Here is a 144179-nt window from a genome sequence, read left to right as displayed (position 1 = left end):
TATGTTTCACATATGGATATATGTGCACATATTTTCATGCATGAATAAGGAATTATGTATTATTCACATTGGAAAATTTGAGAATACATTCTCCTGCTGAATTAGGAATTCTACTTTCATAAATGAATTTCTCAATTAAATGTTTTGACAAGAGATATGCAATTCTGTATAGTTCAAATATGAAATTCCAGAAGCAAATATTCATTCCAGAAATATGAAATGTGTACATTTCACAAATGAAAATCTAGATAAAGGTTGTCTTACATGATGTGTGATACTCTTAACATTTCATATAAAAGATCTGAGCACAGATTTGCTTGATTTAAATATAGACAAATTTATATTTCACATATGAAAATATGGGTGCTGTGTATTCTACAATATAGGTATTTCTCTATATTTCACAAATGAATTTTCATATTGCATTTATAAATATTTGTTGCACACTTTGCTACATGGTATATGGAATTCTCTGTATTTCAGTTCAGTTCAGTGCAGTTGCTCAGTCATGTCCGACTCTTTGTGACCTCATGAGTCACAGCATGCCAGGCCTCCCTGTCCGTCACCATCTCCCGGAGTTCACTCAAACTCACGTCCATCGAGTCGGTGATGCCATCCAGCCATCTCATCCTCTGTCGTCCCCTTCTCCTCCTGCCCCTAATCCCTCCCAGCATCAGAGTCTTTTCCAATGAGTCAACTCTTCATATGAAGTGGCCAAAGTACTGGAGCTTCAGCTTTAGCATCATTCCTTCCAAAGAACATCCAGGGCTGATCTCCTTTAGAATGGACTGGTTGGATCTCCTTGCAGTCCAAGGGACTCTCAAGAGTCTTTTCCAACACCATAGTTCAAAAGCATCAATTCTTTGGCGTTCAGCTTTCTTCACAGTCCAACTCTCACATCCATACATGACCACTGGAAAAACTATAGTCTTGACTAGATAGGCCTTTGTTGGCAAAGTAAGTTGGCTCTGCTTTTCAATATGCTATCCAGGTTGGTTATAACTTTTCTTCCAAGGAGTAAGCATATTTTAATTTCATGGCTGCAGTCACCATCTGCAGTGATTTTGGAGCCCCCAAAAATTAAGTCTGACACTGTTTCCATTGTTTCCCCATCTATTTGCCATGAAGTGATGGGACTGGATGCCATGATCTTAGTTTTCTGAATGTTGAGCTTTAAGCCAACCTTTTCATTCTCCTCTTTCACTTTCATCAAGAGGCTTTTTAGTTCCTCTTTACTTTCTGCCGTGAGGGTGGTGTCGTCTGCATATCTGAGGTTATTGATATTTCTCCCGGCAATCTTGATTCCAGCTTGTGCTTCTTCCAGCCCAGCATTTCTCATGATGTACTCTGCATAGAAGTTAAATAAGCAGGGTGACAATATACAGCTTTGACGTACTCCTTTACCTATTTGAAAATATAGACATTCATTTTTCTACACCAAATATTAAATTCCTTAAACTTCATATATTAAAATATTAGAATCGGTTTTGTAGGCATAGATTCTCAAATGTGAATGTAGAATTTTGTGTTTTGCATGGGGACATCACATTGGAAGTTTTCCTAAATGAAATATGAACTTCTGTATATTTTACAGATGATAATTGGAGGAAATATTTTTATACTATACAGATACATGGGATTCTGTATTTTTCACATATGGAAATCTTAAGATTTTATTATGTAAATCTGTAACAGTCTATATTTCACATTTTACAACACTGAGAAAAATTATTTATACATGAAATATGAAATCTCTACTTTTCACATATATTAATCAGTGAACAGATTTTCATATATAAGATATTTTTCAAGTTTCATATAAGGAAATCCCATCCCAGATATTCATACAAAAAATACTGAACTCTATATTTCATATATGAAAATATGGTTGCCAACTTTCCTACATGAAGTGTGGAATTCTCTATATATCACATTTGAAAACTGGCCACACATTTACCGCAAAATATGGAATTTTCTATATATCATATATGAAAATCTCCACTCAAATATTCCTTTAGGAAGTATTGAACACTATGTATGATACATGTGAAAATCTGGGTGCTAATTTACCCATGTGCAATATGGAATTATGCATATTTTGGATATCAAATCTGTGCACTTATTTTACCATCTAAAATATGGAATTTTGCATATTTCATATATGAAAATCAGGATGAAATTTTACTCAATTAAAATGGAATTCTCTATATTTTACATATTCAAATGTCAGTGCTGAATTTACATCATGAAATATTGAATTTTTTGTATTTTGCTTTATGAAAATCTGTACACTGAGTTTCATACATGAAATATGGTGTTTTCTATACTTCATATATGAAAATCTGGGTGGTGATCCTTACATCAAATACAGAAATCTCTATATTTCACAGATGAAAATCATAGCTTTGGTTTTCTTCAGATATGGAGAACCAATATGGTATTGGAGTTATCTCTATTTCACAAAAGAAAATATGTGCACCACTGTTTTTTCATGAAATATGGAATTCTTTGTATTTCTTATATCAAAATTTAGGCTTGAACACTCTTTCTTGGAAGTTGGACTTCTGTAGAGTTCACATTTGAAGATCAGAATGGAGATTTTCCTATAAGAAATACGAAATCACTGTATTTTTGTATGAACCACTGGTCCTTCATGTACTGAAACATTTCTTCCCTGTTTGTGTCCTTGTGCCTTGCACATGTGTGTGTACATGTGTGTGCTTGTGTCACCTGTGTTTGAATGTGTGTGTGTGAGCCCAGCCCCCGGATGACATGGAGATGAAAACGAAAGAACATGAGGTGTCTAACAATGAGTAGAGGAGGCAGGAGATTCCACAGACTAGGGAAGACTGGTCCAGGCATCTCTGTGGTGTCCCTGTCCAGGGCAAGAATGAGAGAAGGATGGCCAGTGACAACTCTGGGTAGTGAGTCTATAAATCTGCAATTACCTCAGGAGACAAAGACAAGCTCACAATTTCTTCTCTGCTGTTGTGTGTTTATATCCATAAGAGGGTTTGGAGGGTTTGCAGATTCACTCAGCGTAAATCAAATAGTGTGGGACTCTAAAATCATTACCTGTGGACACCTCAGTCTGTGGGGGCATTGGCCCTGATTAAAACTCTTCAAGAAATGGGCATAGAAGGAACCTACCTCAACATAGTAAAGGCTATATATATTAAGCCCACAGCAAATATTATTTTCAATGGTGAAAAACTGAAAACATTCCCCCTAAGATCAGGAACAAGACAAGGGTGTCCACTTTCGCCACTATAATTCAGCATACAACAATCAGAGAAGATTCAATGTAATCCCTATCAAGCTACCAACAGTATTTTTCACAGAACTAGAAAAAATAATTTCAAAATTTGTATGGAAATATGAAGAACCTTGAATAGCCAAAGCAACATTGAGAAAGAAAAATGGAACTGGAGGAATCAACCTGCCTGACTTCAGGCTATACTACAAAGCCACAGTCATCAAGACAGTGTGGTACTGGCACAAAGACAGAAATATAGATCAATGGAACAAAATAGAAAGCCTAGAAATAAATCCACGCAGCTATAGACACCTTATCTTTGACAGAGGAAGCAAGAATATACAATGGAGAAAAGACAATCTCTTTAAAAACTGGTGCTGGGAAAACTGGTCAACGACTTCTAAAGAAATGAAACTAGAACACTTTCTAGCACCATACACAAAAATAAACTCAAAATGGATTAAAGATCTGAATGTAAGGCCAGAAACTATGAAACTCCAAGAGGAAAACATAGACATACATCACAGCAGGATTCTCTATGACCCATCTCCCAGAATATTGGAAATAAAAGCAAAAATAAACAAATGGGACCTAATTAAATTTAAAAGCTTTTGCACAATGAAGGAAACTGTAAGCAAGGTGAAAAGACAGCCTTCAGAATGGGAGAAAATAATAGCAAATGAAGCAACTGACAAATAATTAATTTCAAAAATATACAAGCAATGCCTGCAGCTCAACTCCAGAAACATAAATGATCCAGTCAAAAAATGGGCCAAAGAACTAAACAGACATTTCCCCAAAGAAGACATACAGATGGCTAACAAACACATGAAAAGATGCTCAACATCACTCAGAGCAATGCAAATCAAAATGAGGCACAATGACGTACCATTTCACCCCAGTCAGAATGGCTGCTATCCAAAGGTCTACAAGCAATAAATGCTGGAGAGGGTGTGGAGAAAAGGGAACCCTCTTACACTGTTGGTGGGAATGTAAACTAGTACAGCCACTATGGAGAACAGTGTGGAGATTCCTTGAAAAACTGGAAATAGAACTGCCATATGACCCAGCAATCCCACTGTTGGGCATACACACTGAGGAAACCAGAATTGAAAGAGACACGTGTACCCCAATGTTCATTGCAACACTGTTTATAATAGCCAGGACATGGAAGCAACCTAGATGTCCACTGGCAGACGAATGGATAAGAAAAATGTAGTACATATACAGAGAAGGGAATGGCAACCCACTCCAGTACTCTTGCCTGGAAAATCCCATGAACAGAGGAGCCTGGTAGGCTGCAGTCCATGGGTTCACTAAGAGTCGGGCACGACTGAGAGACTTCACTTTCACTTTTCACTTTCATGAATTGGAGAAGGAAATGGCAACCCACTCCAGTGTTCTTGCCTGGAGAATTCCAGGGATGGGGGAGCCTGGTAGGCTTCTGTCTATGGGGTCGTACAGAGTCGGACACAACTGAAGTGACTTAGCAGCAGCAGCAGCAGTACATATACACAATGGAATATTACTCAGCCATTAAAAAGAATACATTTGAATCAGTTCTAATGAGGTAGATGAAACTGAAGCCTATTATACAGAGTGAAGTAAGCCAGAAAGAAAAACACCAGTATAGTATACTAATGCATATAAATGGAATTTAGAAAGATGGTAAGGATAACCCTGTATGTGAGACAGCAAAAGAGACACAGATGTATAGATCAGTCTTTTGGACTCTACGGGAGAGGGCGAGGGTGGGATTGTTTGGGAGAATGGCATTGAAACATGTATATTATCATATGTGAAATGGATCGCCAGTCCAGGTTCGATGCATGCTACAGTGTGCTCGGGGCTGGTGCACTGGGATGATCCAGAGGGATGGGATGGGGAGGAAGGTGGGAGGGGAGTTCAGGCTGGGGAACACATGTACACCTGTGGCAGATTCATGTCAATGTATGGCAAAACCAATACAATATTGTAAAGTAATTAGCCTCCAAAGTAAATAAATAAAGTGAAAAAAGAAATAAAAGGATCCAGATCAGAAAAGAAGTATAGCATTCACTGTTTGCAGACGATGTGATGCTGTACATAGAAAACCATGATACTATCAGAAAATTACTTGAGCTAATCAGTGAATTTCACAAAGTTGCAGGATACAAAGTCAGTACATAGAAATCATTTGCATCCCTATATACTAACAATGAAAAATCAGAAAGAGAAAGTAAGGAATCAATTCCATTCACCACTGCAACAAAAAGAATAAAACATCTAGGAATAAACTTACCTAAAGTGACAAAAGAACTGTATACAGAAAATTATAGCTTGATGAAAGAAATCAAAGATGCATAAAAAGATGGAGATATTCCAGGTTCCTGGGTAGGAAAAACCAATACTGTGAAAATGACTATACTACCAAATGCAATCTACAGATTCTATGTGGTCCCTATCAAATTACTAATGGCATTTTTCACAGAACTAGAACAAAAGTTCTGACTGTGAGTGATATGTGAAAGGACAACAGGACTTTCCATTCTGTTAGGAAAGGGGTCATCTCCAAGGGGACCCAAGGACACCATGTAGATGAGATAAAGACCACAGCTTTGTCAGCATCTTATCACCCCTGAATATGTTCCCTAACAGAATCCTCAGCCTGTCTAGCTGTGCCTCTCTCAACAATTTTAAATTTATTTATTCTGTCATTCATTCATTCTCTCCACAGTATGTGTCAAGCGCAACTATGAGTGTTAGGAAGGAGAAAATCAACCTTGCCCTCATGGAACTTACATTTTGTTGGGATCATACAGCCCCAAACTCTAAGTAATTTTTCAGGTGTTTGTAATTGCCATGATTAAAATTAAATCAGGATAGTGAAATAGAGAAAGGGGGTCATGTCTAGAAAGAGTTGTCAGGGAAGTTCTTTCTAAGATTTTGACATTTGAGCAAAAGCCTACAGGAGATGCCTATCTGGGAGAAAAGTACTCCAGACGGAGATAATGGCCAGTGGAAAAATTGGGGAGTGGAACTCAGTGTAGTGTGTGTTAAAACAGTGAGGAGACCGATGTGACTGTCACATAATGATGGAGGGAGATCCAGGAAATCCGATGAGAGAGGTAATGAGGGGCAGGTCTCATAGGGCCTACTGGCCATGGGGAGGACTTTGACTTGAGCTGCAGGAGGGTTCTTACAAGAGAAGCATCCATGCTTCCTTCAGAGTCCAAGATCACACAATGATTGTGAGGAACTCCTGGTTCACCCCAAGAAAACCACAGAATCTCTGAAGCTGAACATGCCTTTCCTTGAATGTCTCACTCTCAAGGGGAATCCCCCCTACTGCTCCCAGTGAACATCCATGTCAATTCATGATACCCTCAGGAGAGACAGAACAAGGACCCTCATGGTGTGAGTGAGTCTTGCAAAAGCAAAGAGGGACGATGTAACAGGAACTGAGTTGTCAGGGGGAAAGACAAAGCTAGAGCATTAGACAGGAGCACAGAGACTATTTCTGGAAGCAAAGTGTCCTCACTTAGTTATGCACCCACATATGGGCCCCCTGCCCTGCTACTGGATGATGTACCTGTCTCTACAGGAGAAAAGAGGCCCCTCCCCGGGGACTGGCTCTAGGGAATGACTCAGTTGCCCATGGTATGGGCCTCAGCCATGCCCCCTTGACACACATCAGGGTCCTCTGCCCATCAAGACAAAGACATGTTCCAGTCATGGGGAAGCTCATGCTGTACCCAAGGTCCCATATAACCTGTCCTGTCCAGACTGCCCTCCCGCTGACCTCAAAGCCAATGAATGCTTCAATGGGGGAAAGAGAGGAAGGGATCTCTGCATTTGTGGTGGAGCCTCATGCAAGTTGGTGAATGTGAGGTTGCTCCCCACCTGCTTGGAGGCTCACCTCTGTGACTTTTAGCACCACCTCCCAGGGAATGAGGTTACATTCCATATATCCGGTAAAGAGCTGGGTGTGTGATGGGGAGACACAGAGACATATTCTGACAGTGCGTCAGTCACAGGGTCCTTGTGGCCCTGTGCAAACACCCCCCTCCCCCACTACATGGCCAGGGTTGTGCTGAGGCTTCCCTGATTCCTCCAAGGAACCCAAGCTAACATCCAGTTTCTCCCCTCCTCATGTGCTGAGACCTTCCATTTGCACTGGGCTCTGGGTTGGGCTCCCACCTACAAATGGTGCCCTCCTTGTTGTGGTTGGGCAGATTAAGTAAGTGAGTGTGTGAACACAGTTTTGGTCACAGGGCCCCTATCAAGGGTGGTAGTCACATCAGCAAGTTTTGTTTTCATCAGGATTAATTCCATGAGCTCCTGGGAACCGCACATCACTTACTCTCCCTGAGGATGGGGCCCCAAGCTTTTATCTCTGTAGGGAGGCATGGTAGAAATCATAGCAAGTGTGAAATCACAGGTCTACTTCTATGACCCGTGAGAGTGGGGTCCATCCAGCCTTCCTCTCAAGAACACACTCATTTGTAGATACATGAAAGCTCAGAGGCCCAACCCACTGGACAAGGACCCCTCCACCCCCAGACAGTTCATAGACTCCATGCCTGGGACAGAGATCCACAAATAGTTCAGAGCCTGCTCATCCTGGACACCATCCCCAAACAGCTCAAATACGTCACTTCTGAGGACACAGACCCAAACCAGTTCAGAAATTCCCACTGTGGCCTCAGATGAATTAGGATCCCTAAAATAAACAGCATTGCTCACAGCCAGTTCTATGGGGTTAAGTTGTAACCTCTGGTTGCTGAATGGCACTGCATTCTGAAAGAATTCAGAGTGAAAAACAGGATGAGGCATACTATGCTTTGGACAAGCTGACCTTTATTTAGTTACACAGATACCTCAGGAAAAGGTTCAGTGACCCCAGATTCTTGCATCTTCCCAAACACAGAAAAGCAAGAAAAACATTAACTTGTGATATCAGATCTCTGTGTTTCACAGTAATTTTTACCAATATGCATGCCTGACTGCATATAATCCCTAGCCAAAATCATATTGACTTCTCTGCTATCTCTTCAGAGCCATTTCCTCAGAGCTAACAGAATAGCTGTGTCCTGGGCTCTAGTCCCCAGAAGACCCTGAATCCAACTTAAACTCACAGCACTTCCACTGTATGTTTTTCTTTGAATAGAGACTACTCAAGCTAACAGCTCCCCTTTAGCTCAGAGACCTCACACCCTTCCCCACAGGGCCTACAGGCTGCACCCTGGGACACAGAACCCCAAATCTTTCCCTCTGGGGTTCTGTGTGGGCGGAGGCAGTGAGGCATGTTAAGTCAACCCCAAGGGAGAGAGGCCGTCAGTCTTGCAATCCTTGCAGTCTGCATTCACAAGCATGTCATTCTTAGGAAAGCAGGTTCATTCCAGGGATGTGGTGTGCCTTAAGCTGAGGGGTTCTGAAACTGATTTCCCATGTCTGGGTCTTGAATTAGGCCCTAACCCTGCCCCATCCCCGGTCACCTCTGGTCATGGTAACTTTGTATCCTGCCCCACGGGAGGTTCAGAATGAATCCCACATCCACAGAAGAAGCCCTGGGGACCTGGTCGTCTCTATGTCAGCACCCACTGTGGGCTACTGAATTCTGGAGATAGGAGAGGTTTTCCCCTCACTGTGCCTATGACAATTCCCTTACATCCCTCTAATCATCTGTCATTTTCCAAAGTCCCTCTCTTGGTGACAGCTGCCACAACTCCTCTCTCTCCCCAAATTCCCACCCCTCCCCTTATCTTCCAAGCGGCCTCCCCTCCCACCTCTGGGGCCTCTTTAGCCCCTCCCCAAGCCTTACTCCCAGGGCCTCATTTACACCCTCACTCCAATTGTGGCCTCTCATCAAGCACCCCCACTGCCTCAGAGGATCCCCTGAGGACCCTGTCTACTCCCTGCATTCTTCAGGACACCTTTCTCCTGCCCACACTCAGAAGTCTGTCATAAAGTCCTGGTGAGGGAGGAACTGAAAATTTCTCTGGGATCCAGAGAAAATCCAGAATCAGACCAGGAGTCCAGGGCACTTCCCTCAGGGCTGGTGGGAAAGGGAGAGGGTCTCTGAGAGAAATAGCTAGACTCAAGATCCCACATGTGTGACAGGGTTTTCTTCAAGAGGCCTAGTGAGGAAGAAATGAGATGGCACCTTAGAAGTGCTTGCTGCTGCTGCTGCTAAGTCACTTCAGTTGTGTCCAACTCTGTGCAACCCCATAGACGGCAGCCCACCAGGCTCCCCCATCCCTGGGATTCTCCAGGCAAGAATACTGGAATGGGTTGCCATTTCCTCCTCCAATGCATGAAAGTGTAAAGTGAAAGTGAAGTCGCTCATTTGTGTCTGACTCAGCGACCCCATGGACTGCAGCCCACCAGGCTCCTCCGTCCATGGGATTTTCCAGGCAAGAGTACTGGAGTGGGGTGCCATTGCCTTCTCCATTAGAAGTGCTTAGGACACTGCAATTCAGAAGGATGATTACCTAAAACTGAGATCCCCACCCATGGATGCCAGCTGACTCCTAGAGTGACCTCACTAAAGCAACCACTGACTGGGCAAGGGTCTCCAGCCTGTTGACTGGGCAGCGAACACTCTTGGAGACTGGGTTCCACTGGTCCTTCAGTGCTCAGGCCCCCACTGCAAGCTCTTGCTCATCAACCTCAGTGCTTGACTGTGTGAGCCCTGCTCTGATCTGGGGTCTCTGTCCCTTTTACCCGCAAGAGTCTGAACCTGCATTTTGCACGTGGGCTGCCCAGAGTGATGTAGGATTCCTTGACTCCTAAGCTCCACAACCATCACTGCTGATGGTGTATTCAAATCTGCAGGTGATGAGCGTGGGCACAATGGGGCTGGGGTGGCCTCCTGGACATCTGAGAAATGGAATTCCCCTCTGTCTGCCCCAAGAATGATGTGAGGACGTAGTAAGCAAGCTTGACTTCTCTTGCACCACAGATGGACAGCATTGTGGCAGCATCTAACAAAGAGAAAACTCCTGACAAAACCCTTGTCCTGTCCCTAAGGGAAGGACATTTTTTGTCCAGTTTTGTCATTCACCTCAGTGCCCAGCACATAGTAGGTGCTCATTGGGTTATTGGTGACTGACTGAGTCTTGATCCAGCAGCTCCACTTTAAAAATCTATAATCAACACACTCACATTCATAGACCTGTGTGTAGAAGGATGGTGTTAGCAAATAATTGCGCAAAACCTCTTTATGTCCATTAATTGTTAATGATCTTTGGATGGTAAACAAACGGTGAGGGATTCATGGTATAGCACGCAGCACACACTGGCCGTGGAACACAATGAGAGGACCAATGTGTACCGATCAGATGGAACTGCTTCAGGACATGTTGTTAATAGTTGTGGGGAGGGGAATCAATTGGGAGATGCTAATAGTGGGGCCTGCTCTGTGTGTGTGTGTGTCTGTGTGTGTGCTGTGCTGTGCTTAGTCACTCAGTAGCGTCTGACTTTTTGCCACCCCATGGACTGTAACCCTCCAGGCTCCCCTCTCCATGGGGATTCTTCAGGCAAGAATAGTGGAATGGGTTTATATGCCCTCTTCCAGGGGATCTCCCAACCCTGGGATCAAACTCAGGTCTCCTGCATTTCAGGTGAATTCTTTACCATCTGAGCCACCAGGGAAATCCAAGAATACTGGAGTGGGTAGCCTATCCCTTCTCCACGGTTTCTTCCAGACCCAGGAATTGAACCGGGGTCTCCTACATTGCAGGCAGATTCTTTACCAGCTGAGCTACCAGGGAAGCCCCGTGTGTGTGTGTGTGTTTGTGTGTGTGTAGTTAAAATACAGGAAAACATGTTTGAAAGGAAGAAGGAGGCACAGATAACTAACCCCAGTGGTAGGCCCTGGAAGCAGAGAACATGGAGTGAGATGACCTGTGTAGTCCATGCACTGATATACTAATGGAATCTTCCACCAACCCTGTACTCAGATAATATTTGAGTAAATATTAATATATAAAGCAAGGTCATATGATGAAAACAATACTGTACCAAAGAGCATTTGTATGTGAGGGCCTCTGGAAAATGTCCAGGAACAGGGTGCTCAAACTTATATGGCCCAGGGCCAGGCAATTAGTGTTCATAAGGGAACCCAGCTTATGTGAGGGTAGGGAAGAGCAGCACATGGCCATGGTAAATGTTCCCTGCTGATCTGCTTCTGATGTAGGTACAATAGAGAAGATGGGGTTAGTGCAGACTCCAGACCCTCGTGACAACCTCCTCTGCATTCTAAATAGTTGTAATGTTCAGGACTGCATCAAAGTTGTTACATCTTTGGACTGATGTAAACTCTTTGGGAGTTTCTCTCAACATTTCCATTGTATCACACACACACACACACACACACACACACACACACACATCATAGGGAAAGATAACTGATCCTCTGAACCCAAAATTCAATAACTAAGATGGACTTGAGGGGTCTTTCCTGGTCATCTTATGGTTAACAATTCACCTTGCTGTGCAGGGCATGCGGGTTCACTGCAACCACTGAGCCTGTGGCACAACTAGAGAGTCCGTGCACCCCAAGTTGAGTTGTGGATGCTTAGTTGTGGTGCGCAGACTCTCTATCTATTTATGTTATAGGTTTACTACTGTGCTAATAAATTATGTCTATTACAAAATACATAGAGAAATGTAAATTGTAAAGAGATCAATTAAAGATAAACTTTTTTTAAACAAGACAATTATCCTCAAATTAAAATAAAAAAAATTTAAAAAAAAAAAAAAGACTGACTTAGGAATTGGTTCTGCCCATGAGGAATTAACAGGCTTGGATTTATCCTCCCACTTTAAGTAACTAAAATTTTGTGACGGTTTTCATACATAGTACAACATACAGGATGCTGATGCCTGAGAGGAGGGGGGAAATGAGGTGAGAACTACAATTTTCCCTAGCTTACTTCCTGAAGAAGCTTTCCAAGCATTAGTGCAGGAAGAGGGAACCCAGCCAGAGGCCAGCACTCTCCCAAATCTGAGGAAACAGAGTACAGCATTTAGGGGGGCCAACACAGCTAGAATTCCTGGAACACAGGACAAGAGAAAGGGGAGCTGCATGGAGCAGGGAGGACCACAGAGAGCGAGAAAACAGGAGTGAGTGCTATCGATATTTGCACAGGGTTCCCTGGGAGTCCCCTCCTCCATTCTGATCAGCTCATATGTGTTCAGAATGTACCTAAGGCAAAGAAAAGAACCACCGAAAAGGAGTGGGTGGAGCAATCCCAGAGCTCACAGAGGGATGGAGATAGTTCTTCTTCTTACCTGCCAGAGGGAAAAAACACTCATAATATGCAGGTACCTTGTACATTATTCAGCAAGATATTACCTCAGTAACAGGGCAAATTAGCCCTAGATTAGTGACTGCTCTTGTCCAATCTAACAATAATTGAAAGCAAGCCTAAAAAGATAAATCTCATTCTAAGTGAGACAGTCAATTCATAGGCAGATTGATAAGAATTCCAGGGGTCCTCAAGGAGAGAGGGGTCTGGAATTCTCAAGGAGGAAGAAATTACAAACTTTTTTTCCCCTCTACATTCCTTAGGATTGTATAATAATAATGTATCCTGCTTGAGAACAGTCTCTGGAAAAAACCTTCTGGCTAATCCGATTATCTTAAATGGTAAATTATGGGAGTAGGTCTAGTGAGGTCTTTACAACCTCCAGACATTCTTTTGATTCACTATAATGACTAATTAGAGAGTATATAACTCCATTGCTAACACTCAAGGGGGTACTCTTTCTGCCCCCTTCTGATGCCTATGTCAGAAGCTTTCTCTATCTCCTTTATACTTTAATAAAACTTTATTACACAAAAGCTCTGAGAGATCAAGCCTTGTCTCTGGCCCTGGATTGAACTCTTCTCCTCCAGAGGCCAAGAATCCCAGCATCTCTTCATGGTTCAGCAACAACCTTTCATCCTGGGGGCTCATTTGGGATTCTTCAGGACAGGATAAGGATGCTTGGAGCTCTAGTTCTTTGTTCTCCTAACGAACACGTTTTCTGCTGTACTTTACTTACTCTATGGTGTGCTTGTGTGAATGAATGAAACACCCTGCATGAAGCAAGTGAGGAGCCCTGCTCTGCAGTCCTGTGTGACCTCATATAGTTTATGACAGAAACCTGTCAAGAGTTATACCGACCTGTGCCGGAGCCACCACGGGAGATCCCACCCATGACAAAGGTCATGAGGAAGAGACCTGACAGGCAAAGGCAGATCAGGCCTCAAGGGACCCCCTGGATCTGCTTGAGCATCTACTCCAAAACCAGAATCTGTCTGTCTTACTATTTTGTGCCTTTCACCAACTCTTCTGACATAACAGGGGGCTATCCCCGACTACCTTTCTCTGGAAAAAGTCAACTTAGGGCTTTAGTTAATAAGTCTCCTGGGCATGAAAGGAATATTTCTATTTTAACACCTCTTTTGGCATTCTAGCTTGCCTGACAGGTTTATCCATACTCTTGCAATTAACACACATGATTGTTCACAACTCCCCAATCTTGAAAGGCACAGGAAGCCAAAACATTCTAAAAGTCCTAATAAGCATAGAGTCCTTTAAGGAATGAAAGATTATTAAAACAGATAGTACTGGTAAAGGGCTTTATTATTGGGCCAATGCTTGCTGCCAAATGCCCATATCCCTTATCCTTTGTGCACCTGGGAGTGCATTGGTTAACATAGTTGGAATGTAGGAAAAACAAGTAGCAGCCTTGAAATTAACCACATCAGATCTTTGAGCTAATTGGTTCTTTCTTTGTTGTGACCCACTGCACCTTTGCTCCGTGAGAATGTAGCACTTTCTGAGGCTGGGAAAAATAAAGAAGAAACACTTTAAGGGAAAATAAGTTTTCTGGCTGATCAGCCTTTTTCAAAAAAGGGTCGTAAAATGTCCACAGGCCTCCAAGGCCAGAAGATAATGTACACAACATTGTTTATGGGAAAGGTATGCAGAAAAAATCCTGATTTTGATAAAGACAAAACAGATGTAATATTTGGGCTGATTCTATGACTTTGCATCTTTCATCTCCCTCTATGTACAAGTCAAGGTATAAAAGTTCCTTTTGAAAATAAAGTTATGGGCCTCACTCACAGAAGTTTGGTCTCCCTGTGTCATTCTTTTTTTTCCTTTTCCCTCCTTTTCTCTCTCTGTTCTTCTTTCAGGATGACTCCTTGGAACACAGGAGCTTTATTGGCTTTCTGTGTTAACCAAGGAAGATCAAGCCCTGCTCTCCACTTTGCTATCCTTATCGCCTAAGCCATCATCCTGAGGGTACGCCTGGATCCTGCTGGGCCTGGACCCTGGCAGACCTGTCAATGCCAAGAGGCACCCAATATCTCCTTTGGGGACTGATCAGAAATGGGCAAAACATATGGATCGAACTCTCCTTTCTCAGTCAAACTTTTCAGTCTCTTTGACCATTTCATAACTCCTTGGGAATTAGAAGTACTAACTAATCTGTTGGATCATAGACTTTCAAGGGACTTGTGATCTATGCTGTTAGTGTGTACTATTACTTAGATCCCAAGCTTGGATTGGTAGTCAGGAAGCGCCTAGCCTCGCTATGCATGGAAGCTAAATGGAGCTCTAGCTCCAAGAGCATCTCTGAGGTTAAAGGTTACTTAGATTGGAACTATAATGGGTTTTTTTCCCTTGGTAACGCTGGCTCTTGGTGGACCAGAGGAGGCCCTTATACTGGTGTGGTGATGCTTGAAAGGAACATCTCAGTTTTATGTTCGTATCGGTCTTATTGTGGTCAGGAATATACTCAGGGTCATGCATAGGCACTCAGGTTATGAGAATGTTTCCCACAGCAGTATTAGCTTGGGAGGCATTTTGGAAGGTTACTCTGATAGCACCCTGGGTGGCATCAGTGGCAAGCAAGGTTTTAATGGTGAGGAATTGGACATCATCAGGGATGCCATCAGATCTACCCTTAGTGCATCCCCACCCCGTCTCAGTGGTAGAACCGGGAGGGATGAGTATGTTGCCTATGTCAGTAAGGGACAAACTAAATCCAACCAGGAAAGAAAAGCTTTGGTGTAAAGTCTGTCTACACCCCCATCTAGAGCAGGGAGAGACGCCTCCAGCAGAAAGATGGCACTGGTCGCTTTTTTCTCTCTTACAGATGGGAGCTAACAATTCCAGCCTCACTCCTTTGAACTGTATCCTGAAAAACTGGGATAGATTTGATCATCAGGGCTTAAGGAAGACACACCTGGTCGTCCTATGTGATACTGCATGGCTGCGGTACCCACTGGAGGATGGCAAACAGGAGGGTCTCTTAAGTATAATACTGTTTTACAATTAGACAAGTTCTGTAGAAAACAAGGGAAAAGGGTAGAAGTAGCATAAATTTTTCCATTTTTCTCTCTGTGAAATATGCCAAACTTATGTCCTAAGGGTATAGATTTGGGTGTGACTCCTTCAGCTCCCTCCTGTCCTCGTACTTTGCTAGACGAGATGGAGGGCATGAGACTAAGAAATAAAGAAAAGCAGGTTTCTCCAATCTATCCCTGGGATCATATGTGCAGAGCAGCCAGAGAGACTAAGGAACAGCCACACAAGCTGTTGCCTCTTCATGAAGCACCCACTGGGAGAAATAATCAGTCTACGAGAGTTAATAAGCCTTTTTGTTATCAAGAAATACAAAGAATCAAGGAGGATCTGGGAGACTATTTAGAGGACCCAGAAAAATATGTTAGAGCTTTTAAAGGTGTTACTCTGCTTTATGACCTTACTTCGAAGGATGTGATGTATATCTTGAGACAAATGCTGACTCCCAACTCAAAGACTCGAGTTTGGGGAAAAGCAGTTGCCTATGGAGATGAATGGCTTGGCAATGAATCAGTAGGGAAGAGGGAGGACAAGATAACCGCCCTCCCCACTGGGAATCAGGTGGTCCCAACTATAGAAACAGCCTAGGACTATAAGGGCCAAAGGAAGATGGGATCAGAATCATTTTGTCAGATGTATTCTTGAAGGACTCAGGCAGGCGCGTGCTAAGCCTTTAAACTATGGCAAATTGGCAAACAAAACAGGAGGAGAAGGAAGCTCCTGGTAAATTCCTAAACAGACTGAAGGAAGCCCTTCGCAGATTCACTGAGATTGATCCCAAAAGTGAAGAGGGAAAAGTGATCTTAAAGGATAAATTTCTCACTCAGTTGTCTCCAGATATTTGCTGTAAGCTACAAAAACGGGCGTATGGACCAAATAAGTCTTTAGATAATCTGTTACAACTGGCTCAGTCTATTATGGTAAGGAATATGAGGAAAAGAAAGAAAGGCAAAAAAAAGACAAAGGAACAGGCAGAAGTCCTCGCAATGGCTATGAAAACTGTCCTTAAACAGCCTGAGAAAAATGCCCAGAGGAACCCAGGTGAAAAGGGATGGGCTTGCTATTACTGTGGAAAGGAGGGGAGCCTCAAACAGAATTACCCTCATGCATCTAAGCAGCCCCTGGCTCCATGTCCGGTCTGCCAAGGACCACACTGGAAGGGAGACTGCCCCCAGAGGCATAGGTTTCAAGGGTTGGACTCTCAAGACAAACAGGACTGAAGGTGCCCGGGGATCCCCACACAAGCTCCCATCCTAATTACACCTGAGGAACCCTGGGTATTAATAACTGTGGGGGACCAATTTGTTGATTTCCTTTTAGATACTGGGGCAACTTACTCTGTGCTTACTGAAGCCCCTAGCCCACTTTCTTCCCAATCTGCTTCCGTAATGGGACTGGACGAGCCAAAAGCTATTACTTCAGTTGTTCTTTAAGCTATAACTGAGACTCTGTGTTATTTTCACATGAGTTTCTTATCGTGCCAGAGTCTCCCTCACCCCTTTTGGGGAGGGATATACTGAACAAGGCCCATACCTCTATTTTCATGAATATGGAGTCTTCCCTTTCTCTCCCTTTAGTTGAACAAAATGTAAAACCTAGAGTGTGGGCTGATGGAAAATCTGTGGGTCGAGCACAAAATGCTATTCCTGTAGTTGTCAAGCTCAAAGATCCACACTTATTTCCACATAAGAAGCGGTATCCACTGAAACCTGAGGTTAAGGAAGGGTTAAAACCCATCACTGAAAATTTAAAGGAGCAGAGACTATTAATTCCCTGTAACAGTCCATGCAACACTCCTATTTTGGGTATAAAGAAATCAAATGATAAATGGAGACTAGTTAAAGGTTTATGAATAATAAATGAGGCTGTAGTTCCTTTACACCCCGTGGTGCCTAATCCTTATACTCTATTGTCTGAAATTCCTGAACGAGTCAAATATTTCTCAGTAATTGATTTAAAAGATGCCTTCTATTCAGTGCCTTTGGCAGAGGAAAGTCAATTTCTATTTGCCTTTGAGGACACTATGCAACCAGCTTCTCAGTTAGCTTGGACAATTTTGCCCCAGGGATTTTGTGACAGTCCTCACTTATTTGGACAAAGTTTGTCAAGGGATCTACAAAACTTTAATAGCTCCGAAGTGGTGGTGTTACAATATGTAGATGATATTTTACTCTGTGCTGAGATAGAGGAAGCTTGTTCACAAGCCTCAGAAGACTTCTTAAACTTTCTGGCAGGCTGCAGTTACAAGACATCAAGAAAAAAGGCTCAGCTTTGTCAACAATCTGTTAGATATCTGGGCCTAATTATATCAGAAGGGACTAAGGCCATAGGCCCTGAGAGAATTAAACCTATATTAAATCATCCCCTACCTATGACTTTAAGATAATTTAGAGGATTTTGGGGAATCACAGGTTACTGTCACATTTGGATTCCAGGTTATGGGGAACTTTCCTGGCCTTTATATGAAATTACAGCTGAAACTCAGCAGGCCCAAACTGACAAACTGGTTTGGTCTCCAGATACTCAAAAGGCTTTTAAAGTTCTTCAGACTGTTCTCCTGCAAGCTCCTGCTCTGAGCTTGCCCACAGGGTGAGAATTTAATTTGTTTGTCACTGAAAGAAAAGGTATGGCCTTTGGAGTTCTGAAACAACCCTGAGGACCTCACCAGCAACCTATTGCTTACCTAAGCAGAGAATTAGATATAATTTTGTTAGGGGGAGCACACTGACTGAAACCGCCCACCCTGGTCAGGCCCTTTAGTAACCATTCGCATGAGTTGTTTTATGACAGGAGATCCTGGTAAGGAATACGGAACTAATAAGCCACAAACAACCAGAAGAGTTCGGGAAAGGTCAAAAGGAGATACCACATGTCCATCCACTTCCCAGAATCCTTCTCACTAGCATCCATCTTGGCTGAGCGATGCATGCACCAGCAGGAAAGACTGTGAATTAGAATGATTGGCCAAAGACGACCCAGAAACGAATCCCATCATCATAAAACCTGAGACTGTGAGCCACGTGGTAGAGCAGTTCTCCTGGGTTCCCTTACCCTACTGCTCTCCACCCGTGTGCCCTTTCCCAATAAAATCTCTTGCTTTGTCAGCACATATGTCTCCTCGGACAATTCATTTCTGAGTGTTAGACAAGAGCCCAGTTTCGAGTGCTGGAAGGGGTCCCCCTTCCTGCAACAATTTCACATGGGTGGCCCCACTGCCTAAAAGTAATTGGGGCAGCAGTTTTATTAGCACCTGAAGCTTTAAAAATGATTAATGGATGAAACCTTACTGTACTGACTTCTCATGATGTGAGTGGAATCTTAAATTCTAAGGTTAATATTTGGATGACAGACAGTAGGCTTCTTAAATGTCAGTCATTGTTGTTAGAAGGACCAGTAACTAAGCTTAAAGTCTGTGGAAATTTAAATCCTGCCACTTTCCTTCTTGAGAAGGAAAATGAAACACCTGATCACGATTGTTCCCAGTTCCTAACTTTAAACTATACAGCTCGGGAAGATTTAATGGATGCCCCATTAGACAATCCTGATATGGAAATATTTACTGATAGCGGTTCTTTTGTTCGGGATGGAAAGCCTAACGCAGGTTACACGGTGGTGACTGCTGAACAGGTTTTAGAAGCAAAATCTCTCCCCCAGGGAACCAGTGCTCAGTTAGCGGAGCTTGTGGCTCTGACCTGAGCTCTAGAATTAAGCAAAGGGCAGCAGGTAAATATCTACACTGATTCTAAGTATGCTTATTAGACTTTACATGCTCATGCTGCAATATGGAAAGAAAGACAGTTTAAAACAGCAACAGGAGAACCTATTAAACATTTCAGAGAGATCGAGAGACTTTTGACTGCTATATATTGTCCTAAAGAAGTAGCTGTTACGCATTGCAAAGAGCACAGCAGGGATGGGAGTAAAGTAGCCAAAGGTAATCAGTTGGCTGACTGTCAAGCCAGAAAAGCGGCACTTTATGAAACCCCTTCACTGCGGACATCTTTGGTCTGGACAGGTCCTGTGGAACAGGAAAAACCACAATATACTGAGGAATAATTTAAAAAATATGATAAAAGACGAGCAAAGATTACTGATAAAGGGTGGTTACAGTCTGAGGATGGATGATTAATAATTCCTGAAAATGCTCAGTGGAAAATTCTTAAGGGTTTACACCAGAGTTTTCATTTGGGTGCAGAGGGTACTTATCAGATGGCTTCTTGTTTGTTTGAAGGTAAAAATATAATGAAAACTTTAAAGAATATTATCAAAAGGTGTGAGGTTTGTCAGAAAAATAACCCAAAGACTGAAAAGCTAGCAAAATCTAGATTGCAACAAAGTGGAGAATATCCTAGAGAGGACTGGGAAATTGATTTTACTCATGTGCCAAAAGCTAATGGATATTCTTGCTTACAAGTTTGGATGTATACTTTTACTGGATGGATTGAAGTTTTTCCCTGTCATAGCGAACAGGCTATGGAGGTTATAAAGATTTTAATCCATAAAATTATCCCCATGTTTTGGCTGCCATGGAGCCTTCAGAGTGACAATGGCTCTGCCTTTAAAGCTGCTGTAACTCAGAGGGTGTCTACAGCTCTAGGAATAGACTATCACTTACACTGTTCCTGGAGACCCCAATCCTCAGGAAAGTTTGAAAAATCTAATGACATCATCAAAAGACATCTGCACTAATTAACTCAAGAGACTCAGGACAATTGGATTAAAGTCCTACCCATAGCTTTAGTGATGGCTCGAACTGCCCCCAAAAAGGAGGGACTGTCCCCCTTTGAATGTATTTATGGAAGGTCTTTCTTATGCACAGACATTGTTATAGACTCTGAAGCCTTGAAATTAACTAGTTATGTAACTCAGCTCTCAGCTTTTCAACAGGCATTAACAGAACTCCGGGAGACAACTCCTGACCCAGCCTCTGAGTCAGGCAAGCCTCTATTTGAGTCAATAACTGAGGTCCTCATAAAAACATTGGGGTCTGGGGGCCCATCCCTTTAGCCCCTCTGGGAAGGCCCTTAGCAGGTTATTCTTTCTTCTCCCACAGCTGTCAAAGTGCCAGAAATTGATTCATGGGTACATCACACTCGAGTTAAGAGGTGGCACCCTGACCAGAACTAAGTGGCTTCATTTTATGTCTTTCCTTTCTATGCTTTGACTTTGTACTTTGCAGATGGGCCTGATAATCTATGTAAGCCTTCTTCTGCTGACTCCAAAAATCGTGAGTCTGCCGTTTGATCCTCAAGACAATGCCTTCCTGTCCTGGGCTCACTTCTATGCAGCATTTCACAATCAGTCTAACTGCTGGGTCTGTGGAGCACTCCCCTGTTCATCAGTGGAAGTCTTCCCATGGTGGACATCTCCACTTCAAGGAAAAGACTTTCTCCAAGTCTGAAAGTACCTTCAACAACAATTCCATGTGATGCCTCTTCTTAAACTGATGACATCTAATGATCCTAAGATGGACTGATGTAACTATGAACGTAATATGACTTTTAATTTTGATTTTAACTTGTTTTAATGACTATTTTGCCTTGCATCTGTAACTGTGTAATTGGATTTGTTTCTAGTCGCATGAAGGTTTTTAAGTTACAAATAGTTGTCCGAGCTCCTATGAGTGCCAGAGCTTCCTCCAACTGTTACTTGGGGCCCCTGGATCAGAGACCCTCAATATGAGGATTAGGAGAATATGTTGCCTTAACAATTTAGGAACCATGCCCCTAGATAGCAGGAAGTAGTTATGGAAAGAAAATGACACCCCTTTCCCTTGGCAACATAATTCTCCTAAAAGAAAAAGGGGGGAATGAGAGAGTCAATTCCTAGGCAGATTAATAAGAAGTCTGGAGTCCCCAAGAGGAGAGGGGTCTGGAATTCTCAAGGAGGAAAAAAGGACAAACTTTTGTTTCCCTCTACATTCCTTAGGATTATATAACAATAATGTATCCTGCTTGAGGCCAGTCTCTGGGAAAAAACCTTCTGGCTAATCCGATTATCTTAAACGCAAATTATGGGAGTAGGTCTAGTGAGGTCTTTACAACCTCTAGACATTCTTTTGATTCACTATAATAACTAATTAGAGTATATAACTCCATTGCTAACACTAGCAAGGGGGTACTCTTTCTGCCTCCATCTGATGCTTATGGCAGAAGCTTTCTCTATCTCCTTTATACTTTAATAAACTTTATTACACTAAAGCACTGAGTGATCAAGCCTCGTCTCTGGTCCTGGATTGAATTCTTCTCTGGAGGCCAAGAATCCCGGCATCTTTTCGTGGTTCAGCAACAACCTTTCATAAGCATGTGAAATGCATCACAGGATCAATCTCAAAACTACTGGAAGGAATTATTATTATTGCTATTACTATTATCATAAAATCCAGAAACCAACAAGGTAAAATTCTCCATGTCTAGCATATAGTAAAAAAATTGTATTGCATTGAAAATGTCTATAGCTAGAAAACAACTGAAGGCCAGCTCAACTACTGAAAAGATTGACTCAAACATCAGCAATGATTCTGGTGTGACATCAGCAGTGGCAGAAAGAGAAACAAAAACACATTTCATGCACAGAAATAAAATTAAGAAAGGCAGGATTCTCATCAGAATTTAAACCACCCAGAATTATCTAATCAGTGCAAATGCTGTTTGAAAAGTGAAGATGAAGTGAAAATATTTAAACCAATGATTATCAAACTAAAAATCTAAGAATATTCATTGCTAACAGATCTGCCATACAAAGTCTTTTAATGAAGTTCTTAAGGGGGAAGGAAAATGATATCAGAAGAAAATCTGGGTCTGTACAAAGAATTGAGTAATATTGGAAATAGTAAAACTTTTATAAATATACATTTTAAAAATATTTAATCTCTTTAAATGATAATTGTCTAAAGCAATATATTAAGTGTACTGTGGTGTTTTTTACATATGCAAAAATGAAACATAAGAAAACATTAGCACAAAGGATAGCAGGAAGGAAAGGGAGAAACACAGTTTTAACGTTCTTACATATGAACTGGGTACAGTATTAATTGAAGGCATATTGTAAGAATTATAAAATGCATATTGTAAACTCTAGAGTCACCTCTAGAAAGACTTTTTTGGCTGTGTACGCAGATCGTGGGAACTTAGTTCCCTGACCAGAGACTGGACCAGGAGTCTGGCTGTGGTCGGTTTCCCTGAGGGACAGCTAGAGGAAGAAAGGTTTTCTCAGAACTGTAGAGACACTCTTACTTCCACGGTATCATTTTGGGATAGAAAGTACCCTCCAGAGTTCAGGGGAATGCACCTGGGTTTCCCCTCACCCCATCCCCACTCCACCTCTGGAAGCCTGCTGGGGCCCAAGGCCTGGTCTTCTGTACTCTGACGCTGGAAGCACTGTGGGGTCCCCAGGCCCCAGCCCTGCCTGATCCTGCCCTGGCTAAGCTCCATCCACCTAAGCCCCAACCCCACAGCACAAAGGTTTTTTTTGTTGTTGTTTTGTTTTGTTTTGTTTTTGCTATTTTGCTATTGTGGTTTTGTTCTACCTCCAGTGATTATTTCATTTATATGCTTATTTTTTTTCTAGTATATCTGTTAGTTTTCTAAATTTATTTTATTTTTTTGTTATTGTCCTGCTCCTCTTTCTTGTTTTTCTTTATTTTTTTGCTGTGCCATAATGCTTGCAAGATCTTGATTCATGGGCAAGAGATCGGGCCTGAGCTTCTAGGTGGGGGTGTGGATTCCAAACTATAGAACTAACAGAGAAATTCAGGTCCCAAAGAATATTAATTGGAGTGAGGTCTCCTGGAGGGCCCTATCTCAACATCTAGATCTGACTCTACCAAACTGCCTGCAAACTCTAGTCCTGGATGCCTCAGGCCAAAAAAACTTGTATGATAGGAACACAGTCCCATGCATCAAAAGAAATGACATTAAAAAAAAAAATACGTTACAGACAAAGGATCAAGTTAAAATAACTATGAGACCAAATAAATGAGGAAATAGGCAACCTGCAGGAAAAACACTTTAGAGTAAGGATAGTAAAGATGATTCAAAATATTGGAAATATAATAGAGGCATGGATCAAGAAAATACAAGAAATGTTTAACAGAGATCTAGAAGAACTAAAGAACAAACAGAGATGAAAACACAATAACTGAAATGAAGGAATACACCAGAAAAAAAATCAATAGCAAACTAACTGAGGCAGGAGAATGAATAAGTGAGTTGGAAAACAGAATGGTGGAAATAAGTGCTGAATAGAGTAAAAGAAAAGAGTGAAAAGAATTAAAGACAGTCTTAGGGAATTCTGGGACAAAAATAACCACACTAACAATCAAATTACAGGAGCCCTAGAAGACGAAGAAGAGAAAAAGAAAGAGATTGACAAAATATTCACAGAGATTATAGTCAAAAACTTCCCCAACATGGGAAAGGACATAGCCACCTAAGTTCAAGAAGTGCAGAGTCCCATAGAGAGTAATCCCTAGGAGAAATATACTAAGACCTATATTAATCAAACAAAGAAAAATTAAATACAAAGAAAGAATATTGAAAGCAGCAAGGGAAAAGCAAAAATAACATACCAGGGAATTCCATAAAGCTATCTGATTTTTCAGCAGAAACTCTGCAAGCCAGAAGGGAGTGGCAGGATATATTTACAGGGATGAAAGGGAAAAACCATACAAGCAAGATTTCTCTCCCTGCCAAGGATCTCATTCAGCTTCGATGGAGAAGTAAAATCTCGTCTGTGTAGTGAAAGTGATGGTTTCTCCAGTAGTCATGTATGGATGTGAGAGCTGGGCCATAAAGAAGGCTTATCACCAAAGAATTGATGCTTTCAAACTGTGGTGTTGGTGAAGACTCTTGAGAGTCCCTTGGACTGCAAGGAGATCAAACCTGTAAATCCTAAAGGAAATCAACCCTGAATGTTCATTGGAAGGACTGTTGCTGAAGCTGAAGCTCCAATACTTTGGCCACCTGATGCAGAGAGATGACTCATTGGAAAACAGCCTACTGCTGGGAAAGATTGAAGGCAGGAGGAGAAGGGGATGACAGGAGATGAGATGGTTGGAATGCATCATTGATTCAATGGACAGGAGCTTAAGCAAGCTCTGGGAGATAGTGAAGGACAGGGAAGCCTGGCATGTTGGAGTCCATGGGCCACAAAGTGTTGGACGGGACTGAGCGACTGAGAAACAGCAACAAGAGAGAAAGAAGGACACTATATTATGATCAAGGAATCAATCCAAGAAGGATATATAACAATTACACATATTTATGCACCCAGCGCAGAAGGACCTGAATACATAACGCAAATGCTAACAACCATGAAAGGGGAAGTTGCCACTAATAAAATAATACTGGAGGACTTTAACGCTCCATTTACACCAAAGGAGAGATCATCCACACAGAAAATTAATAAGGTAACTCAATCTTTAAGTGACATAATAGACCAGATGGTCTGAATCAATTAAGAGACATTTCATCTGAAAGCAGCAGAGTACATTTTCTTCTCAAGAGCACATGGAACATCTTCCATGACAGACCATATCTTTGGACACAAATCATGCCTGAGACAATTTAAGAAAATTTAAATTTTATCAGGCATCCTTTTCACCCACAACATTAGGAGATTTAAAATTAATTACAGGGGGAAAAACCTGTAAAAAGATGCAAGCACATTGAGGATAAACAGTGCACTGCTAAAAAACCAACAGATCACTGAAGAAATTAAAGAGAAAAATTAAGAATACATAGAAATAAATGTCAATGAAAATACACTGACCTCAAACCTATGGGAGGCAGTAAAAGCAGTTTTAAGAGGGAAGTTTATAGCAATTCAATCTCACTTCAAGAAACAAGAAAAATCTCAAATAAACAATATAACCTTACACCTAAAGCAACTAGAGAAAGAACAAAGAACACCAAATGTTGGTAGAAATAAAGAAATAATAAAAATAAGATCAGAAATAAGGGAAACAGAAATGAAGTAAACAATAGCAAAGATCAATAAAATTAAAAGTTGGTTATTTGAGAAGATAAAAAAAAAAATTGGATAAATCTTAGCAAGACTGCCCAAGGGAAAAAAAAAGAAAAATGACTCAAATTAATAAAATTAGAAATGAAAAAGGGGAAATTACAAATGACACTGAAGAAATACAAGGAATCATAAAATAATACTATAAGCAAGTATATGCCAATAAAGTGGACAACCTGGAAGAAATGGACATATTCCTAGAAAGGTACAATTTCTAAGACTGAACCAAGAAGAATTTGAAAATATAAACAGACCAATATCACAAGTAATGAAAGTGAAAGTGTTAGACACACAGTCATGTCCTACTCTTTGTGATTCTATGGACCGTAACTGCCTTGGCCACCTGATGCGAAGAGATGACTCTTCTGCCTTGGAATTCTCCAGGCAAGAATACTGCAGTGGGTAACCATTTCCTTCTCCATGTGATCTTCCCGATTTACGGATCAAACCCAGGTCTCCTGCATTGCAGGCAGATTCTTTACCATCTGAGCCAGAACCATAATTTAAAAGCTTCTAACAAACAAAAGTTCAGGACCAAATGCCAGAGTCCAGCTCCAGCAGCCAGGGAATCAGCCTGAAGAAATGAGTGGTGTCAGCGGAGAATGATGTAGCCTCTGACTCAGGGTGCAGGACTACATGTTTATTTCAAGCTTCATGTTTCCTTTTATACTTTGACAGAAGCATTAGGTCAGAGGTTTGACATTTTTCAGTTGCCCCTCACACAGGTTTATTGTCTCCAGAAATCATTGTTGCCCTACAAACAGAGTTCCTGCTTCAGCAATTCACTCAGAATCGGGTTACTATCTATTATCTACTTACTCATGCTTATGTCTGGGCTGCATACCACATCCCTCAGTTTATTTCTTATCTTTCTAAATCCTGCTTGCCCCTAGCATCCTAAGCTCACTATCTCCTAAAAAGGCTTCTAGCTATTAATATCTCTAAAATTCCTAATCCTTATAAGCTATAATAAAATATGCTAACACTACAACATTACTTAAACTTTTAGCCTCTAACTTTTCTTAATTATTCCTAAACCCTAAACTCAGCAAACTTCCTTTGCCATAAACATTTCCCTCACAAACAGGTCTCAGATAACAATCCCTCCGTTGGCCTCAAGCTGTGGCCTACATGCTCATCCTGGAATATTCTTTGTAAAGATCCTTGAACAAATGTCAATGGTTAACTTTATGGATTATTTTCTGGGCACAACTGCAGAAGGCTTTGTGCTTTCTCATGCTCCTCTCAAGAACAATAACCACCTTAACATTCTTTCCAGCCAACTCAAACAAAGAAAGGAAAGAACAAGTCAGAATCACAAGACCTAACTCCTTCATCCCAGGACTGTGCCTGCAGGATGAGGAGAGGGGATTAGGGCCATGTCATCATTTTTTCAGTAATGGCTAATGTGGCTCCCAACAAACAAATGGCTTCAAAGTTGAATTTAACATTTAAAGAAGAGCTAATGGCTATCATTTGCAAACTCTTCCAGAAAATTGCAGATGGAAGAACTCTCCATGAGGCATCACACTGGTACCAAAATCAGACAAAGATACCATACACAAAAGAGAATTACAGACGAATCTCACTGATGAACATGGACCCCAAAATCATCAGCAATATGCAAGCAAACAAAATCTGGCAACACATTAAATGGATCATACATCATGATTAGGTGGGGTTTATCCCAGGGATGTAAGGATTCTTCAACATACTAAAATCAATTAATAATATACACATTAACAAATTAAGGAATAAAAACCATACGATTATGTCAATAGACACAGAAAAGTTTTTGACACAATTCAACACCCATTGATGATAAAAACTCTCCAGAAAGTGGGCATAGAGGGAAACTATCTCAACATAAGGAGAGAAGCTAAAGGCAAAGGGGAAAAGGAAAGATGTACCCATTTCAATGCAGAGTTCCACAGAATAGCAAGGAGAGATAAGACAGCCTTCTTCAGGTACCAATGCAAAGAAACAGAGGAAACAAAACAGTGGGAAAGACTAGAGATCTCTTCAAGAAAACTACAGATACCAAGGGAACATTTCACTCAAAGATCAGCACAATAAAGTACAGAAATGTTATGGACCTAACTGAAGGACCAGATATCAAGAATGGCAAGAATGCACAGAAGAGTTATACAAAAGAAATCATCATGACCTAGATAACTACAATGGTGTGATCACTCACCTAGAGCCAGACATCCTGGAATGTGAAGTCAAGTGGGCCTGAGGAAGCATCACTCTGAACAAAGCTAGTGGAGGTGATAGAATTCAAGCTGAGCTATTTGAAATCCTAAAAGATTATGCTGTTAAAATGCTGCACTCATTATGCCAGTGAATTTGGAAAACTCAGCAGTGGCCACAGGACTGGAAAAGGTCAGTTTTAATTCCAATCCCAAAGAAAGGCCACGCCAAAGAATGTTCAAACTACCACACTGTGGCACTCCTCTCACATGCTAGTGAAGGAATGCTGAAAATTGTCCAAGCCAGGCTTCAGCAGTATGTGAATCATGAATTTGCAGATGTTCACATTGGATTTAGAAAAGAGAGAGGAACCAGAGATCAAAATGCCAACATCCACTGGATCATCAAAATAGCAAGAGAGTTCCAGAAAAACATCTACTTCTGCATCATTGATTACTCGAAAGACTTGGACTGTGTGGATCACAAGAAACTGGAAAATTCTTGAAGTGATGGGAATACCAGACTACCTTACCTGCTTCTTGAGAAATCTGTATACAGGTCAAGAAGCAAATTTAGAACTGGACATGGAACAACAGACTACTTCCAAATTGGGAAAGGTGTAAATCAAGCCTGTATATTATCATCCTGCTTATTTAACTTTTATGCAGAGTACATCATGCAAAATGCCAGGCTGGGTGAAGCACAACCTGGAATCAAGGTTACCCTGAGAAATTTCAATAACCTCTGATACACAGATGATACCACCCTTATGGCAGAAAGTGAAGAACTAAGGAGCCTCTTGATGAAAGTGAAAGAGGAGAGTAAAAATTTTGATTTTAATTTCAACATTAAGAAAACTAAGATCATGGCATTTGGTCCCATCACTTCATGGCAAATAAATGGGGAAACAGTGGAAATAGTGACAGACTTTATTTTCTTGGCTCCAAAATCACTGTAGATAGTGATTGTAGTCATGAAATTAAAAGACCCTTGCTGCTTGGAAGAAAAGCTATGACTAACCTAGACAGCATATTAAAAAGTAGAGACATTACTTTACCAACAAAGGTCCATCTAGTCAAAGCTATGGTTTTTCCAGTAGTCGTGTATGGATGTGAGTGATAGAGTATAAAGAAAGCTGAGTGCTGAAGAATTCATGCTTATGAACTGTGGTGTTGGAGAAGACTCTTGATGGTCCTTGGACTGCAAGGAGATGAATCCTGTCCGTCCTAAAGCAAATCAGTCCTGAATATACATTGTATGGACTGATGCTGAAGCTGAAGCTCCAATATTTTGGCCACCTGATGTGAAGAGCTGACTCATTGGAAAAGATCTTGATGCTGGGATAGATTAAAAGCAGGAGGAGAAGGGGATGACAGAGGATGAGATGGTTGGATGGCATCACCAACTCAATGGACATAAGTTTGAGTAAGCGCCTGGAATTGGTTATGGACAGGGAAGCCTGGCGTGCTGCAATCCATAGGGTTGCAAAGACTCAGACACAACTGACCAACTGAACTGAATACTGACTACTGATTTTTACACAGTAAAGGTCACATATGATAAAGCCACAGCAAGCATTATTCTCAATATTGAAAAACTGAAAGCATTTCCTCTCAGATCAGCAAAAAGACAAGGATCACTCTTGCCACTGTTATTCAACACAGTCTTTGCAGATGTAATTAGTTATGTTAAGATGAGGTCATCTTAGATTAAGGTGGGCCCTAAAACCAAAGAATGGTGCTCTTATAAGAAGAGAAGAGGCCACACAGAAACAAGTGGAGGGGAAATCCCCATGTGAAGACAAAGGTGAAGACAGAAGTGATGCACCTGTAACCCAAGTAACATCAGGTCTTTCCAGCAGAAGCTAGGAGAGAGGCATGGAACAGATTCTTCCTTAGAGCATCCAAAAGGAACGAACTTTCCTGAGATCTTGATTTGGGACTTCTGTCTTCAGCAAGTGTACAGAATAAATTTCTATTGTTTTAACCCACCAAATTTGTGGTAATTTGTCATGGCAGTCCCAAAAGTAATAGATTTAAGCAAAGATTTCTTACAAGCACAATGCATACAAGAAAAAATGATACATTAGACTTCAAGATCACTCTTAGAAAGACATGGTGAAAAGAAAGAAAGACAAGCCACATACAGGGAGAATATATTTTTAAAACAAATATTTGATAAATTACTTATAACCGGAATATAGAGAAACGCTCAAATCTCAAGAATATAAGAAAATAGGACTTCCCTGGTGGTCCAATGTTTAAGAATCCACCTGTGAATGCAGGGGACACAAGTTCAATCCCTGGACTGGAAAGATTCCACATGCAGGGGGACAACTAAGCCTGTTCACTAAAACTACTGAGCCCATACACCTTAGAGCCCTTGATCTGCAACAAGAAAAGCCACCACAATGAGAAGCCCATGTACCGCAATGAAGAGTAGCCCCTGTTCGCTGTAACTAGAGAAAGTCAGTGTGCAGAAAGTAAGACCTAGAACAGCCAAAAATAACCAAATAAATAATTTTAAAAGAATGTTTATAAAAGAAAGAATAAAAATAAACAAACTAATTACAAAGAGGGCCAAAGATTGGAATAAATATTTTACCAAAGATTTATGGTTGCAAATATACACATGAAAAGATATCAGTAGTCATGTAAGGAAACAGCCACCTAAGTCCAAAAAGGCCAGAGAGGCCCATATGGGATACCCTATGGCTAAACACACCATGATACACACACACACACACACACACACACACACACACATATAAGTGTGCATATATATACACTTATATATATATAAGTGTGACAAAAAATGAAAAGGAACCCCAGAGACAGGAGGATTCCACCCCATTCACATTTGGGACTCACAGGAGCAAGCTACAATGACCCAACAATGTCTTTGGGCTGACGGGTAGCTGCAGTTTAGGAGTTTCGTTTTCTGGAGCTGATCTTGGTTCCTGCTCTGGTGCAGGTGAGATCCAAGGGAGGGATCTGCATCATCTGAGGAATAAATGTGGAAAGGAACTGAATCCAGATGAAGTCTAAGCAGGCAATGGGCTAGGGGACCTTGAAGCTGAGGCTGAGGAGTGAACATCCCTGCCTAGGGATGGGCAGGACGATTAGGCCCAGATACAGAGGGGTCTGCAGATGCCATCAGGGTGGCTGAGGTTCAGTCATCCAGGGAGGACCAGGTCCACAGCAAGAGGGGTGAAACAAAAAGCCAAGTTTAACCACCCCCACCTGTGGGCAGTTCAGGTCAGCATCACCAGCTGGAGCCAGGATAGGAGAGTCATCTTTCCCTCAGGGAGCACCGAGGCCACTCTGAGGAACAAAGTTGTCCCATGTTATAGATTCCCCCTCGCACAATTACCGTGAGCCTTGTAAGCGACACATAGCCCTGCCCCATGGCTGAAAGAAGTAGAGAGCATTTTCACCGGAACAGACTGAGCATTTGTATCTGTGGACATTCAGTTGGTTGCATGCAACCACACTTTCCAGGTTAGAAGTAAATTCAGTGGGGGTTTTCCCCTTACTAACCAGTATGAAGGGTGAACACTCATGATGAAGATCAGATCAGCCAGGGAGAACAAATACACCCAAGTGCTCATGGATTCTGAGGCACATACATTGAGATTGTGATTTCAGCATCCCTTGCCCCCTCACCACCACCACCCAAGCTCTTCCCATGACCATGGGTCACAGAGGAAGAATGGGGCTCAGAGGAAGAGGAAGGAAGTCTTCGTGGAATGCCAGAAGCCAGCACGGGAGTCCCCACCCATAACAAGGTTATGTGGGAGAGTTCTGGTGGGCAAGGCGAGCCAGAACTCGAGGGGTGCCCCTCTTGGCCTGCCTGAGCATCTACCCCAAAACCAGAGTCTGTCTGTTTTACTGCTTCATGACTTTCACCAACTCCTCTGACATTAATGGGGGGCTATCCCTGACCACCTTTTCTCTAAAGGAAATCAATTTAGAGCCTCTAGCTAATTAGCCTCCTGGGCATAATAGGAGTGTTTCAATCCAAACCCCTCAGATGGCTCTCTAACTTGCCTGACAGGCTTACCTGGACTCCTACAGCTATGCATACGATTGTTTGAAGTCTCCCAACCGCGAGAGGCATGGGAAGCTTAAGATATTCAAACAGTATAGAGCCTCTCAGAGAGTTAGAAATTGTCAGAATAGAATTAGTAGAAGATTTCATTGTTGAGCCAATGCTTGCTGCCAAGTTTCCACATCCCCTGTATTATATCTTTGGAAGTGTATTAATTAATATAGTTGGTATGTAGAAAAAATAAGTAGTGGCCTTGGTGTTAACAACTTTAGACCCTTAAGGTAATAAATTATTTCCTTTGTTGTAAACCCATTGCACCTTTGCCCTATAGGAACGCAACTTTATCTAACACCTTCAGAGCATGGCACCAAACTTTAAAATAATTACTCTTAGAGAAGTCTTATGATTGCAAACCTTTATCAGAGTCATAAAATGTTAGCAGGCCTTCTGGTCAGAAGATGATGTAAATCACCTAAACAATTTGTATACAATAAATTTACAGAAAAGAAAGCCTGGTCTCAATAAGGATCAAAGACTGCTGACTTTGCATGATTTCACACCCCCTATTATCCTCTATGTGCAACTTAGGGTATAAAAGCCCCTGTTGAAAATAAAGCTACGGGCCTTGCTCACCGAAGCTTGGTCTCCCCATGTCGTTCTTTCTCTCACCTTCTGGCTGAATTCCCATCTGAAGCGTGGAGGCTCGTCAAGCCTACTAATTTTGCCTGGGCTTCTAAGATCTCACCTGGGAGGCCTTTGTGTCTCCTCTCCTTCAGGAGAATGGGAGGATGCCTGCGGCCTACACAGGTGACACAAATTCCTTGTCTTGGAGTTTTATTGGTTTTCCATGTAAACCAAATTATTCAGCCTCTTTTCTCCACTGAATTTTCTCACTGAGCTATCCCTATTTAACCACTCTTTATATCTCTAATTAATACTTAATTAAGCTATCGCTATTCTAATCACTGACACCATCATCCTGAGGGAATCCCTGGATCCAACTGGGGCAGGACCCCGAGAGTGGAATTCCACTGCTGCTTTGAAACCACCAGACTCCTCATTCCTCAACTTGAAGACTCACCTGTGAGGATCATTCCAATTTTCCACTCTGTCTTCTAGACAACAGTCCTGATGATTCTTAGGGATTTTTGGAACTTGCATCCTGGTCTTTTTGGTTTGGAGAACAGAAAATAGCATACCCTGCAGGCCCACAGCCCTCTACTTCCAATACCCTGCATCTTTGATATCTTTCAAGGCATGCTTCTTGAAAATGTAGATTCCAGGATCATCCTTACCTGGTTATCTCTTGATTCCTCCTTCATGTGCCTCCACAGAACATCCCCTTGCTAACGTCTCCCAAGAGCTCCATGGGCCTAACCATGATACCCAGTGCTGTATTGGCCACAGACACATTCCATTTTCAAAACCACTTTCCTTGGTCAGAGTCTATGACAAAAGCCCACCATGGCTTTCCTCTACCTCTCAGTCCATTACTTCTAAGTCTCCTTGTCTGTCCATTTGCTTTGATCCCCTCCTAAATGTTGGATTCATTTTCCTCTGGTTTCCAATCTCTGCCCCATGCTCTTACATTCTATACATGATCCTTGGGTGATTACATCACCCCCCCAGAGCTTTTACCCATCTGACTTATTTTCATCAGTATCCCCTGTGTTCTGATGGCTTTTCCTATCACCAAATATACCTAAGACGTCTCACCTGGGCTCCAGATCCCCCACAGGCTGAGATGCATGGGGCATCTGCACTCAGATATCTCACAAGCCCTGCAGACCAGCTAGTAGCCCCAGGCCAACATTCCCTGGCTCATGGATGGGCACTAGCATCCACCCGATTCCTTAAAACACAATCCTGGCCATGCTGCTGGGTGTGATCTTCACCATGCCATGACTCCGCTGGAGCTGCTCTGGAAAATGCTCACCCGAGATCTTCCTGTTGCCACAGGTGGGGATCAGTTCCTCTGTGAGGCCCTGTTCCTACAGACACCCTCTGAAGGTGTCCTGAGCACAGGCCATCACCTTCTTTTGGATCTCCGAGAAAACCCAGGTACTATAACCCTGAGAGGTTGAAAGCCCTGTCTTTAACAAGACGATGAGTTAGGACACAGCAGTGTAAGCCCATCACTGGGGAATGTGCCAAAGAATATCCAGAAGAGATCACTCAAGGAGAATGTTTAAGAAGATGGATCTTCATGGGTGTGCACCAAACAAGGGATTGCTTAACTGCATTTTTCCCAATAGACATCCTGTTCGTTTTTGGTCTTCATCTGAATATGGGAGTTAATTTGATAACACAGGAAAAAGTTTAGAAGTGCAACTGAACACAGGCAGCAGATAAGCTGACAGCTGATCCTTCTACATCTACATCAACAGCTACAATTCTCAGCCATCTTTAATCTTTGAAACACTATTCTGATCTGTTACATGAAGTTATCTCCACAGTATTTTAGAAATGTATTCAACTAACTAGGCATAAGGGATCCTGACAAGAACTAAAATGTACTGAGTTTTATTAACAACAACAGAGTTTTAACTGTAAAACTTTGTATTTGGAACATGCAGCAGAGCAAGCACAAGGTCAGTTTTCAAACAAGTATTAATTTGAGCAAGTTGTCCCTTTCCTCAGCCTAAGATAGCCATAAAGCATAGCAGGTTATGATGAAAGTCTGCTTTCCTTATAGAAAGGAGTTGCAAATTTTCGATTTCCTCCTGTAAGAATGGGTTCTGTTTCCACAGCTGCAATCTCGGCTTTCAAAGAGAATGTTTTCAGATAATGCTCACGCCAGGGCCACATTCCAGACTTCCACATTGCCACACTTCAGACTCTGGGAGTGTCCTGACAGCATCGGCTCTTCTAAAGCTTCTCCAGGGGAGATTTGATGCACAGTTTAGGTTGAGAAGCACAATCTCATGATGCTTCAACCCATCCTGGTTTTAAGTAGAATCCTGAACTGAAGAGCCATGTTTGCTACTAATGAAACTTAAAAAAAAATTTAATTACATATTTTCCCTTCTGAGAGGTATTTTTGACGTATTAACTCACAGCCATATTTAGAATAATTTCAATGACTCAGTGGTGTGGTTATGCCCGCAAGTGCCCTTCCTTACCAGACACTCAGGCAGATGGAGGGGAGGGAATGCACCTCAGTCCTGGTAGCAGAAGGATGATGGATGGAGTTCTGTTGTCTTGGTTACTGCTCTGCTGAGGATCCATCATGGGTTGCTGAGCTAAGGTAGGGGGCCTCACACCTGGCTACAGGTATTCCTGTGAGCAGAGGTTGGAGCTAAGGGCGGAGGTCTGTTACCAGGAGTATGGAAGCTGTTCCCATGTGATTTGAGAAGAATGGAAAAACATTTAAGTAGAATTTGAGATGCAGGGTGGGTTCTGGGAGCCTGATCAGAGCCATTGACCTGTGGTCACACAACGGGCAACTATGCATGAACACAGAGACACACTAGGCATGTGTGTTCATTGGGGATTCTGTCCTGACATTCACACTGACTGTTTCTGGAGGGAGCATCTAGAGCATGTGGAGGAGGCCGGACCCATAACATGGAAGGAGCAGGGGCACTCCTCATTGTTACAAAAGCAATGGCATATCTTTCCCCACATGTCTCACTTGGACATCTATGTTACCTTCCTAAACCGCTTTACTGAGGTATAATTACATACCACAAATCACACCCATTTGATGCATCCGGTGCAGTGGATTTTCGTAACTTCACACAGAGGTGCAACCACCACCACAGTGCAGTTGTGGAACACTGTCAGCACCACAGAAAGGTTCTGTGTACCCATCAGCAGTCAATCCCCAATAGGACCTGCAGGCCCAGGCATCCTCTCATCTAATTTCTGTCTCTGTAGTTTTGCCCTTTCTGGGCATTTCATATAAACAAACTTCTACAGGAAGTGGCCTTTTGTGTCTGGGTTCTTTTACTTAACATAATGCTTTGGAGACTCACCCATGTGGCAGCAGAAAGCAGAAGTTCATCACTTTTCATCCATCTATGCTATTCCACTATATGGGTACACAATACTTTGTTTACCGCTCTCCAGCTGACAGACTTTTAGGCTGTTTTACTATCTGGAGATTACAAACAGTGCTGCTGTGAAAGACATTTAAAGACAAGTATTTGTGTGAACATAGGTTTCATTTCTCATTTCTCCACGATTTCATTTCTTGTTTTGCATGGTGCACAGGCTAGACTCTTCAGTCAGTGTGGAAGAGAGGTGGTTGAAGCAGACCTCCTTTCCTTGGTCTGGATCTCCAGAGGAAAGCATTCACTCAAACACTACAAGATGTGATGTGACGCAAGCTGGATATTTCTTGGGGATGTTCTTCAGCACAATGATGACGATCCCTTCTATCCCAAGTTGGCTGACCATGTTTATTGATTTAGTTAATTACTTATTTATCACGAACGGGTCTTGAATTTTATCAAATGCTTTTTCTTTGTCAAAATGGCAGGTGGTTTCTGTCCTTCATTATATTAATACACTGTTTCCCATAACTGAAGTTAAGTTTTCTCCAATACTGTAACCCCAGGATAAATCTTGCACAACCCTTCACAAATGTTTCTTGATTTGGCTTGATAATACTGTGTTGAGGGTGTAGGCATTGCTATTCATGACATATATGGGTCTGTAGCTTTCTGGTGATGTCAAGTCTGACTTTGGTAGTGGGGTAACATTGTTCTTATAGGATGAGTTAGGAAATGTTCCCTCCTCCCTGCTGTCTATTCAGGAAGAATCTGTGAAGGATAGGTGTTACGTCTTCTTAAAACTTTTGATAGATTTCACTAATCAAACCAGGAGGCCCAGAACTTCCCTTTGTGGAAAGGTCTTTAAATGTATGGTTCAATAACATTGCTTGCTACAGGTATATTCAGATTTGATATTTGGCCACTGCATTTCAGCCAACTCCCATCCAGTATTCTCTGACCTGTTGGTTCCTATGGCTCGGATTCTGGCCTAGAATTTTATGTGTTGGACATCTGCACATCACAGGATTCTGGCTACTACTCTGCAACTAGGGAGAGTATGCTGTCTCAGAAGTGACCCCCAGATCACCAACACCCAATAGGTAGCTTGGGGATACAGACTTTGAGGTGAGGAAGGGGTGGCACTGCTGATACCCTCATTTACACCTGCCCATCAATATTCTGTGTGCCCTCATGCAGGCTGTGGGCAATTCTGCAGTTGGGACTGGCACAGCAAACACCCAGAGTATCCTGTCCCCTCCTGTGCCATGTCCACTTCGCCCTACCCTGATCCTTCTTACTCCTCTCGTCTCCTAGCAATGCAACCTCACAGGGGATCAGTGATGCACTCACTACCACATTGAAGAATGTTTGATCTCCTCTCTGCTTAATGACTCAATTCTCGAGGGCAGTGACAGGTCATGCAATTCCTTCTCACCTCCCCGTCTCAATAGCCAGCCTGGCATGGCATGGGGGGGCGGGGGATGTAACAGATACAGTGAAAACCTTCATGATTTGCTAAAGGAGGAACTGTGGTTGGCAGGATTGACCTGGGTTGGCTGCTGGAGTGAGCCTATCACATCCCCACCCTGAGAAACTTGTGCCAGGTGGGGATGCCTATCCCTGCCCCAGTGCATTGTGGGTAGCATCAGTGACATATCTTACCCAGACTTGGTGTGCCACCAGCTGTGGACGGACACTGAACTCACTGGGTCTTCTCACTTCACCCCAGCCTTTACAGAGGGTACACAGGGGATGCTCTGTTAGGTATAAACCTGTGCTCATACGGCCTATTACTCTATGATAAAGGAGGGGATAATATACATTAGGGAAAATGCTATCTCTTCAATAAACGGTTATGGGAACACTGGACCCCTTTCTTACACAATGTTTAAAAACAAACAACAACAACAGAAGATTAAAGATGAAAATTTTAGACCTTAAACCATAAGACTCCTAGAAGAAAACTTAGCCAGTATGCTCTTTGATATCAGTCTCAGGAATATATATATATATATATATTTTGACCTGTCTTCTCAGGCAAAACCAACAAAATAAAAAATAAACAAATGGGAGTTCAACAAACTAAAAAGCTTTGACACAGCATGGGAAACTGTCAACAAGACCAAAAGGAAACCTGCTGAGTGGGAGAAGATATGAGCAAGTACTATATATCTGAAAAGAGGTAGATATCCAAAATAGCTAAAGGAGTCACAGAATGTATTCGAAAAAGACCCAAAACCCGATTTAAAACTGGGGTAAAGCACCTAATAGACATTTCTCCAAAGAAGAAATACAGATGGTCAATAGACATATGAAAAGATGCTCAACATCTCATCATCAGGCATTAAGAAATCAAGACCACAGTGAGTACTCCCTCATACCTGTCAAGTAGGTATTATGAAAAAGACAGCAAGTAAGAAATGTTGGCGAGGATGTAGAGAAAAGGAAACCAGCATGTGGTGTGGGTGTGAATGTACAATTGTGCAGCCACGATGAAGACAATGAGGTTTTCTTCAAAAATTGAAAACTGGAAATAACATCAGATCAGATCAGTCACTCAGGTGTGTCTGGCTCTTTGCAATCCCATGGACTGCAGCATGCTAGGCTTCCCTGTCCATGACCAACGCCCAGAGCCTACTCAAACTCATGGCCATCATGTTGGTGATACCATCCAACCATCTCACCCACTTGTCCCCTTCTCCTCCCACCTCAATCTTTCATAGCATCAGGATCTTTTCCAATGAGTCAGTTGCCCAAGTATTGGAGTTTCAGCTCCAGCATCTGTCCGTGCAATGAATATTCAGGATTTATTTCCTTTAGGATGGACTGGATTCACCTCCTTGAATACCAAGGGACTCTCAAGAGTCTTCTCCAACACCACACTTCAAAAGCATAAATTCTTCAGCACTCAGCTCCTTTATGGTCCAACTGTCACATCCATAAATGACTACTGGAAAAACCGTGGCTTTGATTACATGGATCTTTGTTGATAAAGTAATGTCTCTGCTTTTTAATATTCTGTCTAAGTTGGTAATAGCTTTTCTTCCAAGGAGCAAGTCTCTTTTAATTTCATGGCTGCAGTCACCATCTGTAGTGATTTTGAAGCCCCCAAAATAAAGTCTCTCACTGTTTCCATTGTTTTCCCATCTATTTGCCACGAAGTGATGGGACCAGATTCAATGTTCTTAGCTTTCTGAATGTTGAGTTTTAGGCCAACTTTTTCACTTCTCTTTCACTTTCATTAAGAGGCTTTTTAGTTCTTCTTCGCTTTCTGCCATAAGGGTGGTGTCATCTGCATATCTGAGGTTATTGAAATTTCTCCCTGCAATCATGATTCCAGCTTGTGCTTCATCCATCCTGGCATTTTGCATGATGTATACCTCATATTAGTGAAATAAGCAGGGAGAGAATATAAAACGTTGATGTACCCTTTCCCGATTTGGAACCAGTCTGTTTTTCCATGTCCAGTTCTAATATTGCTTCTTCTTTTTTTTTTTTTTTTTTGTAGGTCTTTAATCCATTTTGAGTTTATCTTTGTGTATGGTGTTAAGAAGTGTTCTAATTTCATTCTTTTACATGTAGCTGTCCAGTTTTCCCAGCACCATTTATTGAAGAGACTGCCTTTGTCCCATTGTATATTCTTGCCTCCTTTGTCAAAAATAAGGTACCCATAGGCCCATGGGTTTATTTCTGGGCTTTCTATCTTGTTCCATTGGTCTATATTTCTGTTTTTGTGCCAATACCATACTGTCTTGCTGACTGTAGCTTTTTTTTTTTTAATCAATTTATAAGTGAAAATATGTACCATGAGGTACTTTAGTTATTTTCAGTGTTCATCCCACTTGCATAATATCTAAGACAGAACTATGTCATACCATATTCTTTTTTTTTTCCTGAAAAATTTCACAATATAATGTTGATAGTTTACCATGAAGAAATTAAGAAAAGAGAATAGTTTCTAATGTTTATCCATGTATTGACTGTTCGTAGTGCTCTTTACTCCTTCCTGTATTTCCAAGTTTTGTTTTGATATTATCATCATTCATAAAGGACTTTATCATTTTTTATAGCTCGTGCATGCTTCCTTAGCTTTCATTTCTCTGAAGGTGTTTTCACCCCCATTTCAAAAGATACTTTCAATGAATATCTATTACAGAATTGACAGCTTTAATTTTTCAGCACTTTTTTTTTTAATTTGATAAATTTAATGCCTTTTATTGCCATACCTCATTTTACTGTGCTTTGCTTTAGTGAACTTTATAGATACATGTTTTTTTTTTTTTTTCCTTGTTAATTTTCTGTTTAGTTGATCTATCCATAAGTGTGAGTGGGGTATTAAAGTCTCCCACTATTATTGTGTTATTGTTAATTTTTCCTTTCATACTTGTTAGGATTTGTCTTACATACTGCGGTGCTCCCATGTTGGGTGGATATATATTTATAATTGTTATATCTTCTTCTTGGATTGATCCTTTGATCATTATGTAGTGACCTTCTTTGTCTCTTTTCACAGCCTTTGTTTTAAAGTCTAATTTATCTGATACGAGTATTGTGACTCCTGCTTTCTTTTGGTCCCAATTTGCATGGAAAATCTTTTTCCAGCCCTTCACTTTCAGTCTGTATGTGTCCCCTGTTTTGAGGTGGGTCTCCTGTAGACAACATATGTAGGGGTCTTGTTTTTGTATCCATTCAGCCAGTCTTTGTCTTTTGGTTGGGGCATTCAACCCATTTACGTTTAAGGTAATTACTAATAAGTATGATCCCGTTGCCATTTACTTTATTGTTTTGGGTTCGAGTTTATACACCATTTTTGTGTTTCCTGTCTAGAGAATATCCTTTAGTATTTGTTAGAGAGCTGGTTTGGTGGTGCTGAATTCTCTCAGCTTTTGCTTGTCTGAAAAGCTTTTGATTTCTCCTTCATACTTGAATGAGATCCTTGCTGGGTACAATAATCTGGGCTGTAGGTTATTTTCTTTCATCATTTTAAGTATGTCTTGCCATTCCCTCCTGGCTTGAAGAGTTTCTATTGAAAGATCAGCTGTTATCCTTACGGGAATTCCCTTGTGTGTTATTTGTTGTTTTTCCCTTGCTGCTTTTAATATTTGTTCTTTGTGTTTGATCTTTGTTAATTTGATTAATATGTGTCTTGGGGTGTTTCTCCTTGGGTTTATCCTGTTTGGGACTCTCTGGATTTCTTGGACTTGGGCGATTATTTCCTTCCCCATTTTAGGGAAGTTTTCAAATATTATCTCCTCAAGTATTTTCTCATGGTCTTTCTTTTTGTCTTCTTCTTCTGGAACCCCTATGATTCGAATGTTGTAGCGTTTAATATTGTCCTGGAGGTCTCTGAGATTGTCCTCATTTCTTTTAATTCGTTTTTCTTTTATCCTCTCTGATTCATTTATTTCTACCATTCTATCTTCTAATTCACTAATCCTATCTTCTGCCTCTGTTATTCTACTATTTGTTGCCTTCAGAGTGTTTTTAATTTCATTTATTGCATTATTCATTATATATTGACTCTTTTTTATTTCTTCTAGGTCCTTGTTAAACCTTTCTTGCATCTTCTCAATCCTTGTCTCCAGGCTATTTATCTGTGATTCCATTTTAATTTCAAGATTTTGCATCAATTTCACTATCATTATTTGGAATTCTTTATCAGGTAGATTCCCTATCTCTTCCTCTTTTGTTTGGTTTGGTGGGCATTTATCCTGTTCCTTTATCTGCTGGGTATTCCTCTGTCTCTTCATCTTGTTTAAATTGCTGAGTTTGGGAGTCCTTTCTGTATTCTGGCAGTTTGTGGAGTTCTCTTTATTGTGGCGTTTCCTCGCTGTGTGTGGGTATGTAGAGGTGGCTTGTCAAGGTTTCCTGGTTAGGGAAGCTTGTGTTGGTGTTCTGGTGGGTGGAGCTGTATTTCTTCTCTTTGTTCAGTCGCGCTATGGGGAGGGAGGGAGGGATGCTGCAAACAAATGACACTAGAGTGTGCTCGCAGTGCCTCAGCCACACTGGGTCTGCCCCCGCTCACGGCGCGTGCAGCCTCCCTGCCCACATTGCTCAGGCTCTAGGTTGTTCCGCCGGGAACAATCCGAGGCTGGCCCTGGGTTGCATGCACCTCCCAGGTCCAAGCCGCTCAGGTTCAGGCACTCAGGTAGTCCTCAGAGGCGCAGGCTCAGTTGGGGCTGCGTTTTGTGCTCTTCCCAGGTCCGAGCAGCTCAGGTGATGAGGTGTTTGGCGAGCGCCAATGCTGCGATTTATCGCCTCCCTGCCACTTGGTTATCTGGGTGTAAAACCGGCACACCTTCTCAGGCAGATGTTGACCATCCAGACCCCCAATAAGTTTTAGTTAGCAAAGAAGCCAGTTTTATAGATAATGTCTCTCTGGGGCTGCGATTGCCCCCTTCCGGCTCTGGCTGCCTGTCACCGGAGGGGGAAGGTTTGCAGCCGGCTACCTCTGTTTAGTCCTTTGTTCCGTGCGCGGGCTGGCAGTGTCTTAGGTTAGGGCTGGCTTTTCGCATGGTAGATATCCCACAGTCTGGTTTGCTAGCCCAAATTATTTCGCTCAGATAGTGCTCAGGGTATTCAGGCCAGATTCTTACTCTCAGCGATGCAGCCTGCGCCGTGCCTCCCTGCCCAGCCCCCGCTTGCTAATGGCGGATGCAGGCATCTGCGCTGCTTCTCCGCTGGAGGAGTTACCGTAGGGCTCGCAATCTGCGAGTTTTAATTGTTTATTTATTTTTTCTCCCTGTTATGTTGTCCTCTGTGCTTCCAAAGCTCGGCACGGATTCGGCAGTGAGAAGGTTTCCTGGTGTTTGGAAACTTCTCTCTTTAAGACTCCCTTCCCGGGACGGAACTCCGTCCCTCCCTCTTTTGTCTCTTTTATTGTCTTTAATATTTTTTCCTACCTCCTTTCGAGGAGTTGGGTTGCTTTTCTGGGTGCCTGATGTCCTCTGCCAGCATTCAGAAGTTGTTTTGTGGAATTTACTCGACGTTTAAATGCTCTTTTGATGAATTTGTGGGGGAGAAAGTGTTTTCCCCATCCTACTCCTCCGCCATCTTGGCGCCTTCCCCCCTAATATTGCTTCTTGACCTGCATATAGATTTCTCAGGAGGAAGGTCAGGGGGTCTGGTATGCCAATCTCTTTAAGAATTTTCCACAGTTTGTTGTGATCCACACAGCCAAAGGCTTTGGCATAATCAATAAAGCAGTAGTGGATGTTTTTCTGGAACTCTCTTGCCTTTTCAATGATCCAGCGGATATCGGCAACTTGATCTCTTCTTCTTCTGCCTTTTCTAAATCCAGCTTGAATTTCTGGAACTTCACAGTTCAAGTACTGTTGAAGCCTGGCTACGAGAATTTTGAGCATTACTTTGCTAGTGTTTGAGATGATTGCAATTGTGCGGTAGTTTGAATATTCTTTGGTATTGCTTTTCTTAGGGATTGGAATGAAAGCTGACCTTTTACAGTCCTGTGGCCACTGCTGAGTTTTCCAGACTTGCTGGCATATTGAGTGCAGCACTTTCACAGCAACATCTTTTAGGATTTAAAATAGCTCAACTGGAATTCCATCACCTCCACTAGGTTTGTTCGTAGTGATGCTTCCTAAGGCCCATTTGACTTTGCATTCCAGGATGCCTGGCTCTAGGTGAGCGACCACACCATCGTGGTTATCTGGGTCATGAATATCTTTTTTTGTATAGTTCTTCTGTGTATTCTTGCCACCTCTTCTTAATATCTTCTGTGTCTGTTAGGTACATACCATTTCTGTCCTTTTTTGTGATCATCTTTGCATGAAATGTTCCCTCGGTATCTCTCATTTTTTGGATGAGATCTTTAGTCTTCCCCACTCTATTGTTTTCTTCTATTTCTTTGCTTTGATTGCTGAGGAAGGTTTTCTTATCTCTCCTTTCTATTCTTTGGAACTCTGCATTCAAATGAGTATATCTTTCATTTTCTCCTTGGCCTTTAGCTTCTCTTCCTTTCTCAGCTATTTGTAAGGCCTTGTCAGACATCCATTTTTTATTTTTTGCATTTTTTCTTGGGGATGGTCTTGATCACTGCCTCCTGTACAATGTCATGAACCTCTATCCATAGTTCTTCAGGCACTCTGTCTATCAGATCTAACCCCTTGAAACTATTTGTCACTTTCACTGTATAATCATCAATGACTTGATTTAGGTCATACCTGAATGCTCAAGTGCTTTTCCCTACTTTCTTCAATTTAATTCTGAATTTGGCAATATGGAGTTCATGATATGAGCCACAGTCAGCTCCCAGTCTTGTTTTTGCTTGCTTCTCTGACTAACATATACTTACACTTCTTGGTATTTTTCTGAATAACAAGAGAAACACTAGTCACAAAAGTTATATGTGCTCCTCTGTTCACTGCAGCAATATTTACAATAACCAACATAAGGAAGGAATCTAAGTGCCCATGAATAGATGAATCAAAAAGGAAGAAATGATACACACACACATGCACACACACAGACAGTGGAATATTACTTAGCAATTTAAAAATATAATTTTGTCATCGGTGACAACATGGATGGACCTAGAGGGTATTATGACAAGTGAAGCTAAGCACACAGTGAAAGACAAATGCCACACAGTTTTATTTATATGTGGCATCTCAGAAATAAAATAAGAGTACACAGGAAACAAAACAGAAATAGAATAAGAGACAAAGAGAACAAACTGGTGTTTACCAGAGGAGGAAGGATAGGGAGACATGTAAAACAGGGAAGAGATGAGGAGATACAAACTTCCAGTTATAATAATAAACCATGGGAATGGAATATACATACAGGGAATACAGTCAATAATCTCATAATAAATCTCTGTGGTGACAGATGGTAACCAAACTTATTGTAATAAATCATTTCAGAATGTTTAAAAATATGGAATCACTTTGCTGTGCACTTGAAACTAACATAATATCATATGTCAACTTGGGATTTCCCCAGTGGCTCAGAATCCTGCAGTGCTGGAGCTGCACGAGGTGTGGTTTTGATTTCTGGTTCAGGAAGATCCTCTGGAGGAGGGCATGGCCACCCACTCCAGTATTCTTGCCTGGAGAATCCCAGGGACAGAGGAGCCTATCTCTTCTGTCTGTGGGCTACAGTCATGTGGTCACAAAGAGTTGGACATGACTGAAGTGAGTTAGCATGCATGCCTACATGGCAACCTTACTGAAGAAATTAAGAGTATGGGCTCTGAATGGACAATGATGAGATTTGTGAGTCACTTTTCCTCTGACAATTTATATGACTGTGACCAATCCCCTTTACTTCCCTGTCCTCTGTTTTCTCACCTCATCAATTATGGTTGAAATCTTCCAAAATAATGGATCTGTGAAGGATGATTAAATAAGGTGACAGAAAGAAATATATTGAACATGGTCTGATATCTGGGAAAGGATGAACAGCCTTGAAATTCCATGTTACCCCTGCCAAACATACCCATAGTGAGTAAATTCAGGCCTCTGAGGTTCATGAAGAAAAGCCTGGCCTGTCTTACCTTCTCCCTTGGAGCTGGGAGACAAGTCTCGCAAGACTGGCTGAGTTCTGAAGCTATCTGATGAGTTCACAATTTCAGACTCCAATAAATTCACCTGTTCTCAAGCGCCTCTTTCTGCAGAAAACTAGTGGATTTCTGCAGAAATATAGCTCTGGGGGACCAGCTGAGAGCACAGAATGACAGAGAGCAGAATTCATTTTCACTTCTGAAGAATCTCATGGGTACACAACACTGGGCTCTGAGTGTGGGGAGGAAAACTAGATTTCATCATTCATGTCTCTTGTAGTGAAAACAGAAGCTATTTATTATTAGAGGAAAGATGTTTGTGAATCAAGATCTGAGAAACGTCTTATATTCAGAACACATAAGGAATTTTAAAATTGCAGAGGAAATATTGTAGTAAAGGAGAACAGATCATTTTGCCAGGGATGGGGGTGTGGAAGGGGAAACCAGAAAGGGGCAGCACCTGGGCATTTTCAGGGTGATGGATGTGGCCAGTGTTCATGATGGTGGTCACTGGATTCTCTCTGGGTGTCAGTGCTCCGAGAGCTATACACCCAAAGACAACCAGGCCAGGAATTCCCTGGTGGTCTCATGGTTAAGAATCCACCTGCCATATAAAATTAATACACAGAAATCCCTTGCTTTCCTATATGCTAACAATGAAAAATCAGAAAGAAAACAATCCCATTCACTCTTACAATGAAAAGAATAAAACACTTAAGAATAAATTTACCTAAAGAAACAAAAGACCTGTATACAGAAAACTATAAAAAACTGATGAAAGAAATCAAATATGACACAAACAGATGGAGAAATGTACCATGTTCTTGGATTAGATGAATCAATATAGTAAAAATGACTCTACTACCCAAAGCGATCTACAGATTCAACACAATCCAGATCAAACTACCAATGATATTTTTCACAGAACTAGAACAATTAATTTCATACTTTGTATGGAAACACAAAGGACCAGAATACCAAAAGTGATCTTGAGAAAGAATGATGGAACTGGAGGAATCAACCTTCCTGACTTCAGACTATACTACAAAGCTATAGTCATAAAAACAGTATGGTATTGGCATAAATACAGAAATATGGATCAATGGAACAAAATAAGAAGACCAGAGATAAATCCATGCACCTATGCACACGTTATCTTTGACAAAGGATGCACAGATATACAGCAGAGAAAAGACAGTCCCTTCAAAACATGTTGCTGGGAAAAGTGGTCAACTATGTGTAAAAGAATGAAACTGGAACAGTTTCTAACACCATACATAAAAATAAACTCAAAATGGATTGAAGACTTAAATGTAAGACCAGAAACTATGAAACTCTTAAGAGCAAGACATAGGCAGAACACTCTCTGACATAAATTGTGGCAAGATCCTCTATGACTCACCTCCCAGACTTCAGTTCAGTTGCTCAGTCATATCTGACTCTTTGTGAACCCATGGACAGCAGTACGCCAGGCCTCCCTGTTTGTCACTGACTCCCGGAGCTTACTCAAACTCATGCCATTGAGTCGGTGGTGCCATCCAACCATCTCATTCTCTGTCGTCTCCTTCTCCTCCAGCCTTCAATCTTTCCCAGCATCTGGGGTCTTTTCTAAAAAGTCAGCTCTTTGCATCAGGTGGCCAAAGTATTGGAGTTTCAGCTTCAGCATCAGTCCTTCAAATGAATATTCAGGACTCATTTCCTTTAGGGCTGACTGGATGGATCTCCTTGCAGTCCAAGGGACTCTAAAGAGTCTTCTCCAACACCACAGTTCAAAAGTATCAATTCTTCTGCACTCATCATTCTTTATAGTCCAACTCTCACATTCATACATACTACTGGAAAAACCATAGCCTTGACTAGACTGACCTTTGTTGGTAAAGTAATGACTCTGCTTTTTAATATGCTCTCTAGGTTGGTCATAACCTTTCTCCAAGGAGTAAGTGTCTGTAATTTCATGGCTGCAGTCACCATCTGCAGTGATTTTGGAGCCCCCAAAAAATAAAGTCTGCCACTGTTTCCACTGTTCCCCCACCTATTTGCCATAAAGTGATTTGCCATTACCTCCCAGAGTAATGGAAATAAAAACAAAAATAAACAAATGGGACCTAATTAAACTTAAAAGATTTTGCACAACCATGGAAACTATATGCAAGGTGGAAAGACAGCCCTCCAAATGTGAGAAAATAATAGCAAATGAAACAACTGACAAATAATTAATTTCCAAAATATACAAGCAGCTCATACAGTTCAATACCAGAAAAACAACGACCCAATCAAAAAGTGGGCAAGAAACCTAAACAGACATTTCTCCAAAGAAGACATACAGATGGCTAATAGACACATGAAAAGATGTCAACATCACTCATTATTAGAGAAATGCAAATCAAAACCACAATGAGGTGTAGTCTCACAATGGTCAGAATGGATATCATCAAGAAGTCTACCAACAATAAATGCTGGAAATGGTGGGGAGCAAAGGAAACCTTACACTCTTGGTGGGAATGCAAACTGGTATAGAGACTCTGGCGAAGAGTGTGGGATTCCTTTAAAAACTAGGAATACAACTTCTATATGACCCAGTAATCCTACAGTTGGGCATACACCCTGAGGAGACCAGATTGAAAGAGACTCATGTACCCCAGTGTTCACTGCAGCACTGTTTACAATAGCTAGGGCATGAAAGCAATGTAGATATCCTTTGGAAGATGAATGGATAAGCAAGTGGTGGTATCTATACACAATGAAATATTTCTCAGCTTAAAAAGAACATATTTGAATCAGTTCTAATGAGGTGGATGAACCTGGAGCCTCTTAGACAGATTGAAGTCAGAAAGAGAAAGACAAATAGTATATATTAAAGTATATGTATGGAATTTAGAAAGACAGTAGCAACGAACCTACAAGCAGGGCAGCAAAAGAGACAGAGACATAAAGAACAGACTTTTCAAGTAGGTGGGAGAAGGCGAGGGTGTGATGATTTGAGAGAATAGCAATGAAACATGTACATTACCATAAGTAAAATAGATGACGAGTCCAAGTTCCATGCATGAAGCAGCGCACCCAAAGCTGGTGCTCTGGGACAACCCAGAGGGATAGGGTGGGGTGGGAGCTGGAAGGGGGGTTCTGGATGGGGGGACACGTGTATCCCTGTGGCCAATTTAAGTTGATATATGGCAAAAAAATCACAATATTGTAAAGTAATTATTCTCCAATTAAATTAATTATTTAAAAAAAAAAAAGAGAAGAATCCACCTGCCAATGCAACGGTCAGGCATTCGCTCTCTAGTCCAGGAAGATTCTATGAGCTGCAGGACAACTAAGCCTGTGTGTCACAACTACTAAACTTGCATCCTGCAACTACTGAAGCCCAAGAGCCTAGAGCCTGTGCTCCACAATAGGAGAAGTATCTGCAATGAAAAGCCCATGCACCACCACCAGAGAGTAGTCCTCCTTCTCCACAACTAAAGAAAGCCCTGGTGCAGCAACAAATACTCAGTGCAGCCAATGATTAATAAATAAATAAGAAAACAGGCCAATCTTACTGTATGTTCATTTGAAAAATCCAATGGTAGATGTTGAAGTAGGTGCATCTCTCTATATTATTTGAATAATCATATATTGGGTGAAGCTAACAGAAATTACACGATAGGCTATATTAAAACTTTAGATCAGCTTCCCAGGCACTGCTCTTTTTTAGAGAGCTACTTTTCTCAGAGAACTGTTACTTAGCAAGTTTAGTAACCAGACCTGTAGCCTCCAGCACATTCAAGGCAGGAAAAAAAACACATTAGGAAGACATGGTTCAAATCCTATGAGTTGCTTGTGACCACAGGCTAGGAGGAACACACATTGCAGAAAGAACCTCTTCACATTTCAGTAACTGAAACCTGTGTGTCGACCACTTAGTTCAGTTCTTTAGGGCTACTTCTGTCCTCTTATACACACACGTGGTGTGAAACATTTGGAAAATGACCTGAACCCAATTCACTTCCAACCACTTTTCACATGTCACAAGAAGTCCTTCATGGTGATATTTCTTCACATAGAAAGCCAATTCTCAGATAAAGAAAAGATTTCACACACACACACACACACACACACACACACACCTTGTGAAGAAATACTTGGATTTTAGAAACTGACTCACAACTAATGCATGGTTCACCATTCTCTTCTCTTTTCTTCTCCCTCCACCCACTCTGAGAAGTGAATAATTGGCCATGCTATCAGTTTTGCCCACCAAGTTTCTCAAAAAACACACATGATGTGTTCCTAGAGAGCCTATACACAAGGCATTAACACCAGCCAGCCCTATTGAATTCAGCTGCCTGGGGGCAGGGACGTGGCTGGAGCAATAAATTCATCATTTAATTTCCGTCATCAGTTCAGTTCAGTTCAGTTCAGTCACTCAGTCTTGTCCGACTCTTTATATTCCCATGAATTGCAGCATGCCAGGCCTCCCTGTCCATCACCATCTCCGGGAGTTCACTCAAACTCACATCCATCTAGTCGGTGATGCCATCCAGCCATCTCATCCTCTGTCATCCCCTTCTCCTCCTGCCCCCAATCCCTCCCAGCATCAGAGTCTTTTCCAATGAGTCAACTTCGCATGGGGTAGCCAAAGTACTGGAGTTTCAGCTTTAGCATCATTCCTTTCAAAGAACACCCAGGGCTGATCTCCTTTAGAACAGACTGGTTGGATCTCCTTGAATTCCAAGGGACTCTCAAGATTCTTCTCCAACACCACACTTCAAAAGCATCAATTCTTCAGCGCTCAGCTTTCTTCACAGTCCAACTCTCACATCCATACATGACTACTGGAAAAACCATAGCCTTGATTAGACGGAACTTTGTTGGCAAAGCAGTGTCTCTGCTTTTGAATACTCTATCTAGGTTGGTCATAACTTTCCTTCCAAGGAGTAAGCATCTTTTAATTTCATGGCTGCAGTCACCATCTGCAGTGATTTTGGAGCCCCAAAAAATAAAGTCTGACACTGTTTCCACTGTTTCCCCATCTATTTGCCATGAAATGATGGGACCAGATGCCATGATCTTATTTTTCTGAATGTTGAGCTTTAAGCCAACTTTTTCACTCTCTTTCATTTCCATCAAGAGGCTTTTTAGTTTTTCTTCACTTTCTGCCATAAGGGTGGTGTCATCTGCATATCTGAGGTTATTGATATTTCCCCCAGAAATCTTGATTCCAGCTTGTGCTTCTTCTAGCCCAGCGTTTCTCATGATGTACTCTGCATATAAGTTAAATAAGCAGGGTGACAATATATAGCCTTGATGTACTCCTTTTCCTATTTGGAACCAGTCTGTTGTTCCATGTCCAGTTCTAACTGTTGCTTCCTGACTTGCATATAGGTTTCTCAAGAGGCAGGTCAGGTGATCTGGTATTCCCATCTCTTTCAGAATTTTCCACAGTTTATAGTGATCCACACAGTCAAAGGCTTTGGCATAGTCAATAAAGCAGAAATAGAGTTTTTCTGGGACTCTCTTGCTTTTTCCATGATCCAGCGGATGTTGGCAATTTGATCTCTGGTTCCTCTGCCTTTTCTAAAACCAGCTTGAACATCTGGAAGTTCATGGTTCACGTATTGCTGAAGCCTGGTTTGGAGAATTTTGAGCATTAGTTTACTTTATCACCCCACCCTATTTCATTCCCTGCAGTCACTTGGCCCAAGTGAATAAAAATCTCACACCCAATCTCTGCTTCAATCACCACTGCTTCAAGATTCCTTCATTATCTCACATGGCTTCTGAGGCCAGGGAACAGATTTTACTTGAGATGAGTAAAGCTAGACAGCCAGCCTACTGGCCAGAGATTCTGTTTGGAAGGTGATGCCTCTCAGTGTACTGCTTCCCCACTGTTAGGAATAAAGTTAAAGTCATATTGGCTTGGCTCTGGTGCCCCGTTGTTCAGATGTTAGCCACTAGATGGCAGGCTAGGAAGGTACTTGGATCTGTGATTCACATTGTAATCAGCAGACTTTAAGGGAAGTGGGTTACCCTGCATAACGGGGGTGGGGGGCGGCAGGGGCGGGGCGGCCTCTTCATCCAATCAGCTGAAAAAGCTTAAGAGCAGGGACTGAGACTTCTTGCTGTTGCTGCTGCTGCTGCTAAGTCGCTTTAGTCGTGTCCCACTCTGTGCTACCCTGTAGACGGCAGCCCACCAGGCTCCCCCATCCCTGGGATTCTCCAGGCAAGAACACTGGAGTGGGTTGCCATTTCCTTCTCCAAATGCATGAAAGTGAAAAGTGAAAGTGAAGACGCTCAGTCGTGTCCGCCTCTTAGCGACCCCATGGACCGCAGCCTACCAGGCTCTTCCGTCCATGGGATTTTCCAGGCAAGAGTACTGTAGTGGGTTGCCATTGCCTTCTCCCAAGGATTCCTGAGGGTGATACAATTTAGCCTCAAGAGTACAGCCTGAGAAACCCTGCAGGAGACTCAAAGTTGCTGGCCTGCTCTGCAGATTTCGGACTCTAGACGGCAACCTGGATTTCCAGCCAACCGAGTTGCCCTAAAGATATCAGAACTACCAGCACCAAGGAGCCAATGATCCAATTCCCTAAAATAAGTCTCTCTCTATTGGTTGTGTTTCTCTGCAGAAGCCTGACTAACACACTCCGAATATGTCATATCTTTCTCAGTCCAATCCAAAGACATTGACTGAGTCACTGTCTCAGTCAATCCCACACCAGGTGCTGTGCACTAAAGAAGCTGATAGATAGAGGACACAGCCATTTATTTAGTGCCTTCCCCCTGCAAGGTCATAGGCGCTATGTGTTTTACATCTGTTATCTCCAGTAGATCTCCCAAGAAACCTCACCAACAGGTAGAGTTATTGCCATTTTACAGATAAGGGATTTGAGCCTGAAGGAGCATGACTGGGCTGGTAGGGGCTGCACTGGAACCCAGCTTGAGTGTTAACTGTGAACTGTGAGATGGAGGAAGATGACATGGGAAGAGGAGTTTGGGCCCAGGTCCCAGAGAGTTTCAGTGCCATGGGGGAACAGGGAAACATCACACCCTTGTTATCAGTCCTGGGCATCCCCTTGCAATACGAGCAGCCCCAATCCATCTGAGGACAAAACTGTCATGAACTGAATCATGCATGCAATAGAAGTTGAAGTCTGGGGGTGGTTTCCATGTGGGAGATGTGTAAAAGAAAAGCCAGCCTCCTGGTGAGGGTTCATCCAGCTGTGAAGGAAAAGCTTGAGGACTGTAGCTGAGAAAGAAGGAGCCTCTAGGACTGGACACAGATGTCTAATGTGACCTTGAAGTGCTTCCTGATGCTTGAAGGTTAGGTCTGACCTGCAACCTGCCCCCTGGCAGCTCAGTAGTTGCTACGACAGGGAACAAGCCAGCACATTTCTATGAACCTCATTCCATACTCACAATTACAACCCACTCAGTTCATGTCGTCATTAAGAATAATTCACCCATTTTCAGGTGAGATAGTATGGCACAGTGGGCCAATTTAATTTCTCATGATGATATGATAACAAGTGGAAGAACTAGGTTGAAAGCAAGGTTGGCTGAATCAGAGCTAGTGTCCTTACCGACAACACGATTTTGTTTCCTCATAAAAGGGAAAAAAAAAAAAAAAGTAAAAATAGAAAAAGGAGAAAACGAAGGAAGAAGAATAAAAGGAGATCCACAATGCTTACTGTATTTGGGCATCCACCTTGTGCTGCGAGTGAAGAGAAAACTCCTCAGTGGTGTAATCAGAAAGGTAACTGACAATCACACAACATGAAGTCAGGAGACAGCTCAGGCTCAGGCAGAAAGTACATGTACATGGAGGGCAGCGGGAGCACAAAGGAGGGCACAGGGGAGGGTAAGGAGTGCAAGCAGCTATGGAAGCAAGAAGAAGATGAGGAGAGCACAGTGACAGAGCTCCTGTGGACTTGCCCAGGACACTGATCAGTGGGTTCAAACCATCCATCCTGCTGATGGCAGCCTGAGTGGAAGCTACACTTCTCACCCATGAAATAAAGTAGCCTGGCTCTTGGAGCTGTATTCATCCAACAAGTATCCCCCCAGTGCCCACCTGGTCATCAATTCTCTTAGCACAGTGCTGAAAGCAGCCATAAGCTAGGAGACACCTCAGTCTCTGGAGGCAAAGGATTGTCCAAAACACAGAATAAAGGGCAAGCCAAGTGGGAAGAGATGGACACCAGAAACTCCTGTCAGAGTGGGGATAGAAAACAGGATGCACCTCACCCACTCGAAGGAACAAAATCTTGAGCTGAGGATTTTCAGGGTTCACTCACTGACAATTCAGTTAAGAAATGGCTACTACAGTGGTTACACACTAGGAAAGGGAAAGGTGGCTGTTACTCTGGTACAATAAGTTTCTGGATAATGCGGGGATAAAAGACACAAACAGCCCTGGACTAACAGAAAACTGAGGTGATCAGTTTTCTCTAGCCACTTGTTTCGTATATGTTGTTTGCAACAAACAAATTGACAGCATAACAGCTGCATTGCTCTGTGTACTTCACCTTATCATCACTCATAAGATAGTAAATGTGTTCTGAGTACCTGTGGGGCACCAGACTTCCAGACTTTGTGCCCACAGGAATGTTTCATATGGGAAAAGGGTCCTCAAGGAGCTCACAGTGGGCAGGGAGCCAGACTGAAGACAATGGTGCAACAAGTGTGATGAGAGGCTTGGCCTCAGGAGGAAGCAGAGGCTAGGATCAGATGGTGAGGAATGGGATTCGCCTGTGGGTGGGATAACACATACTATTATTGTGCTCATTTCACCAAAGGAACCAAGGATCAGAGACGCTGAACATCTTACTCAAGGTAAGATAAGATGCTTACTGCTTGGTAGTGGTCCTAAGCATTTTTCATCTACATCTATTAAAATGAAAGGTCTCTGTAGTATTCATTACACCAACTCTCTCTCTCTCTGTCTTAATGGTGTCACCTATTTTAATTCACAATCACATTATACATTCTCTTGGCTCTACATCCCCCTTTATTAGATAAATAATGTGCTGAACAAAGTATAGATTTCCTGTTAGCATATCCAGTCTCTTCACTGTATAAACAAAATTTCCTTGCAGGGCATATTGGCCCCACCCAAACTTATGGTTTACACTACGTTTGTACTGCACCCATATGCAGGGTAAAAATGGATCACTGAGATCTATAGTTTTACTTACCTATTTCACAGAATCTCAAGCATAATTTTAAATGTAGCCAATATTCAAGTAAGAACAGTAGAACCACTGCTTTCCTAAAGTGACCACTCACAAAAGGGTTCATTGAATGTCAACATGTCCTAGGTAGGAGACTAAACCCCTTTCATAGGGAGTTGTGTAAATTCTTTCCCTTAAGTTAAGGAAATCCTTTGTTTTTATACATTTTCTTGGTTGCTGGTTCCCTGAGAGACTCAAGCAAGCAAAGCCACTTCACTTTTCTGTTTTTGAAAAACCAAACATGCGAAGCAAGCCTAACACAAAGGCTCACAGACATACGTAATACATCCAAGAGATATGTCAAATATAAGGCAGTTGTATTGGAAATACAAGGGCTTCCCTGGTGGCTCAGTGGTAAAGAATCTACCTGCTAATGCAGGAGACTGTGGTTTGATCCCTGGGTCATGAAGCTCCCCTGGAAAAGGAAATGGCATCCCACTCCAGTATTCTGGCCTAGGAAATCCCATGGACAAAGAAGCCTGATGGGTACAGTCCATGGGGTTTCAAAAGAGTGGGACATGGCTTAGGGACTAATGAACAACAATTGAAATACAAATGGAAACCCCTAACTAATCATATATCCAAATTCCTGACCACAGCAGAGGACTACTGTCCAGGATCAGCTGTATTCCAGAAAGCCAGACAACCAAATATACTTTCCTTTTTTAAATTACTATACACAGCCTCTTGTTCATTCATGAGATAAATGTTTTCAAAAGCATTGCTCCGGAAGGCAGGACTCAAGGAACCTATTAAAAGTATGTACTTATTCCTGTGTCACATCAGGGCCTAACTCACACACTTGGGAAAGAATGCCTGCTATAATTTCAATACCTCTGACCAGTAATGCTGAAGAAGCTGAAGTTGGACTGTTCTATGAAGACCTACAAGACCTTTTAGAACTAACACCTTAAAAATATATCATTTTCATTATAGGGGACTGGAATGCAACAGTAGGAAATCAAGAAACACCTGGAGTAACAGGCAAATTTGGCCTTGGAGTACAGAATGAAGCAGGACAAAGGCTAATAGAGTTTTACCAAGAGAATGCACTGGTCATAGCAAACACCCTCTTCCAACAACACAAAAGAAGACTCTATACATGGACATCACCGGATGGTCAACACTGAAATCATATTGACTATATTCTTTGCAGCCAAATATGGAGAAGCTCTATAGAGTCAGCAAAAATGAGACAGGGAGATGACAGTGGCTCAGATTATGAACTCCTTATTGCCAAATTCAGACTTAAATTGAAGAAAGTAGGGAAAACCACTAGACTATTCAGGTATGACCTAAATCAAATCCGTTACAATTACACAGAGGAAGTGGGAAATAGATTTAAGGGACTAGATCTGATAGACAGAGTGCCTGATGAACTATGGATGGAGTTTCGTAACATTGTTCAGGAGACAGGGGTCAAGTCCTTTGGACTGCAAGGAGATCCAACCAGTCTATCCTAAAGGAGATCAGTCTTGAGTGTTCTTTGGAAGGACTGATGCTGAAGCTGAAACTCCAATGTTTTGGCCACCTGATGCAAAGAGCTGACTCATTTGAAAAGACCCTGATGCTTGGAAAAATTGAAGGCGGGAGGAGAAGGGGACGGCAGAGGATGACACGGTTGGATGGCATCACTGACTCAATGGATATGAGTTTGGGTAAACTCCAGGAGTTGGTGGTGGACAGGGAGGCCTGGCATGCTGCAGTCCATAGCTTTCCAAGGAATCAGACAGGAATGAGCGATTTAACTGACTGACTGATAGTACTTCATTCTTTTGTCTCATTTTATGAAGTGGGAATGAGGTAGGGAGGGTGGTGATGCCACAGAAAAAGCCGACTTCTGAACCTGGTGAACACCGATTGGAGCCCAGTTATCCCGGACATGGACCAATGACCATTGGACATTTCAATATCAGCTTAAAACTGGAAATCCCCAGGGAGAGAAAAAGAAATAAGTCATATACAGAGTGTCCAACCGCCATCTGATACTGAAGAGGTCGGGCATCTGTGGAAAATAACTGTTCTGAGAGAATCACGGATCCCACTTGGCTAAAGATGATTCTGGTCCTGTGACCCTAACGCACACCTGGTTGGTCCTAGGGAGATAGATGTCTCCCTCTGTCTGCGTGTCTGTCCATCTCTCTAACCCTGGCTCTCACACGGTCTTTCTCAGAATCAGGTTCTCACCAGCAAGACGCCAATTCAGGGCCTCCCATCTTCAGCCCAGGCAAGGAGCCTGGAGTTGGCCTCCCATCCTCAGTGTGCTGGGAATAGAAGGGTAAAGACCACCGAGAGGAGGAGTCCTCCAGCGTCCTATAGAGCCTACCCACCCTTCAGCAGGAAGGAGTCTGCGGGCCTGGGTTGATGTCACAAACTTGGGACATGTACCCCTCTCCACCTTATAGAAGGACCTTCCTGGGTATTCCCTGGATTTTAGTGGATTGAGAGGGAGCTGGGAGTGGCCTAAAGAAGCTTAGGTTCCTCCCCGGGGACAGCGGCAGTAGGGGGTGGTATTTGAGGAAGAGAAGTTAGTGCCCAGTCTTCTCGGCCGCGCACCAGAGAACCTCTCCCAGCAGCTTGGAGGCTAGAAGGGACAATCGCTTACAATGTCGCAGGAAGAGTTTCCGGGTACTGGAGATGACCTCACAGATGACCCCTGGTGAGGGTCGGCTCTTCGGGTGGAAGGTGGGGGCTTCTCTCTGATTGCCTGGTAACTTGTGTTGTCGCCTGTCTACATCAGGAGCAGTTCCTGTTACTTGGAATTTTTTCTTACCAATTGTTACCAGTAACACACTGGGAAAGATTAAAAACTAGTAAAGTCACTGACCTTATTCTACCCACTGCAACTGGGAGAGCACCACAGATCTGAAGATCAGCCTGTCAGCAAGGTGGTTTTGCATTCTACTTCATTCCATAGAGTGTAGCTCTACTACTCTCTAGTTAGTTACAGTGGGGACATTTGCAGGTGGAAAAACATTTAGTGGGAAGTCTCCTTAACAGAACAGGAAATTATTATCTTTGTGACTGGCTAGCTTCAGGAGAACTGACTTTTAATGTCTGTTAGTAGTCATGAGACAAAAAACAAGGAGTTGGATGGTCTGTGTCTGCCCTTTAATGATAAGGAGGAAGGTCTGTACTTGACCTTGTAATAGGAGTCTGCAGACTTAGGACAAGTCTTACCAAAGTCAGAAGAGGAAGGTTGGTGCTTTGCGTTGTTATTCTGGGAACATGAAAGTCTGCCAAGACTTTCCTGTGACATTTTTTAGAGCTCAGGTGAAGTTGAACATTGTCAGCACCATAAATATGAGCATCTTTCATGCCTGTCCCAGTAGTTAATTCTATAGGCAGAGAGATTGGACGCCCCCTCCTGCCACCATTTTAAAATTGGATTGTATTTGCCTTACAGTGTTGTGCTAATTTCTGCTGTAGGACAATGGTGAATCAGCTATAAGTGTATATATATATATATATATATATATATATATATATATATATATATCCCCACCCTCCTGAACCTTCCTCTTGAAACTGAGTCACAGAGAGTGTAAGTAACCTGCCCAAGTAGTTCTCCAAAGGAGTAAGTGGTGGGACCTTGATTCAAATCTAGGTATCTGTGGCTTCATCATCCCCAGCTAGGCAGCACACAGTGATGGTTTCCAGATCCACACCTCAGGCTCAGCACTGTTTTCTTAACTACAGACTTTCCTAGCCAACTGACAGGTCTGCAGGGAGACTGCACGCAACAAGTGCTAGGCAACTTCTGGGACACCAGAGATGCCTTCACAGGAAAGAGAAGTGTTAGAAACACTGGGTCACAAAGGCTTCTACCCACTCCCTGGAGGGATTCAGGAGCTACAGCAGGAGGGTTGCAGGGTCTAAAGGAGGCTGTTTCTCTGAGAGACAGGTTGATGGACTGCCTTTCTGCATGCATGTGACAAGAAACACTTGTTCCTTTGAATTTATTTTTCTTTTATGGCTGCCAATACATACTACATGGTGAAAATAAAGGAAGCAGATATATAAAATCAAGTGAATATACATATCAGTGGATACATTCCCATTTTACCTGGGAGTGTTTGTCAGTGAAACAGCATTTCTTTGTAAAAGAAGAACATTCCCCTAGGTTAAAGCAATGAAAGAGGAAATTAGTCTTTTTCTTAATTATTATTCTCATTCCCCCATCACAGGTGAGGCATCATGGGCACAGAGAAGTTAGGTCACCTACCCCAAGACATTCTGATAGAATGTGTTTGAGTCCCACAGGCAAGGAATATTCAACGTGTCCAAGCTGCACCCATCCCCGCCACTCCCCACACAGCTGCACCTCCTTTACTGTTGCCTGAAAAAGTGCAATTCAGCCTTCTCTCCAGCTGCTTAGGCCAGATACGCTTAAAGCCATCCTTGCCTGTTGCCTCTCTCTTACCACACTGTCAATCATCAAGCCTCACCTCTCTGCCTCTGAAGTCTAAGATCCTGTTCCTTCTCTCTATCAGCACAGTGAGTTCCTTAGGCCAGGTCACCCTTGTCTCTCTACTTGACAAGCACCAGCAATCCTGATGCTTTCCAACACATGGTCTGTCCCACTGCCTGAGGAAGCTTTCTTCAGTCCAATCTGGCCATGACAGCCCTGCTCAAATCTCTGCACAGGCTGCCTGCTGCTCTTAGGATACTGTCCAGCCTCCTGGACTAGCCACAGCAGGCCTTGTCTACCCACAAAAGCTTGATCTTTGCAAGACCCTCTCCTTCTTCTTCATGCCCAACTTGATATTTCAGCCCACCCAAACTTCTCTCTGTTCATCAGATGGAGAATGCACTCACACAGGTACTCCCTAGCTCCCCCTTGCCCCCTCTCGCCCCCTCCCCACTCACAGATTTCACAATCTCACTCCTGCTTTTGCCTCCATCTTACATGCCCTTCCTTCCTCCCCATCTGCCTGATTCCTTCTTAGGTTCAGCTGTCAGGCTGGGTAGAGTGATTTCCATTTTTCCTGGGGAGTACCTGATGAAAAGGCACAGTTCACAGAGTTGATATTTTTACCAAATGGAAGGTGATGGAGATTTCACTATGAATCCCCCAAATGATCACACGTTTTACCCTGCTTCATGATGTGCTGATGCAAAATGCAATCTGATGGCAGAGTTTGTCTGGGAAAGGCTTCCTTGCTAAGAATAGGATACAGACAGCAAAACTCTCCTCTTGTTTTATATGGGCCCACTGTTGTGTTTGAATATGGCCTTTGGAATTTGATCACCGTGTTGGAAGTATAAAGTGATCCAGGGTGACCACCTGCTTCACAGTAAGGAGGGATCAGCCAAAGCATGGAAATTTCAACAGGTCACTTTACAGTGTCTGTGACCCAGTACACAGAACAGGACTTGAACTGCCCTATGCATGCATTGTGTTTTGATGAGATTTTCACTATTTCTCACTTTATACTCTGAGTTTCTGTAAGGACAAGAGGAAGTGTATTAACATGTCCTCCCTATCCAGGGATTTGATTTACTAGTCCCTGTGGTCATCAGGGAGGCGAGGGTGAGCTGCCAGCTAGCATGGGGATCCTTCTAGGGAATGTGACAGCACCTTCTTGCAACTCCTCAGGTGTCTCCACCAGGTGCCATCAATCCCTGGCAGAAACTGCTAGTTCCTGTGATGCCCAGTGGAGGGAGTGAAACCACTGCTGCTTCTGCCTGCTATGGATACAACTGTGACGACTGACTTTATTCACTACAACTCTGAGAAGAGCACACCTAAATATGAAATGAAGTGTGTTTCTGTGCTATGTAAAGACAATTAAAAAGTTGGACATAGCACCAGTTCCACCACCACCACCCCAACCCCCACCCCAGCCAGAGGATAGAGTAGACTCCCAGGGGCTCTGGGATCCCTCCCTCCCCACTGACGTGTCCCTAACAAGGGGTACAGTGTAAATGACTCACCTGGAGCCTAGTTATGGAGTTTGTGGGAGCCAGGAACAGGGGTTTTATTCCCCACAGACCCAGAGAGGTAAGGATGATCCCAAACCTTCTCACAGACAAGGAAGCAAGCTGAAAGAGCTTAAGTGGCTGAGGCAGTAAAAGCTGGATCTGGGAGTCATACTCTAGTTCCTCTTAAGTAAAAAGCTAGTCTTCTTTGCAGTCGCAACAACACCTGTGGCTTGTGTTTCAGTTACCAAAATGCAGATGTTGTTCTATGAGAGGAGAACCATCATTGAACCAGTCCCCTGTCCACTTGTGAAACGCAGGTACCCAGTAGGGCAAAGCCACCCTGAAAGCTTCTAAGACCTTTTGTGTGTGTGCCTTAGGAGGAACTGCCTTGCAGCCAAGAAACTGGAGTCCACTGGTGAGAAAGGCTTGCCCCAGAGACAACAGCCAAGCAGGACTTCAACTTCTCCTGCAGGGAGGCACTTTGCCATACCAGAGAGGCTTTGCAACCAACCCCCACCCCCAGTTATGTCTCAACAAGTTTCACAGCTATGAATGTTTCTTAAGGAAATATTCACACATGCACAGAGATGTGTGTACAATTTCAGCAAATTTCTACAGGAAACTCTAGCACCCATTGATAGTGACCACTGGATGGATAAATGAGAGATGAAGATTCCATATTATAACATGGACCCTATCAGATACATGAGGTACCAATATTTTGCCCTATTCTTCAAGTTGTGTTTTCAATTTGTTATGATGTTCTGTAAAGCACACTTTTTTGATGAAGTCATTTTAACCTAAGTTTTCATACATTACCTGTGCTTTTGGTGTCACATGGAGGAATCATTGCCTAACCCAAAGTCATTAAGATATCTATGCTCTCTTATGGGAGCTTTATTATAAGAGCACTTACATTTAAATTTCCATCCATTTTGACTTAATTTTCTCTGTGGTATAAGGCTGGAATTCAAATTCATTCTTTTGCATGTGGATGCCTGGTTGTCCTAGCACCATTTGCTGAAACAACATTCTTTCCCTTCAATTGTCTTGGCACTGTTGTCCAAAATTATTGTAGTACAGATATGTGGACTTCCTTCTAGACTCTTGATTCTATACCATTGATCTATATATTTATTCTTAGGCCAGTTCCATGCCATCTTGGTCATTACAGCTTTGTTACAACGTTTGAAATTTGAATATGTGAGTCCTCCAAGTTTGGTTTTCTTTTGTGAAGTTAAGGTATTCTGTGTCCCTGATCAGCCTCTCAATGTCTAAAAAGTATACAGTTAGAATATTAATAGGGATTATACTGAATGCCTGGATCAGTTTGGGGAATATTGTAATCGTGACAATATTGTCTTCCAATCTATGACCACAGAATATCTTTCCACTTATTTATGTGGATGTATGCTCGGTCACTTCAGTCATATCCAAATCTTTTTGACCCTATGGACTATAGCCCGCCATGCCTCTCAGTTCATGGGATTCTACAGGCAAGAATACTGAAGTGAGTTGCCATGCCCTCCTCCAAAGGATCTTCCCTACCCAGAACTGAACCCTCATTTTCTGCATCTTCTGCATTTCAGGCAGTTCTTTACCACTGAGCCACCGGGAAAACCTTCCATTTAGTTAAGTTTTCCTCCGTTTCTTTCAACTCTGTTTTGTCATTTTCAGTGTACAAATCTTCCACCTCTTTGGTCAAATGAATTCCTAAGTATATTGTTCTTTTTATTCTAACTGGAATTTTCTTACTTATTAGGAGTATTCACTGCTAGTAGAGAAACACAGATGAGTTTTGTACATTGAAGCTGGTGATGATTTCATGCATGTATACACACTCGCAAGTTTGTGAAGTACACATTAAATATGTTCAGCTTTTTACATGTTAAACATACCACACTAAAGTGGCTTAAAAAAAAAAACAGAAGTGAAAAATTAAAGGCATTCTAAAGTTTAAAAGAGTCAGGGAATTTGTTGGTAGGAGACGTGGCTTACAAGAAAAGCTAAAGGAATTTCTTCAGACTGCAATAAATGACTTCAGATGTTAGTTAGAATCCACATGAAAACACATAAAGAGCACAGGTAAAGGTAATTATACAAACACAAATACTATATGAATACACATTTTCACTCCTTTCTTCCTGTATTTAAAAAGCAATTATATAAAACAGTCACCCTGTTAATTTAACTTACATGCAGAGTACATCATGAGAAACGCTGGACTGGAGGAAACACAAGCTGGAATCAAGATTGCCGGGAGAAATATCAATAACCTCAGATACACAGATGACACCACCCTTATGGCAGAAAGTGAAGAGGAACTCAAAAGCCTGTTGATGAAAGTGAAAGTGGAGAGTGAAAAAGTTGGCTTAAAGCTCAACATTCAGAAAACGAAGATCATGGCATTGGGTCCCATCCCTTCATGGGGAATAGATGGGGAAACAGGGGAAACAGTGGAAACAGTGTCAGACTTTATTTTTGGGGGCTCCACATCACTGCAGATGGTGACTGCAGCCATGAAATTAAGACGCTTACTCCTTGGAAGGAAAGGTATGACCAACCTAGATAGCATATTCAAAAGCAGAGACATTATTTTGCAAACAAAGATCCGTCTGGTCAAGGCTATGGTTTTTCCTGTGGTCATGTATGGATGTGAGAGTTGGACTGTGAAGAAGGCTGAGCGCTGAAGAATTGATGCTTTTGAACTGTGGTGTTGGAGAAGACTCTTGAGAGTCCCTTGGACTGCAAGGAGATCCAACTAGTCCATTCTGAAGGAGATCAGCCCCGGGATTTCTTTGGAAGGAATGATGCTAAAGCTGAAACTCCAGTACTTTGGCCACCTCATGTGAAGAGTTGACTCATTGGAAAAGACTCTGATGCTGGGAGGGATTGGGGGCAAGAGGAGAAGGGGACGACAGAGGATGAGATGGCTGGATGGCATCACTGACTCGATGGACGTGAGTCTGAGTGAACTCCGGCAGTTGGTGATGGACAGGGAGGCCTGGCGTGCTGCGATTCATTGGGTCGCAAAGAGTCAGACACGACTGAGTGACTGATCTGATAAAACAGTATCATGTAAATTATTGCTGGAGCAATAACATATAATATGTAAGATATCTGCCAGCAACAGCACAAAGGAGGTAGTTGGGAACAAAGCTGTATTAGGTAAGGAAACAATCTGGATGGTGTCTAATCCACATGAACATATGAAAAGAATCAGATTTCATGACGAAAAAGGTTAATATCAGTTTCAGTCAGTTACTCAGTCGTGACCGACTCTTTGTGACCACATGAACCGCAGCACAGCAGACCTCCCTGTCAATCACCAACTCTGGAGTTTACCCAAACTCATGTCCATTGAGTCAGTGATGTCATCCAACCATTTTATCCTCTGTCGTCCCCCTCTTCTCCCACCCTCAATCTTTCCCAGCATCAGGGTCTTTTCAAATGAGTCAGCTCTTAGCATCAGGTGGAAAATGTATTGGAGTTTCAGCTTCAACATCAGTTCTTTCAATGAACACTCAGGACTGATCTCCTTTAGGATGGATTGGTTTGATGTCCTTGCAGTCCAAGGGACTCTCAAGAGTCTTCTCCAACACCACAGTTCAAAAGTATCAATTCTTCGGTGCTCAGCTTTCTTTAAAGTCCAACTCTCACACCCATACATGACTACTGGAAAAACCATAGCCTTGACTAGACAGATCTTTGTTGGCAAAGTAATGTCTCTGCTTTCTAATATACTGTCTAGGTTTGTCATAATTTTCCTTTCAAGGAGTAAGTGTCTTTTAATTTCATGGCTGTAATCACCATCTGCAGTGATTTTGGAGCCCCCAAAAATAAAGTTAGTCACTGTTACCAGTAACTATAAATATATGCCTGATATTCTGCCTAATATCAACTTTTCATAGACATGACATTATATATAATGTAATAATGATCATATAAGAAACGAATCACCAGTACAGGTTCGATGTAGGATACAGGAAGCTTGGTGCTGGTACACTGGGATGACCCAGAGGGATGGTATGGGGAGGGAGGTGGGAGGGGGGTTCAGGATTGGGGACACGTGTACACTCGTGGTGGATTCATGTTGATGTATGGCAAAACCAATAAAATATTGTAAAGTAATTAGCCTCTAATTAAAACAAATAAATTTAATTTTTAAAAAAGAGTGTATTAATGGGATGTAAACTTTATAGATTTACTATATGTGACAATATGAGGAAAGGAGGGAAGCCAGAATAGAGTGATATAGGAGTAATGTTTGTATATCTCATTTGAATTAGTATAAATTTCAAGCTGATTGTGATAAAGTAAGTTTATGGTAGCCTTAGCAGCTACTAAGGAAATAACTTAAAAGTAGTGGAAAAATCAGTAAAGAATTTAAAATGCTACATTGTAAAATACTCATTTAATGCAAAAGAAAGCAGTAAAAGTTGGACCATAGAAGAAAACATGAGACAGAAAAACGTATTGGCATTAAATGTGAATAGATAAAACAATCCAACCAAAAGGTAGATGTTGACAGCCTGTATTAAAGAAAAGCAATGGGATGCAACTGTATGTTGTCTCCAGAGGACACAATTTAGATTCAAAGATACATAAATTTACCGTGTGTGTGTGTTTCTGTGTGTCTCTGTGTCTGTGTTCAGTTGCTGAGTCATGTCCAAATCTTTATGGCCTATGGATTGTAGCCCATCAGGTCTCTCTGTCCATGAAACTTTCCAGGCAGGAATACTGGAGTAGGTTGCCATTTCATTCTCCCGGGGGACTTCCCCACCCAGGGATTGAACCTGCACCTCTTGCATCTCTTGTGTTGGCAGGTGGATTCTTTACACCTAGCACTGCCTGTGAAGCCCAATATGACTCAGCCATTCTACATCTGGAAAATGTTACCCAAGAGAAATGAAAATGTGCTCACACAAAGATCTGTACTCAGATATTCCACACAAGTATTCCTAATAGCCAAACCTAGAAACCACCCAAATATTCAACAACTGGTATTCAGATTTAAAAAAGCAACAGTTACACTAGTTCAAAATTAGAAAGGAGTACATTAAGGTGGTATATTGTCACCCTGCTTATTTAACTTATATACAGAGTACATCATGAGAAATGCCAGGCTGGATGAAGCACAAGCTGGAATCAAGATTTCAGGGAGAAATATCAATAACCTCAGATATGCAGATGACACCATCATTATGGCAGAAAGCAAAGAGGAACTAAAGAGTCTCTTGATGAAAGTGAAAGAGGAGAGTGAAAAATCTGGCTTAAAACTCAACATTCAACAAACTAAGATCTGGTTCCATCACTTCATGGCAGATAGATGGGGAAAAAATGGAAACAGTGACAGACTTTATTTTCTTGGGCTCCAAAATCACTGTGGACAGTGACTGTCACCATGAAATTAAAAGACGTTTGCTCCTTAGAAGAAAAGCTATGACAAACCTAGACAGTGTATTAACAAGCAAAGACATCACTTTGCTGACAAATATCCATATAATCAAAACTGTAGTCTTTCCAGTAGTCATGTACAGATGTGAGAGTTGGACCCTTACAAAAGGCAGAGCACCCAAGAATTGATGCTTTTGAACTGTGGTGATGGAGAAAACTCCTGAGAGTCCCTTGAACTGCAATGTGATCAAACCAGTCAATCTTAAATGAAATCAACCCTGAATAGTCATTGGAAGGACTGATGTTGAAACTGAAGGGCCAATACTTTGCCCACCTGATGCAAAGAGACAACTCATTAGAAAAGAGCCTGATGCTGGCAAAGATAGAAAGCAGGAGAAGGGGATGACAGAGGACAAGATGGTTGGATGGCACAAATGATCCAATGTGCTGGGGACCAGCCCTGGCTGATCCAGGGTATTCGAAGGAGAGACGGCGTAGGCGAAGATCAGGAAACAATTGCTTAATTAAACGTTAATTAAGGATATAAAGAGTAATAGAATGAGTATAGCTCAGTGAGGAAATTTAGTGGAGAAAAGCGGCTGAAATAAGGATAGCTCAGTAGGAAAATTCAGTGAAGAAAAGAGGCTGAATAAAATTCCAAAGCAGGGAATTAATGTCACCTACAAAGGCCGCAGGCGTCCTCCCGTTCTCCTGAAGGAGATGAGACACTAAGGCCTCCCCGGTCGGATTTTAGAAGCCCAGGCAAAATTAGTAGGCTTGACGAGCTTCCCCGCCTCAGAGGAAAAATTCAGCCAGAAGGTGAAAGAAAGAACGACATGGGGAGACCAAATTTCGGTGAACAAAAAAGGGGTGTACTTTATTTTTTCAAAGTAGTTTATACCTTAAGTTGTGCATAGAGGATAATGGGGGAAGGGGTGGAGTCATGCAAGGACAGCAGTTCCTGGTTCTAATCGAAGCCAGGCTTTCAAACTTATCATATGCAAAAGTTCAGGTGATTTACATCATCTTCTGGCCAGGAGGCCTGTTAACATTTTAAGAAACTTATTTTTCTCTAAAGGTGATTATTCCAAAGTCAGGCGATTATTCTAAAGTCAGGCGCCAGCCTCCAAAAAGCATTGGATAGAGTTGCATTCCTATAGGGCAAAGGTGAGGTGAGCTCAGTCAAGAAAAGAATTAACTCAAGCGTCCAAGGTTACAAACATTGAGGCTACTACTTACATTTCTATACACCCATTATATCAATCAATACACTGCCAAGGACACAGTAGGTAAGGGGTATGGAGACTTAGCAGCAAACATTGGCCCAATAAGTGAAAAACCCTTCACCAGTACAATTTCTAATCAATCTTTTAACTACTCAAAAGAATCTGTGTTTAGACAGTTTAGAACATCTCCTGCCTCTCACAGTTGGGAGGCTCTGAACAATCACATGTGGCCGGAAAAACCTATTCAGGCAGGCTAGAGGATTTCCAAAGGAGTTTGTAGGTTAAACACTGTCACACCCAGGAATTATTAACTGGAGCTGTAAGCTAACTCTTTTTTCAGAGAGGTAGTGGGGGACAGCCCCCCATAAAGTCAGAGGTGTAGGTGAAAGCACAAAGCAGAAAGTAGGCAGACTCTGGTTTTGGGTGTAAATGCTCGAGAATTTCCAGGGGGACTCCTGAGGCTCGATCCCGCCTTTGAGTGTGCGGAGCCTCCTTCCTCATGACCTTTGTCATGGGCGGAGCTCCTCACGCTGGCTACCGGCAGTGATAGAATTCCGGTTGAGCTATTCCAGATCCTGAAAGATGATGCTGTGGAAAGTGCTGCACTCAATATGCAATATGCACTCAATATGCAATATGCCGGCTCCCAGCACAATGGACATGAGTTTGAGCAAGATCTGGGAGATGGTGAAGGACAGGGAATCCTGGCATGCTACAGTCCATGGGTTTGCAAAGAGTTGGACATGACTGAGCAAATGAACAATACTTGTGTTCTATCCCATCATTATACAAATCATATGAAGAGGTCATTAGACTTCTAACTTCATAGAGAATATTCACTAAACTTTTTCACACAATTACATGATGAAACCTCAATATTTCATTTAGACTTCACAACATCCCCATACGAAGAGGTGAATACTCATTATGCTAAAAAACAAACAAACCAAAACCCTCCTGCATGCTTTATACACTACGTTCTTGAGGCCCTGAAGGGCTGAAGTGATACTGCAAGGTCCATGAGGTGAGTCAAAGGTGGTCCTGAAATTGTATCCCTGGAACACTATCCAGGGAAACAATCCAGGGAGCACTATCCAGGGGAACCAGAGAAGGCAATGGCACCCCACTCCAGTATTCTTATCTGGAAAATCCCATGGACTGCAGAGCCTGGTAGGCAACAGTCCATGGGGTCACAAAGAGTCGGACATGACTGAACGACTTCACTTTCACTTTTCACTTTCATGCAATGGAGAAGGAAATGGCAACCCACTCCAGTATTCTTGCTTGGAGAATCCCAGGGACGGGGGAGCCTGGTGAGCTGCCGTCTATGGGGTCGCACAGAGTCAGAGACGTATGAAGCGATTTAGCAGCAGCATCCAGGGGAACAGCAATAATATTTTTTTTTTCTCCAGATCTTTATTTTTATTTGTTTTAAATTTTATTTTATTTTTAAACTTTACAATATTGTATTAGTTTTGCCAAATATTGAAATGAATCCACCACAGGTATACCTGTGTTCCCCATCCTGAACCCTCCTCCCTCCTCCCTCCCCATACCCTCCCTCTGGGTCATCCCAGTGCACTAGCCCCAAGCATCCAGTATCATGCATCGAACCTGGACTGGTGACTCGTTTCATACATGACATTCTACATGTTTCAATGCCATTCACCCAAATCTCCCCACCCTCTCCCTCTCCCACAGAGTCCATAAGACTGATCTATACATCAGTGTCTCTTTTGCTGTCTCGTACACAGGGTTATTGTTACCATCTTTCTAAATTCCATATATATGCGTTAGTATACTGTATTGGTGTTTTTCTTTCTGGCTTACTTCACTCTGTATAATAGGTTCCAGTTTCATCCATCTCATTAGAACTGATTCAAATGTATTCTTTTTAATGGCTGAGTAATACTCCATTGTGTATATGTACCACAGCTTTCTTATCCATTCATCTGCTGATGGACATCTAGGTTGCTTCCATGTCCTGGCTATTATAAACAGTGCTGCGATGAACATTGGGGTACACGTGTCTCTTTCCCTTCTGGTTTCCTCAGTGTGTATGCCCAGCAGTGGGATTGCTGGATCATAAGGCAGTTCTATTTCCAGTTTTTTAAGGAATTTCCACACTGTTCTCCACAGCAATAATATTAACAACAGTAATGAAAACAGCTAGAATTGACTGGGAACATACCATATGGCACATACTCTCCTGATAGTTTCCCGTGTCTTAACATGGTCAGTGTTCTATACTGCCCCATGAAGTAGTCAAATTTACTCCAAGCTAGTGTTTCCATGTGGTTAATGGAGGAATGAGGCACAGAGATGCTATTGTGTCTTGCTCAGTGTCGCCCAGCAGTCAGGGAGCCACCAGTTTGGAGGCATTGTGGAAAACTCAGTGTGTTCTGTATTAAGTCAAGAGTAAGATCCAATGGCTATGGCAAAATATGTAGAATAACAGCTACCACATACCACAAATTGATCTTACATAATGGAAATGCACACTAAATAGAAATATGATTTCTTCAGAAATCTTTCAGATAGAGGCTTAACAAGACTGGAATCAGGATGTTTTGTAGAAATGATGGTCTTAGAGTCTCTTCAGAACAGCAGACAGCATGTCAGTGAGTCTCCTAGATGAGAGGTATTGGGTTTGTGCATCAGAGAAGGCAGGAAAACCCTGTCACCTACACATGCTTCCAATGGAGACAGAGCCTGGCAGTAGGCAAAATAAGACTGTTCTTCTTAGTGCCTATACAACTTGTCCATGTCGATCAGAACTGAGGAATTCTAAAAAAAAAAAAAAAAAAAAAATTTAAATGCAGATTCCATGCTCTGCACTCAGTGGCTCTCACTCAGTGTGGCTACAACAGTGCCCTAGAATCTATGTTTTCACTCTGCTTGGGCAACTCTCAAGGACTTTATTAAACCCTTTTGGTAGTGAGACTGTCTCCAACATACTGATTCTTCCCGGGACAAACACACAGTTGGGAAGACCAACCTGAGAGCGCCAGGAAGACAGAATGTAATGAACATATGAGAGTCAAACCAATGGCAGGGCAGTGGATCTTCTGAGAAGACATCACAACCCCCACTGGCCTGTCTGAGGCTTCAGTTTCTTTCAAATTCATTCTCTTCATGGCCAGTGGATGCAGGTGGTGAGAGATGACCTGTGAAATTCTGCATGGCCTGGGCTTTTCTCAGGGACCATGTGACAATGTGAGGTTGTGTGATATTCTCCCAACCTCCTTTCAGCCTATGATTCTCTTTTTACCATCACTCCCTCCATCTCGCACAAGCCCAGAGCAGCTAGATCTTAGGGCAAATATCTTCCCTCCACCAATCAGACACCTGCTCCTGATCTGAGGAGGTTGTCTCTCTTCTTCTCCTCTCAGCTGTTCTCTTCTGATCTCACCTGCTGTCCCAAAGCAGACAGCTTTCCCTAATAGCTTAAAGCCCTAGGCTTTATCCTGACTCTGTTGAACAAGCCTGGAGTGGGCTTGTCCTCCTTAAGGAGGACAACTGTGTTGCTGATCCTGTTCCTGATGCCAGTTGTCTTGCTGTATCTCACAGTGGGCACTGTTCACTGGACCCATGGTAGGCAAGGCCTGAGCTAAAAGGCTGGAAGAAAATGTGAGGAGCCATAGGAACTGTAGACATGTTTATTCTCTCCTGGCTGGTGCAGCAGACTTAACATAATGCAGCATAACTGCACACAGTCCTTCAAGGCTTTTCCAGGTGAAGCTTCCTTATATATACTTACAGAACAAAAGTAGCCTGTGGCCAAGCAAGTAACTAATGATGTGCATGCACAGTTCTATAAGTGATATCAGCTGTTATATAACTGTGCAAAGTCATTGTTTACAGAACACGGGACAAGAGGGCATGAGAGCATGGGGCGAGAGAGCCTGACTGGCACCATCTTGCTATTTCCCCACAAGGACCCAGAACCAGGAACCAAGAGTCATGAGAACCACAGAACCATCCTTAACTTTGACTCTTGGGCAGTGCTTGACCATGGAAAGAAAGCTTTACCCCACACCCTACCTGTCCACGAACCACTATCTTATCAGATTTTCCTACATTAAATATGAAATATCTATATTTCACATATAGAAATCTCTGAACAGATATTCATACATGACATATGAAAATTGTAATGTTTCATATGTGGAAATCTCAGCCCAGATATTTTTTACAATGTATATGGAACTCAACATTTCCTATATAAAAACCTGATGGGAATTTTAGACACCAAATATGGAATTTTGTTCGTTTCACATATGAAAACCAGGGTATAGATTTTCTTACATGACATATGAACTGGGTATATTTTAGATATGAAAATTTGAGTACAGGATTTGTACATGAAATACGGAATTTTCTGTGTTTCATAGAAGGAAATCTTACCTCAGATATTCTTTCAGGAAATATAGAATTCCTATATTTCATATATGAAATCTGAGCACTGATATTTCGCCATAATATGTGCAATTTGATGCATGTCACATATGAATATCTGGGTGATATTTTCCCACATTAAATATGGAATTTTCTATTTCCCTTTACAAAATATGAGGACAGGTTTATTTTCTTAAATATGGAATTCTTTATATATTACATTTGAAAATCTATGTGTAGATTTTCTATGTGACATATGAAATTCTGTACACTACTTGTATCAAAGCATTGGTGCAGATTTCCCTGCTTAAAAATATGGAATTCATATATGATCAACCTGAATGATGACTTTCCTGCATTAAATATATAATTTTCTATATTTCACATATGAAAATATGGGTGCAGATTTTTCTACATGAAAAAGGAGGAAATCTGTATTTCATTTTTGAAAATCTGGCTGTACATTTTTGTTCATGATATATAGAATATTGCAAGTTTCACATGTGGATATAGGTGCATATATTTTCCTGAATGAATATAGAATTCTGTACTATACACAAAAGGGAATTTGAGCATACATTTTCCAACTTGAAGTATGGAAGTTTCTATTTCATAAATGAATCACTCAATTAAATTTTCTGACAAGAGATATGTAATTCTCTACAGTTCTCATATGACACTATGAAAGCAAATTTTCATTCCTGAGCTACTGAATCTGTACATTTCACAAATGAAGATCTAGATAGAGATTATCTTACATGACCTTAGGTCCTCTTTATATTTCATATAAGAAAATCTGAGCACAGATTTCCTTGATTGAAATATAGAATACTCTATATTTCACAAATGAAAATATGGTTGCCTTTTGTTCTACATTAAATATGTAATTCTCTCTAATTCAGAAATGAAAATCTAGGCATAGATTTTCCTGCATAAATATGGAATTCACTATATTCCATACATGAAAATTGGGGAAAAAATTTTCCTGAATGAAATATTGTAATCTTTATATTGCAATTATGAATATTAGTTGCACATTTTCCTGCACAGTATATGGAATTGACTGTGTTTAGCATTTGAATATATGGACACTCACTTTCCTACATTAATATTAAATTCTGTATACTTCACATATGAAATTATTAACATGGGTTTTGAAGCATAGATTTTCAAATGTGAAATATTGTATTTTATATGTTTTGCATGTGGACATCACATGAGAGTTTTCCTAAATGAAATATAGAATTATATATATTTCAGAGATGATAACTAAGAAAATATTTTTCTGCTATATTGATATGTGGGATTCTGTATATTGCACATATGAAAATATTAAGATTTTCTGACATAAACATGTAATTTGCTATATTGCATGTTATAGAAATCTTGGAACAGACTTTTCTATATGAAATATGGAATCTCATTTCACATATAGAAATCTATAAACAGATTTTCATATATGACACATGAAATTCTTCAAGTTTCATGTAAGGAAATCTCAGGCCACATAGTGTTACAAAAATATGGAACTCTATATTTCTTATCTGGAAATATGGGTACCAATTTTCCCACAAGAAATATGAATTTCAATATAAATCACATTGGAAATATGGCCACCCAGTTTCTACATGAATTAGGAAATACTCTATGTATCACATGTGAAATTCTGTGTTCAATTTTCCTATAGGAAGTATTGACCATTATATATATCACATATGAAAAACTGTGTCCCAATTTCCTCACATGCAATCTGGAATTCTGTATATTTCAGATATCAAAATATGCACACCAATTTTACAACATAAAATGTGGAATTGTGTATATTTCACATGTGAAAATCAGGATGATAATCCTACTCAATTTAAAATGGATTTCTCTACATTTTACATATGAAAATCTTGATGCTGATTTTACTTCATGAAATAATGAACTTTTGTATTTCACCTTAAGAGAATCTGTAGGCAGATTTTCTTACATCAAATATGGAACTCTCTACATTTCATATATGAAAATCTGAGTGGTGATTTTCTTACCTTAAATATGGAATTCTCTATATATTACACATTAAAATCTTGGCCTTCTTTTTCTTAAGATATGGAGAAAAAATAAGGTATTGGAGTTATCTCTATTTCAAAATGAAACTATGGGCACCACTCTTTCTTCATGAAGTATGGAATTTTTTGTATTTCTCACACATATACCAAGACAATTTTCCACCATGAATTATAGAACTCTCTGTATTTCTTTGACAGACATTTTATATTTTTTAATTTTAATTTTATTTTAATTTATTTATTTTAATTGGAGGCTAAATACTTTACAATATTGTAGTGGGTTTTGCCATACATTGACATGAATCAGCCATGAGTGTACATGTGTTCGCCATCCTGAACCCCCCTCCCACCTCCCTCCCCATACCATCCTTCAGGGTCATCCCAGTGCACCAGCCCTAAGGATCTTGTCTCATGCATTGAACCTGGGCTGGTGGTATGTTTTACATATGGTAATATACATCTTTCAATGCTACTCACTCAAATCATCTCACCCTTGCTTTCTCCCACAGAGTCCAAAAGACTGTTCTATACATCAGTGTCTCTTTTGCTGCCTCGCACATAGGGTCATTATTACCATCTTTCTAAATTCCATATATATGTTTCAGTATACTGTATTGGTGTTTTTCATTCTGACTTACTTCACTCTGTATAATAGGCTCCAGTTTCATCCACCTCATTAGAACTGATTCAAATGTATTCTTTTTAATGGCTGAGTAATACTCCATTGTGTATATGTACCACAGCTTTCTTATCCATTCGTATGCTGATGGACATCGAGGTTGCTTCCATATCCTGGCTATTATAAACAGTGCTGCAATGAACATTGGAGTACATGTGTCTCTTTCAATTCTGGTTTTCTCAGTGTATGCCCAGAAGTGGGATTGCTGGGTCATAAGGCAGTTGTATTTCCATTTTTTAAGGAATCTTTACACTGTTCTCCATAGTGGCTGTACTAGTTTGCATTCCCACCAACAGTGTAAGAGGGTTCCCATTTCTCCACACCCTCTCCAGCATTTATTACTTGTAGACTTTCAGATCGCAGCCATTCTGACTGGCATGAAATGGTACCTCATTGTGGTTTTGATTTGCATTTCTCTGAGAATGAGTGATGTTGAGCATTTTTTCATGTGTTTGTTAGCCATCTGTATGTCTTCTTTGGAGAAATGTCTATTTAGTTCTTTGGCCCATTTTTTGCTTGGGTCATTTATTTTTCTGGAATTGAGCTGCAGGAGTTGCTTGTATATTTTTGAGATTATTTCTTTGTCAGTTGCTTCATTTGCTATTATTTTCCCCCATTCTAAATGCTGTCTTTTCACCTTGCTTATAGTTTCCTTCATTGTGCAAAAGCTTTTAAGCTTAATTAGGCCCCATTTGTTTATTTTTCTTTTATTTTCATTACTCTGGGAGGTGGGTCATAGAGGATCCTGCTGTGATTTATGTCAGAGAGTGTTTTGCCTATGTTTTCCTCTAGGAGTTTTATAGTTTCTGGTCTTATGTTTAGATCTTTCGTCCATTTTGAGTTTATTTTTGTGTATGGTGTTAGCAAGTGTTCTAGTTTCATTCTTTTACAAGTGGTTGACCAGTTTTCCTAGCACCATTTGTTAAGGAGATTGTCTTTCCTCCATTGTATATTCTTGCCTCCTTTGTCAAAGATAAGGTGTCCATAGGTGTGTGGATTTATCTCTGGGCTTTCTATTTTGCTCCATTGATCTATATTTCTGTCTTTGTGCAAGTACCATACTGTCTTGAAAACTGTAGCTTTGTAGTAGAGCCTGAAGTCAGGCAGGTTTATTCCTCCAGTTCCATTCTTCTTTCTCAAGATTACTTTGGCTATTCGAGGTTTTTTGTATTTCCATAGAAATTGTGAAATTATTTGTTCTAGTTCTATGAAAAATACCATTGGTTGCTTGATAGGGATTGCATTGAATCTATAGATTGCTTTGGGTAGTATACTCATTTTCACTATATTGATTCTTCCAATCCATGAACATAGTATATTTATCCATCTATTTTGTGTCCTCTTTAATTTCTTTCTTCAGTATTTTATAGTTTTCTATATATAGGTATTTTGTTTCTTTGGTTAGACTTATTCCTAAGTATTTTATTCTTTTCTTTGCGATGGTGAATGGATTGTTTCCTTAATTTCTCTTTTTGTTTTCTCATTGTTAGTGTATAGGAATGCAAGGGATTTCTGCGTGTTGATTTTATATCCTGCAACTTTACTATGTTCATTGATTAGCTCTAATAATTTTCTGGTGGAGTCTTTAGGGTTTTCTCAACAAAGGTCCATCTAGTAAAGGCTATGGTTTTTCCAGTAGTCATGTATGGATGTGAGAGTTGGACTGTGAAGAAAGCTGCACACTGAAGAATTGATGCTTTTGAACTGTGGTGTTGGAGAAGACTCTTGAGAGTCCCTTGGACTGCAAGGAGATCCAACCAGTCCATTCTAAAGGAGATCAGCACTGGGTGTTCTTTGGAAGGAATAATACTAAAGTTGAAACTCCAGTGCTTTGGCCACCTCATGCAAAGAGTTGACTCATTGGAAAAGACTCTGATGCTGGGAGGGATTGGGGGCAGGAGGAGAAGGGGACGACAGAGGATGAGATGGCTGGATGGCATCACCGACTCAATGGATGTAAGTTTGAGTGAACTCCAGGAGTTGGTGATGGACAGGGAGGCCTGGCGTGCTGCAATTTATAGGGTTGCAAAGAGTCGGACACGACTGAGTGACTGAACTGAACTAATGTAGAGGATCGTGTCATCTGCAAACAGTGAGAGTTTTACTTCTTCTTTTCCAATCTGGATTCCCTTTATTTCTTTTTCTTCTCTGATTGCTGTGGCTAAAACTTCCAAAACTATGTTGAATAGTAATGGGGACATTGGGCACCCTTGTCTTCTTCCTGACTTTAGGGGAAATGCTTTCAATTTTTCACCATTGAGGATACTATTTGCTGTGGGTTTGTCATATATAGCTTTTATTATGTTGAAGTATGTTCCTTCTATTCCTGCTTTCTGGAGGGTTTTTATAATAAATGGATATTAAATTTTGTCAAAGGCTTTCTCTGCATCTACTGATATAATCATATGGTTTTATCTTTCAATTTCTTAATGTGGTGTATTACATTGATTGATTTGCAGATATAAAAGAATCCTTGCATCCCTGGGATAAAGCCCACTTGGTCATAATGTATGATCTTTTTAAAATGTTCTTTGATTCTGTTTGCTAGGATTTTGTTAAGGATTTTTGTGTCTATGTTCATCAGTGATATTGGCCTGTAGTTTTCCTTTTTGTGTGTGGCATCTTTGACTGATTTTAGTATTAGGGTAATGGTGGCCTCATAGAATCAGTTTGGAAGTTTGCCTTACTCTGCAAATTTCTGGAAGAGTTTGAGTAGGATAGTTGTTAGTTCTTCTCTAAATTTTTGGTAGAATTCAGCTGTGAAGCTGTCTGGTCCTGGGCTTTTGTTTGCTGGAAGATTTCTGATTACAGTTATGATTTCTGTGCTTGTGATGTGTCTTTTAAGATTTTCTATTTCTTCCTGGTTCAGTTTTGAAAAGTTGTACTTTTCTAAATATTTTTTCATTTCTTCCAAGTTGTCCATTTTATTGGCATATAGTTGCTGATAGTAGTCTTTTATGATCCTTTGTATTTCTGTGTTGTCTGTTGTGATCTCTTCATTTTCATTTCTAATTTTGTTGATTTGATTCTTCCCCCTTTGTTTCTTGATGAGTCTAGATAACAGTTTGTAAATTTTATTTATTTTCTCAAAGAACCAGCTTTTAGCTTTGTTGATTTTTGTTATGGTCTCTTTTGTTTCTTTTGCATTTATTTCTGCCCTAATTTTTAAGATTTCTTTCATCTACTAACCCTTCATTTCTTCCTTTTCTAGTTGCTTTAGGTGTAAAGTTAGGTTATTTATTTGACTTTTTTCTTGTTTCTTGAGGTAAGCCTGTATTGCTATGAACCTTCCCCTTACCACTGCTTTTACAGTGTCCCATAGGTTTTGGGTTGTTGTGTTTTCATTTTCATTTGTCTCTATGCATACTTTGATTTCTTTTTTGATTTATTCTGTGATTTGTTGGTTATTCAGAAGCATGATATTTAGCCTCCATACGTTGGAATTTTTAATAGTTTTTTGTCCATGTAATTGACATCTAATCTTACTGCATTGTGATCAGAAAAGATGCTTGGAATGATTTCAAATTTTTGAATTTACCAAGGCTAGATTTATGGCCCAAGATGTGATCTATCTTGGAGAAAGTTCCGTGTGCACTTGAGAAAAAGTGAAATTCATTATTTTGGGGTGAAATATCCTATAGATATCAATTAGGTCTAACTGGTCCATTGTATAATTTAAAGTTTGTGTTTCCTTGTTAATTTTATATTTAGTTGATCTATCCATAGCTGTGAGTGGGGTATTAAAGTCTCCTACTATTGTTGTGTGTCAGGGAATTTTTAACAGGAGGATTCCTACGTGCTGTTTCTCACAAGTCCTTTGTTTCTTTTTTAAGCGGAACAGCAAGCTGCTCCCAGGAACTGGGGTCATTGTGTGAGACAGGCTTGAATCTCCTTTAGTAAACATTCTCTTTAGGACAAAACTGCTTAGTCTTGATCCCCTTTCTTGAGATATGGATTGTCTCCTGACCTTGTGACCATCATCATCCCTTGTTCCCTTGGTAATGGTTACTGTACGTTTGGTTTTCTGATCTTTGTCATTGACGAAAGAAACTTCTTGTACTACAGCCTATATATACTCACAGAAAACTCATTAAAGCACCTTTGCTCCATCAGAGCTTGGGCCCCCATGTCTGTCTGTCTTTCTTTCTTTCTCTCTCTTCAGCTGATTCCTTGGAGCACAGAGACCCGTCTTGCTCACTCGCCTGCCTGGGCTTCTAAGACTCTCTTGAGAAGGTGCCCTATGCCTTCATCACCTCCCGCCTCGAGAGGGCACCCAGTGCCTTCATGAGAGACGCAAGACCTTTGTCAAGGACTTTATTGGTTTTCTGCATAAACCAGGGAGTATCAGCCTCTTTCTCTCTTTCATTTTCTTATCATCACCTCCGGACCGCCAGGTCCTGGTCCATTAAAGGACCCCAACAAGTGGCGCCCCAGAACAGGGACACTGGTGTACATGGCATTTCGGTCGGAGGGCCTAAGGACTTATTGAGATCAGGACCTATTTAGATTGGTAAGTATTAAGACATGGGTTATGCAGCTGGAAGCCCCATCATTTCTCTACTTTATTTTGCCATTTGTTTAAAGCTCAGGGACTTTTGTTTTTGTGCCAATGGATAGAGTCTTACTTTCAAATACTGGTTAAATGTAATCCTTAGTTCCCTGATAAAGGCAGTTTTGATTTAAAAATTTGGCCCCGGTTCAAAGAAAATATTGAATGAGCCACCAGGCAAGGAGAAGATGTCCCAATTGATTTTTGGCCCCAATGGGCTCTCATTAAAGCTGTAATGTTGCCATTCCAAGGTAATTTTAGCTCTCATGATATTCGACAACAGACCGATCACTTATTGCATGAATATGAATTAGATGATGAAACTTTACAAAAGGCCCAATTAGAACAACATAAAATATTTCAAAATTTTCCTACTAGCCCTGACCCTGCTGCTCCAATTGCTCCTCCTCTGACAACAGGCATGAATCCAGAAGTCTCTCCTTTGTTAGAACTTAATGATTCTGACAACGACTCTCCTCAGGTGTTTTGTGACACTAAAACTGGTAATGCTCTTATGGACAATGATGATTAGTCCTTGATACAGACTCATATTTGCAAAAAATCAGCACTTATTCACTCTCCTCCGCAGCACAGACTCTCTGAATTACTGGCTTTGCAATCACAAGTTTCTGACTCTGATGGTTTTTCCATCTTTCCAGTTTTAAGAAATTCTGGCACTCAAGGGCACATGATACCTCAATATGATGGTATTAATCTTTTGCACATGCAACAAATGAAAAAGTCTGTAACTATGTATGGCCACATTCGCCTTTTACTAGAGACCTTCTAAATGTTGTGGCATCTTCTATTGGAAACTTTATTCACTATGATTGGTGAACTCTAATAAAATCTCTCCTTAAATCGGGAGAATATCTTCAATGGACAATATGGTTTCATGATATAGCCAGAGATCATGCTAACAAGAATGCTCGAGCTGGCACTCCCCAAAACCAAATTACTTATGAAATGTTAGCTGGCTCTGGACAATTTGATACCATAGAAGCTCAAATGCAATGCCCTCCTTTGTTGCATGAACAATTAAAAACAGTGGCCCTTAAATCTTGGGATCGAATTACTCCTCAAGGAGAGCCTACAGGTAGTTACACTAAAATATTACAAGGACCTAATGAAAGTTATACTAATTTTTTAGCTAGATTAGAAACTGCTATTTCACATACTATAATCAGAGAAGAAACCAAGAAACAACTAGAGAAATTACTTGCTTATGAGAATGCAAATCAGGAATGTCAAAGAGCTATCGCTGCAATTCGTAAGACTGGAACTATTATTGATTATTTTAAGGCTTGTCACAATCTAGGATCAGAAACTCAAAAGATGCAAATGCTAGCTGAAACAATGGCTACTACCTTTAAAAAGGGAAATGAAGGATGCTTTACATGTGGAGATAAAAACCATTTAAAAAGGGACTGCCCTAAGAAGGCTAATAAAAAACCTCCGTGAATTCGCCCTCTCTGCCTTAGAAGAATGCATTGAGCCAAAGATTGTAAATCTAAATTTGATGTTGAAGGAAAACCTATTCCAAGAAACCCCAAACAGGGGACCCCCCAAGGTCCCCTACAACAAAAACCAGGGATAAATTATATCTTTTTCCTCAAACCCTCAACATACGGCAGTGCTGCCATCAATATACCAGCCCTAAATGATTTTTTCCTTTACCCTCAAGCAGTCCTTTCTAGAATACTTACCAGACTTTTTGGACCCCTGCCCCCACAAACCTTCAGTCTTTTATTTGGCCAATCTAGTTTGTCTTCTAAAGGAATTACTGTTCACCCTGGAATAATTGATTTAAATTATAAAGGAGAGATTCAAATTATGATGTCATCTCAGATTCTATGGCAATTCAAAAAGGGGGACAAAATTGCTCAATTACATCTTTTGCCTTACATTTCTGTTAACTCCTCTAATAATGTACAAACAAACGGATTCAGCAGTACAGATCAAAAACAATATTTATGGACATCATTGGTATCTGAATATGCCCGACCAAATATAAATATCAAAATTAATGATAAAAGATTTTATAGTCTCCTCAACACTGGATCTGATATTACTGTTATTTCCAAACACTTATGGCCCAAATCCTGGCCTATACAAAAAATCTCTTACCAAATTGCAGAAATGTCTCAAACCAAAGAACCAGAAGTTTATCAAAATATTAAAATCTACCCATATGAAGGACCAAAAGGCCAGCCTACAACATTAAGACCTTATATGATAAATGTACCCCTTAATTTAATAGAAAGAGACTTACTTATGCAATGGAAAACTCAGATATACATTCCACATTTTTCCTAGGGGCCACTGCTAATTTAACAAACAAAGCAATTATTAAAAAAACTGAGAAGAATGACAAGCCTATTTGGACAGAGGAATGGCCCATTATGAAAGAACAATTACAAGCTACTAAAGAACTTATAGATACACAATTAGTATTGAAACATACTGAGGAATCTTGTCCTTCTTGGAACTCTCCTATTTTTGTTATAAAAAAGAAATCTAACAAATGGTGTCTCTTAACAGACCTTAGAAAAATTAATGCATCTATGAAATCTATGGATACATTATAACCAGGGATCCCATCACCTACTACTATTCCTCAAAATTGGCACATTATTGTTACTGATTTACAAGATTGCTATTTTAATATACCTCTACACCCTTTAGACTGGGAAAGATTCATTTTCTCTCTCCCTTATCCTAATCGGGGCTCATGAGTCTGTCTTTCTTTCTTTTTTTTCTCTTTCTCTCTCTGTCTCTCTCTCTCTTCAGCTGATTCCTTGGAGCACAGAGACCCATCTTGCTCACTCTCCTACCCAGGCTTCTAAGACTCTTTCGAGAAGGTGCCCTGTGCCTTCACCCCCCACCCTCGAGAGGGCGCCCGGTGCCCTTGTGAGAGACGCAAATCCTGTGTCAAGGACTTTATTGGTTTTCTGTGTAAGCCAGGGAGTATCAGCCTCTTTCTCTCTTTCACTTTCTTATCATCGCCTCCAGACTGCCAGGTCCCGGTCCATTAAAGGACCCCAACAATTGTGTTATTGTTAATTTCCCATTTCATACTTCTTAGCATTTGCCTTACATATTGCGGTGTTCTATGTTGGGTGCATATATATTTTAATTGTTATATCTTCTTCTTGGAGTGATCCTTTGATCATTATGTAGTGTCCTTCTTTGTCTCTTTTCACAGCCTTTATTTCAAAGTCTATTTTATCTGAGATGAGTATTTCTTCTCCTGCTTTCTTTTCATCTCAGTTTCCGTGAAATATCTTTTTCCAGGTCTTCATTTTCAGCCCATGTGTGTCCCTTGTTTTGAGGAGGGTTTCTTGTAGACAGCATATTTGGGGTCTTGTTTTTGTATCCATTCAGTCAGTTTTTGTCTTTTGATTGGGGCATTCAACCCATTTACATTTAAGGTAATTATTGATAAGTATGATCCTGTTGCCATTTACTTTGTTGTTTTGGGTTCAAGTTTATACACCTTTTCTGTGTTTCCTGTCTAGAGAAGATCCTTTAGCATTTGTTGAAGAGCTGGTTTGGTGGTGCTGAATTCTCTCAGCTTTTGCTTGTCTGTTAAGCTTTTGATTTCTCCTTCATATTTGAATGAGATCCTTGCTGGTTATAGTAATCTGGGTTGTAGGTTTTTCTCTTTTATCGTTTTAAGTATGTCCTGCCAGTCCCTTCTGGCCTGAAGAGTTTCTATTGAAAGATCAGCTGTTATCCTTATGGGAATCCCCTTGTGTGTTATTTGTTGTTTTTCCCTTGCTGCTTTTAATATTTGTTATTTGTGTTTGATCTTTGTTAATTTGATTAATATCTGTTTTGGGGAGTTTTGCCTTGGGTTTATCCTGTTTGGGACTCTCTGAGTTTCTTGGAATTGGGTGACTATTTCCTTCCCCGTCTTAGGGAAGTTTTCAACTATTATCTCCTCAAGTATTTTCTCATAGCTGTTTTTTTGTCTTCTTCTGGGACTCCTATGATTAGAATGTTGTGGCATTTGACATTGTCTCAGAGGTCTCTGAAGTTGTCCTCATTGATTTTAATCCTTTTTTCCTCTCTGCTTCATTTATTTCCACCATTCTATCTTCTACCTCACTTATCCTATCTTCTGCCTCCATTATTCTACTGTTGGTTCCCTCCAGAGTGCTTTTGATCTCATTTATTGCATTATTCATTATTGATTGACTCTTTTTTTATTTCTTCTAGGTCCTTGTTAAACATTTCTTTCATTTTCTCATCCTTGTCTCCAGGCTATTTATCTGTAACTCCATTTTGTTTTCAAGATTTTGGATCATTTTTACTATCATTATTCTGATTTTTTTTTTCCAAGTAGACTCCTTATCTTCTCCTCTTTTGTTTGGTTTGGTGGGCATTTATCATGTTCCTTTACCTGCTGAGTATTTCTCTGCCTTTTCATCTTGTTTAGATAGCTGTGTTTGGGGTGGCCTTTCTGTATTCTGGCAGTTTGTGGTTCCTTTTTATTGTGGAAGTTCCTCCCTGTGGGTGGGGTTATATGGGTGGCTTGTCAAGGTTTCCTGGTTAGGGAAGCTTGTATTGGTTTTCTGGTGGGTGGAGCTGGGTTTCTTCTCTCTGGAGTGCAATGAAGTGTCCAGTAGTGAGTTTTGAGATATCTGTGGGTTTCGTGTGACTTTGGGCAGCCTCTATATTAAAGCTCAGGGCTATGTTCCTGCATTGCTGGAGAATTTGCATGGTATGTCTTGCTCTGGATCTTGTTGGATCTTGGGTGGATCTTGGTTTCAGTGTAAGTATGGAGGCTTTTGGTTGAGCTCTTATCAATTAATGTTCCCTGGAGTCAGGAGTTCTCTGGTGTTCTCAGGTTTTGTTCTTAAGCCTCCTGCCTCTGGTTTTCAGTCTTATTCTTACAGTAGCCTCAAGACTTCTCCATCCATACAGCACTGATGATAAAACATCTAGGTTAATGGAGAAAAGATTCTCCACAATGAGGGATACCCAGACAGGTTCGTCAAGTTACATGGAGAAAAGAAGAGGGAGGAGGGAGATAGAGGTGCTCAGGAGGAGAAGAGGGGGAATCAAAAGGAGCGAGAGCAATCTAGCCAGTAATCAAATCCATATGTGCTCTCCACAGCCTGGAACACCCAGAGAGGTTCACGGAGTTACATAGAGAAGAGAAGAGGGAGGAAGGAGATAGAGGTGACCAGGAGGAGAAGGGGGCATCAAAAGGAGAGAGACAGATCTAGCCAGTAATCAGTTCCATAAGTGCTCTCCACAGCCCAGAATACCCAAAGAAATTCAGAGTTGGGTAGAGAAGAGAAGGGGGAGGGAGGAGATAGAGGTGACCTACGGGAGAAAAAGGAGAGTCGAAAGGGGGAGAGGGCAATCAAGCCAGTAATCACACCCCTAAGTAAAAATGGGTACTGAAGATTGGGTTCCTAAAGGTACAAAATTGATAACAAATACCAAAAAGCAAAGATTAAAAATCTAGAGTAGAGGTTAGACTCTAAAAAATACAATATTAAAAAAACAAACAAAAAATCACAAAGGTTATGAAAAATATATATGAAGTTTGCTTTCAAAATAGGGTCTTTTTTTTGCAAGGTAATAGTAGTTTATAAAAATGAAAATTAAAAGAGTAATAGAGGACTTAAAATTAAAAAATGAAAAATAACTAAATTTTTAAAATGATAATAATAAAAATATATCTGGGAATTTCTCTGGAGCTGTTGTGGGCAGTGTGGGGTCAGTTCAGTTTCAGATAGTTCCTTGTTCCAGCTTATACTTCTCAAGATCTATAGGCCCCTTCCAGTATAGTCGGTACTAACTACAGGGTTTTAATCTGTTGCACCTGTCACTCCCAAAGCCATTCCCTCTGTTTATTTTGGCTTCTTCTATTTGCAAGTCTCTTCAGTGTCTACTTTCCACCCTGACACAAGGTGGCAAAGGTGGTACTTATTTAAGCTCACTTGTTCAGTCGTGCTGTAGGGAGGGAGAAACACTGCAAACAAATATCACTGGCGTGTGTGGGGAGTGCTCACAGTGTCTCAGCCACACTGGGTTTGCCCTTGCTCATGGCATGTGTGCTTTCCAAGTCTATCCTATATAGGCTCCAGGTTGCTCTGCAGGGGAACTGTCTAAAGTGGGCCCTGGGTTGTGTGCACTTCCCAGGTCTAAGCCACTCAGATTCAGGTTCTTGGGTACTCCACAAAGGCACAGACTCAGTTGGGCCTGCGTTTTGTGCCCTTCTCAGGTCCCAGCAGCTCAGGCGACCAGGTGCTTGGTTGCCTCTCCTTAGGTGCGGTGCGTCTTATCACCTCCCCCATTCCAGCTGCTTGGTTTCCCAGATGCACCGTCTCAGATGTGCTGTGTGTCTCTTCTGGGGAGCTGATCTCTGGCTTCTGCCCTCCTGTAGGATGTCATCCATCCAGGATCTCAGGAAGGCTTGGTTGGCAACTGGGAGCCTGCTCGCAGTTTATTGGTGGATCCGTCTCTGGGGCTGAGTTTGCCCCTTTCTGGCTCTGGCTGCTACCGCCTGCCTCCCTGCCTCTGGTGGGGGATGGGCCGGTCTGCTGCTGGCTAGCTCTCCTCTGTTATTCACTCAGTCCTTCGTTCTGTGGGCAGGCCTGGCAGTGCCTTAGGTTAGGGCTTTTTGCAGGAAAGTTCTCTCTCTCTTTTTTTCTCTTTCTCTCTCTGGTTATCCCACAGTTTGGGTTGCTATCTCACATTAGCTCCTTCAGATTGCCCTCAGGGCATTCAGTCCTGGTCCTTACCCTAAGCAATGTAGCCCGTGCCTCCCTGTTCAGCCCCCGCTTACTGGTGGCAGATGCGAGCATCTGGGCTACTTCACTGAGAGTTGCCATTAGGCACGTAATCTATGGGGTTTTTTTTTTGTTTGTTTGTTTGTTTTTTTCCTCCCAGTTATGTTGCCCTCTGAGATTCCAAAACTCCCCACAGACCCACTGGTGGGAGGGTTCCTGATGTTTGGAAACTTCTCCTCTTTTATGACTCCCTCCCCAGGACAGATCTCCATCCCTAACTCTTTTGTCTCTCTTTTTGTCTTCTATATTTGGTCCTACCTCCTTTCGAAAACAATGAGCTGCCTTTCTGGGTGCCTGGTATCCTCTGCCAGGGTTCAGAAGTAGTTTTGTAGAATTTGCTCAGCGTTCAAATGTTCTTTTGATATATTTGTAGGGGAAAAAGTGGTCTTCCCATCCTATTCCTCTGCCATCTTAGGACCACCCCTCTCTCTGTATTTCTTATATCAAAATCTATGGGCTAATACTCTTTCCTAAATGTAGACCTCTCTATATTTCACATTTGAAGATCAGAATGGGGAATTTCCCATATAAAATATGGAAGTCTCTATATTTCATATGAACCACTTGTTCTTTAGGTACTGATACATGTGTTCTCCTGTTATATTTCTGTCTGTGTGCCTCACACGTGTCTGGGTACTGGTGTGTGTTTGTGTCATCTGTGTTTGTGGATGGTGCGTGGTTCTGTCTTACTTCAGACACAGAGATGAGGATGAAAGAACATGAGATGTGGAACAACCAGAAGAGCAGGCACACAGCATCCACAGACTAGGGGAGACTGGTCTACTCATCTCTGCAGTGCCCATGTCCAGGAAAGCAATGAAGGAAGGATGGCCAAGACAGTTCCTGACAGTGGGTCCACAAATCTGCCATTATGTAAAGAGACGTAAACAAGATCACAATTTCTGCTGTGTTGTTTTGTGTGTTTGTGTTGTTAAGCAAAGGTAGAGGTTTTGAGGAGTCACCCAGAGTTGATCAAGTGGTGTGGGGCTTTAAAACCACTGCCTGTGGACCCCTCCATCTGTGGGGTATTGGCTGCCCTGTGGAAATGGTAGACATGTCTAGGGGAGGACCCAGAATTGTGAGGAGATTTTGAAATCGAGGTCTATACCTATACTCAAAGCTACCTCCAACGCCACTTTATCTTGGTGTCTTATTCCCTTAGGATCTTAGTTTCTAATAGAAAATTACCAAATTCATAGGCTCAGTTCAGTTGAGAATTACAAGGATATAATCCAGAGAAATGATTTATGATATGAGCTTTTTGGCATGCAAAATTAACATCGGGAAGAGAGGCTTCTTTTGTGAAGTTCCAGAATTAATCCAGAATAAGATATATTGTCATTTTCAAAAGATTACTCTGATACTTTTCTATAACTTAAAACACCCAATAAGAAATCTGCTAAAGAAGTAAGGCCACGTGCATCTCAGGAAAGTCTGTTTCTAATCTCAAACTTATTAGTATTTTACCAAGAGATAGCCATCAAGGAAAAGAGTCTTTCTTCAAAAACACAATTAGATTACATATAAAAAGTTTAAAAAGTGAAAACAAATAAACAACATTGTAAACCAACTACGTGCTGTGCTTAGTCACTCAGTTATGTCCGCCTCTTTGCCACCCCATGGACTGTACTTCAACTTTAAAAAAGAAGATTGTATTTAAAATACATAAAAGCATGCATATTTTTAGGCTGAGACTAAAAGCTCACCATGTCTACTTTAAATACTGCATTGACTAATAACAAGATATAATTCAGGGCATGAGTTTCTCAATGTCAGTTCCACACTGTCTCAGGTTTCCTATATTAGTGACAACAATGAAAAACAATGAAACGCATAGAACAAGTAAGTGTTCTTTCTGATTCCATGTATCATTAGTTAATTGAATTCTTTCTTTCTCTGCCTGCTCTGTAGCCCTTAGTGATTATATGATATATTTTACCTCTTTGCTTATTGTATATCTCTACCTAACTTGGAAATAAAATATAAATTCAATGAGGACAAGGGTTTTCTTTTCTTTTTTTTTTTTTTAATCCACTCTACCTCTTGAACCTGAAAAACTGACACATAGTGTGTGCTAAAAAACATTTGATGTATGAATATGAATGACACCACTATATTAATAGAGATAAGAGATTCAGATTCTATTTTAATGTAACAACATAAATGGAGTTGAGTGATTGATAAAAATGCCTTTATATGTTTGTATCTATATTGTATACATATTTATACGCCATCATGTGAAAGAGAAATGCTAAATTAATTTCCTTCTATTTCAAATAATGGCTAATACTTGTTTTGATAAAGCTAGTGTTCTGTGAAGTACAATAATCTTTTGCCTCATACTCAATGTTGTTTAGTTTATATTGGTTAGCATATCATTGGTTAGCAAAGTTGTGTTAGCTTCAGGTGTATAGCAAAGTGATTCAGTTATACATGTATCTATTCTTTTTCAAATTCTTATCCCATTGAGGTTCTTACAGAGTATTCAGCAGAGTTCCGTGTGCTATAGAGTTTTTGGTTATCCATTTTAAATAGAGTAGTGTGTGCATGTCAATCCCAAACGTATTTAACTGAAATATGTCTTGTATCATAAGTCACTTTAAGTCAGTGTTGGAAGTAAACAGAATGTAAATTTTACTAATCATAACATATTAGTTAGAAAAATATTCATCAGGCACAGTTCCAGACACTCAAAAATAAGTGTCTTAAGATTTCTCTTCTCTTGAAAATCAAAAGCATATGAAAGTGTTGATTAAAATAGTCTTCCCCCAAAGAGATCTAGCACATTCTCTTTGCTGACATGAAAACAAGACTGAATAACTGAACTATAACAAGACTCTAAGTTGAACTAGTTAAAATGGAACATTAGATTTTCTGTAAATCTATGTCCTATTGAGGTGCTTGATAATTTATCTTCTCTGTTTAAAGACTATATGCAAGAACATTTGGACTTTCATAATTACAAAATACACTGAAAGAAAATTAATTATGCTATCAAACAGCAAACCATTTACTTACTGTTCTTTTTGAAATATATTTTCTTCAATAACTAAACATATTTTATGATTGTTCTGTTTCAAAGATTATATAAATGGATTCATTTGAATCTCAATGGAGAAGAGGCACAGACTGTTAAAAACTGGAATAATGGGCATATAGTTTTTCAAAACAATATGAAGAAGACATATAATAAGGTCAGGATTCCATTAAAATACACATATGCTTGTAATAAAACTTCATGATAAATGTAAAACTGCAACTGGTACCTACAGATTTGGTTAACATCTAGTAAATATTGAAGAGAATAAAAACAAACCAAAAAATGGAGGGAAAGTTCATATTGAACTTAAACTTTTGTGTGGAGGCATTAAACATTAGTGGACAAAACAATACTCAGGAAAAGAAAATGTTATCAGTGTTGTTCAATTAAAAATATGTTTTCTAATATACATGATTTCAACATATTAATTAATGAAAGTAATCACTGATGGCATAAACACAAGCAGAAGTTTTGCTCAGCAGAAGATCTATTTAAACCTCAGATTAAAGTTAAAACTCCTGAAGAATTTAAGGTAATAAAACACAATGGAAATATGGAAATAAGATAACATTGTACAGTAGAGTGGTGAAATTAGAGCAAAAAGATACAACTACACATTTATTGGAATGGTCAAATACAAAAATCTGACAATCCATTTACTGGCAAAGATGAGGAACAATAGGAACTCTCATTTGTTGTTAGTGGGAGTGGAATTTGGAAGCAATTTCTTACAGAACTAAACATTATCATACCACATGATCTAACAATTATGCCCCTACATAGTTCAGCAAATGATTTGATAGTTAAAGCCCACACAAAAACATGAACATGAATTTTATAACAGCTTAATTCATACTATCTCTCTCTCTCTCTTACACACACACACACTCACACACACACACACACACACACACACACATTGGAAGCAACCAAAGTGTCCTTTAATAGACAACTGGATAAACAAACTACAGTACATCAACATAAAAGAATATTTTTCAGGAATAAAAAGAAATGAACTATCAAATCACAAAAAGAAATGGATTAAACCTGAATGAATGTTATTAAGTAAAATAATCTAGTTTGGAAAATGTTATACACTGCACACTGCTAATTATATGACATTCCAGAAAAGGTAAAACTATAGAGCAAATAAAAACTATCAGAGGATTTTTTCTTTTGCTTCAGAATAGTTTTATTAGTTTGGATAAGGTATGTCAACGCTCAACAATTCCTCTCCTACTTTGACTCACAAGTCCACTCACTCGAATTCTTCATTGCCCCTGAACTGATACATCTGCAGGAACCTTGACATTGAGGGGGTTGATGTTACCGCTGGTTGATGTGGCGAGTTTCAGATTCTGCACCCTGCACACAAATTTCACAAGGTCCATCTCGAGCAGGGTTAAGGTATGGAACATGTAGACTTCTTTAGAGGAAGTCTTTACCTTTTTATTTCCAAGAAAGCCAAATGAACGGCCCTGAAGGGCATGAGAAGTCTGCACTCTACTCTCGCCATTCTCTCCTGCCAACTTCACTGTCACGTACATCAGCACAATGAAGAAAAGCCAGAGCAACGTGATCTCAAGCCAGTCTTGGGCTTGCTCTTGTAGATTCTGCTGAATTAAAAAGTGTCCTCTGCAGAGCACCTTCCACTGGATTTCTTTAACTTTCTCTGTCAGAGAAGTAAACATTAAGGCGTAGACACAGGAAACAACAATGGATAAGCACAAGAACGATTTGAGGGACCACATTGTGAGCCGAGAGGAAATGGCTCCTAGTGTGCTGATCTTCTCTAGCACCTGGAGACTGAGGACCAGCCAGGGCTGGGCGCTTCATGATGTCACAGAGGGCCAAACCCCAGCCAGAACCCATGTGGCCACTGTGATGACTTTAGGGCAGAGAATAAGGAGGCTTCCAGGGGTCAACTGGTAGTAGGGCTTAAAGGGTTAGTAGGGCTTAAAAGATCTCCAGCAGGTAGTTGCAAAAGAGTTGGGGGTGGGGGTGACAGAATGCTATCTCCTTGCCAGTGTATTCTTTCTGAACCTGGTGCTGTACTGGGAGGGTGGTTCCCTCTTCTATTTTTATTTTTCCATTTGTTAAATCCAAACAATGGGTGAGCAGAACAGACCCATGGGCATGTGGCCCTGTGGAGCAGAGGGCCAAGTTGGAAAGAAAGATAGAGGCCATAAACTAGGAGCCACTGATGTGTTTTGTGTGGCCTTCACTGTTCCTAAAAATGACTATTTCCAGTTGCTAAGTCATCTGTGACTCCTTGAGACCCCATGGACTGTAGCCCTTCAGGCTCCTCTGTCTCTAGGTTTTCCCAGGAAAGAATACTTAAGTGGGTTGCCATTTACTTCTCTAGGCATAGAGGATGTTTTAGGGCAGTGAAACTGTTCTGTATGTTATGGTAAATAGATGACACTGCATATTTGACAAAACCCTTAGAATCTTACAGCACAAAAAGTGAATCAATGTATGCATATTTAAAAAGAACATTTTGACATCAAGAATGGAACACAAAATTTGACTAAACAATCTAACTATATTTCAAATATTTAAAACTACCTCACTCAGATGCCCTGACTTAAGTAACTTTGGAAATGAATGGAGTTTGCAAGAATGAAAGCAAAAGATAAAACCACTGTAATCTAGTTGATAGTGTTCTTTCTCGTAGGGGTACACATTAAAAATCTTGATACAGTTACACATGCATACATGAATTAAACAGTTAAATAGATGGCACATGAATATACATACATATATTTCTTTGTCTGTGAGCTGAAAGTGTCTAAGAGAAATCATACTCCCAAAATCTGAAAGAAACAGTGATGTAGAAATAAGCACACATTTTGGTTTCCAATACTTTTTTCAAGAAAAGGAACCAGGCTTCTAGGAGTAATTACTGATTGTAGGGCTCAGATAAGAAATATAGAAGAAGAGTCTGGGGGATCTTATTGTATCAAAAAGGAAGTGAACAAAAAAAGATCCCCACAGTAATGGAGTTATGTCAAAGAAGAAAGGAATGAACTTCCAATGGCCAGAACTAGAACAGGATGAGCAACGTAATAAATTAAGTAAATCATCCTTTGGGGTTATTCATAAAGCAATTCAGTGAGATCTCTATCAAGACAAGCATCCATGATAGGGGAACATGGTGCTGTAGTGGGCCAGATGAGATGAGAGATGAAGAGGATACCCATGCAGACAGAGCATCCTAGTACAGGGAGTCAGAACTCAAATAGGGTGAACCGATAAGATCCACAAGAACAGGGAAGAGAGGTGTGTAGTATGAGATGTGACAACTTGAGTGGGGAAAAAAGGATATCCATCACAGGACGTATCATGGGCAGTCAGTGCCAAAGTGGAATTAAGAGGCTTTCACAGAGCAGAGAAGCCTGCCACAAGAGTCAGTTTAGTCCAGAGGATATTAAATAGGAGGTTGGCCAGGCATGCAGAGTAAAAGCCTAAGTCCAGAGAATCAGAAATCCACATGGAGGAGGCAGATTTGTGTAGAAAATCAAAGGCCATGCAAGAGGAGAAGGGCATCCACGCATGGAAGTGGGCAGCCCTCCGTGGGCAGTTAGACGCTGAGTGGAACAAGGAAAATATCTGAACATGGGGGTATCCCATTGCAGAGTATCAAAGCCCAAGCAGGGTAAGGGGGGTATGTTTATATAAGGGTTGCCTGGAGTGGGTGTCAGAGTCTGAATATGTTGATGGTAAAGAGATTCACATGGACTGGGGACAATTCAGAATTTTGTGATATCAGAGCAAGAGCTATGCAGGGAGGATACACACACAAAGGCAAGCACACACACACGTACACTTCCCAGACTCTGCCCAATGACAGGAACTGGGAAATAATGAGTACATACAAGTCTCATGTATTGGATTCTGATTTTCATTTTCCACTAAAAATTATTGGAACTTCTGGGAGAAAATGTTAATTCCATGGCAAGTCCAGGGAAAGTACAAGTTGAGCCTGGAATACCTTGTACCAAAAGCATCAAATTGTTCAAAGAATGATGGGAGATGTCAAAAGGACAGAGAATTTGGCTTAAGGAGGTTCCCACTCTCCGAGGCTGGAACGATATGAAAAATATGAACATCAAAATAAATAATGATAGTGACAGGTCATGATTCCTTTAGTAAAAGAGACTATTAATCAAATAGTTTTAATTAAATTGAAAGTCTAACTTTTGTTGAGGAATAAAATACGTATATACTTTAAAATACAAAAGAATGTCTTAATTACAAGATAGAGAGTAACTGGACAGTGGAAAAGCTTGACAGCAACCACTTTAATCAAGTGTTCCAAGTGAATATCATCAATATTGGGACACATTGAAATCATGAATCACTTGATAGAATGAGGTGATATGAACACAATATCATTTCCATCATTTTCATGTCAGAGATGCAAAACATGATACTCATCATAAGCAAATACTGGATGGAGCAAAATTGAGGAAAATTCTACAAAATAACTGACCTCTGGGTTTTGGCATTTGAGTAATGCTGCCTCACAGAATGAACTGGGAAATGTTTCTTTCCACTTCTATGGATACCTTTAAAATGCATGTGTGGAGAATTGGCATGACATTTGGTTTATGTATTTGGTAGAATTCAGCAGTGAGGCTATCTGGGTCTAGATATGGTAGGGGGACTTTTGTGAGCTAGGTTGGGCAAGAAGTTTAAAAATAAATAATTCTTTCTCTATGCTTCAGATCTTCATTTACCTCTTGAGTCAATTTCAGTCAACTGTGTATTTCTATAAATTTGTCCATTTAATCTAAATTTTCTCATTTGCACATATTCCAAAACGGGAAAGGAGTTGACAAGGCTGTATATTGTCACCATGCTTACTTAACTTATGTGCAGAGTACATCATGAGAAATGTTGGACTGGATGAAGCACAAGCTGGAATCAAGATTACCAGAAGAAATATCAATAACCTTAGGCATCCAGATGACACCACACTTTTGGCAGAAAGTGAAAAAGAACTAAAGAGCCCCTTGATGAAGGTGAAAGAGGAGAGTGAAAAAGTTGGCTTAAAACTCAACATTCAGAAAACTAAGATCTTGGTATCCAGTCCCATCACTTAATGGCAAATAGATGAGGAAACAATGGAAACAGTGAGAGACTTTATTTTTTTTGTTGTGGCGGGGGTGGGGGGGGCCTCCAAAATCACTGCAGATGGTGACTGCAGCCAGGAAATTAAAAGATGCTAGGTCCTTGGGAGGAAAGCTATGAGCAACCTAGACAGCATATTAAAAAGCAGAGACATTACTTTGCCACCAAAGGTCCTCCTTTTTAAAGCTGTGTTTTTTCCAATAGTCATGTATGTATGTGAGAGTTGGACTGTAAAGAAAGCTGAGCACCAAAGAACTGATGCTTTTGAACTGTGGTGTTGGAGAAGACTCTTGAGAGTCCCTTGGACAGCATGGAGATCCAACCAGTCAATCCTAAAGAAAATCAGTCCCGAATATTCACTGGAAGGACTGATGCTGAAGCTGAAACTCCAATACTTTGGCCACCTGATGCAAAGAACTGACTCATTTAAAAAGACCCTGATGCTGGGAAAGTTTGAAGACAAGAGGAGAAGGGGACGATAGAGGATGAGATGGTTGGAAGGCATCATCAACTCAACAGACATGGGTTTGAGTAAGCTCCAGGAATTGGTGATGGACAGGGAGGCCTGGCATGCTGCAGTCCACAGGGACACAAAGAGTCAGACGTGAATGAGCAACTGAACTGTCTGACTGATTCCTTTACAATTTTATTTATTTCTCTATAGTGTAGTAATTTTTCCTATTTTATTCCTAATTTTAGTAATTTGATTCTTCTTCCTCCCTTGATCAATATCACTAAAATTTTGTTATTTTTGACCTTTCTAAATAAATAAATTTTCATTTGTTGAGTGTATCTGTGGTTATCCTATTCTCTATTTCCTTTATTTTGTTCTAACATTTATTGTGTTGACTATGTCTGCCTATTTGAGTTCAGTTCGCTACATTCCGTTACTTAGGTGTGGTTTGTTTTTGCTTTCATTCCCCTCAAAGTAATTCAAGTCAATGTGCCTACCATGGATGCTGAAATAGCTCAAGCTGATCAGTCATATGAAAACCTAGAAGACCTAGAACTAACAGCAAATACAGATGTTCTATTCATCAGTTGGGATGGGTATGCCAAAGTAGGAAGTCAAGAGATACCTGGAGTAACAGGGAAGTTTTGCCTTGGAGAACAGAATGATTCAGGGCAAAAGTTAACTAAATTCTGCCAAGAGGATGCACTCATCATAGCATATACCCTTTCTGAACAGCACAAGAGGTGAGTTTACTCATGGACATCACCAAATTGTCAATACTGAAATCAAATTGGTTGCATTCTTTGCAGCCAAAGATGGAAAAGCTGTATTCAGTCAGCAAAAACAAGACCTGGAGCTGACTGTGGCTCTGCTCATCAGCTTCTAGTAGCAAAATTCAGGCTTAAACTAAAGAAAGTGGGGAAAACCACTGGGAGAGCCAGGTGTGACTGAAATCCAATCCCCTATGAATATGCAGTGGAGGTGACAAATAGATTCAAGGGATGAGATGCAGTTAACAGTGCGCCTGAAGAACTATGGATGCAGGTCCATAACACTGTACAGTTCAGTTCAGTTCAGTCACTCAGTCGTGTCTGACTCTTTGCAACCACATGAACCACAGCATGCCATGCCTCCTTGTTCATCACCAACTCCCAGAGCACACCCAAACCCATGTCGATTGTGTAGGTGACGCTATCCAACAATCTCATCCTCTGTCTTCCCCTTCTCCTGCTGTCCTCAATTTTTCCCAGCATCAGGGTCTTTTCAAATGAGTCAACTCTCCGCATCAGGTGGCCAAAGTATTGGAGTTTGAAACACCAAGTATTGGAGTTTCAGCTTCAACATCAGTCCCTCCAATGAATACCCAGGACTGATTTCCTTTAGGATGGACTGGTTGGATGTCCTTGCAGTCCAAGGGACTCTCAAGAGTCTTCTCCAACACCACAGTTCAAAAGCATCAATTCTTCAGCACTCAGCTTTCTTTATAGTCCAACTCTCACATCCATACATGACTACTGGAAAAGCCATAGCCTCGACTACATGGACCTTTGTTGGCAAAGTAATGTCTCTGCTTTTTAATATGCTGTCTAGGTTGGTCATAACTTTCCTTCCAAGGAGCAAACGTCTTTTAATTTCCTGGCTGCAGTCACCATCTGCAGTGATTTTGGAGCCCAGAAAAATAAAGTGAGCTAACACTGTACAGGAGGCAGCGAACAAAGCCATCCCAAAGAAAATGAAAAGCAAGAAGGCAAAGGGGTTATCTCCAGAGTCTTTCAAATAGCTGAAGAAAGAAGAGAAGCAAAAACCAAGGGAGAAAGGGAAAAGTGCATCCAACTAAAGGCAGCATTCCAAAGATGAGCACCCAGAGACAAGAAGGCCTTCATCAATGAACAGTGCATAAAACTAGAAGAAAACAACAGAAGAAAGAATGGAGATCTCTTCATAAAAACTGGAAATATCAAGGGAGCATTTTGGTCACAGATGAACACAATAAAGGATAGCAAAAGTAGAGACCTAGTAGACACTGGAGAGATCAAGAAGATATGGAAAGAATATGTGGAAGAACTGCACAAAAAAGATCCTAATGAACCAGATTATTATGTTGGTTTGGTCAGTCACCCAGAGCCAGACATTCTGGAGTGGGAAATCCACTAAGTGGGAAGGCCTTAGGAAGCTGTACTCTTAATAAGGTTAGAGGATGCAATGGATTTCCAGTTGAACTATGCAATTACCAAAAGGACGATGCCTTCATGGTGCTGCATTCAATATGTCAGCAAATAAGGAAGATGCAGCAGTAGCCATAGGACTGCCAGAGGTCAATCCTCATCCCAATTCCCAAGAAGGGCAGTACTGAAGAATGTGCTAATAATCTGACAATTAAAAAACTTGAGTAATGAGCACATAGTTTCTCAAAACCATACAAAGAACACACATAATAAAGTCAAGATTCTATAACATACATATATGCTTATAAGAAAAACTTCAGGGTAAATGGACAACTGCAACTGGTAGTAACTCAGATTTGGTTAACATCTAGTAAGTATATAAGAAAATCAAATGATATTAGGCAAAATCAAAACAAACAATAATAAGCACGTTGCGATGAACATTGGGGTATGATACTGGAACCTATTATACAGAGTGAAGTAAGCCAGGAAGAAAAACACCAATACAGTATACTAATGCATATATATGGAATTTAGAAAGATGGTAACAATACCCCTGTGTACGAGACAGCAAAAGAGACACTGATGTATAGATCAGTCTTATGGACTCTGTGGGAGAGGGAGAGGGTGGGGAGATTTGGGAGAATGGCATTGAAACATGTAGAATATCATGTATGAAACGAGTCGCCAGTCCAGGTTCGATGCACGATACTGGATGCTTGGGGCTGGTGCACTGGGACGACCCAGAGGGAAGGTATGGGGAAGGAGGAGGGAGGAGGGTTCAGGATGGGGAACACAGGTATACCTGTGGCGGATTCATTTCGATATTTGGCAAAACTAATACAATATTTTAAAGTTTAAAAATTAAATTAAATTAAAAAAAATAATAACCACATTGCCTGACATCTTACTTCCACTTATGAGCTATGTGATCTTAGGCAAGTTGCCTGACCCAGGTGTGCTTCCACTTAAGAGCTGTGTGATTTAAGCCAGTTGCCTGACCTCTCTGTGCTTGCACTTCTGACCTTTCTGACCTTGGGCAGATTGCTAGAACTTTCTGTGCTTCCACATCTGAGCTGGGTGATCTTAGACAAGTTTGCTAAACTCACTGTGCTCCGACTTCTGTGCTTTATGACCTTAGGCAAATTGCCTGACATCTACTTGCTTCCCATTCTCAGCTCTCTGATCTTAGGCAAGTTACCTCACCTCTCTGTGCTTCCATATTTTTCCTGTGTTCAGGTCACTTCAGTCTCTCAATCCTGTCTGACTCTGTGTGACCCCAGGGACTGCAGCAGGCCAGGCTTCCCTGTCCATCACCAACTACCAGAGCTTTCTGAAACTCCTGTAAATCGAATCAGTGATGCCATCCCACCTACACATCATCTGTCATTCCCTTGTTCTCCTGCCTTCAATTGTTCCCAGCATCTGGGTCTTTTCCAATGAGTCAGTTCTTCCCAGCAGGTGGCCAAAATAAGGCAGCTTCAGCTTTAGCATCAGTCCTTACAGTGAATATTCAGGATTGATTTCCCTTAGGATGGACTGGATGGATCTCCTTGCAGTCCAGTTCAGTTGAGTTCAGTAGCTCAGTCATCTCTAACTCTTTGCAACCCCATGAATGGCAGCACGCCAGGCCTCCCTGTCCATCACCAACTCCCGGAGTTCACTCAGACTCATGTCCACAGAGTCAGTGATGCCATCCAGCCATCTCATCCTCTGTCGTCCCCTTCTCCTCCTGCCCCCAATTCCTCCCAGCATCAGAGTCTTTTCCAATGAGTCAACTCTTCGCATGAGGTGGCCAAAGTACTGGAGTTTCAGCTTTAGCATCATTCCTTCCAAAAAAGTCCCAGGGCTGATCTCCTTCAGAATGGACTGGTTGGATCTCCTTGCAGTCCAAGGGACTCTCAAGAGTCTTCTCAAACAGCACAATTCAAAAGCATCAATTCTTCAGCGCTCAGCCTTCTTCACAGTCCAACTCTCACATCCATACATGACCACTGGAAAAACCATAGCCTTGACTAGACAGACCTTTGTTGACAAAGTAATGTCTCTGCTTTTCAATATGCTATCTAGGTTGGTCATAACTTTTCTTCCAAGGAGTAAGTGTCTTTTAATTTCCTGGCTGCAGTCACCATCTGCAGTGATTTTAGAGCACACACAAAAAATAAATAAATAAAGGCTGACACTGTTTCCACTGTTTCCCCATCTATTTCCCATAAAGTAATGGACCAGATGCCATGATCTTCGTTTTCTGAATGTTGAGCTTTAAGCCAACATTTTCACTCTCCTCTTTCACTTTCATCAAGAGGCTTTTTAGTTACTCTTCATTTTCTGCCATAAGGGTGGTGTCATCTGCATATCTGAGGTTATTGATATTTCTCCCAGCAATCTTGATTACAGCTTGTGTTTCTTCCAGCCCAGCGTTTCTCATGATGTACTCTGCATAGAAGTTAAATAAGTAGGGTGACAATATACAGCCTTGACGTACTCCTTTTCCTATTTGGAACCAGTCTGTTGTTCCATGTCCAGTTCTAACTGTTGCTTCCTGACCTGCATACAGATTTCTCAAGAGGCAGGTAAGGTGGTCTGTTATTCCCATCTCTTTTACAATTTTCGACAGTTTATTGTGATCCACACAGTCAAAGGCTTTGGCATAGTCAATAAAGCAGAAACAGATGATTTTCTGGAACTCTCTTGCTTTTTCCATGATCCAAAGGATGTTGGCAATTTGATCTCTTGTTCCTCTGCCTTTTCTAAAATCAGCTTGAACATCTGGAAATTCACGGTTCACGTATTGCTGAAGCCTGGCTTGGAGAATTTTGAGCATTACTTTACTAGCATGTGAGACGAGTGCAATTGTGTGGTAGTTTGAGCATTCTTTGGCATTGCCTTTCTTCTGGATTGGAATTAAAAGTGACCCTTTCCAGTCCTGTGACCACTGCTGAGTTTTCCAAATTTGTTGGTATATTGAGTGCAGCACTTTCACAGCATCATCTTTCAGGATTTGAAATAGCTCAACTCGAATAGCAGTCCAAGGGACTCTCAAAAGTCTTCTCCAATGCCACATTTCAAAAGCATCAATTCTTCAGAGCTCAGTGTCTTTTGGATTCAACTCTCACATCCATACATTACTACTGGATAAATCATAGCTTGATGAGATGGAACTTTGTCGCCAAAGTAATATCTCTGCTTTTTCATATGCTGTCCTGGTTTGTCATACCTTTTCTTCCAAGGAGCAAGCATCATTCAATTTCATGGCTGCAGTCATCTGCAATGATTTTTGAGCCCAATAAAATAAGTCTGTCACTGTTTCCACTGTTTCTTCATCAATTTGCCATGAAGTGATGGCACTGGATGGCATAACGTTAGTTTATTGAATGTTAGATTTAAACCAGCTTTTTCACTTTCACTTTCATGAAGAGGCTTTTTAATTCATCTTTACTTGCTGCATACCAGTTGTGTCATCTGCATGAGTGAGGTCATTGTTATTTGTCCCAGCCATCTCGATTCCACCTTGTGCTTCATCCATTTCGGCGGTTCGCAAGACGTCCTCTGCATATAAATTAAATGACCTGGGTGGCTATATACAGCCTTGTCGTATTCATTTCCCAATTTGGAACCAGTCTGTTGTTTCATATCTTGTTCTAACTGTTGATTCTTGACAACCATAGATTTCTCAGAAGGCAGGTAAGGTGATCTGATATTCCCATTTATTTAAGAATATTCCACAGTTTGTTGTGATTCACACACTCTAAGGCGTTGGTGTAGTCAATAAAGCAGATGTTTTTCTGGAACTCTCTTGCTTTTCTATGATCCAATGGATATTGGCAATTTGATCTCTGGTTCCTCTGCTTTTGCTGAATCCAGCTTGAACATCTGGAACTTCTCAGTTCATGTACTGTTGAAGCCTGGCTTGGAGAATTTGGAGCATTCCTTTCCTCGCAAGTGAGATGAGTGCCATTGTGTGTCAGTTTGAACATTCTTTGGCATTGCCTTTCTTTGGAACTGCAATGAAAATTGAACTTTTCCAGTCCTGTGGCCACTGCTAGGTTTTCCAAATTTGCTGGCATATTGAGTGTAGCACTTTCATAGCATCACCTTTTCGGATTTGAAATAGCTCAACTGGTATCCCATCACCTCCACTAGCTTTGTTCGTGGAGATGCTTCCTCAGGCCCACATGAATTTGCCTTCCAGGATGTCTGGCTCTAGGTGAGTGATCACACCATCATGCTTATCTGGGTCACTAAGATTTTTTCTGTATAGTTCTTCCCTGTATTCTTGCCACCTCTTCTTAATATATTCTGCTTCTCTTAGGTCTATGCCATTTATGTACTTTATTGTGCCTATATTTGCATGAAATATTCCCTTGGTATCTCTAATTTTCTTGAAGAAATCTCTAGTCTTTCCCATTCTACTCTTTTCCTCTATTTCTTTTCTTTGATCTCTGAGGAGGCTTTCTTTTCTCTCCTTACTCTTTGGAACTCTGCATTCAGATGGTTACATCTTTCTTTTTCTCCTTTGCCTTTCATTTCTATTATTTGCACAGTTATTTGTAAGGCTTCCTCAGACAACCATTTGTCCTTTTTGTGATTCCTTCTGTTGGAGATGGTGCTGATCCCCACAGGTGCACACTGCCTCCTGTGCAATGTGATGAACCTCCATCCATAGTTCTTCAGACACTCTGTCTATCAGATTTAATCCCTTGAATCTATCTGTCATTTCCACTGTAAAATCGTAAGGGGTTTGATTTAGGTCATACCTGAATTGTCTCATGATTTCCCTACATTCGTCAGTTTAATTCTGAATTTGGTAATCAGGAGTTCAGGATCTGTGTCAGAGTCAACTCCCAGTCTTCATTTTGCTGACTGTATACGCCTTCTCCATCTTCATCTGCAGGGAACATAATCGATCTGATTTTGGTAATGACCATCTGGTGATATCCATGTGTAGTGTCATCTCTGGTGTTGTTGGAAGAGGTTGTTTGCTATGACCCATGCATTCTTTTGGCAAAACTCTGCTAGCCTTTGCCCTGCATTTCATATTTTACTCCAAGGCCAAATTTTCCTGTTATGACAGGTATCTCTTCACTTCCTGCTTTTGCATTCCAGTCCCCTATGGTGAAAAGGACATCTTTTTTGGTTTTAGATCTAAAAGGTCTTGTAGGTCTTCATAGAATTATTCAGCTTATTTGTCTTTATTGGTTGGGGCATAGACTTGGATTACTGTGATACTGAATGGTTTCCCTTAGAAATGAACAGAGATCTTTTTGTCATTTTTGACATTGCACCCATCCCATCGGAGGCAAGTAGCCTAACCTATCTTTGCTTCCATATCTCAGCTGTGTGATCTGAGGCAGGTTGTCTGACCTCTCTCTGCTTTCACTTCTGAACTCTATGATCTTAGGCAAGATGCCTGTATGCACTGTTCTTTCATATTTCAGCTGTGGGAGGTTAGACAAGTTGCCTAAACTCTCTGTGCTTCAGCATGTAAGCTGTGTGATCTTAGGCAAGATTGCTAACATCTCCCCTTCCACTTCTGAACTGTGTGAACTTAAGTAAGTTGCCTGATCTCTCTGTGCTTCTTCATATGAGCTGTGTGATCTTAGCCAAGTTGCCTGACCTCCATGTGCTTCCGCTTCTGACCTATGTGATCTCAGTCATGTTGCCTGACATCTCTGTCTGTAACATTAACAACTGTGTGATCTTGGACAAGTTGTCTGACCTCTCTGTGCTTCTACTTCTGACCTCTTTGATCTTAGGGAAGTTTCCTGAACTCTCTGTTGGCTTCCTTGTTCATCAACAACTCCTGGAGCATTTTCAAACTCCTCTACATCCAGTTGGTGATGCCATCCAACTTACTCATCCTCTGTCGTCCACTTGGAATCCTGCAATCAAAATTTCCGCCATTTAGGTCTTTTCTAGTGAGTCAGTTTTTCACATCAGGTGGCCAGAGTATTGGAGCTTCAACGCCAGCATCAGTCCTTCCAATGAATATTCAGGACTGATTTCCTTTAGGATGGACTGGTTTCATCTCCTTCAACTCAAGAGGCTCTCAAGAGTCTCCTCCAATATCCCATTTCAAAAGTATCATTTCTCCAGTGCTCAGCTTTCTTTATAGTCCAACTCTTACATCCATACATGACTACCAGAAAAACCACAAGTTTGACTAGAGGGACCTTTGTCAGCAAAGTAATGTCTGCTTTTTCATATGCTGTTTAGATTGGTCAGAGCTTTTCTTCCAGGGGGAAGTGTCTTTTAATTTCCTGACTGCAGTCACCATCTGCAGTCATTTTGGAGCCCAAGAAAATAAAGCCTGATACTATTTCCACTGTTTCTCCCTCTATTTGCCAAAAGTGATGGGACTGGATGCCATGATCTTCGTTTTTTGAATGTTGAGTTTTAATCCAGCTTTTTCACTCTCCTCTTTCACTTTCATCAAAAGGCTCTATAGTTCTTCTTCGCTTTCTGCCATTAGGGTGATGTCATCTGCATATCTGAGGTTATTGGTATGTCTCCCAGAAATCTCGATTCCACCTTGTGCTTCATCCAGCCTGGCGTTTCCCTTGATGTACTCTGCATATAAGTTAAATGAGGAGGGTGACCATAAACAGCCTTGTCATACTCCTTTCCCAGTTTTGAACCAGCCTGCTGTACCATGTCTAGTTCTAACTGTTGCTTCTTGACCCACATACAGATTTCTCAGGAGACAGTTACATTGGTCTGGTATTCCCATCTCTTCAAATATGTCCCAGAGTTTGTTGTGACCCACACACTCTAAGGCTTTGGTGCAGTCAATAAAGCAGAAGCAAATGTTTTTCTGGAACTCTCTTGCTTTTTCGATGGTCCAATGAATGTTGGCAATTTGATCACTAGTTCCTCTGCCTTTTCTAAATACAGCTTGAACATCTGAAGGTTCTCAGTTCACAGACTGATGAAGCCTAGCTTGGAGAATTTGGAGCATTCCTTTGCTAGCAAGTGAGATGAGTGCCATCGTGTGTTAGCTTGAATGATTTTTGGCATTGCCTTTCTTCAGGATTGCAATGAAAACTGACCTTTTCCAGTCCTGTGGCCACTGCTGAGTTTTCCAAATTTGCTGGAATATTGAGTCAAGCACTTTCACAACATCATCTTTTCAGATTTGAAATAGTTCATTGGAATCCCATCACTTCCACTAGCTTTGTTCATAGTGATGCTTCCTCAGGCCCATGTGACTTTGCCTTCCAGGATGTCTGCTGTAGGTGAGTGATCACATAATCGTGGTTTTCTGGGAAATTAAGATCTTTTTTTGTATAGTTCTTCTGTGTATTCTGCTTCTTTTAGGTCCATATTGTTTCTCTCCTTTATTGTGTCCTTATCTTTCATTTCTTTTTCTTAGGTTTGAGAGATTAAAGATTTCATGGGAAGAGATTCACACTATATGAAAAAAAAAAATCAAGTTGTAGTGGTTTGCCATTGAGCTGCCTTTTGCACTGGTGGTGGGAAGATTTTCAGTGCTCTAATGTGTAAGTCCACCAGTCTATTGCTGGTTCACTTTGTACTAAACCAACCCATGGTATTGTCTTAAAGTAAGTTGTGCTTTGGCTGTTACCAAGTAATAATGAATTGCTTTTTAGCACTACAGTTAAGAGACCTTCTTTCTTAAATATATATATATATATATATATATATATATGTCCATAATTTTTGCTATTTTTATTCACCAACACTAAATGAGGATCAAGCCTGTGTCAAACTTTCTATGAAAAAAGAGAAATAGTCACAGTTCTGCTGCCTCACTTTCAAGAAAGCATTTTTCCATTGGTCATCAAACAGATATTCATTATTTAAGCTAACTTCGGAGCTTAAGCACAAAAATTTCAATGGTGGAGTCATCGATACATTTCCTTAAAAATAGTAAGGACTAGATCACAGACCTGTATGATAGTGAAGCTTAAACAGCTAAAATTGTGTACCATACCTTCTTATCAGCTGCCAGACCAAAGTTTAAGTCAGGGTTTGATTTCCATCTTTCAGATCTTGTGCTCCAATGCCAACCAGAGAGAGTTTGGCAGTATGCTTCCCTAATTGAGCAGCATAGTTCCACTTTTCTAGATGCAAACACACAAAAGCAAATGGTTAAAGATTTTTACTTGTTTAATCTGTGTATGTGAGTGCACACAAAGTCAGGCAACTTGCCTAGGATCACAAATCTCAGACTTGGAAGCATCCCCTGGAGAAGGAAAAGGCTACCCACTCCAGTATTCTGGCCTGGAGAATGCCATGGACAGTCCATGCGGTTGTAAAGAGTCAGACATGATTGAATGACTTTCACTTCACCTTACTTTACTTCACTGAGCAGGATAATTATAACTGATGCTGGATCTCAGGAGTCACTACCTAAATGGCAGAGTTCAGTAAAAGAATAAAATATGGGGCCCCTGCTTCAAAAATGATTCATACTTTCAAGATGGTCACAGATCATGAAACCATGGTTGAGGCCCTTCCAAGCACCTAAGAATAGGGCCTGGTGTAATTGCACAGAACACATACCCATGAAGCCCATCTTCACTCACTTTGGCCCAAGGGTAGGATCTTAGGAAACTCCTCCTGTTATTCCTTAGTTGCTCTGAGAGCCTAAGGGAGGGAGTTCAAAGTAAGGGGCTAGGGCAGCCCTAGATGACAGGAGACAGATGGTCAAGAAAGGGACCATGGCTTAAGGCACTGTGTATAGACCAAGCATTTGGGAAATATGCAGTATTTTAAAGCCCTATCATAATGAAAAGCAATTTTAAAAAGTGAGATTAACAACTATAATTTTAGAAACTTTGGGGTCACATTACTTAAAGGTAAATAAATCTATACAGCTACAGAGTCAGGAGTTTCAGGGGTTCTTTTGAAGGGTCCAACTCTGTGAAGATTTGGTGTCACATGGTTGGCATACCCAGTCTTGGCCCAACTGTGGTAGGAGTTTCTACATTTATGGCAGGGAATCCATAAACCTTTGATTAGAAGAGTTTGTTGTGCATGTTCTGAACAGGCCAATGGAAATACTAGGTCCTGAAAACCCATTCAGCCTCCAAGGATGGCACTGCCAACCATTTCCCTGTCTATGGTGAAGTCCACCCCCATTCTTATTTTCTTTTATTATTTTGTTTCAAATTTGGCCTTGTGAATTTTTCATAATAACAAAGTAGGAAAATATTAACAAAGTGATTAGATAAATGTGTCCTGTGTATCTCTTAACTCTCAATAAGTCACATGTTAATATCATACAAGGTTGTAGTGAGTGAAATTTGGTCTTCAATAAAAGTCCCAGTGGGAATAATAGAGCTAGCCTATAAGGGTCAAGCTTTGTTAAAATTGTCTCAAATTCTGGTGACTGAAGAAATAAGCTTTTTCTTATCTTTCATTCTTTTTTATTAAGGGATTTTTTTAAGGGATTAAATTAGAATGATCCTTCTGCATAGCAAGGGCTTCCCTGGTGGCTCAGTGGGTAAAGAGCCTGCCTGCAGTGCAGGACAGCCATGTTCGATCCCTGGTTTGGGAAGATCTCCTGGAGGAGGAAATGGCAACACACTCCAGTATTCTTGCCTGGAGAATTCCATGGACAGAGGAGCCTGGTGGCCTACAGTCCATGTGGTCACAAAGAGTCAGACACAACTGAGTGACTAACACTTTCACTTTCACTGCATAGCAAGAAATGAGGCAACACTAGACAATCTTAAAAAGTTCACAAGGCTTGTCCTTCCAAAACTAGTATATCCCACATGTTTTTGACATACTATGGAACATCTTGAATCCTAGGCCTACACCTATAGTCAAAACTATCTCCAACCTCACCTTTTTCTTGGCGTCTTATTCACTTAGAACCTTATTTTCTACTGGAAAATTATGAAATTGATGGACTCAATTCAATTAAGAATTTAAGGATATAATCCAGAGAAATTACTAATGATATAAGCTTTTGGGCATACAAAATTAACAGTGGGAAAATAGGCTTCTTTCATGAAGTTACAGAGTTAATCCCAAATAATATATATTGCCATTTTCAAAAGATACCTGTGCTATTTTTCTATAACTTAAAACATCCAATAAGAAGTGTGCCAAAAAAGACCACATGCATCCCAGGAAAGTCAGGAAAGTGTTTCTAATCTCAAACTTATTATGATTCGACCAAGAGATAGCCATCAGGGCAAGAGAAATCTGTCTTCAGTAACATGGTTAAGATTGCATACAAAAAGTTTTTTTAAAAGCATAATAAAAGCAAAAAATCAACCACATTGCAAACCAAATATGTGCTGTGCTTAGTCACTCAGTCATGTCTGCCTCTTTGCTGCCCCATGGACTGTACTCAAACTTAAAAAAGAAGATTGTTTTTAAAGTACATAAAAGCATGTGTATTTTGAGGATGTGGCTAAAAACTCACCATGTCTACTTTAAACACTGCATTGACTAATAACAAGATATAATTCAGGGCATGACTTTCTCAATATCAGTTCCACACTATCTCAGATTTCCTATATTAGTGACAAAAATGAAAAACATCGAACAAGTAAGTGTTCTTTCTGTTTCCATGTATCTTTAATTAATTGAGTTATTTCTCTCTCTCCCTGTTTTTTTTTCTCTGTAGCCATTACTGATTATACAATATATTTGGCTTCTTTGTTTATTGTATATCTCTACCTAATTTGGGAATAAAATATAAAATCCCTGAGGACACAATTTTTCTTTTTTTTGACCACTGTATGTCCACTACCTAAAAAAAACTCTGATCTACAGTATGTGCTTAAAAAACATCAGATGTATGAAAGTGAATGACACCACTATAGTAAGGGAGATAACAAATACAGATTCTATTATAATGGAACAATATAAAAGGAGCTGAATGATTGACAGGATTGCCTTTATATGTTTGTATATATATCTGTATATGTATTTATATGCCTTCATGTGAAAGAGCAATGCTGAGTTAATTTCCTTCCATTTCAAAAAATGACTAATATTTATATTTATAAAGCTAGTTTACTGCAAAGTAAAATAATCTTTTGCCCCATTCTCAATGTTGTTTCTGTTAGGTCCATACCATTTTTGGACCTAACAGAAGCAGAAGATATTAAGAAGAGGTGGCAAGAATACACAGAAGAACTGTACAAAAAGGATCTTCATGACCCAGATAATCATGATGGTAAGATCACTCACCTAGAGCCAGACATCCTGGAATGTGAAGTCAAGTGAGCCTGAGGAAGCATCAGTATGAACAAAGCTAGTGGAAGTCATGGGATTCCAGTTGAGCTATTTCAAATCCTAAAAGATGATTCTGTGAAAATGCTTCACTCAATATGCCAGCAAATTTGGAAAGCTCAGCAGTGACCACAGGACTGGAAAGTGTCAGTTTTAATTCTAATCCCAAAGAGAGGCAATGCCAAAGAGTGCTCAAACTACCACACAGTTGCACTCATCTCACATGCCAGAAAAGTAATGCTCCAAATTCTCCAAGCCAGGCTTCTACAGTACATGAATCATGAACTTCCAGGTGTTCAAGCTACAGTTAGAAAGGGCAGAGGAACCAAAGATTAAATTGACAACATCCACTGGATCATCGAAAAAGAAAGAGAGTTCTAGAAAAACATCTACTTCTGCTTTATTGGTTATGACAAAGCCCTTGAGTGTGGGGATTACAACAAACTGCGAAAAATTATTAAAGAGATGGGAATACCAAACCACCTGTCCTGCCTCTTGAGAAATCTGTATGCAGGTCAAGAAGCAACAGTTAGAACTGTCATGGAACTATAGACTGGTTCCAAATCAGGAAAGGAGTATGTCAAGGCTATATATTGTCACCCTGCTTATTTAACTTATATACAGAGTACATCATGAAAAATGCTGGACTGGATGAAGCACAAGCTGGAATCAGGATTACCAGGAGAAATATCAATAACCTCAAATATGCAGATGACATCACCCTTATGGCATAAAGTGAAGAACTAAAGAGCCTCTTGATGATAGTGAAAGAGGAGAGTGAAAAAGTTGATTTAAAACTCAACATTCAGAAAACTTAGATCATGGCACCTGGTCCCCTCACTTCATGGCAAATAGATGGGGAAACAGTGGAAACAGTGACAGACTTTATGTTTTGGGGCTCCAAAATCATGGCAGATGGTAACTGCAGCCATGAAATTAAAAGATGCTTGGTCCTCAGAAGAAAAGTTTTGGCCAACCTAGACAGCATATTAAAAAGCAGAGACATTACTTTGCCAAGAAAGGTCTGTCTAATCAAAGCTATGGTTTTTCCAGTAGTCATGATTGGATGTAAGAGTTGGAATATAAAGAAAGCTGAGCACCAAAGTATTGATGCTTTTGAACTGTGGTGTTGGAGAAGACTCCTCAGAGTCCTTTGGACAGCAAGGAGAACCAACCTGTCCATTCTAAAGGAAATAATTCCTGAATGTTCATTGGAAGGACTGTTGCTGAAGCTGCAACGTTGTCAATACTTTCGCCACATGATGCAAAGAACTGACTCATGTCAAAAGATCCTGATCCTGGCAAAGATTGAAGGTGCGATGAGAAGAGAATGACAGAGGATGAGATGGTTGGATGGCATCACCGACTCAATGAACATATGTTTGAGTAAAGTCTGGGCATTGTTCATGGACAGGGAGGCCTGGCATGCTGAAGTCCATGGGGTCGCAAAGAGTCAGACATGACTGAGCGACTGAACTGAAAAATGTTTAGTTTATATTGTTATTTTTGTCTTCAGCAAAAGTTTATTTTCTTTTTTTAATACTGTATTTTATATTGGAGTATAACTGGTTAGTAATGTTGTGTTAGCTTCTTGTGTACAGCAAAGTGATTCAATTATATATATATATATATATATATATACACACACACACACACACACACATATATATATATATATTCTTTTTCAAATTATTTTCCCATTTAGGTTCTTACCGAGTATTCAGCAGAGTTCCCTGTGCTGTAGAGTAGGTCCTTGTTATCCATTTTAAATAGAGTAGCATGTACATGTCAATCCCAAACATATTTAATTGATATATGTATTTTATCATAGGTCACTTTAAACCAGCATGGGAAGTAATCAGAATGAACATTTTACTAATGATAACATTAATTAGTAAAATATTCATTAGGCACAATACCAGACATTCAAACACAAGTGTCTTAAGATTTCTCTTCTCTTGAAAATCAAAAGCATAGGAAAATACTGAGTAGAATATTCTTCCTCCTAAGGAACTAGCACATTCTCTTTACTGACAGGAAAAACAAGAACGTTGATAACTGAACTATATTGCAAGACTCTAAGTTAAACTAGTTAAAACTAAATATTAGATTTTCTATAAATAGATATTTGACCAAGGTGCTTGATAATTTACCTTCTCTTATAGATTATATGCAAGAGCATTTGGACTTGAATAAGTACAAAATATCCTGAGAGAAAATTAATTTTCCTAGCAAATAGCAAATGATTTACTGTTCTTTTTGAAATATATTTTCTTCAATAACTATACCAACATATTTTATGATTGTTTTCTCTTTCTAACATTATATAAATGGATTCATTGGAATCTCAATGGAGAAGAGGCACAGACTATTCAAAACTTGAATAATGAACATGTAGTTCTTCAAAACAATATGAAGAAGAAAGATAATAAAATCAAGATTCTGATAAAATATATAAATAGTTGTGATAAAACTTCATGAAAAATGTGCCACTACATCTGAAACTGGTATTAATATCTCTTTGGTTAACATCTAGTAAGTATATAAGATAATCAAACAAACCAAAAATAAGGGAGAGAAGTTCATGCTGAACTTAAACTTTTGTGTAGAGGCACTAAACAATAGTGGAAAAAGCAATACTCAGGAAAATAAAATGTCAGTGTTGCTCAGTTAAAAATATTTTTTTCCAATATACATGATTTCAAGTTATGAGTCCTTCATGAAAATATTATTGGAGGACTAATTAAGCAAAGTAAGCACTGATGGCATAAACCGCAGCAGAAGCTTTGCTGAGCAGAAGGTCTATTTAAACCTCAGACTGAAGATAAAATACCTGAAGAATTGATGGTAATAAAACACAATGGAAATGTGCCAATGAAAATAAGATAATTTTTTAGAGTAGACTAATGAAATTAGAGAAAAGAGGTGCCACTATACATTTATCAGAAAGGTAAAATACAAAAATCTGACAAACCATTTACTGGCAAGATGAGGGACAATAGAAACTCTCATTTGTTGGTAGTGGGATTGCAAAATGGAGAGGCACTTTGGAAGCAATCTCTTACAGAGGTAAATATAGTCATACCACATGATCTAACAATTATATTCTTAGTTTACCAAATGATTTGATAGCTAATGCCCACACAAAAACATGCACATGAGTTTTATGATAGCTTAATTCATACTATCTCTCTCTCTCTAACACATACACACAAATTGGAAGCAACCAAATTGTCCTTTAATAAATATATGGATTATCAAACAATGGTACATCAACATAGCCGAATATTATTCAAGAATAAAATGAACCGAGCTATCAAATCATAAAAAGAAATGGATGAAACCTGAATTAATGTTATTAAGTAAAGTAATCTAGTCTGAAGTAGGATATACACTGCATGCAGTCAATTGTACAACATTCTGGGAAAGGTAAAACTGCAGAGCAAATAAAAAATATCAGAGGCTTTTTATTTTGCATCACAATAGTTCTATTAGTCTGGATACAGTATGTCAACCTTCAACAATTCCACTCCTGCAGTTCAGTTCAGTTCAGTCGCTCAGTCATGTTTGACTCTTTGTGACCCCAGGAATTGCAGCACGCCAGGCCTCCCTGTCCATCACGAACTCCCAGAGTTCACTCAAACTCATGTGCATCGAGTTGGTGATGTCATCCAGCCATCTCATCCTCTGTTGTCCCCTGCTCCTCCGCCTCCAATCCCTCCCAGCATCAGGGGCTTTTCCAATGACTCAACTCTTTGCATGAGGTGGCCAAAGTATTGGAGTTTCAGCCTCAGCATCAGTCCTTCCAATGAACACACAGGGCTGATCTCCTTTAGGATGGACTGGTTGGATCTCCTTGCAGTCCAAGGGACTCTCAAGAGTCTTCTCCAACACGACAGTCCAAAAGCATCAATTCTTTGGCGTTCAGCTTTCTTCATAGTCCAACTCTCACACCCATACATGACCACAGGAAAAACCATAGGCTTGACTAGATGGGCCTCTCTTGGCAAAGCAGTGTCTCTTCTTTTTAATATGCTGTCTAGGTTGGTAACAACATTCCTTCCAAAGAGTGAGTGTCTTTTAATTTCATGGCTGCAATCACCATCTGCAGTGATTTTGGAGCACAAAAAAATGATTCAGCCACTGTTTCCACTGTTCCGCATCTATTTCCCATGAAGTGATGGGACCAGATGCCAGGATCTTTGTTTTCTGAATGTTCAGCTTTAAGCCAACTTTTTCACTCCCCTCTTTCACTTTCATCAAGAGGCTTTTTAGTTCCTCTTCATTTTCTGCCGTAAGGGTGGTGTCAACTGCATATCTGAGGTTATTGATATTTCTCCCAGCAATCTTGATTCCAGCTTGTGCTTCTTCCAGCCCAGCGTTTCTCATGATGTACTCTGCATAGAAGTTAAATAAGTAGGGTGACAATATACAGCCTTGACATACGCCTTTTCCTATTTGGAACCAGTCTGTTGTTCCATGTCCAGCTCTAACTGTTGCTTCCTGGCCTGCATACAGATTTCTCAAGAGGCAGGACAGGTGGTTTGGTATTCCCATCACTTTCAGAATTTTCCACAGTTTATTGTGATCCACACAGTCAAAGGCTTTGGCATAGTCAATAAAGCAGAAATAGATGTTTTTCTGGAACTCTCTTGCTTTTTCCATGATCCAGAGGATGTTGGCAATTTGATCTCTGGTTCCTCTGCCTTTTCTAAAACCAGCTTGAACATCTGGAAGTTCACGGTTCATATGTTGCTGAAGCCTGGCTTGGAGAATTTTGAGCATTTTTTAACCAGCATGTGAGATGAGTGCAATTGTGTGGTAGTTTGAGCATTCTTTGGCATTGCCTTTCTTTGGGATTGGAATGAAAACTGATCTTTTTCAGTCCTGTGGCCACTGGTGAGTTTTCCAAATTTTCTGGCCTATTGAGTGCATCACTTTCACAGCATCATCTTTCAGGATTTGAAATAGCTCAACTGGAATTCCATCACCTCCACTAGCTTTATTCCTTGTGATGCTTCCTAAGGCCCACTTGATTTCACATTCCAGGATGTCTGGCTCTAGGTGCATGATCACACAGTCATGATTAGCTGGGTCGTGAAGATCTTTTTTGTGCAGTTCTTCTGTGTATTCTTGCCACCTCTTCTTAACATCTTCTGCTTCTGTTAGGTCCGTACCATTTCTGTCCTTTTTGAGCCCATCTTTGCATGAAATGTTCCCTTGGTATCTCTAATTGTTTGGAAGGGATCTCTAGTCTTTCCCATTCTGTTGTTTTACTCTATTTCTTTAAATTGATTGATGAGGAAGGCTTTCTTATCTCTCCTTGCTATCCTTTGGAACTCTGCATTCAGATGCTTATCTTTCCTTTTCTCTTTTTCTTTTTGTTTCTCTTCTTTTCACAGCTATTTGTAAGGCCTCCGCAGACAGCCATTTTGTTTTTTTTCATTTATTTTCCACGGGGATCGTCTTGATCCCTGTCTCCTGTACAATGTCATGAACCTCCGTCCATAGTCCATCAGGCACTCTATCTATCCGATATAGTCCCTTAAATCTATTTCTCACTTCCACTGTATAATCATAAGGGATTTGATTTAGGTCATTATTGAATGGCCTAGTGGTTTTCCCTACTTTCTTCAATTTAAATCTGAATTTGGCAATAAGGAATTCATGATCTGAGCCACACTCTTCCCAGTCTTGTTTTTGCTGACTGTTTAGAGCTTCTCCATCTTTGGCTGCAAATAATTAATCAATCTGATTTTGTTGTTGACCATCTGATGATGTCAATGTGTAGACATCATGTCTGTTGTTGGAAAAGGGTGTTTGCTATGACCAGTGCATTTTCTTGGCAAAACTCTATCAGCCTTTGCCGTGCTTCATTCCATATTCCAAAGCCAAATTTGCCTGTTACTCCAGGTGTTTCTTGACTTCCTACTTTTACATTCCAGCCCCCTATAATGAAAAGGACATCTTTTTTGGGTGTTAGTTCTTAAAGGTCTTTTAGGTCTTCATAGAACCATTCAACTTCAGCTTCTTCAGCATTACTGGTTGGGACATAGACTTGAATTACTGTGATATTTAATTCTTTGCCTTGGAAACAAACAGAGATCATTCTGTCTTTTTGAGATTGCATCCAAGTACTGCATTTTGGACTCTTTTGTTGACCATGATGGCTACTTCATTTCTTCTCAGGGATTCCTGCCCACAGAAGTAGATATAATGTTCATCTGAGTTAAATTCACCCATTCCAGTCCATTTTAGTTTGCTGATTCCTAGAATGTCAACATTCACTCTTACCATCTCCTGTTTGACCACACTTCCAATTTGCCTTGATTCATGGATCTAACATTCCAGGTTCCTATGCAATATTGATCTTTACAGCATTGGACCTTGCTTCTATCACCAGTCACATCCACAGCTGGGTAATATTTTTGTTTTGGTTCCATCCCTTCATTCTTTTTGGAGTTATTTCTCCACTGATCTCCTGTAGCATATTGGGCACCTACCAACCGGGGTAGTTCCTCTTTCACTATCCTTTCATTTGCCTTTTCATACTGTTCATGGGGTTCTCAAGGCAAGCATACTGAAGTGGTTTCCTATTCCCTCCTCAGTGGACCACATTCTGTCAGACTTCTCCACCATGACCCGCCCTTCTTGAGTGACCCCACTCAGCATGGCTTAGTTTCATTGAGTTAGTCAAGGCTGTGGTCCATGTGATCAGATTGGCTAGTTTTGAACATGGAGTAGCTCCTCTTAGCCCTCACACTGATAGACAAATCCAGTCAATTGTAGTCTTCATTGCCCCAGAGCTCATATACTGTAATGTTATTCTGTGCATCTGCAGGGACCTCTACTTTGGCAGGATTGAGGTTACTACAGGTTGGTAGTTTCAGATTCCACACCCTGGACACAAATTTCAGAAGGTCCATCTCAAGAAAGAATAAGGTATCAAACATAGTCTTTTTCTGGGGAAGTCTTTTGTCTTTTTCTTTCCCAGAGAGCCAAATGGACCACCCTAACAGGCACGAGAAGTGTGAACATTATTCTCGCCACTCTCTCCTGCAAACTTCACTGTCCCGTACATCAGCAAAGAAAAGCCAGAGCAACATGACATCAAACAAGTCTTGGGCATGCTCTGGTAGATTCTGCCAAATAGAAAGTGTCCTCCACAGAGGACCTTACCCGGGAGCTCCCCTGAGCCAAGAGGAAATGGCTCCTGGTGCACTGGTCTGCTCTGGCCCCTGGAGACTGAGGACCAGGCAGGGCTGGGCCCTTGGTGATGTCATAAAGAGCTCCACCCCAGCCAGACTCCATGTGGCCATTGTGATGATTTATGGGCAGAGGATAAGGAGGTTTGCAGGGCCAACTGGAAGTAGGGCTTAAAGGGAAATGGGGACACTTTCGGTGGGTAATCGAAAAAGAGGTGGGGAGTGACGAAATGCCATCTCCTTTCCAGTGTATTCTTTCTGAACTTGATGTTCTACTGGAAGGGCGGGTCTGTCATCTATTGTCATTATTCCATTTGTTGAATCCAGACCCTGGGCTGAGCAAAACAAAGCAGAGCCCTGGGCATGTATGCCTGTAGAGCAGGGAGTCAAGTGGGAAAGAAAGAGATTAAAGCAGAGGCCAGAAACTAGGAGCCAATGATATATTTTATGTGGACTACACTGTTTCTAAAAATGACTGTGGTCGGAGACCGCATGGACTGTAGCCCAACAGGCTCCTCTGTCCCTGGGATTTCTCAGGCAAGAATCCTGGAGTGGGTTACCATTTCCTTCTCCAGGCATAGGGGATGATTTAGGGCAGTGAAACTATTCTGTATGATGTTATGGTAAATACATGGCATATATATTTTTCAAAACTCATAGAATCTTATAGCACAAACAGTGAATCATATTTTCAAAACAGTATGCATATTTTCAAAAAAAATTTGACATCAAGAATGGAATGCAGAATTTGACTAAAGAATGGAATTATATTACAAATGTATGAAACCATCTCATTAAGATCTGCTGAATTAAGTAACTTTGGAAATGAATAGATTTTGCAAGACTGAAAGCAAGAGATAAAACCAATGAAATCTAGTTGGTAGTGTTTTTTTCTCATAGTATAGGTTATCAATCCAGATACTGTTACACATGCATACCTGAATTGAAAAGTTTCATAGATGGCACATGAATATACATACATACATATATTTCTTTGTCTGGTTAGCTGAAAGGACCTAAGAAAAATGATACTCCCAAATAAGGAAAGACACAAGCACAGATCTTGGTTCCCAATACTAATTTCCAATAAAAGGAATCAGGCTTCTTGGAGAAATTACTGATTTTAAGGCTCAGGGAGGAACTATAGAAGAGGAATCTGGGGGAACTTATTCTATCAAAAAGGAAATGCTAAAAATATATTAAAAAAAAAACAAAACAAACAAACAAAAAAACAGCCCAAGAATAATTCAGTGATGTCAAAGAAGACAGGAATGAGCTTCCAAAGGCCATAACTATAACAAGATGAGCAATACAATAAAGTAAAGAAGTCATTCTTTGGGATCATACCCCAAAGTATAAAATGAATATATATGGGTCCATACTGATATAAATAAAATATTGAATACATATGAGACAATAGACCAATTTCCTATGCAGAAAATTACAGATAATTGACATAGGTAATTCTGCTCTCAGGGAGGTGAAGTGTAACTCCCTGTTCCTGAAGAGTGAGTTACACTTGGTGACTTCCTTCCAAAAAATACAACATTATCAGTTCAGATAAGGTCAGTTGATCAGTCGTGGCCAACTCTTTGCAACCCCATGAATCGCAGCACACCAGGCCTCCTTGTCCATCACCAACTCCCGGAGTTCACTCAGACTCACATCCATTGAGTCAGTGATGCCATCCAGCCATCTCATCCTCTGTCGTCCCCTTCTCCTCCTGCCCCTAATCCCTCCCAGCATCAGAGTCTTTTTCCAATGAGTCAAATCTTCGCATGAGGTGGCCAAAGTATTGGAGTTTCAGCTTTAGCATCAGTCCTTCCAAAGAAATCCCAGGGCTGATCTCCTTCAGGATGGACTGGTTGGATCTCCTTGCAGTCCAACGGACTCTCAAGAGTCGTCTGCAACACCACAGTTCAAAAGCATCAATTCTTCGGTGCTCAGCTTTCTTCACAGTCCAACTCTCACATTCATATATAACCACTGGAAAAACCATAGCCTTGACTAGATGGACCTTTGTTGGCAAAATGATGTCTCTGTTTTTCAATATGCTATCTAGGTTCGTCATAACTTTTCTTCCAAGGAGTAAGCGTCTTTTAATTTCATGGCTGCAGTCACCATCTGCAGTGATTTTGGAGCTCAAAAAAAAAAAAAAAAGTCTGACACTGTTTCCACTGTTTTCCCATCTATTTCCCATAAAGTAATGGGACCAGATGCCATGATCTTCGTTTTCTGAATGTTGAGCTTTAAGCCAACTTTTTCACTCTCCACTTTCACTTTCATCAAGAGGCTTTTTAGTTCCTCTTCACTTTCTACCATAAGGGTGGTGTCATCTGCATATCTGAGGTTATTGATATTTTTCTTGGCAATCTTGATTCCAGCTTGTGCTTCTTCCAGCCCAGCGTTTCTCATGATGTACTCTGCATAGAAGTTAAATAAGCAGGGTGACAATATACAGCCTTGACATATTCCTTTTCCTATTTGGAACCAGTCTGTTGTTCCATGTCCTGTTCTAACTGTTGCTTCCTGACCTGAGTATAGGTTTCTCAAGAGGCAGGTCAGGTGGTCTGGTATTCCCATCTCTTTCAGAATTTTCCACAGTTTATTGTGATCCACACAGTCAAAGGCTTTGGCATAGTCAATAAAGCAGAAATAGATGTTTTTCTGGAACTCTCTTGCTTTTTCCATGATCCAGAGGATGTTGGCAATTTGATCTCTTGTTCCTCTGCCTTTTCTAAAACCAGCTTGAACATCGGGAAGTTCATGGTTCACATACTGCTGAAGCCTGGCTTGGAGAATTTTGAGCATTACTTTACTAGCGTGTGAGATGAGTGCAATTGTGTGGTAGTTTGAGCATTCTTTGGCATTGCCTTTCTTCTGGATTGGAATGAAAACTGACGTTTTCAAGTCCTGTGGCCACTGCTGAGTTTTCCAAATTTGCTGGCATATTGAGTGCAGCACTTTCACAGTGTCATCTTTCAGGATTTGAAATAGCTCAACTGGAATTCCATCCCCTCCACTAGCTTTGTTTGTAGTTAGGCTTTCTAAGGCCCACTTGACTTCACATTCCAGGATGTCTGGCTCTAGATGAGTGATCACACCATCGTGATTACCTTGGTCGTGAAGATCTTTTTTGCACAGTTCTTCTGTGTATTCTTGACACCTCTTCTGGTTCTGTTAGGTACATACCATTTCTGTCCTTTATTGAGCCGATCTTTGCATGAAATGTTCCCTTGGTATCTCTAATTTTCTTGAAGAAATCTCTAATCTTTTCCATTCTGTTGTTTTCCTCTACTTCTTTGCATTGATCACTGAAGAAGGCTTTCTTATCTCTTCTTGCTATTCTTTGGAACTCTGCATTCAGATGCTTATATCTTTCCTTTTCTCCTTTGCTTTTCACTTCTCTTCTTTTCACAGCTATTTGTAAGGCCTCCGCAGACAGCCATTTTGTTTTTTTTCATTTATTTTCCACGGGGATCGTCTTGATCCCTGTCTCCTGTACAATGTCATGAACCTCCGTCCATAGTCCATCAGGCACTCTATCTATCCGATATAGTCCCTTAAATCTATTTCTCACTTCCACTGTATAATCATAAGGGATTTGATTTAGGTCATACCTGAATGGTCTAGTGGTTTTCCCTACTTTCTTCAATTTAAATCTCAATTTGGCAATAAAGAGTTCATGATCTGAGCCACAGTCAGTTCCCGGTCTTGTTTTTGCTGACTGTTTAGAGCTTCTCCATCTTTGGCTGCAAAGAATATAATCAATCTAATTTCATTGTTGACCATCTGGTGATGTCCATGTGTAGACATCATGTCTATTGTTGGAAGAGGGTGTTTGCTATGACCAGTACATTTTCTTGGCAAAACTCTATCAGCCTTTGCCCTGCTTCATTCCATATTCCAAAGCCAAATTTGCCTGTTACTCCAGGTGTTTCTTGACTTCCTACTTTTACATTCCAGTCCCCTATAATGAAAAGGACATCTTTTTTGGATATTAGTTCTAAAAGGTCTTGTAGGTCTTCATAGAACCATTCAACTTCAGCTTCTTCAGCGTTACTGGTTGGGGCATAGGCTTGAATTACTGTGATATTGAATGGTTTGCCTTGGAAATGAACAGAGATCATTCTGTGGTTCTTGAGATTGCATCCAAGTACTGCATTTTGGTCGCTTTTGTTGACTGTGATGGTTACTCCATTTCTTCTAAGGGATCCCTACCGGGAGCCGGCGAGAGACATTCCACTCGTGACAAAGGTCATGAGGAAGGAGGCTCGGCATAGGCAAAGGTGGGATCGAGCCTCAGGAGTCCCCCCGGATATTCTCAAGCATCTACCCCCAAAAAACCAGAGTCTGCCTAATTTATTGCTTTGTGCTCTCACCTCTGACTTTACTGGGGGCTGTCCCCCACCACCATCTTGCTCTCTCTGTCAAAGAGTTAACTTACAGCTCCAATTAATGAAGTTCCTGGGCAATTAGGAGTGTTTAAATCCAAACCCCTCAGATGGCTCTCTAACTCACCTGACAAGTTTACCCGGACTCCTACAGGTATGCATACGGTTGTTTACAGTCTCCCAGCCTCGAGAGGCATGGGAAGCTTAAGATATTCAAATAGCTTAGAACCTCTCAGAGAGTTAGAAACTGTAAGAATAAACTAGTAAAGGATTTCATTGATGAGCCAATGCTTGTTGCCAAGTTTTCACATCCCCTGAATTGTATCCTTGAATGTGTATTAATTAATATAGTTGGTATGTAGAAAAAATAAGCAGTGGCCTTGGTGTTAGTAACTTTAGACCCTTAAGGTAATAAATTCTTTCCTTTGTTGTAAACCCATTACACATCCACCCTATAGGAATGCAATTTTATCTTCGGAAGATGGCGCCAAACCTTAAAATAATTACTCTTAGAGAAAATAAGTCTTTGTTGATAAGTCCTTGTCAAGAGTCATAAAATGTTAGTAGGCCTTCTGGCCAGAAGATGATGTAAATCACCTACACCATTTGTATACAATAAATTTGCAGGAAAGAAACCCTGGTTTTTGATAGGGGTCAAAGACTGCTGACTTTGCATCCCCTATTATCCTCTATGTGTAACTTAGGGTATATAAGCCCCTGTTAAAAATAAAGCTACAGGCCTTGCTCACCAACGCTTCGTCTCCCCATGTCATTCTTTTCACATTCTGGCTGAAGTCTCCATCTGGAGCGCGGATATCCTCTGCGACCATTTATTTGCCTGGGCTTCTAAGACCCACTCGAGAAGGTGTCTAAAGTAGGGCACTTTCTGCTATTCGAGAGGGCGCCTGCGGCCTCCATGGTCAGAGCTAACCTGGTGTCACGGGTTATATTGATTTTACGCGTAAACCAAGCTACTCAGCCTCTTTTCTCCACTGAATTTTCCTACTGAGCTATCCTCATTCTATTACTCTTTATATCTCTAATTACCATTTGAATAGGTCGCTGACGCCGTCTCCCCTTCGAATACCCTGGATCAGTCGGGGCTGGACCTCGGCAGATCCCTGCCCAAAGTAGTAGATATAATGGTCATCTGAGTTAAATTCACCCATTCCAGTCCATTTTAGTACGCTGATTCCTAGAATGTTGACGTTCACTCTTGCCATCTCCTGTTTGACCACTTCCAATTTGCCTTAATTCATGGACCTAACATTTCAGGTTCCTGTGCAATATTACTCTTTACAGCATTGGACCTTGCTTCTATTACCAGTCACATCCACAACTGAGTATTGTTTTTGCTTTGACTCCATCCCTTCATTCTTTCTGGAGTTATTTCTCCACTGATCTCCAGTAGCATATTGGGCACCTACCGACCTGCAGAGTTCCTGTTTCAGTATCCTATCATTTTGCCTTTTCATAGTGTTCACGGGGTTCTCAAGGCAAGAATACTGAAGTGGTTTGCCATTCCCTTCTCCAGTGGACCACATTCTGTCAGACCTCTCCACCATGACCCACCCGTCTTGGGTGACCCCACACAGCATGGCTTAGTTTCATTGAGTTAGACAAGGCTGTGGTCCTATTGTAATTATATTGACTAGCTTTCTGTGATTATGGTTTCAGTGTATCTGCCCTCTGATGTCCTGTTGCAACACCTACCATCTTATTGAGAGGGAGAAAAAGTAACTTGAGAGTGGAATAACCTGACAAAGACTACTTCGGCCAGGTGGTAAAGATCAGCATTACCAGTGATAAGGCTTGTTGATCGTATTACATGATTAAAAGGACATTCCACCTCTGCAGTCTTCTTTCCCCCAAAATCCATGAAGTGGCAGTGAAAGTGAAAGTTGCTCAGTCGTGTCTGACTCTTTGCAACCCCATGGACTATAATGTCCATGGAATTTTCTAGGCCAGAATACTGGAGTGGGTAGCCTTTCCCTTCTCTAGGGGATCTTCCAACTCAGGGATCGAATGCAGGTCTCCCTCATTGTAGGCGGATTCTTTACCAGCTGAGCCACAAGGGAACCTCCCCCCCCCAAAAAAAAAAAAAATCCATAGTCCCAGGCTAATAGGAAAATCATCAGACAAATCCAAATTGAGAAATATATTATAAAATACCTGATAGTATTCCTCAAAAATATCAAGGTCATATAAAATAAGAAAAGTCTTAGAAATTGTCACATCCAAGAAGAACCTGAAAGGCATGGCTACTACATGCAATGTGGGATCCAGGATGGGTTCCTGGAACAGAAAAAAGGATATTAGGTAAAAACTAAGAAAATCTTCATAGGAAAAATCTTTGAAATAATGTAGCCACTCTAGTTTATAACAATATGGGTGATATTTGGGAACTTTCTGATATAAGGAAAATATCTTTGCTTTCTTGTAAATCTAAAATCGTTCCAAAGTTTTTTAAAGTTTATTTTCAAATCATAGAGCAATAGAGGCAACATTAACATTATTTGCTGATGACATAATTGTGTATCTGGAGTCTCCAAGAGAAAAGTATTCTATACAGTTAGCCTTTCCTATCCATGTGTTTCACATCCAAGGATTCATCCAACTGTGGATTTAAAATATTAAAAAAAAAAAAAAAAAACTCCAGAAAGTTCCAAAAATCAAACTTCAAATTTACCACATGCTGGCAACTATTTACATATCTTTTACATTGTATTAGGTTCATAAGTAATTTAGAGATGATTTAAAGTATATAGGAGGATGTGTGTAGTTTATATTCAAATAGTAAAATGCTATGCAACTTATTTAAGGGACTTGAACATCTGTAGATTTGGGTATCTGATGGTTGGCAGTGGTGTCCTAGAATCAATCTCCCACAGAAATCGAGGGACAGCTGTATTTAAAAGGAATTGAACTAGATGGCTGGATAAAAATAATAATACATAAAATACTGCTCCTATAGACTAACAAGTAATTACATTTATAAAGAAAGACACCATTTATAATAGCTACAGATAAATATTAAAAATATATCTAAGAACAAATTGCAATAGCTATTTGAAGAAAATTCTGAAATGCTACTGAAAAATGCAATGAATGCCTGATGAAATGGAAAGATATCTCTTCGGGAAATAAGAAAATATTTATACAGATATCAATTGTCTTCAAATTATTCTATAATTATGATAAGATTTCAACAAGAATACTAATATGTTTGGTGTGGGAAATAAGCTAATTCTGAAACATATGTGGAAAAATAAATATGTAATAAGAGGCAGGATATTTTTGAAAAAGAAGACTAATGAGCATGAAGGCTATCCTTACCAGATTTTAAAGCATGTGGATAGCCTACATACTTATAAAGAGAAATACTGATATGCAACTAGTACTGGTACATGGCTAGCCTTACAGTTCATGAGGTAATAAGTGAGAGCAGAAATCAACTCAACTACACACACACATACACACACATACAGCTTTTGTCTGAATGTGGCACCCCCAAAATTCATGTTGTAAACTTAATGTCCAGTGTGATGATATTAGAAAGTGGGTCCTTTGGGAGCTATTTAGGTCATGAGGATGGAGCCCTCAAGAATGGAGATTAATGCTCTTACAAAGAGAACTCACAGAGCTCCCTAGCTCCTTTTTCCATGTGAGAATACAGTAACTCCCTTACATAGGAATTTTCAAATTACCCACTTTCAAAGATTCAAACTTGCATTCCCATGTCCAATCTCATTAGTTAGTTCACGTGTCTGGTGGACATTGCCACATGTGTGCATCATCTGCAAGTGATTGTGCTTTTCTGTATTTACAGCACTGTACTGTATAGAGTACATTAGTGCACTACCTTTATTTCTAGCTCAGGATGTCAGGAAGAAGTGAAGTCATTCAGTCGTGTCTGACTCTTTGCGACCTCATGGACTATAGCCTACCAGGCTCCATCTATGGGATTTTCCAGGCAAGACTACTAGTACAGTGGGTTGCCATTTCCTTTTTCAGGTGATCTTCCCAACCCAGGGATTGAACCCAGGTCTCCCGCATTGCAGGCAGAAGCTTTACCATCTGAGCCACTGAGGAAGCATGTGTAAAAACCACAGTATATAGGTCATTCTGTTAGTTGTGTATTAAGGCTAACTTTATTGGACTTCTGAACAAATTTGGCTTACATGTGCACTCTCAGAATGGAACTTGTTCAAATGCAGGAGACGGTCTATAGGAGAGAAGTCTGCAGTCCAGAAAAGGGCTCTCATCTGTCCCTACTGCTACGCTTATCTTGTACCACTAGCCTCCAGAACTGTGAAAAATAAATTTCTGATGTTTGCAAGCAACTCTGGGCCTGGTATTTCGTTATAGCAGCCCAAATGGACAGGCAAATAGACATGCAAATAGACACACATGCACATTAAGAATACGATAAAGGTAGAAGTTGTTATTTTACACTGGTAGAAGAGAGTTTGTTCAACAAACTTTGATGCATTATTTAATAAACTTCTGAAAAACATATAAACTTTAAGAATACTCTTACTACATACCATAATAAGTTCCCCAACTGAAATGTGGTTTATCAATCTTTGATTGGCAATGCTCACTTATGCTTCCAAATTCAATTCAAGAACTGCCCTCTCCATTCCCCTTCTCTCTTTGCTGAGTAACTCATCATAAAGCATTTGCTGAGTAACTCATCATAAAGCAATTAGGTGAGATCAATCCAGATGGGCATCCATGACAGTGGGGCATGGGGCCATAGTGGGCCAGAGTGAGATGTTAAAGGTGAAGGAGTATATCCACACAGTCAGAGTAGCCTAGTATGGGGGGTCAGAACTCAAATAGAGTGAAGTGATAAGATCCACAAGAGCAAGGAAGGGAGGTGTGTAGTATGAGATGTCAGTACTTGAGCAGGGAAAACAGGATATACATGCTAGGACATGCCATGGGAAGTCAGTGCCAAAGTGGAATTAAGATGCATTCACAGAGCAGAGCAGTCTGCCATAAAAGTCAGTTAATCTGGAGAATATTAAACAGGAGTCTAGCCAGGCATGAAGAGTAAAAGCATAAGTTCAGAGAAGAAGAAATCCACAAGGATGAGGCAGATTTGTGTAGAAATTCAGAGGCCAAGCAAGGTGAGGAGGTCATCCAGGGATGGAGGTGGGGCAGGTCTGGGTGGGCAGTTAGAGGCTGAGTGGAACAAGAACAATATCTACACATGGGGATGTGCCAGTGCAGAGTATCAAAGCCCAAGCAGGATAAGGGGAGTACGCTTATGAAACAGCTGCCTGGAGTGGGTGTCAGAGCCTGAATATGTTGAGAAAGGCATTCAAGTGGGTTGGGACAATCCAACATTTTGTGATATCAGAGACTGAGCTATCTACAGAGGATACACACAGACAGGCATGCATACACACATGTACACTTCCCAGACTGTGTCCAATGAAAGGAACTGGGAAATAGTGAGTACATACAGATCTCCTATATTGAATTCTAAATTCCATTTTCCACTAAAAATAATTGAGACTTCCTGGATAAATTGTTAATTCCATGGCTAGGGCAGGGAAAAATCAAGATTAGCCTGGAATATCTTGTACCAAAAGCATCAAATTGTTCAAAGAATGATGGGGAGATGTCAAAAGGACAAAGAGGCCAGCCTGAGGAGGTTCCAACTGTCCAAGGCTGGAAAAATGTGAGCATCAAAATAAATAATGATAGTGACAGATCGTGATTCCTTTAGTAAATAGAGACTATTCATCAAATTGATATAAATAAATTAATAAATTTAAAGTTTGGGGAGGAATAAAATATTTATATACTTTAAAATAGAAAAGAATGTGTTAATTACAAGATAGGGGAGAGTAACTTGACAGTGGCGAATCTTGACAGCAACCACTTTATTCAAGTGATCCAAGTGGTCATCATCAATATTGGGACACATTGAAATCACAAATCTCCTGATAGAATGAGATGATATGAACAGAGTATCATTTCCATCATTTTCTTGTCAAAGATGCAAAACATAAAATTAATCATGAACAAATACTGGATGGAGCAAAATTAGGGAGATTTGTACAAATTAACTGGCCTCTAGTTTTGGCATGGGAGTAATACTTCCTCATAGAATGAGCTGGGAAATGTTCCTTTCCACTTCTATGAATACATTTCAAATACATGTATGAAGAATTGGCATGATTTTAATTTGTTAAAATATTTGGTAGAATTCAGCAGTGAGGACATCTGGGTGTAGGTAGGGTAGGTGGCAGGGGGATTTTTATGAGGTGGGTTGGGCAAGAAATTTAAAAATTACTAACTTTATCTCTTTGCTTTTCAGATTTCATTTTCATCTTGAGTCAATATCAGTCATTTGTGTATTTCTGGAAATTTCTCCATTTCATCCAAATTTTCTAATTAGCATAATGGTATTCCTTTTCAATTATATTTATTTCTCTAAAGTTGGTGGTTATTTTTCCTTTTTTATTCCTAATTTTAGTGATTTGAGTCTTTTTCCTCCCTTGATAAATATCACTAAAGTTGTATCAATTTATTGACCTTTCAAGTGTCAAAAGTTTCTTTTTGATACTTGTCAAAAAGTTTATTTTCTACTTTCTCTTGCGATGTTTTTGTTTGACCCTTCATTTATGTAGGAGTATGTTGCTTAACTTCCACATATTTGTCTGTTTCTCAAAATGTATTATTTTCTAATTTCATTATATTCAGAGGACATACTTGCTATGATTTGAACCTTTTCATATTTATTTAGGTTTGTCTTATGTCCTAGCATATAGGGTATCCTGGAGAATGTTCCCTAAACTCTTAAGAAATATGAATATCCTGTATTGGACAAATTGCTCTGTAGATGCCTGTTAAGTCCAGCTGGTTTATATTATCATTCAAGTTCTATATTGCATAGTTGATCTTCTGCCTAGTCTTTCTATCCCTTATTTAAAGTAGATTAGTAAAGTCTAGCAATTACTGTTGAATTGTCTATTTCTCTCTTCAATTATATCAGTTTTTTTTCCTCCATGCACTTTTTGATTGTCTTCCTAGTTGCATTGGTATGTCTTCTTAATAGAGTCACCTGTTTATCACTATAAAATGTCCTTCTTTATCCCTAGCGACAATTTTTAATAAAAATCATTTCTGCTTGACATTAGTACAGTATATCCAATTCTTTCTTTGGTTGATGTTGGCATGCTATATATTTCTCAGTCATTTCACATAAAAGCTGTATCTGTGACTCTAAATGATGTCTCCCATAGATAGCATAGAGCTGGATCTTTGTTTTTTTATCTGGTGTAAAAATGTTTGCTTTTTAATTAGATTGTTCAGTTCATTCATATTTTATATCATTATTAACATGATCAAATTTATGACTGCCATTTTTTTTTTCTAAAATTCATATTTTGGTCCTTTTTATCTTTATCACCTTCATTTGTAAATGAATGTTTTCAGGGTAGCATTTGGTTTGCATTAGTGATATATTTTAAATTTTATTTTCATAGTGACTACACTAGGACTTGCCATATGCATATTAACTTATCAGCTCTACTTCCTATTTGTACTCACTTAACAACAGTGAGAATAATCATCAACGTCCTGGTTAACAGTGAACTAAACTGTAAAGGAATGGGTGAATTTAGTTCAGATGACCATTATAATGACTACTGTGGGCAAGAATCCCATAGAAGAAATGGAGGAGGCATCATAATCTACAAAAAAAAATTCCCGATATGCACTATTTGGGTGCAATCTCCAAAATAACAGAATGATATTGGGTCGTTTCCAAGGCAAGCCATTCAACATCACAGTAATTCAGGTCATGCCCCTGCCACAGATGCCAAAGAACCTTCAGCTGATCAGTCCTGTGAAGACCTAGAAAACTTAACAGAACTAACACCAATAACAGATGTTGTATTCATCGGTGGGGATTGGTATGCCAAAGTAGGAAGTCAAGAGATACCTGGAGTAACAGGCAAGATTAGCCTTGGAGAAGAAAATGAAGCAGGGCAAAGGCTAACTGAATTGTGCCAAGACAATGCACTCATCATAGCCAATACCCTTCTCAACAACACAAGAGACGAGCTTATACATGGACATCACCAAATGGGCAATACTGAAATCAAATTGATTTCGTTCTTTGTAGCCAAAGATGGAGAAACTGTATGCTGTCAGAAAAACACAAGACCTGGAGCTGACTGTGGCTCTACTCATCAGCTTCTGATAGCAAAATTCAGGCTGAAAGTAAAGTCAGTGGGAAATACAGTGGAATAGCCAGGTATGACTGAAATCCAATCCCCTGTGAATATGCAGTGGAGGTAACAAATAGATTCAAGGGATTAGATCTAGTTAACAGCATGCCTGAGGAACTATGAATGGATGTCTGTAATACTGTACAGGAGGTAGTGAGCAAAGCTATCCCAAAGAAAATGAAAAGCAAGAAGGCAAAGCGGTTATCTCAGGAGGTTTTCAAATAGCTGAAGAAAGAAGAGAAGCAAAAACCAAGGGAGAAAAGGAAAGGTAAATCCAACTAAGAGCAGCGTTTCAAAGAGGACCAGGAGACAAGAAGGCCTTCATCAATGAACAGTGCATAAACTAGAAGAAAACAATAGAAGGAGAAAGAATAGAGATCGCTTTGTGAAAATTGGAAGTCTCAAGGGCGCATTTTGGCCATAGATGAGCCCAATAAAGAACAGCAATTGTAGAGACCTAAGAAATGATGGAAAGCTTACATGAAAGAACTGTATGAAAAAGATCCTGATGAACTGGATTAGATGCTGTGGTCAGTCACCCAGGGCCAGACATTCTGGAGTGGGAAGTCAAGAGGGCCTAAGAAGCACTACAGTTAATAAAGCTAGAGGGTGCGATGGAATTCCAGTTCAGTTCAGCTCAGTCGCTCAGTTGTGGCCGACTCTTTGCGACCCCATGAATCGCAGCACGCCAGGCCTCCCTGTCCATCACCAACTCCTGGAATTCACTCAAACGCACGTCTATCGAGTCGGTGATGTCATCCAGCCATCTCATCCTCTATCGTCCCCTTTTCCTCCTGCCCCCAACCCCTCCCAGCATCAGTCTTTTCCAATGAGTCAACTCTTCACATGAGGTGGTCAAAGTACTGGAATTTCAGCTTTAGCATTGTTCCTTCCAAAGAACACCCAGGGCTGATCTCCTTTAGAATGGACTGGTTGGATCTCCTTGCAGTCCAAGGGATTCTCAAGAGTCTTCTCCAACACCACAGTTCAAAACCATCAATTCTTTGGTGCTCAGCTTTCTTCACAGTGGAACTATGCAATTCCCAAAAGGATTATGCCATCATGGTGCTGCATTCAATGTGTCAGCATATCTGGAAGACCCAGCAGGGGCCACTAGAACTGCAAAAGGTCAATCCTCATCCCAATTCCCAAGAAGCATAGTACTGAAGAATGTGCTAAGCATCTGACAATTAATAAAGTTGAATAATGACAACATAGTTTCTGAAAACCATATGAAGAAGACACATAATAAAGTCAAGATTCTGATAAAATACATATATGCTTGTAAGTAAAACTTCAGGGTAAGTGTACAACTGCAACTGGTACTAATACAGATTTAGTTCACATCTAGTAAATATATAAGAAAATAAAAACAAATGATATTAGGCAAGTTTCCTGACCACTCTGTGTTCCACTTCTGAGCTGGTAATCTTAGGCAAGTTGTCTAACCCAGCTGTGCTTCCACATGTGAGCTGTGTGATCTTAGGCAAGTTTGCTAACCTCTCTATGCTTCCACTTCTATCTTATATGATCTTAGGCAAGTTGCCTGACATCTCCTTGCTTCCTCTTCTCAGCTCTTAAGCAAGTTATCTCACTTCTCTGTGCTTCCATATCTGTGCCATGTTCAGTTCACTTCATCTCTTAGTCCTGTCTGACACTTTGTAATGCAGGGGCTTCAGCAAGCCAGGCTTCCCTGTCCATCACCAACTCCCAGGGCTTGCTCAAACTCCTATACAGTGATGTCATTCAACCTACTCATCCTCATTCATTCCCTTGTCCTCCTGCCTTCAACCTTTCCCAGAATCTGGATCTTTTCCAGTGAGTCAGTACTTCCCATCAGGTGGCCAAAGTAAGGGAGCTTCAGCTTCAGCATCAGTACTTTCAATGAATAGTCACGATTGATTTCCTTTACAATGGACTGGTTTCATCTCCTTGCAGTCCAAGGGATTCTGAAGAGTTTTCTCCAACACCATAGTTCTAAAGCATCAATTCTTCAGTGCTCATCTTTCTTTCCATACATGACTACTGGAAAAACCATAGCTTTGACGAGATGGAGCTTTGTTGCCAAAGTAATGTCTCTTCTTTTTCATATGCTGTCCTGGTTTGTTGTAAGTTTTCTTCAAAGGAATAAGCTTCTTTTAATTTCCTGGCAGCAGTCATCATCTGCAGTCATTTTGGAGCCGAAGAAAATATAGTCTGTCACTGTTTCCACTATTTCTCCATTTATTTGTTATGAAGTGATGGGACCAGATGCCATGATCTTTGTTTTTTGAAAGTTGAGCCTTACCAGCTTTGTCACTCTCCTCTTTTGCTTTCATCAAGAGGCTCTTTAGTTCCTCTTTGCTTGCTACCATAAGGGTTGTGTCATTTGCATATCTGAGGTTATTGATATTTCTCCCAGTAATCTTCATTCCACCTTGTGCTTCCTCATTTCCACCTTGTGCTTCATCCAGCCCGGTGTTTTGCACTCTCTACTCTGCATATAAGTTAAATGACCATGATGACCATACACAGCTTGTTGTATTCCATTCCCAATATGGAACCAAACTGTTGTTCCATGTCTGGTCCTAATGTTGCTTCTTGACCCACAATCAGATTTCTCAGGAGGCAGGTAAGGTGGTCTGGTACTCCCATCTCTTTAAGAATATTCCACAGTTTGTTGTGATCCACACAGACAAAGGCTTTGGTGTTGTCAATAAAGCAGAAGTAGATGTTTTTCTAAAACTCTCTTGCTTTTTCTATGATGCAATGATTGTTGGCAATTTCGTCACCGGTTCCACTGTCTTTGCTAAATCCAGCTTGCATATCTGGAAGTTCTAGGTTCACAAACTGATGAAGCCTAACTTGGTGACATTTGAGCATTCCTTTGCCAGTGTGTGAGATGAGTGCCATTGTGCTGCAGTTTGAACATTCTTTGGCATTGCCTTTCTTTTGGATTGCAACAAAAACTGACCTTTTCCAGTCCTGTGGCCACTGCTGAGTTTTCCAAATTTGCTGGCATATTGTGTGCAGCACTTTAACAACAATGTCTTTCAGAATTTGAAATAGCTCAACTATCTCATCACCTCCACTTGCTTTGTTCATAGTGATGCTTCCTAAGGCCCACATGACTTCGCATTTCAGGATGTCTGGCTCTAGGTGAGTGATCACACCATCGTGGTTATCTGGGTCATTAAGAAGTTTTCTGTATAGTTCTTCTGTGTATTCTTGCCCTCTTTTTTTTAATATAAATTTATTTATTTTAAATGGAGGCTAATTACTTTACAATATTGTATTGGATTTGCCATACAGCAATATGAATCTGCCATGGGTGTACACGTGTTTCCCATCCTGAACCCCACCTCCCACCTCCCTCCCCATAACATCCCTCTGGGTCATCCCAGTACACCAGATCTGAGCATGCTGTATCATGCATCGAGCCTAGACTGGCGATTCATTTCACATATGATATTATACATGTTTCAATGCCCTTCTCCCAAATCATCCCACCCTCGCCCTCTCCCACAGAGTCCAAAAGACTGTTCTATACATTTGTGTTTCTTTTGCTGTCTCGCATACAGGGTTATTGTTACCATCTTTCTAAATCCCATATATATGTGTTAGTGTTTTTCTTTCTGGCTTACTTCACTCTGTATAATCAGCTCCAGTTTCATCCACCTCATTAGAACTGATTCAAATGTATTCTTTTTAATGGCTGAGTAATACTCCGTTGTGTATATGTACCACAGCTTTCTTATCCATACATCTGCTGATGGACATCTAGGTTGCTTCCATGTCCTGGCTATCATAAACAGTGCTGCAATGAACACTGGGTACATGTGTCTCTTTCAATTCTGGTTTCCTTGGTGTGTATGCCCAGCAGTGGGATTCCTGGGTCATGTGACAGTTCTATTTCCAGTTTTTTAAGGAATCTCCACACTGTTCTCCATAGTGGCTGTACTAGTTTGCATTCCCACCAACAGTGAAAGAGGGTTCCCTTTTCTCCACACCCCCTCCAGCATTTATTGCTTGTAGACTTTTGGATCGCAGCCATTCTGACTGGCATGAAAGGGTACCTCATTGTGCTTTTGATTTGCATTTCTCTGAGAATGAGTGATGTTGAGAATCTCTTCATGTGTTTGTTAGCCATCTGTATGTCTTCTTTGGAGAAATGTCCGTTTAGGTCTTTGGCCCATTTTTTGATTGGGTCATTTATTTTTCTGGAATTGAGCTGCAGGAGTTGCTTGTATATTTTTGAGATTAATTCTTTGTCAATTGCTTCATTTGCTATTATTTTCTACCATTCTGAAGGCTGTCTTTTTACCTTGCTTATAATTTCCTTTCATGTGCAGAAGCCTTTAATTTTAACTAGGTCCCATTTGTTTATTTTTGCTTTTATTCTGGGAGGTGGGTCATAGAGGATCCTGCTGTGATGTATGCCAGAGAGTGTTTTGCCTATGTTCTCCTCTAGGAGTTTTATGGTTTCTGGTCTTACGTTTAGATCTTTAATCCATTTTCAATTTATTTTTGTGTATGGTGTTAGAAAGTGTTCTAGTTTCATTCTTTTACAAGTGGTTGACCACTTTTCCCAGTACTACTTGTTAGAAAGATTGTCTTTTCTCCATTATATTTTCTTGCCTCCTTTGTCAAAGATAAGGTGTCCATAGGTGCGTGGATTTATCTCTGGGCTTTCTATTTTGTTCCATTGATCTATATTTTTGTCTTTATGCCAGTACCATACTGTCTTAATGACTGGCTTTGTAGTAGACCCTGAAGTTAGGCAGGTTCATTCCTCCATTTCCATTCTTCTTTCTCAAGATTGCTTTGGCTATTTGAGGTTTTTTTGTATTTCCATAGAAACTGTGAAATTATTTGTTCTAGCTCTGTGAAGAATACCATTGGTAGCTTGATAGGGATTGCATTGAATCTATAGATTGCTTTGGGTAGTATACTCATTTTCACTATATTGATTCTTCCAATCCATGAACACGGTATATTTCTCCATCTATTAGTGTCCTCTTTGATTTCTTTCACCAGTGTTTTATACTTTTCTATATATAGGTCTTTAGTTTCTTTAGGTAGGTATATCCCTAAGTATTTTATTCTTTTCGTTGCAATGGTGAATGGATTTTTCCTTAATTTCTCTTTCTATTTTCTCTTTGTTAGTGTATAGGAATGCAAGGGATTTCTGTGTGTTAATTTTATGTCCTGCAACTGTACTATATATATTAATTAGCTCTAGTAATTTTCTGGTGGAGTCTTTAGGGTTTTCTATGTGGAGGATCATGTCATCTGGAAACAGTGAGAGTTTTATTTCTTCTTTTCCAGTTTGGATCCCTTTTATTTCTTTTTGTGCTCTGATTGCTGTGGCCAAAACTTCCAAAACTATGTTGAATAGTAGTGGTAAGAGTGGACACCCTTGTCTTCTTCCTGACTTTAGGGGAAATGCTTTCAATTTTTCCCCATTGAGAATAATGTTTGCTGTGGGTTTGTCATATATAGCTTTTATTATGTTGAGGTATGTTCCTTCTATTCCTGCTTTCTGGAGAGTTTTTATCATAAATGAATGTTGAATTTTGTCAAACTCTTTCTCTGCATCTATTGAGATAATCATATGGTTTTTATTTTTCAATTTGTTAATGTGGTGTATTACATTGATTGATTTGCAGATATTGAAGAATGCTTACATCTCTGGGATAAAGCTCACTTGGTCAAGATGTATGATCTTTTTAATGTGTTGTTGGATTCTGATTGCTAGAATTTTGTTAAGGATTTTTGCCTCTATGTTCATCTGTGATATTGGCCTGTAATTTTCTTTTTTTGTGGCATCCTTGTCACGTTTTGGTATTAGGGTGATGATGGCCTCATAGAATAAGTTTGGAAGTTTACCTTCTTCAGCAATTTTTTGGAAGAGTTTGAGGATAGGTGTTATCTCTTTTCTAAATTTTTGGTAGAATTCAGCTGTGAAGCCGTCTGGACCTGGGCTTTTGTTTGCTGGAAGATTTCTGATTACAGTTTCAATTTCCTTGCTTGTGATGGGTTTCTTAAGATTTTCTATTTTCTCCTGGTTCAGTTTTGTGAAGTTGTACACTTCTAACTCTGCAACGTACTGCTACCCCGAGTGTGAGGTCAGAGACAGTGGCCAAGACTGTCAGTCTGAGATGGCGCAAAAGCAACAGAGAGGACCTACCCCAAGTCCGAGGTCAGGGGTGGTGGCTGGGAGGAGCTACCCACTGCCCGAGGCCAGAAGCAGCGGCCAGGAGGAGCTACCCCCCGTGCAAGTAGCCATGGCTACATGGGAGCAGGAGGGCCAAGAGGAGCAACCCCACGTTCAAGATCAGGAAGAGTGGTGGTTAGGAGACACCCCTCATCCAAGGTAAGGAGCAATGGCTGCGCATTGCTGGAGCAGCCATGAAGAGATACTCCATGTACAAGGTAAGAGAAACCCAAGTAAGATGGTAGGTGTTGCAAGAGGGCATCAGAGGGCAGATACACTGAAACCATAATCACAGAAAACTAGTCAAAATTATCACACAGACCACAGCCTTGTTTAACTCAAGGAAACTAAGCCATGCTGTGTGGGGTCACCCAAGACGGGCATGTCGTGGTGGAGAGGTCTGATACAATGTGGTCCACTAGAGAAGGGAATGGCAAACCACCTCAGTATTCTTGCCTTGAGAACCCCATGAACAGTATGAAAAGGCAAAATGATAGGATACTGAAAGAGGAACTCTGCAGGTCTGTAGGTGCCCAATATGCTACTGGAGATCAGTGGAGAAATAACTAACTCCAGAAAGAATGAAGGGATGGAGCCAAAGCAAAAACAATACCCAGTTGTGGATGTGACTGGTGATAGAAGCAAGGTCCAATGCTGTAAAGAGCAATATTGCACAGGAACCTGGAATGTTAGGTCTATGAATCAAGGCAAATTGGAAGTGGTCAAACAGGAGATGGCAAGAGTGAACGTCAACATTCTAGGAATCAGTGAACTAAAATGGACTGGAATGGGTGAATTTAACTCAGATGACCATGATATCTACTACTGTGGGCAGGAATCCCTTAGAAGAAATGGAATAGCCATCATGGTCAACAAAAGCGTCCAAAATGCAGTACTTGGATGCAAACTCAAAAAGACAGAATGATCTCTGTTGATTTCCAAGGCAAATCATTCAATATCACAGTAATTCAAGCCTATGCCCCAACTAGTAGTGCTGAAGAAGCTGAAGTTGAACAGTTCTATGAAGACCTACAAGACCTTTTAGAACTAATACCCAAAAAAGATGCCCCTTTCATTATAGGGGACTGGAATGTAAAAGTAGGAAGTCAAGAAACACCTGGAGTAACAGGCAAATTTGGCCTTGAAATATGGAATGAAGCAGGGCTAAGGCTAATAATGATTTGCCAAGAGAATGCACTGGTCATAGTAAATACCCTCTTCCAACAACAGAAGAGAAGACTCTACACGTGGACATCACCAGATGGTCGACAACGAAATCAGATTGATTATATTATTTGTAGGCAAAGATGGAAAAGCTCTCTACAGTCAGCAAAAAAAAAAAAAGACTGGGAGGTGACTGTGGCTCAGATCATGAACTCCTTATTGCCAAATTCAGACTTAAATTGAAGAAAGTAGGGAAAACCACTAGGCTATTCAAGAATGATCTAAATCAAATCCCTTATGATTATACAGTGGAAGTGAGAAATAGATTTAAGGGACTAGATCTGATAGATAGGGTGCCTGATTAACTATGGACAGAGGTTTGTCTGGGGAGGCCTTACAAATAGCTGTGAAAAGAAGAGAAGTGAAAAGCAAAAGAGAAAAAGAAAGATATAAGCATCTGAATTCAGAGTTCCAAATAGCAAGGAGACATAAGAAAGCCTTCCTCATTAATCAATGCAAAAAAATAGAGGAAAACAGCAGAATGGGAAAGACTACAGATCTCTTCAGGAAATTAGAGATACCAAGGGAACATTTAATCCAAAGATAGGCTTGATAAAGGACAGAAGTGGTATGGACCTAACAGAAGCAGAAGATATTAAGAAGAGGTGGCAAGAATACAGAGAGGAACTGTACAAAAATATCTTCACAACCAAGATAATCATGGTATGATCACTCACCTAGAGCCAGACATCCTGGAATGTGAAATCAAGTGGGCCTTATAAATCATCACTATGAACAAATCTAATGGAGGTGATGGAATTCCAGTTGAGCTATTTCAAATCCTGAAAGATGATGCTGTTAAAGTGCTGCATTCAATACGCAAGCAAATTTGGAAAACTCAGCCGTGGCCACGGGACTGGAAAAGGTCAGTTTTCATTCCAATCCCAAAGAAAGGCAATGCCAAAGAATGCTCGAACTACCACACAATTGCACTCATCTCACACACTAATAAAGTAATGCTCAAAATTCTCCAAGCCAGGCTTCAGCAATACGTGAACCATGAACTTCCAGATGTTCAAGGTGGTTTTAGAAAAGGCAGAGGAACCAGAGATCAAATTGCCAACATCCTCTGGATCATGGAAAAAGCAAGAGAGTTCCAGAACAACATCTATTTCTGCTTTATTGACTATGCCAAATCCTTTGACTTTGTGGATCACAATAAACTGTGTAAAATTCTGAAAGAGATGGGAATACCAGACCACCTGACCTGCCTCTTGAGAAACCTATATGCAGGTCAAGAAGCAACAGTTAGAATGGGACATGGAACAACAGACTGGTTCCAAATAGGAAAAGGAGTACATCAGGCTGTATATTGTCACCCTGCTTATTTAACTTATATACAGAGTACATCATGAGAATCGCTGGGCTGGAAGAAGCACAAGCTGGAATCAAGATTGCCGGGAGAAATATCAATAACCTCAGATATGCAGATGACACCACCCTTATGGCAAAAAGTGAAGTGAAACTAAAAAGCCTCTTGAAGGAAGTGAAAGAAGAAAGTAAAAATGTTGGCTTAAAGCACAACATTCAGAAAACTAAGATCATAGCATTGGCCCTTTCATTTCATGGGAAATAGATGGAGAAACAGTGGAAACAGTGTCAGAGTTTATTTTGGGGGACTCCAAAATCACTGCAGATGGTGACTTCAGCCATGAAATTAAAAGACGCTTACTCCTTGGAAGGAAAGTTATGACCCATCTAGATAGCATATTAAAAAGCAGACACAGTACTTTTCCAGCAAAGGTCCATCTAGTCAAGGCTATGGTTTTTCCAGTGGTCATGTATGGATGTGAGAGTTGGACTGTGAAGAAAGCTGAGTGCCAAAGAATTGATGCTTTAGAACTGTGGTGTTGGAGAAGGCTCTTGAGAGTCCCTTGGACTCCAAGGAGATCCAACCAGTCCGTTCTAAAGGAGATCAGCCCTGGGTGTTCTTTGGAAGGAATGATCCTAAAGCTGAAACTCCAATACTTTGGCCACCTCATTGAAGAGTTGACTCATTGGAAAAGACTCTGATGCTGGGAGGGTTTGGGGGCAGGAGGATAAGCAGACGACAGAGGATGAGATGGCTGGATGGCATCACTGACTCGATGGACGTGAGTTTGAGTGAACTCCGGGAGTTGGTGATGAACACGGACGCCTGGCATGCTGCAATTCATGGTGTCACAAAGAGCTGGACAGGACTGAGCAACTGAATTGAACTGAAATGAATAATCTCTCCATTTCTTTCAATAGTCCATTTTATTGGCATATAATTGCTGATAGTAGTCTCTTATGATCCTTTGCATTTCTGTGTTGTCTGTTGTGGTCTGCCAATTTTCATTTCTAATTTTATTGATTTGATTTTTTTCCCTTTGTTTCTTGATTAGTCTGGCTAATGGTTTGTCGGTTTTATTTATCCTCTCAAAGAATCATCTTTTGTCTTTGTTGATTTTTGCTATGGTCTCTTTTGTTTCTTTTGCATTTATTTCTGCCCTAATTTTAAAGATTTCTTTCCTTCTACTAACCCTCGTGTTCTTCATTTCTTCCTTTTCTAGTTACTTTAGGTGTAGAGTTATGTTATTTATTTGACTTTCTTCTTGTTTCTTGAGGTATGCCTGTATTGCTATGAACCTTCCCTTTAGCATTGCTTTTACAGTGTCCCACAGGTTTTGGGTTGTTGTGTTTTCATTTTCATTCGTTTCTATGCACATTTTGATTTCTTTTTTGATTTCTCCTGTGATTTGTTGGTTATTCAGCAGTGTGTTGTTCAGCCTCCATATGTTGGAATTTTTAATATTTTTTCTCCTGTAATTGAGATCTAATCTTACTTCATTGTGGTCAGAAAAGATGCTTGGAATGATTTCAATGTTTTTGAATTTACCAAGGCTAGATTTATGGCCCAGGATGTGATCTATCCTGGAGAAGGTTCTGTGTGCACCTGAGAAAAAGGTTAAATTCATTTTTTGGGGGTGAAATGTACTATAAATATCAATTAGGTCTAACTGTTCTATTGTATCATTTATAGTTTGTGTTTCCTTGTTAATTTTCTGTTTAGTTGATCTATCCATAGGTGTGAGTGGGGTATTAAAGTCTCCCGCTGTTGTTGTGTTATTGTTAAATTCCCCTTTCATACTTGCTAGCATTTGTCTTACATACTGCGGTGCTCCTATGTTGGGTGCATATGTATTTATAATTGTTATATATTCTTCTTGGATTAATCCTTTGAGCATTGTGTAGTGTCCTTCTTTGTCTCTATTCACAGCCTTTGTCTTAAAGTCTATATTATCTGATATGAGTGTTGCTATTCCTGCTTTCTTTTGGTCTCTATTTGTGTGGAATAACTTTTTCCAGCCCTTCACTTTCAGTCTGCATGTGTCCCTTGTTTTAAGGTGGGTCTCTTGTAGACAACATATATAAGGGTCTTGTTTTTGTATCCATTCAGTCAGTCTTTGTCTTTTGGTGGGGCATTCAACCCATTTACACTTAAGGCAATTATTGATAAGTATGATCCCATTGCCATTTATTTTATTATTTAGGGTTCAAGTTTGTTTATACACGATTTTTGGGTTTCCTGTCTAGAGAAAATTCTTTAGCATTTGTTGGAGAACTGGTCTGCTGGTGCTGAATTCTCTCAGTTTTCGCTTGTCTGTAAAGCTTTTGATTTCTCCTTCATATTTGAATGAGATCCTTGCTGGGTACAGTAATCTGGGCTGTAGGTTATTTTCTTTCATCACTATAGGTATGTCCTGCCATTCCCTCCTGGCCTGAAGATTTTCTATTGAAAGATCAGCTGTTGTCCTTATGGAATCCCCTTGTGTGCTATTTGTTGTTTTTCCCTCACTTCTTTTAATATTTTTCTTTGTGTTGGATCTTTGTTAATGTGATTAATATATGTTTTGGGGTGTTTCACCTTGGGTTTATCCTGTTTGAGACTGGGTTTCTTGGACTTGGGTGATTATTTCCTTCCCCATTTTAGGGAAGCTTTCAACTATTATCTCCTCAAGTATTTTCTCATGGTCTTTCTTTTTGTCTTTTTCTTCTGGGACTCCTACAATTCGAATGTTGGGGTGTTTAACATTGTCCCAGAGATCTGTGAGATTGTCCTCATTTCTTTTAATTCGTTTTTCTTTTTTCCTCTCTGATTCATTTATTTCTACCATTCTATCGTCTACCTCACTAATCCTATCTTCTACCTCCTTTATTCTACTATTTGTTCCCTCCAGAGTGTTTTTTCTCATTTATTGCATTATTCATTATATTCATTATATATGACTCTTTTTTATTTCTTCTAGGTCTTTGTTAAACCTTTCTTGCATCTTCTCAATTCTTGTCTCCAGGCTGTTTATCTGTGATTCCATTTTGATTTCAAGATTTTGGATCATTTTCACTATCATTATTTGGAATTCTTTATTGGGTAGATTCCCTATCTCTTCCTCTTTTGTTTGGTTTGCTGGGCATTTATCCTGTGCCTTTACCTGCTGGGTATTCCTCTGTCTCTTCATCTTGTTTATATTGCTCTGTTTGGGGTGGCCTTTCTGTATTCTGGCAGTTTGAGGACTTCTCTTTATTGTGGAGTTTCCTCACTGTGGGTGGGGTTGTATGGGTGGCCTGTCAAGGTTTCCTGGTTAGGGAAGCTTGTGTCGGTGTTCTGGTGAGTGGAGCTGGATTTCTTCTCTCTGAAGTGCAATGAAGTGTCCAGTGATGAGTTATGAGATGTCAATGCTTTTGGAATGAGTTTGGGCAGTCTGTACATTGAAGCTCAGGGCTATGTCCCTGTGTTGCTGGAGAATTTGCATGGTATGTCTTGCTCTGGAACTTGTTGGCCCTTGGGTGGTGCTTGGTTTCAGGGTAGGTTTGGAGGCGTTTGATGAGCTCCCGTCGATTAATGTTCCCTGGAGTCAGGAGTTCTCTGGTGTTCTCAGGATTTGGACTTAAGCCTCCTGCTTCTGGTTTTCAATCTTATTCTTACAGTAGCCTCAAGACTTCTCCATCTATAAAGCACTGTTGTTGAAGATGAAAATTTTCTCCACAGTGAGGGATACCCAGAGAGTTTCACAGAGTTACATAGAGAAGAGAAGAGGAAGGAGGGAGTTAGAGGTGACCCAAATGAGATGAGGTGGAATCAAAATAGGAGAGAGCAACCTAGCCAGTAATCAATTCCTTATATGCACCCCACAACTGGACCACTCAGAGATGTTCACGGAGTTATATGGAGAAGAGAAGAGGGAGGAAGGAGACAGAGGTGGCCAGGAGGATAAAGGGGGAAATCAAAAGGAGAGAGACGGATCCAGCCAGTAATCAGTTCCCTAAGTGTTCTCCACCGTCTGGAACACACAAAGAGATTCACAGAGTTGTATAGAGAAGAGAAGGGGGAGGGAGGAGATCGAGGCGACCTGGTGGAGAAAAAGGAGAGTCTAAAGGGGGAGAGAGCAATCAAGCCAGTAATCTCGCTCCCAAGTAAAAATGGGTACTGAAGATTGGGTTCTTAAAGGTACAAAGTTGATAACAAATGCCAAAAAGCAAAGATTTAAAGTCTAGTGTAGAAGTTGGATTTTCAAAAATACAATATTAACAAAAAAATTAAAATAAAAACAAAGTCACAAAAATTCTAATATATATATACATATAAATTTTGCTTAAAAAATAGGGTCTCTTTTTTATGCAAAGTAATAATAGGTTATAAAAATGAAAATTAAAGAAGTAATGGAGGACTTAAAAATAAAAAAAATTAATCAAAGAGTGATAGTAAAAAATAGTAAAAATATATCTAGAACTTTCTCTGGTGTTGTTGTGGGCAGTGAGGGGGTCAGTTCATTTTCGGATAGTTTCTTGATCCAGCTTATATTTCTCAAGATCTGTAGGCCCCTTCCTATGTAGTTGGTGCTAACCCAGGGTTTTAATCTATTACACCTGTCACTTCCAAGGAGGTTCCCTCTGTTTTAGCTTCCTGTTTGCTGGTAACTTCAGTGTCTAATTTTCACCCTGACACAAGGGGGCAGTGGTGGACACTTTTTTAGGCTCACTTGTTCAGTCCTGCTGTGGGGAGGGAGGGACGCTGCAAACAAATAACATTGGAGTGTGCTCACAGTGGCTCGGCCAAACTGGGTTTGCCCCCGCTCAGGGCGTGTGTGCTTTCCCTGTCTACACTGCTTAGGCTCTAGGTTGCTCTGTCGGCAAATGTCTGAGGCTGGCCCTGCGTTGTATGCACTTCCCAGGTCTAAGCCACTCAGGTTCAGGTACTCAGGTAGTTCTCAGAGGTGCGTTTTGTGCCCTTCCCAGATCCGAGCAGCTCAGGTCACCATTTGTTTGGTGAGCACGGTTGCTGCGACTTACCGCCTCTCCTGTCCCTGCCACTAGGTTTTCTGGGTGTACAACCGGTGTACATTCTCAGGGGATGTTGACTGTTCAGAATCCCAAGAAGTCTTGGTTAGCAATGAAGCCTGCTTGCAGTTTGGTAGATAATGCCTTGCTGGGGCTGTGATTGCCCCCTTCCAGCTCTGGCTGCCCTCACCTGCCTGTCACTGGAGGGGGATAGGCTGGGCTGCAGCCGGCTAGCTCTGCTCAGTCTTTTGTTCTGTGAGCAGGCCTGACGGTGTCTTAGGTTAGGGCTTTTCGCATGATAGCTATCCCACAGTTTGGCTTGCTAGCCCAAGTTAGTTCCCTCAGATTTCCCTCGGGGCATTCAGGCCTGGTCTTTACTCTAAGCAATGCAGCCCGCGCCTCCCTGCCCAGCCCCCACTTGCTAGTGGTGGATGCAGACGTCTGTGCTGCTTCTCTGCTGGGGGAGTTAACGTTGGGCACATAACCTGTGGGTTTAATTATTTATTTATTTTTCCTCCTAATTATGTTGCCCTCTGTGGTTCCAAGGCTCATCACAGACTCGGCAGTGAGAGTGTTTCCTGGTGTTTGGAAACTTCTCTCTTTTTTAAGACTCCCTTCCCAGGACAGAGCTCCATCCCTACCTCTTTTGCCTCTCTTTTTGTCTTTTATATTTTTTCCTATCTCCTTTCAAAGACAATGGGCTGATTTTCTGGGTGCCTGATGTCCTCTGCTGGCATTCAGAAGTTGTTTTGTGGAATTTACTCAGCGTTCAAATGTTCTTTTGATGAATTTGTGGGGGAGAAAGTGGTCTCCCCGTCCTATTCCTCCACCATTTTAGGACTGTCCCTTGCCCTCTTCTTAATATCTTCTGCTTCTGTTAAGTCCATAAAGTTTCTGTGTTTTATTGTGCCTTTATTTGCATGAAATATTCCCTGTGATATCTGTAATTTTCTTGAAGAGGTTGCTATTCTTTCCCATTCAATTTTTTCCCTCTATTTCTTTGCACTGATCACTGAGGAGGCTTTCTTATCTCTCCTTGTTATTCTTTGGAACTCTGCATTCAGATGGGTATATCTTTCATTTTCTCCTTTGCCTTTCACTTCTATTCTTTGCTCACTTATTTGTAAGGCCTCCTCAGACAACCATTTTGCTTTTTTCAGTTTCTTTCACAGGAATGGTCTTGATCACCGCATCCTTTGCAATATCATGAACCTCTGTCCATAGTTCTTCCTGCACTCTGTCTATCAGATTTAATCCCATGAATCTATCTGTCACTTCCACTGTAAAACTGTAAGGGATTTGATGTAGGTTGTACCTGAATTGTCTCATGGTTTTCCCTATTTCTTCAGTTTAAGTCTGAATTTGGCAATCAGTAGTTCATGATTTGAGCCAGAGTCAGCTCCAAGTCTTCTTTTTGATCACTGTATAGAGTTTCTCCATCTTCGGCTACAAGAAACACAATCATTCTAACTTTGGTATTGACCATCAGATGAGGTCCATGTTTTCTGTCGTCTCTGGTGTTGTTGGAAGAAGTTGTTTCCTATGACCAGTGCATTCTCTCGGCAAAATTCTATTAGTCTTCGCCCTGCTTTTCATTTTTTACTGCAAGGCCAAACTTACTTGGTATGGCAGGTATATCTTGACATCTTGCTTTTGCATTCCAGGAAATCTGGACAAAAAGGTCATCTTTTTTGGTGTTAGTTCTAGAAGATCTTGTAAGTATTCATAGAACCATTCAACTTCAGCTTCTTTGACGTTGGTCATTGGGGCGTAGACTTGGATTACTGTGATATTGAATGATTTCCCTTGGAAACAAAGGGATCTTTTGTCATTTTTGAGATTGCACCCATCCCATCGGAGGCAAGTAGCCTAATCTGTCTGTGCTTCCATAGCTCAGCTGTGTGATCTTAGGCATGTTGCCTGGCCTCTCTGTTCTTTCACTTCTGAGCTCTGTGATCTTAGCCAAGTTGCCTGTATGTGCCATTCTTACATATCTGGGCTGTGTGAACTTAGGCAAGTTGCCTAAACTTTCTGTGCTTCCGCATCTGAGCTGTGTAATCTTAGGCAAGTTTGCTAACCTCCTTGCTTCCACTTCTGAACTGTGTGAACTTAGGTAAGTTGCCTGATCTCTCTGTGCTTCCACTTATGATCTGTGTTCTTTGTCAAATTGCCTGACGTCTCTGTGCTTCCATATCTGAGCTCTATGATCTTAGTCAAGTATCCTGACCTCTCTGTGCTTCCATTTCTGAGCTGTATGATCTTAGATAAGTTTTCTAACCTCCTGTTCTTCCCCTTAGGAACTGTGTGATATTACTCAAGTTTTCTGAACTCACTGTGCTTCCAGTTCTGAGATATTTGATCTTACGGAAGTTCGCTAACCACTTTGTGCTTCCACGTATGATCTGTGTGATCCTGGAAAGTTACCTAACATCTCTGTGCCTCCATTTCTGAGCTTTGTGATCTTATGCAAGATTCCTGATATCTCTGTGCTTCCACTTTGAGTTGTGTGCTCTTAGGCAAGTTTCATGACTTCTCTGTGCTTGCACATTTGAGTGGTATGATCTTAGGCATGTTTCCTGACCTCTCTGTGCTTCTACTAGAGCTGTGTGATGTTACATAAGTTTCCTGAGGTCTCGGTGCTTCCACATCTGAGCTGTGTGATTTTAGGCAAGTTGCCTGACCTCTCTGTGCTTCCAGATCTGAACTGTTTGATATTAGGGAAATTACCTGACCTCTCTGCACTCCCACATCTCAACTGTAAGATCTTCAGTAAGTGAAGTGACCTTTCTGTGCTTACACTTCTGAGCTGTGTGATTTTAGGCAAGTTCCCTACCTCTGTTCTTCCACATGTCAGTTGTGGGATCTTAGGCAATTTGTCTGATCGCTCTGTGGTTCCACTTGTGATGTGTGTTATATTAGCAGCTTACTTGTCCTCTGTTGCTTCCTCCTCTGAG

This window comes from Bos taurus, chromosome X (genome assembly GCF_002263795.3).
Source record: "Bos taurus isolate L1 Dominette 01449 registration number 42190680 breed Hereford chromosome X, ARS-UCD2.0, whole genome shotgun sequence".
NCBI classification, from domain to species: domain Eukaryota; kingdom Metazoa; phylum Chordata; class Mammalia; order Artiodactyla; family Bovidae; genus Bos; species Bos taurus.
This window is presented reverse-complemented; position numbering follows the sequence as displayed.